Consider the following 144,179-nt stretch of genomic DNA (forward strand, 5'->3'; position numbering starts at 1 on the left):
TAAATAAGATGCTTGAATTCAGCTGCTCCCCCAAAAAGTCACAAACACCTTCAGGGCTGGAGTTAGCAAACACCACTAGTCCTTTTTTACGCAAGCCCAGGTGTCCTTTATCTCTTTTTTTCCATTCAGCAATTCCTGTGTGGTCAGTCTAGCGAGTTGAGGTATCTAGTGATGTGGCTACTTTTCTGCTCACAGTTCTGCTACTGGTATTAACTTCTAAGCTTTCCTTCTAACTGCTCCTCAGTATACTCTGTACTAACTCTGGTCAATCTTCACTCTGTCCATTACTAATGGAGCAGTAAAGTGGACATAGGAGTATGCCAAGCATACAATGAGACTCAACCATCATTACTCCTCTATCCTGAAAATACCATTTTTAATCATCTAACTTACGATTCACATTATATCTTCTCCAGTCCTTCATATCTTTTTGACTTCTCAGTCATCAAGTTTGCCCATGCTCACTTTCATAACTTATAAGGACAAAGGGACTAAAGGTTCATCAGATAAGATATAAATGTTGCCCTCATTAAATCCATAAATACAAACATATTTGAGAAAAAAGAGAGCAACAACAACTGGATATGAGCAGGAAAGACTTCGTGAGTGAACTGTGGTGCCCAAGAACTTGAAAAAAAAAGTATTCTAGAAGGCAGAATAAGGAAGGGAAATATTGTAAGGATGGTGGATAGCTTAGACTAATACTCGGAGGAGGAAGGTAGCAAGTGAAGTTTAGAGAACAGTAGGCCAATTTGGCTAGAATGTAGAGTGCTAAAGGAGAAACGGGGAGCACAAGGAGGTACATACAACACATATATATATATATGAATAAAATGGAAAAATGTTTATAGGGTAGAAAAAGGGATTCACTAAGAACTGGAAGAATTATGTAAAGTTTTTAAAGGAGGGGTGATTCAAAAATCAAACTATCAATTCTGTATTTATTTTTGGGACAGTGGAACACTTAAGGAAAAAATGAAAGAAATAGTTTCCACAAATAAGGATTCATCTGAAAGCTTCCCACTGTCTTGCCTCAAAAAAGAATCATTTTTCTTTGGGTTACTACAAGACAGCCTAGTTTATTGCTGCTGTTGTTCCCTCAGAAATCCATGGCTGTGTGTATCATTTAGAATTGCGTTTCAGTATGTTCTTCCAGGGTCCTATTTATCTTCCATGCTTCAAGTTACCTCATGTTAATTCCCAATACCTCTGCTGCTTCATTGCCCTATTATTTTGTTTACTTCTCACACAGAATCTGCCTACATCCAGCCAAACATAGTTCTGCTCTGGGAATATTACTTCCAGACAAATGGAATGAATGTATGTTAGGAGCTCCAATTGGAGATCCTGTCTTTTTAGTTAATGTATGACCGACCCACAGCTGGTAAAGTAACCAGCATCTGGGGTAGTTCTCCTTGGATCTTGGTACATGTCCAGAATTGAGTCTTACATGGAAGTTGTCCTTTTGAATACTGACTGATATTGCAAGCATAATTGGACTATATTTTAGTTATTACTTTAATACAAGTTATTAGTAATATACTTTAATACAAATTACTTTAATACAAAAGTTCCATTACAGTATTTTGAATTTAATTTTTTTAAATAAAATGTTATCCACTTTTTCTGCAAGCCTTGATCCCTATGATTTCCATACTATGATTTGTTACTGCAGTTTTGATTTTTTTAAGATCCTCACAGAATATGTCAGACAGATAGAACCACATTTTTGGAAAGTTCTATTTGTTCTGTAGTTTTAGTCCCCTTGGAAAGGTTAGACTTGTCTTCTTGGTTTGGTATGTCTTTTCATAGTACCCAGAAAATTATTTGGTGTACAGTATACTCAAATGGATCTCTGATTTCATGTGTACCTATATTCCTTCAAACATTCCAGATCACAAATCATCTATGCCTTCCCATTCAGTGAGACTTGCTTATGTCCTTCCTTGAGTTCAACAGGCCCACTCAATGAGCAAGGAGCTTCCTTAATTTCTCTAGATAATTCATGGCTACCAGTCCAGTACATAGACAATCCTTTGGTGATCTCTCATTTTTGCCATGTGACTAAATCATATCCTTTTTGGATGTTCTTTTCTCTAATAACATTCTTTGTTTCAGTTTGTCTTCATTCTTCCTTATGTGTGATATGTTACAACTATTCACACCTATCAGGTACCTTCCCTCTACCTTCTGAGTGACACTTGTTTTTAATTCTTCAGAAACTGAAGAGTTCCATACCTCAGAGCCATTCAATATGAGTATAATATTGGACATTTGTTTTGAGGACAAATTCAAAATTATTAAAAAAAACTTTGCAACCACTCAAAGGCAATTAATTCCATCCTCCTAATTCTGGGTCCAACTTATTAAGTTTATTTTTAGTGTCTGTTCAAACACTATGTACTGATAGATAAGTTCTATAAGTTGTCCATCTAATTACATGTCATAGTCTGAACAATACACATTTTTCATCCACTTGGTTTCTCCTCTGTAGATGATTTAGGTCAAACTCTTTTAAATGGTTATAGAATTCCATTCAGGATTTTCTGCAGTGTTTGAGGGCTTAATGTCACCAACAAAACAATTCCATTCTCTAAAAGGATCATCTTAAAGGACTTCATTTTCTATAGAGAATCCCTCTTCAACTTGAACTTTGTGCTGTATTTCATCTATAATAGTGGCCAGTACCTTTGATAAGAATATATGTATGTGAGTGTATGTATGAATATATGCATACATGTATGTATGTTTGCATCCCGTTTTATGCCTTGGCTTGTATTTATAATCAAATAGATAGTCTTACTATTATATCTTCAGAGCTGAAAAACTGAAATTGTAATCACCTTGGACAGTTCCTAGAGGAGCTGCATGGTATCTTTCTCATAAGTAACTCATAATACCAAATGCTGTAAAGCTCTACAGATATGAAGGTGTTCCTATTATTAATAATATTTATTACTTTGGATCCACAATCTCAACAATATTTTATATTCTCCCTGTGATGAAGATCACAAGCCATTCATACTTCTTCATGCTGTGAAATTCTTATCAACATGCAACAGTAAATGTTCCAAAGGGGATCCACCTAATGTGTTGGGAGGTCTTCCTGTTAATCTCTTGACAGTATGTGTGTATCATTGGAGCATGTGGACTGTGCATCTGTTAAACTTCACTTTCACTGCAAGAATAACTCGCATCTTTTTTCAGTCACATGTCTCTTTAATAGTATCTTGCATACAGTTCTATGTATACAATTTGTCATTTGTAATATATCTTAGGTATCTACATGGAGGTTGTCTAGTGCACAGTAGAAATGGAAGAGAGATTAGTTAGATCCACTAGATATTCCTACTTGTATATAACATGGTGCTGATTTCATCAAGCCCAAAAATATTGCATTCTTCTAAATTATATCCAAATTGCTAAAGAGTTTGGTCAGCCTATCCACATGAGAAAAAATGAAGTGAAAAAAGACTACATACAAGGAACTGCTGCAGAAATACTTGTATCTTGGACAGACACATGGACAGTGAATTAATACCAGAATCAAATAAGGGGGAACTCAGAATTCTGAATTGCATTGGGAAAATACTTAGTACTTTCAGTGACCCTAAAATAAAATGTCATATTTTTAATACTAAGACTCTTTTGGTAATGTTACATAGCTACAAATCATGGAATGCTACAACCACCAAAGAATCAAAACTTCTGATCATTCAAAAGTCAATGGAGGGATATGCAGCAGGTATAAATATTGTTATTGAGTTTTATATTCAGATATAAGTGAATTGATCTGTAACGAGAATTCTTTTACATCTGTGGTTCTGTTTTCCATTCTCTAGGGGATTTGAAAAGAATTCATCCCACTTTAAAAGTCAGTTTCAGATCTGGAAGCCACCTCAAAATCTGTTCATTGGAATTTAATTTGAGCTTGGCTGTGATCTCATTCATAGCATGCATTTTTCTTAGCTTTGACATTCAACATGTCCACTTGGCTGGACTCCAAACTAGTCAATTCAGTATATTACTCTGGCTGTCATATTGTTAATCCTATGGGTTGAAAATACCAAAAAACTTAATGTGGAAAAAAATAGATTTGCTTCTGATCCTATTTCCATTTTGTCTTTCATTTCAAGTATCTACCCAATTTCCTTTCTTCTTAGGTTTTCAGACTTTTATTACCAACTATGTAGACCACCCTCTGGAGCTGACAATGGTATTGATGCTCTGTTCCAACAAGTATTCTGTTGCTCTGCTGGGGGATATTTTAGTAGAATCTTATAAATATTTAGAGTAGATCTGGGATTCTAAAGAATCCTGCTTCTACTAGCCTGGCTTTAGGATAAATAGTTAAAAGCTCGACAATTTTGTATGAATTAGGTAAATAACAATATTTCAGAAATAATAATTGCTAGCTTGATAAATAACAATTTTATATAATACTCTAAGCTTTGCAAAACACCTTGCATATTTTTTTCATTTGATTTTGATCATCTCAGTAATGTTTTGAGGTAATGTTATTATCCAAACTTCAAGAATGAGAAAAATGAGGTTGAGAGGTTAGGCTACTTAGGCTACACAGTAAGGAAATGTCAGAAGAAAGCCAGATCTTCATGACCCCAAGTTCAGCTCTTAATCTACTATGCCATGGTAGAAAAAAGTTTTAGTAAAAAATGTTAAATTGTTGTACACAAAGCATAAAATAGCAGTTACCTCCACTCCTCTCTATCACCCACTAAAGTCGACTTCCAGATGCTCAAGTTGAACCTAGTAAAATAACATCTCCTGTTTTTTATGTATCAGTTTTGTTTTAGTTTTGTTTTCTTTGTATTCCTACAACATAGCACAGGACCCGGCACTTACCAGATGCTTAATAAATACATGTTGACTTGACCTAATTGGACATTGTAGACATTTTCAGTGTTGTACTTTCTGAGCTAATATCCTTGATAATTACTATTTCATTCTACTTTTTCATAATAATGTTAATGACAGTAATAACAACAATAAGAATTTATATGGCATACTGAGATTTGCAAAGTGCTTTATTAGTGGATTATAATAACTCTGAGATAAAGGTGCTATCATCATTTTCCTTTTATAGATGAAAAAACTGAGGCAAATTGAGATTAAATGACTTACCCAGGTTATATAGCTCAAAGGTATGAGTCAGGATTTGAACTCATATCTTCTTAGCTGAAGGTCCAACCCAAATCCACTACACCCCTTCACTGTGTCCATTTTAAATTAATTGATGTATCCAGACCCACAACTAGAATCTGAGAGCAAGTTTTAAAATGTATGTTGGTATATACATAGCTCTGCAGTTCCATTGCTTTTTTGTGAAAAATAGAACAATCTATTTTGTGAACACTCTTTTGGTTACTTTGAAAAAATCACTAGTTTAATAAGAATTAATTCCAGCGTTTCTCATTCCTTTGTATCTTTATCTATAGATCATTTGTAGGTGTCAAAAGCATCAGCTCAGTATATATGACCAAAGTTACCCAAGGTCGTAATTTCAATTCGTTGGACCAGCAATTTCGAAGTTCCTTTTATGCTTTGATCTTTGAAGATGGTGTTTTTTTTTTCTCTGTCTCTCTTCAGAAAATTCACATCAAGTGCTAGTTAATGTAACAGAAAGCCTAGAAATCAGGTTGTGGGACTCTCTCTATGACCTAAAACAAACTGATTATATTTGGTTAAGAAGGCATAGCTAGCTTTAAAAATCATTGCTATATCACTTTTGCATATGTTTTCTTATTTTAGACATATGAGTATGTCTGGCAATCTGGGAACTCTTAACACACATACACATATATAATATGTATGTATTTTTAGTGATATGATGAGAGAAAGGGAACAGAGAGGGGAAGAAACAAGAGATAGGGAGGGAATAGGGAGGAGACACGGACAGAAAGACAGAAGACAAAGAGAGAGGGAAAGAGAAGGAGGGAGAAGGGAGGGGAAGAGACATGGAATCAGCATGGCAGAGTGAATAGAAAATGATACTTAAAGTCATGGAGATCTATGTTCAAGTTCTCCCCTAACCTATCAGTGCTCTAAACAACTCTTTAAGTCTATAAATTGCTAAGATATTGATGACCTATGATGTTAAAGAGGTTCCTAGCTTGGTCATTCACTGTATCTATGAATTTATAATATTCATGTATACATATATAGATGTGTATACATCACAGTAAAACAGTTGTGTGTATTCACGCATGCATTGCTACACATGTACATATACATGAGGATATATATTTACAAAAATGCAAAGGCACATGTGCTTATGTATCCTGTACTAAATGTACATTTGTGTATGCATTACATGAAGGTGGTCTGGTTTATCCATGTCTGATCTCTCAGTTAGGAGACTGATAGCTCAGCTAGAACTAGTCTCAAGCTTGGTTTGCTGAGAAGTTTAGGGACTAGCCTGTAGCTACCAGAACTCTTACCCACTATGCTGCCTGACTTGCTTCTTAGCATTTCAAATAAATAAAGAAAATGGCTTGAGAAAATATAGTTTGAACCCTGCCTCAGTCACTTTTTTTTAATGTTTCATTTTATTTTTTCCAATAACATATATAGTTTTCAACATTCATTTTTGTATGATTTTGTGTTTCACAATTTCCTCCCTCTTTCTCTTCCTTCCCCCCCTCCCCTTGAGGCAAATAATCTGATATAGGATATACATATACAATCATATTAAACATATTTCCATATTATGAAAGAAGAATCAGACAAAAGGGGGAAACATGAGAAAGAAAAACAAATTTTAAAAAGTGAAGATAAGCTATACTTTAGTCTGCATTCAGACTCTAGTTCTTTCTCCGTATATGGATGGTGTTTTCCATCACACAACTTTTATAATTGTCTTTGTTTATTGTACTACTAAGAAATGCTAAGACTATCATAGTTGATTATCATACAATGTTGCTATTATTGTGTAAAATGTTCCTTTTGCTCTGCTCACTTCACTCAGCATCATTTCATTTAAGTTCAGGCTTTTCTGAAATCCACCTGCTCATGATTTCTTATAGAAAAATAGCATTCTATTATATTCCTATATCACGTTTTTTTTCAGCCATTTCTCAATCGTTGGGCATGCCCTCAATTTCCAACTCTTTTCCACTACAAGAGCTGCTATAAATATTTTTGCACATGTGGGTCTTTTCCTGTTTTTACATTCTCCTTGGGATATATAGACCCAGTAGTGGTATTGCTGGAGTAAAGGGGATGCACAGTTTTATAATCCTTTGGGCATAATTCCAAACTGCTCTCCAGAATGGATCAGTTCACAACTCTACCAACAGTGCATTAGTGTTCCAGTTTTCCTACATCATCTCCAACATTAATTATATTCCTTTTTTGTCATATTAGCCAATGTGTAGGCATTTTAATTTGCATTTCTCTTACAATAATAATTTAGAAGAATTTTCATATGACTATAGTTAGCTTTAATTTTTCCATCAGGAAACCTTCACATAGCCTTTGATCATTTATCAGTTGGGGAATGACTTGTATTCTTTATAAATTTGATTCAGTTCTTTATATGCTTTAAACTAAGTCCTTTATAATAAACTCTAGCTGTAAAAAAATTGTTTCTCAGCAATTTGCATTCCTTCTAATCTTGGTTGTACTGGCTTTATTTATGCAAAACCTTTTTAGTTTAATGTAATCAAAATTATCCAATTTGCATTTTATAATATTTGCTATTTCTTGTTTGGTCACAAACTCCTCCCCTCTCCATAGATCTGACAGATAAACTGTTCCTAGTTCTCCTAAATGGTTTATGGTATCACTTTGTCTAAATCATATATCCATTTTGAACTTATCTTGCTATTAAGCAAGATGGAACATTTTTGAGAAATACAAAAGTAAAATATAAAGGACAGTTTATACTCTCCTTCCTTCCAAAAAAGGTAACCATTTCCATTGTGGGTATCAATTTCTGAATTTGAACAAATTGTAAGCAGGAAAAGTTACTTCTAGGCTCCCCACATTTGGCCCTTGGAATATATTATAACCACAAAAAACCCTTAATTCATAATCGTAAAAGATGACAAATAAAATTGGGTTCAGCATGTACATCAGTGGGAATAGACTGGAGAGATGAGCTATCCAGTAGGAGCTCTGCTCTCTATGGTCACTTGTTTATAGCTGTGATTCATCACAAATAAAATTTACCAGAGGTAATCCTGTCTACATCTTCTCATAATAATGTTTTTCTTCTGAGGAGCAATGAAACTTAGCTCTTCTCCATTTATCTTAGGAAAACCTAATAAAAAACATCTATTTGAAACTGATAATGCTGGGAATGTTATTAGTATCTGCCTGATGGATAGGGGAAGTTCTTAGGTCATACATTTTAAAGACTTGTTTGGAGGGAAAGCAATTTTTAAAATGACAGCACAGTTCAAGCAAATAGAAAGAAGTGTTTCAAAATAAAAGAGCCTTAAGAAAAAAAATCAAGGAATCTTGATGTTCTGTATTTTTTGGTAGTTGTATGTAGGTTTTTTAACAAATAAAAATATGATAAATTCTAATGAAAAGTAATACTTCACAATATTTATAAGAATGAAAAAGTCCTTGTAAGCATGGCAAAACTCTGAAACCTTCTAAAGTCCTGTAGCATTGTCCCTTGGCCATGTAGGCACACCACAGTTGACAGCCAATTTCAAACATAAATGGAGATCTCCAGAAGGTAAAATTTAGATAGACCTAGTTTTTGTTCAATTTTCAAATCCTGATATCAAAATGAGTCTCACCTCCTTAAAGGTAAATTCGATGTAGAGAACATCAAAAGAATAGGATGAATAAAGAGGGAAATTACTGTTTCCCCATGTATAAGGAGCACCCTTCTTTGAAAACCTTGGGATTTAAAAACTGGGAGCGTCTTTATACAGTGGTTGAAATTTTTTTTACTTGCATTTAATGTTTTTTTCCCACACTTGTCTTTGTGCACATTGTTTCACATTTGTTACCAATTTAGGTTACATTTTGCCATGTTCTTCCCAGAAATGGCTCAGAAAAGATTTTCATACAATGCTAAATTCAAATTCAAAGTGATCCAGTTTGCAAAAGTGAATGGAAATTGTGCTGCTGAATGTCAGTTCGGTTCTCCTCCAACTCAGAAAACAATCTGAGACTGGCTACAGGAAAAAGAAACCCTCCTGAAACTCCACGACAGAAGAAGACCATGAGAGACAAGTAAGTCAAATGGCCTGAGTTAGAGAGGAGATTAAAGAAATGGATTGAAGAGCAAAAGGGTCAGTGGAATTCCTGTGTCCACAAAGATGGCTCAGCATGAGGCCAGAAGAACTGCTGATGAACAAGAAGTGACTGATTTCAAAGGAGGACACAGTTGGTGCTTCAGGTTCATGAAACGGAATGGACAAAGCATGCATCCACACACCAGACTTGCCCAAAGGATGTCTGAAAGCTATTAGCAGAAAGTCCTTGAATTTCATGATGAATAAAACTTGAATTCAATAACTTTATACAATACATTTTTTTTTCAAATTTTGGCCCTAAAATTAAGGTGCATCTTATACATGGAAGAGTACTATACATGGAGTGGTAACTACTGGTGAAGTGTCAGACTGAAATACCATCGACCAGGTCTAATGGAATCTTCTTGGGGAGTCTCCATTAATTTGGAGATGGCTGAACAAGCTATATTCTACGAATACAATGAAATTACTCTCAATCCTTAAGAAATTATAAAGAATAGGCTTTCAGAGAAACCTCAGAAGACTTATACATCTTATATATTGTCCAGTGAAGTAAGAAGACCGGGAGAACAAGTTATTCAGGAGCAATATCATAAAGAAAAAAAAAACAGCTTTGAAAAATTTAAGATGCTTGATAGATGCAGTAACCAATTGTGGTGCCAGGAGACAAATGATGAACCATATTACTCAAATCCTGATAGAGGAGCAATGGATTCAAGATGATAAATGACACATATATCCAGACATGAGGAATTTGTTTTGCTTTAATATATATATATATATATGTTACAAGGGTTATGTTTTTATTTCAAAATGGGGATGGATAGGTGAGAGAGAAAATAATCCTACAATATAAAAGTCTTACTATTTTAGATTTTTAAAAGGCCCTGAAAGAGGAGCCAACCCTCATTATATGGTCTTAGATCTAGAGCTTACACCCATCTAGTAGAGCCCTTCACAATACAGATGAGGAAATTGAGGTTCAGAGGTAGCAATTAACTTCTTCAAGGTCACACAGGTAATAAGTTGCAGAATAGGAATTCAAACAGAAGTCATGAGACTCTACCAGTGACCATGCTGCCTCCCAGTTTTAGAGATGAGGAAAATCAGATCTAATAATAATATCAAACATTTGTTTAGCATCTACTGCATTTCTAAGGGATATTATAGTTTATAAATGCTTTTCTTATGAGATTCAAGTATCATTCCTACTGTATAAAGGAAACTGAGAATCAGAAATTTTAAGTGACTTGCCTATAAAGTCCCCTGACTGGTAGGAAAGTGGCATAGTCTGAACTGAGATTCAGTCTTCTGACTCCAAGTTCACTGGGTCATGCTTTGGTTAGTCTAAGATCTTTTCATAGGGCCATCACTAGAACTTAGATCTTCCAGGTCCTGCCAATAGAAAGACAGGTGAACCTGATGTTAGAAAAAATCAATGTCACATTACTGAGGACACTGCAGTCTTAGATAAGTAACCTTAGAGATAAAGTTCTGCACCTTCTGCCTTTTGCTCTTATGATAACTCGCAATTTCAAATCTTTCACATTAGGCAATACTTTTCAGTAAACAATAATTTTAAGGAAAGTAAAATAAATGTATTATCGGTTATTTTACACGAGGAAACTGAAACTCCAAGAAGTATCTTGACTCACTCACTTGTCATTTCACTGCTAAGTGGAAGAACTGGATCCTAAACCTAGATATTTTGCCTCAAAGTCTAAAATTATTTCAATGGCATCCTTTGTCTCTCTCAATTCATTCTACCATGAGTTAGATGCAGAAGTATGCTGGAACCAGTTGTGAGAATGAATTTACACATCAGAAATGAGCCAATATGTCAAATCATGGCTTGATTTATTCTTTTTCTGATTGCCTAGACTTAGGAAAGAATGGAGAAAATATTATTAATGCAGATTAAACTTAAAAATGGGGTGGGGGAGGGAAGCAAGAATGGGGGGGATTGTAAAACTCAAAATAAATAAAATCTTTCCTTAAAAAAAAGTAAAAAAAAGTCATGTGTGCCTGAATTTTTTTTTCCTTGGAGAACCAGTTGTATATGCTACCTTAACCAACTTTTTGTACAAAGTTTCACATTCAGTATATTTGAAAAATTTCTCCACTCAAGCCCTCGCAAATCTCAACATTTGTCTGTACCAGCTATTTGACAACAAATCACATATTACTTTGTGATATCTTTTACATGAATGTTCAAATTTTTATAATATTTTTATTATACTACTTCAGGACAAGTATCATAGAATTCTCACAGAATCACATATTTTGAAGAGACTCTGGAGATTTCTGAGTCCAACACATCATCATATAGACAAAGAAACTGAGGCATGAATAGGGTTCAGTGAATTGTCCAGGTACATACAGCTAGTGACTAAGACTGAATTTGAATCCAGGTCTTTCTAATTCAATTTTAGAACCCTGGGCCATTTTTTATATTCCTCTGTAACACACACACACACACACACACACACACACACACACACACACACACAGATATCACATAGTAGCAGCAGAAATACCTGCCATCTGATTTCTCAACTTGAGTACATTTTTTATTTTACAATGGAAAGGAATTACAAAGGAAATCATTTTCCCCAAATTCACTTAACAAAGGTTTATTAAAATGTGTCTGTTCTGTAAAATGAGAAATATATATATACAAATCAACATTGATTAGCATGTGCAATGACTCCAACTGACATTTCAATAATATATTCAAGACCAAGGATATTGACTTTCTATGTTTGTTCTCTAGAAGTGAAAGTTATGTAAATGTGCCACCTGTGCAGAGATAATACATTCCCCCTGCTTACTGAACATGACACCTTTGTTTCTGAAGGTAAAAGCTTTCAGTGCTTTTATCCAATCTAAGAACTCTATTTTGTCTGTGCATTTTTGATTTAGCCAAAAGATGTAAAATGCAAAAATGTGAAAATTCTACATCATTAGACAACTCCCTTTGGTTTAGCATCATCTGAAGTGAGTCTGAGTCTAAATGACTTTTCGGTTATCCCACATTCTGTGTTTTAACATCACCTGGAGAAAAATAATCCTTTTGGGACCAAATGTTAAGATCTCTGTTACAAAGCCAGAGCAAGTATACATCTGGAGAGGCCCTCTTCTGGAAAATGAAGTGCTAATATTATAAAATGAGTATAGGACACCCCTGGATCAACAGCTCATTATCAGTTTAGTAGGATAAATTGAGTGAGATTTCAAGAGTTGGTTGGATCTTGGATCAGTTGTTTTAATTCTTTTTAACATATGATTAAAATGAAAACATGTATAGAGCAGAGATGGGCAATCTTTTTTCTGTCAAGGGTCAAAGCTTGAAAATTAGCCTGCTATATTTGGTTAAACATTTAATTAATTCACCCCTACTAAAGCTCCTAGACTTAGTGGATTTTGAGTCCCGCCTGCAATTGCCTTGGGCCCCACCAGACCACATGATTTCACAGGTCTTATGCAGGTCCATGGTCTGGAGGTTCCCAGTCTCTGGTATAGAATTTGGGAGATACATTGATGGATGGATGACCCCCAGCTCTTAGCATAGTGCCTATATGGTAGCATATAGTAGGAATTTAACGTATGTTTGTTTTGATTAGCCTTTTATAAAACATACTGTTTTGATTTATTATGAGTTGTTGAGAAAAGGAATTGCATTGATTTTCATCTTTGTATCTCTGATTCAAAGTAAAGTTCTTTGTGCATAGTAGTTGCTTAATAAATTCCTAGGATTTGTTTTTATTCAGAATCATGATTGAAATTAACTAAGTAGTGCCTCATGAGGAAATACCGCCTCCCAACTTCTCTGCAGTCAGTTATGTCACTGCTGTGAGGATGCTGAGTAACAAAGGGACTTGCTTAGGATCCACCAGTGGATCAGAAACAGGACTTAAATCCAGGGCTTTAAGCTCTCTGTATATTATCCCATTCTCCCTTTACATGATATTCCAATGTCAACAAGGCTTCTTAATCTGTTTAAAAAAAAAAAACAAAAGCAAAAGCCTCTCTCCTGAATTCTTCATCTTTTCCTTTCATTTCATTGATTCGGTTTTTTTCCTGTCAGACTAATGAATACATTTGAGAAAACAGAAATGTGATCAAATATTTTTTATTCATGTTTAGCTTATACAGTCTAAGGCAGTAAACATAATTATTCTAAATCCCATAGTCCCAAATAGGAACACAAAGGGAAGAAAGTATCATGTAGGATCTATTTCTCACCTATGGATATTTATTTTCATATACACCCATACACATTCTTAAGTATGTGTATATGTGTACCTCTTTGTCTATACACATAAATCAATTCAGATCCTGTCAAGTAAACTATCATCTGTGTGTCACTGTCCTTTAAAGGGGCAAGTGTAATATAGTCAGAGAACTGAAATTGGAGTCAAGTGAAATTCAGGTTCTGAGAGACCACATAGTGTGATGAGAACATTGATGATTTGAATCCCATTCTGCCACTTATTTCCTTTGTTACCTTGGGCAAGTTGCTTAATCTCTCTATGTCTGTATCCTCCTCTAAAAAAGAGGGAGTTGAATTAGATGACCTCTAAAGCTTCTTCCAACTCTAAATCTGTGATCCAATAACTTAAATCATTTTCATTCTTCTCATTCTTAACTTCCCCATCTGTAAAATGGAAATAAACATGCTTACATTACCTACCTCCCTAGGGATATTTATTACCTTAAAATGCTTCATAAATTTGAGCTATAATTTTTACTATTATTGTTGGAAGTAATTTAGCTCTCACCAGCAGGGCCCTAGGGTCCACCTGGTCCATGAGAAATGAACTACTAAGCCTCTATTGTTAATATCAATGATTAATGATGATAATAGTAGCCTGGCAGAAATCACACTTCTCTAAAGCAAGATTACTTCAGTACTCTATTGATATCTCCTGGCACATTATTTTGACTGACCTCAAATGAATATTTATATTTCAAATGTTTTAAAGCAGGAATTCTTTACCTGGAGTTCATAAACTTGTTTCAAAAAAAATTTGAAATTTTTATTTCAGTACAATTGACTGTCTTTATAATCTTAAAGATTTTATTTTAGGAGGTTTAAAAACAAAATTCTAAGAAGGAGTTCCTAAGTTTTATCAAACTGCCTGAGGGGGCCTTTGGTATATACAGGAGAAGAAGAACCCCTTCTTCAAAGTTACAGTCACAAAAATGAACATAAAGCTTTTAGTCATTAATCAACCTTAGTGCTCCAAGATTTGGAATTTGGATTCATTTGGAAATAAATAAAATGCTGAACTACAGAAAAAATATGTAAAATTTTAAAAAACATTATTTCAACAATATGGCTTTAAAATCTTGCATTTGGTTACAAAAGTAGAGACAGAAAAGTTAAAGAACAACATGTCCGTTTGTTTTTTTTTATTTTTTTACAAAAAGAAAAGAAAAATATTTTACTTTACAAAAATTAGTTTAGAATACTAAGTCAGATTTTATACAAATAGCTTTACAAAACTGAATTATACATAGAAAAAACCAAAATGATTTAAAATATATAATATTCTTTACATGAATGTGTTACATTACTAAGGTTTCATTTGGATAAGGTTTAAAAATGAAAGTGGCTTCAAAACATCATGTTCAAAATACATTCCATAAGAGAACAGGAAAACTACTCAATGGTCTCACTGTCCACCTGTGTAAGGTATGGTGTTCTAAATGAGAAAGACAGAGCTATAAAGCAACATTCAGTGAAACCTAAAAAAAGTACTGTGAATAGCAGGTTTAGAACTTTCAAATTTAATTCACTTCCTGGGACCTATATTATGGATCAACTTAGGTAAAGGCTCCATTCTTATTTTCAGATATAGATGGGTACTATTATTTGGTAGCAATGAGTGAGATTATATGGGCTATAAAGACAGAACTTCAGTGAGCAGTGGGCTATTAACTAATTCCTAGTGTCTAAACAGACTATTAGAAAACCCCTTCTACCCAGGTACCCAGGAAAATTTTAACAGGTACAGAATGAAAATTTTACAAGTGAAAAAGAAAAAAATAAAGAGTATCTAGCAAAAACAAAGGATGAACAGTTCCCCAGAGGTACTCTTGTGACATCTGGAGTAAGCAAGGAAGGACACTGAATGAAGCCTTCATGGAAAACTTTTGGGAGGACACAGACAAAAGTCCCGTGTGATGGACAGGAACAATCTGCTACATGGGAAGGAATTCTCAAATCATGAGTCTTCGCAACCCATAGAGGTTTCCATAAGCCAGTATTTTATGAACATTCATAATCAACAAAATCATTCCTACTCCTTTCCCAGAGAGTATTTCTCATCATTAGTAGATTTAAAAACCAGAAGTTAAAATCAGAACAGTTTCCCACCAACATCTGTGCCAAAACACTTCATTCTTCTATGCACATAATTTTACCCAATAGTCGCCCCTTGTTGCAAAATGTGTTGCAGTATAAGGGAACAGCAAGGGGTCCAAGGTAATGCTCTATTTTCCCTAGGATGAATTGTTGATCATCATGGCTTTAAAATATCTGTTAAATAGGATGTAATATAATAATCTCATGATTCCAAACCAAAGGGATTATTCTAAGAGCCACTCACATCATCACAAAGGAAAAAGCAAAGTAAGTCAAAGTTAGACTTTTCCCCTTCCTCAGATCCCTCCCTTTTTCTCCCACCCCAACCCCCCCCGAAGAAATAACAGAACAATATACAGTATCATCCCTAAGACTAGAAGTTTCCTATGCAAAATGGCACACCTAAGCAGTATAAGTACAACATAGCACAAGAATGCCCAGACCCTCCATCTTCCCATGAACATCTTCCCCAGCAACACAAGTCACTTATAACTCTTCTTTAAAATGTGCCTGCTTCCTGCCACTGGTGGCATCTTTACCACTGGGCGCCAACCAGGTGAAATATACCTTTACTGGATCAATGTTCCAGTGTTTGTGAAATGATATGGGAACTTGGTGAGAAAGGTAGTCCTTTGGGTAATCCACTGGTCGAGCCTGGAAGAAAAGAGACAATTATTTCCCTCTCCATGGAGGTTTTTTTTGTTTTGTTTTCATAGTCAAATTTGCAAAAAGAATGCTTTATAATCTCAACACTCTAATAGCAATTGCATGTCCAAAATCAATACTGGAATACTTTGTACCATCCTTTCTCTATCCTTTACCTATGGGACTTCTTTCTCATCCTTTTTTCCTACCCTAGCCCTTAAATAAGTATATAGGGATATACAGATCTAGAGATCTATAATGTTGATATAGTAACATAATATCTATCATCTAGCTTTGATAATAAAAAGAATACTTTGACACCCCCCCAACCTTTCCCCAGAGAACTAGATAAAATAATTAACATTTAAATGAGATTTAAAAATTTTATATGATTTATGGGGGGGGGGCAGGATAGCTGTTTTGCCCAGGCTGGAAATTAAAAAAAAAAGTAGCATCTGGCTTCAGTTTCTTTTTATAATGCTTAGAGTTTTATATCTTCAATCCCTTTGTTCTAGAAAAATCTATGATGGCTAAAATTAAGATATTACAAATTCATGTGGACTGTATAGCAGTGGCATCACAGATGTGCACCAAGCGTTTCTGCAAAGATTGTTGGTGGCCTCCCAATCCCCCTTGCACATCTGATACAGACTGAAGAACCAAGGGGTTCAACAAGACAGGGGTCACTCAATGTTTTTTCTCTAGTAAATGCTAGTCCCTCTAGAATAGGAAATACATAATTAGAAGTTACAACAAGGTTTGTGTTGGAGAAAGCAGAAAGAGGCTACCCATGCAGAATCTTTATTTTCCTTCTTAACACCAGTCTCCATTCCCTTTTGCCATGCACTTCCAGGACATGTAGACAATGACCTCCAAAGTCATCCCTTCAAACACTAGGGTTTTAAGAATCAATCAAAGAGAATTCAAATAATAATCATGCCCAGAATTAAATAGCCCTTTAAGATTCAAAAATCACTTCATATGTGTTCTCATTCAATGTTTACAACTCAGTGAAGTGGATGCCCATTTTACAGATGAAGAAACTAACACTGATAGAAGTTAGCAATTTGTTTAGCAACACATAGTCTGAAGCAGGTTCAGATGTAATTCTAAGGCCAAGTCCAACATCAATTAAGTGCTACTTTATGCCATTCAACCTCACAAAGACTGTTGATAGAAATACAAAGAAATACAAAGAATAAAGAAAACAACTCCTACACTCAAAGAATCTTCATTCTAATGAAAAATTCTGGCCTTCCAAACTGACTCCACCATGTTATGACACTGTGAGATGAACTATTGCCTACTGAATTAGTGATAGACCTAGCAATAAAAAGTACAGGTTCTGAATGATATATTTCTTACCTATCTACCACTAATTTGGAGGCAACTAGGTGACATCATAATGCACAGAGAACTGGATCAGGAATCAAGAAGACCTAGGTTCAACATTTTAGCCTCTGACATACCAGTATTATGTCTATGGGCAAATCACTTAGCTTTTGTCTGACTCAATTTCCTCAATTGCAAAATGGATATGTAAGCACCTCATTTTATTGGGTTGTTGTGAAAATCAAATGAGTTGTTAACACTTAAAATAATTTTTTTGCCCATTAAGTGAATAGGTTGTAACTGAATCATAATCCTAAAAAATGGTCTTGGGGGAAAAATACCTTATTCATCTCTTTCTCTTCTATCCAAAGCATTTTTTTCTTTTGATGTTCTTGTGATTGTCAAATGATTCAACATCAAAAATTGACATGATTTTATAACTGGCAATGACATTAAGAGAAGCATTACCATCTACTTTACTGCTACAACCCAAGGGCCATAGGATCTTTCAATCTGACTTGTAACCAAGACCCATGTGTGAATTCTTTGAAAGTTAGAACTATCTTAGTTTTCTGTGTTTTGCACATAGTAGTGATTAAAAATGTCTTTTGCCTTCATTAATCCTCTCATTCATTTTTTAAAAGATTCATAAAATGAGGGGTTTGTGATACTGAAAAGTATAGATACTTCACATCACTAGCTGGGTACTATCTTGTTTTTTCAAATTGTATCCTCAAAAGCACAGTGTTTTTCACATAGTAAGCAAGTGATCCTTTAACAAATTTTTATTCATTCATTCATTCATTCATAAATAACATGAAGATAACTTTCAGTTAGACTAGAACCCCTTAAAACAGGGTAGCAAAGTAGAAAATGTTCCCTGAGATCAGCAAGAAAACATTAAAAATCATGAATAGTTAGGCAGGATTGGCTTTAAATATTCTAAATCTTGAAGTGGTTAATAACTAGATAGGAGTTGTACTGGAGAAAAGTGAACCAGAAAATATATTCACAGACACACATAAATATACATACATATGTGCTACCATCTATTCTAATTGGTTATTAATTTTTTAAATAATAATAGTTAAGGGCAATCATAAATTATTTGATGTTTATTTATAAGAATCTCTGAGGCTTAAGTGGCAGGAAGAAAAGAAAAAGCCTGAGAGGACATATTGTTGGATTTTTTACTTTCATTCTCAATTCAATTCTCAGATGATTTCACAATGGTCCCAGAAAGGAGAATTGAGAACAACAGAGGCAAATCCTCACTCATTCTGCATGGCTGAAAATGAACTGTTTGCATCACTAATACAGCTAACACAATTTCTGTCTATTAATGGAGATTACAAGAGGGTCAGATTTAGTCTCACAAGTCATGTTGAGAGAACCTAGTTTATTAAGCACAAACATGTGCTAATGATTTTCATTAAATGCAGTATGGGAAAAGAACAAGATGAAGTTCATGGAAAGTGAAATCCATTCAGAGAAGTGTGTGTTAATACCCAAGAGTCCTGTAAAGAAATAAATGTATTTATAATGCCAAGAGAGACCCCTCACAGGTTACCCTTAGAGGATAAGAAATTAGGACAAACTGAACAGATGTATGAAGAATACTGACTAGCTGTTCTCCAACTCCACTAAATATAAATAAAGGAAACCATGCCTAAACTGTAGTGGAGGGGATATAAGTGGGGCTGAAATAGGTAGTTTTAAGGAAGAGTTTTTTTAATCCAATATTGTATTGTGGTCCTCTTGGACAGTCTGATGAAGTCTATGGATTCCTTGTCAAAATCATGTTTTTAAAATGTATAATATATGTGATTACAATGGAAGTCAATAATATTGAACTATACTTATGAAAACATATATATCATATATGTACATGTTTTTTAAGTTCATGGACTTTACATTGAGAACTCTTCTTCCAAGGGTTGGGGCACATTGAACTTCATCAAAAAAAAAAGCTGTTCTGTTCTTCCTTAGATACAGAATCATAGAATTTAAAGGCAGACCTCTCTGTGAGATCTTGGTTTAGACACAGGGATGGTGAACTTCAGACTTTTCACCATCTTTCCTCACAGAGTTGTGCTTCATAAATCTTAAAACACCATGGAAAATGTGAGCTAATTAGAGGCCATCTAGAAATATCCTAAGACTTGGAATATGGGATTAAGTGACTTGCCCAAGGTCACATATAGGAAGAAACTGAGTCAGGATTCCAATGGAGGTTCTCCAACTCCAAATCGGGGGGGGGGGGTCTTTTCATTACCTGATTTCATATCCTGCCTCAGTCATCTACTAACTGTGCAACCATGGGCAAGTCACTTTATGGTCTTCAAGTCTCAGTTTTGTCTTCTGTAAAATAACATCTACTTCACAGGGTTGTTTTAAAGATCAAATGGATGATGGATGTAAGGCATCTTAGAAACACTAGTAAAAATTATCACTATCATTATTATCAAGGTACCACATTACCTAAATCAAAGTCCTTATTTTACAGATACTATTTTTTTTAAAGAACTCTGGCTGTAAAGAGGAAGACCTATTCTTAATCCCTTTCTAGAACCAGAATTCCATTATAAAATATTCGCTGAAATAGTCAGTAGAAAAGAAACCAAGCATTTGGTTTCTTTGGCATGTATTTGGCATGGCTCTGATTCAGAGCGTTATGCTCACATAGTTAGTAAGTCAATATGAAACAATAGATGTTCATCTCTCCTCTCAGAGCACAGACTCCTGCCACTCTGATGGCCTTTTGAAGATATCTAGGCCAACTACCTTAATTTACAAAGAATGAAACTAAGTTCCTGGAGTGAAATGATTTGCCCATAGGTCACTAAGTGAATGAGGGTCTGCACATGGAATGAGAATCCAGGTCTCTAGATTCCCTGCTTAGTGTTTTGTTCTGGCCTTTTTTCCCCCCATTATGCCAGACTCACTTTGAAAATTAAAAAAAAATCAGTTTTCAAATTTATGGCTCTCTAGGAGAAACTTCAAACATTATTAGATAAAACAACTTACTAGGAATCCTAGACTCCATTTATATTTTTTAGTTTTAGAAAGGCTTGAAATACATTGCCTATGGAACACAAATCAGGAGCTTTTAAGAATGGAGAAGTAAAAAATGAATTACATTAAATTTTCTTTCCTAGAATTTATGCCTAAGGAATAGGTTATTTTCTTCCTTTAGCTGGAAAGAATAGGAGAGCAGATATATGGACCCTGTCTACTTTTTTCCTTTGTGAGCAGACTCACAGTATTCTATTTTAATATCTTTCTTTCTCTTTTTCTTTTTTTAAAAGCCAAGTTTTTCCCTCGATAGCCAGAGCTGCTGCCCACATCTAAGAACTGTCATGTTAATATAGTGATAGATTATATCTCTTTTATTCCAAGAGTTTTAATAATTTTTTTCATTTTTCACTAGAGAGCCAAAGAATCATCCACTTTTCTGAGTCTTTATAATGTCATATGTCTAAGGTTTAGAATGGGTAAGAACAGACAGGATTTTGAAAGAACAGGAAAAATGTCCTTTTGTCAAAGAGGATGCTCCAAGTTGATCATTAAAGAGCTATTTTTATCTTTCCTTACAGCACTTAGGGATGTTTAAAGGGGAATCTGCCTCATCCAATGATGCAAATACTTTTTTCTGCCTTGCTATAGTTTCCTTCTCCACTGATAAAACTGTCATGGTTGAATTTTTATATCACTAGGGTAAGCAACTGCTGCTTGGTGGGGGACATAAAATATAAACCTCTTGAATCTAAAATCAGGATTTAAATGCCATTTCAGTGCTTGTTATGGCATCTAAAGTAGACATACATTTACATTTTCAAGTCCTGAATAGCTATGAATTTCTCTAAGAAAAGCCTAGTGTAGGTGTTGAAGGCACTGTTGTTATTAATCTAAATATAGCACAGAGATTTCATTTTGGGAATATAAACACATTCATAGACCTACTTCTCAAAGAACTACTAAAAACAGTGTGCAGGAGGAACATATTTCCCCAAAGATTATAAGGATGATACAAATATATCATTGATGACTTGTGGAAATCACTACTGCTTCTCCTTCTTCCCACTCCCATCCTCCACCCCCTGCCCCAGTATGCATCTTCACCTAGTACACAACACTGAAGTTTAACAGACTAGAGGCAGTGAGAATAAAAAGAAGGAAAACCCAACAAAAAAACTACAAAATTGATGATAATACTAGAAAAGGAGGCAAAAATTATACATGTCGGCAGAATTAAATTCAACCGCTTTGAAAGCTGCAAGTTGAAAAAGAATTAAATCCAAGCTAGAGGGATGCTAGGTTTGTCCAGGATATTTTCCATCACCAAAATGAGCAAATAGTGAATATCCTTTTTTTTGATTAAAAATGTCCAACATTATGTGAAGGGACAGGTTTTCCCTAGTCTCTTAGGACAAGCGATACTTGTCATATGCCATTTACTTTCCTTTTAATCCCACCTTTGTAATATTTTGTGACACAATAGCTTCCCCCCCCCCCACTTCTGCTCCTATCAAAGAGGTCTCCATGTAATGCCCATCTGGAATCTGTGTAAATAATTCTCAAAAGAAATGATGGTGAGGGAAGAGAAATAGACTTCTCCAAGGAGAAGAAACCCTCCCCCCTCCTTTTATTAAGCAGCACGGAAAACAATCCTCTCACCTGATGAAAGAGAGGGCTGTGCGTCACTGGGACTCCCAGACCACTGAAACACATGCCAAGTACCATGTCATCTGGGGCATCATTGCTATAACATCGACACTTACTGGACAAAAGTCTCCGGACTGCTTCTCTGCTAAAGACCATACTAACAGGCAAAGACATAAAGACAAACAAAAAACAAACAAACAAAAAACTTCAAAAGTCATTTACTTGGATAGAGAAATCTAGTTCAGTCAATACACATTTTTGATTGTGATAAAAGAGCGGTTTCTCTGGGGCTCAAAGGTCACTTCCTAATTACCCTGTACAAAAGAAATTCTTTTTGTGATTTCTGTCCAATATTAACACTTAAATAAATATTTTAAACATGAAACAGATGTTTTCCCTGTGGGTAAATTTTTATTTCTTTGTACATTTCTAAGTTCTTGGCAAAAATATGTTGCCTCGCGTTCTCTTTTTCAAATTATCAGTTAGAAAATTAAAATACTCCCTGGTATTGGAACTCTCCATGACAACATACACTGGAGTTCTCTTTGGATAAACAACAGCCTCTCCTTCTCAGAGACATCCTTAATTCCTACCCACTATGAATGATTTAGCTGGGCTATCCAGGTCCAGATCCCTAAGAACTTGTGGTCCAGAATATTCCTTACTGACAGTAAGGAAAATAGATTTTAAGAGAATTATAAATTCTTAAAAAATGGAAAGGTACTCAGTGATGATTTTAGACCAATCACTTACTTAAGGCAGGAATTCTTTTATATCCCCCTGGAAAGTGATTATCTTATTCAATCACTGTTAAAATACATTCAATGAAATATAATTCACTATGAGGAGAAGAAAATGGGGGGGGGTGTTAATTTCTCTTCAAGTTGAGTTAAAATCATCTCCCCTTTCATTTTAACTCAGAGATCTTAATGGAGACCAAATCAAATAAGGGAACTCTCTCTTCCCCTTGGTCAGCCTACTGAAATTTGTAAATGTCAAAAGATAGCAATGGTGCCCCCTATGTCTTCTCTACTTCCGACTTAATAGCTTTAGTCCTTTCAACTGATGCCCCTTGTAACATGGTTTTGAATGTCTTCATCATCCTGGTTGACACTCCTTTGGACTTGTTCTAATGTTTGATAGAATCCTGAGAGAAAAATGTAAGAATCTTGTTTTCGGGGTTTATTGTTGGAGTTCTGGATTAAATTTCTGTTACTTTGGTCAAGTTGCCAGCCTCTCTGAATGATTCTACTTTGGTCTAATCTAGTCTATTCTGATACTGAGCCTTATTATTATTTTGTATACACTTGGAAACTATAAAAGAGAAGCATTAGGGGAGTCCTGAGTCATCCTGATGCAAAGATAATTGTTCCCTGCCTCAATTCACAAAATGAAAGACACATAAGGACATAATCTTTCTCCTTTCCCCATTTTACCTACCACCCCAAAAAAAGTTAACCTAAAGGAGTTTAAACGTTTTCCTAGCTGATCACTCCTTTCTTGACTCTAGAATGGAAAGAGGTCATAAAATTCCAAATTACCCCTTAAAAATAGCATAAGGAAAACACATTTTTATTACTCATAAATGAAAACAACAACATCCAAAGAATTCCTAGAGAACAATAAGACAGTCATACCACTGTCTCTTCCGTTTTTACAATTTCCTTTTTTTTTCTCTGTGTCAGTCTTATGCCTTGTTGACATCAATGGTTTTTGTACTGGTCCAGATCAATAAGGTTTGACCTTTGGAGAGGTCAATAATATTTCTTTTAGTAAAAGATCCCTTGTGATCCTAATTAGCTAATATTAGAGCAAAACAGATCTTAGAACAGACATATTTCTTTTTTGTTTTGGCACATGTTTATTTTTACTTTTTTCACAATTTCATTGTACAACATTTTTTGATATTTTTTTTGGCTAGGCAATCAGGGTTAAGTGACTTGACCAGGGTCATTCAGCTACTGACCACATTTGAACTTAGGTCCTCCTGACTCTAGGAGAGTGCTATATTCACAATACCACCTGGCTGCCCCTTTAACATTTATTTTTAAAATTTTTGAGTTCCAAATTCTCTCTCTTTCCTTCCCATCCTCTTCTTTGAGAAGGCAAGCAATATGATATTGATTATAAATGGGCAGTTACAGGCATGCTTCTTTTAAAACATCTTACTGTCAAGAGTGAGTGGGTGGTGGAGGGAGTTTAAATGTGATTTTTATCCTGATCAAAGCAATGGCATCTTTTCCATCCAATTCAATAAACATTTACCACTTTTTTTTCAGTTTTTACAAGGCAATGTGGTTAAGTGACTTACCCAAGGCCACATAGCTAGGTAATTATTAAATGTCTGAGACCAGATTTGAACTCAGGTACTCTTGACTCAAAGGCTGGTGTTCTATCCACTGCGCCATGTACCACCCCAAACATTTACTATTAAATATATAATGTGTGCTAGATCCTGGGGAAAAATACAAAGTTCTGATGACGCTGAACTTTTCTATATGGATCAAGAGACATTTATTAAATACCTATTATGTTTCAGGTACTATGGAATGATGTAAGGACAAACATGAGTTGGGGGAGACAGCATGTAATTTATAGTATGTACAAACTATATGCAAAATATATACAAAGTAATATAAGAAGAAAGGAAACTAGGAAATGGGAAGTTTCTCAGGAGAGGTGGTGATTGAGCTGAGTAGTAAAGGAAACAGGAGAATCTACAAAGTAGAGCAAGAAGCCAGTCTAAAGACCAAGAGAAAAGAGATAGTGTTGTGTGTGAGGAAGAAGAAAGCTAATTTGGTTGGGAGGGGAATAAGGTATAATAAAGGAATCAGGTTATGAAGGAGTTAAAGTAGGCTAAACAAGGAGGCTGAAACCAAATTGTGAAGAGCTTTAAAAGCCAGAGAAATTTCCATTTTAACTTAAAGGCAAAAGAGAACTACTAGATTTTATTGAATAGGGGAGTGACATAATCAGTTCTCTGGTTTAGAAAAATTCTTTCTTTTAATCTCCATTTCCATATTACCACTTGCCTCTTGAATATTTCTAAAGCTATATCCCAGAGGCATCTCAAACTCAACATTTTCAAAAAAAAATTCTCTTTCCCCAAAAAACATATCCTTATTTTGAACTTCCCTATTTCTTCTCTATTTCTATTTTTTTCCAATGAGGAAGCTAAAGTCCAGAAATAGGAGGTGATTAACTCAATGATAAATCAGATAGTAAATAGCAAAACTAGGATTACAATCAGATCTTCAATTGAAATTTCCCTATTCCTCATATCATCCTTGATTCCTGACTCTCTCACTGCACATTTCTACTCTGTTGTCAAAATTTGTCATTTCTATCTCCCCAATATTGTTTAGTTTTTTTTTCCCTTACATGACCATTACACTAACTCAGGACTTCAACGTGCAAAAATTAAAAATTTGGGGATCCAGCTTCTGGGAAATTTAATCATTTTATTAATAAAGTCAGTACATTTATTAATAAAAGAATGGTCACTTGGAGATGTTCCTTAAGGGTGGCAATTAACTCTGATTGCTTAACACAATGGGAAATAGGCTATATTAAAGTAGCTGACTTGTCTAAGATCACCCACCTAGGACTTGATTCAGGTTCTCTACAGCTAGGTGATACAGTGATGAGAGCTAAACCTGGAATTTGGTAGAACTAAGTACAAAACTGACCTAAAATTCCTACTTATTATGTATCCTTGGAGAAGCCATTTAACCTCTGTCTACCTCAATTTCTTCACTTTAAAAAAGGAAGAATAATGGCATCTACTTTTCTGGGTGGTTGTGATAATCAAATAAGATAATATTTGAAAAACATTTAGAATCATGTCTGACATATAATAGCCAATTAACAAATACTTGTTTCCTTCCTCTGCCTCTATATCTAGTACTTTGCTCCTTTATTTTCCTCCTGTAACTATATGGGGAAAAGTAGAAACAGAAGAAAATCTTTGTAATGATTTGATCCATTTGTAGTTCTATAGGTTCTGTAAGTTTTGATTTGGTAAAGTACAAGCTGAGAGTGAATTTATCCATTAGCAAATCTGTGATTTCTTTCTACATATCCTGAGTACTAGCAACAAAATCCAAATAGCCCAAGCACATGTGGACTTGAAATAAAATGTTTTTATTAAGATATTAGTGGGTTACTTAAGCAGCTGTCCTGACATGGAAAATTGCCCATCAACTTGTGTCACAAAAGAACCATATGTCCATCCTGGAAGCCAATTTTTAAATATTTAAAAGATGTTTAGAGGCTAGAAGTTTAACACTGATTTTCTTTGATATCTTTATTTCTTTTAAATTGGAAATGTTAAAACAGGAGGCAGGGACCCCCCCCCCAAAAAAAGAAGAGAAGTCAGTATTCTCCATCAGAAAACTGTCTTGTGAAAATTTCTTTCAGAACTGTCTCCTAGAGTCCTTCTTTAAAAATTATTTTATCTATGGGGCACCTAGGTGGTGTAGTGGATAAAGCACTGGCCTTGGAGTCAGGAGAACCTGGGTTCAAATCCGATCTCAGACACTTAATAATTACCTAGCTGTGTGGTCTTGGGCAAGCCACTTAACTCTGTTTGCCTTGCAAAAACCTAAAAAAAATATTTTATCTATCATTTTATAATGAAATATTTTGGCTCTGGGGTTAAGAGCTTATTCCACAAGACAATGGTGCAATAGATGGAGGGTGCCAAAAAAGCCTGAGTTTAAAACTAGCTTCAGACACCTACTAGCTTTATGACCTCGAACAAGTCACTTACTTTCTGTTGTCCTCAGCTTTTAATGTTTATGGGATATGAAAATAGCATCTACTTCCTAGGGCTATGAGAATAAAAACTGAGTATAAAAAACTGAGCAAAGATTCTGGCACAAAATATGCATTTAATAAATGTTAGTTCCTTCTCTCCCTCTCTTTGTTCCTTCTATGATTGCCCTTCTTCTGTCTCTTACTAGGTGACTTAAAGGTATTTCTCCTTCCATCTAGACTATATCTTTCTTCTCCTACTCAAACTCAGTCTATCAACAGAACTTCTGGGTCTCGTCATTATTTTGTTTACTTTTTAATTATTTAATTTATTTTTTCCATAATTTTTAAATTAAATTTAATTATTTAAATTATCATTGAATTGATCTCCTACCATCAAAAAAGAGAATATTCAACAAGATAAATCCAAATGTGTCAAGGAAGATTAGGTACCATGGGATTATATAAGGATTAGATCAACCACCATATATTCAGTGTCTACTATGTGCCCATCATTACAGGGATGGGAGATAGTGGGGATAGAATGAGGATAGGGGTAGAACTTATTTCATTAGTATTGGGAAATCCTAGATGAGTAAAATCCTCTACGAATGCTTGACAACACATTTTCTGCAGCAATCTATCAGGGCTCTAAGCAATTCTCTAAAATCAGATTTTGAATAGCTAGCATGTGCCCCATAACTAGGTGAGATTCAAATCTTCCTTAGAGATTAGTGCTCTCTGTCATTTGTTCTCTCTCCCCCTCTCCCTTTCTCTCCCACTCTCCTTTCCCTCTCTCCCCTCTCCCTCCCCTTCTCTCTCTCTCTCTCTCTCTCTCTCTCTCTCTCTCTCTCTCTCTCTCTCTCTCTCTCTCCCCCTCTCTATCCCTCTCTCTCTCTCTCTCTCTCTCTCTGTCTCTCTCCCCCTCTCTATCCCTCTGTCTCTCTCTCCTCCCTTTTCCCCTTTCTCCTTCTCCTTCTCTCTTCCCCCCTTTCTCCCTCTTGCTTCCCTTCTCTCCCTGCTCTCTCCCTCCTCTCTCACCCCTTCCCTCTCTCCTCTCCTTCTCTCTCTCCCCCTCTCTCTCCTCTCCCCCTCTTCCCCTTCTCTCTCCCTCTCCCTCCCAATCTCTCTCCTCTTCCCTCTCCCTCTCTCCCTTTCCCACCAGGATGTGGAAATGGATGTGGAAATGAACATTAGGGTCAGTGAGGAGACTCATCTAATTTGGATTGAGATGCAAGAACAGATAATGAAACATACTGCTCTTATCTGAGGAGGGGAGTTGGGAAGCTCATCCAGAGGCTGCAAGAAGACTGAAGAGGCAACATAGCACACCTGGCCAAATGGGCTTGCTGCATTACACATTCTTACCTAGCTGTTTTAATTTGTTACATCAAAGGATTCCACTATCCTACATATATGTTTGTGTCCATACATGTGTGTAGACATGAGCATGTATACCAATAAATGATTATAATGTGAAAACAAAAAACATCAATAATTTAATTTTTAATTTTTTTTTCAATGAGAGTTGATATTGGTGATTATTTTGGTCACCTTACATCTTTGGGTCTCATTCTCCCTCCCTGAAGAGGTTTTAAATTACATGACTCTCAAAGGTGCCTTATTGTTCTGAAACTCTCCGCGTCTGTAGAGGACCTCAAATGCCAGACTGAAAAGTATGACGTTGAGTAAATCAAGAGCTACACAATACACAACTGGGCAGATTGAAAAACTCAAGAAATCTTGGCTAAGCAGCTCCATAAACCTAAGAATTTTTTTTTGCCATCCCCTTTATATTCACACTGTAATACTTCTCTCAGTTCCTGTTAATTTGCATTCTCCCATACATCACTACCTTTGCTCCTACAATCTGCCTTGGTCAGTTAATCAAGTAGCATCTATTAACTAACTATTGTTTGCTAAACACTCTGTTAAGAGATGGGAATACAAAAACAAGACATAAGGAAAAATAAAGACAACCACCAAAAAAAAAAACCCTGCTCTATTCCATTGATCCACTTTGTTATTGTTTAGCCAGCACTGGACAATTTTGATGACAGCCACTTTATAATATAGTTTTAAATATAATATGACTAGGTCACTTTATTTTGGGATAAAAATCTATTAAATTAAAGGGATTTCCAACCATAATGAAGAAGGATATATTTATATTCCTGCCAATACTGACTAAAGAATCTAGTGCAATCTTTTACAAAAGCTGGTGACAGATAACCCAGAGAGTCTGGAATTACAAATTCAGCTAAATCTTGCCCTTGCCGGATTGTTGTAAATGGAAATTGGTTCTATATTTGTAAAGAAATTGAGATTCTTTTCTTATTCTCCAAGTAACTGAGTATAACTGAAGATATATAATGGAGGAAGGTCCCAAATCTGTGGATATAATAAAAGGGCAATTTATGCCCCTTTTTTGCATTCTTAGTTAGCTGGGTGATTCAATGACTAGAGAGTACTGGACCTGCAGTCAGGAAGATTGGAGTTCAAATCTGGACTTAGTCATTCATAGTGACCTTGGTCAATTCACTTAACTTCCCTCAGTTGCTTCAACTATAAAATGAAGATGACAACACCTACCTCATACAGTTGTTGTAAGGAACATATAAGATAACATTTGTAATAATTAACTGTAAATTTGTAGTAATTTGTTATTTGTTAATAATTTAACACAATGCTTTTCACATAGTAGATCCTTAAAGAAGAGCACATTTCTCTTCCTTTCCCCTTATTCTTCCTGTTGGCCCTGAGGTCTAAGAATGACTCTGTGATTCAGAGAGTCAAGGGTCAGAGGATCCTATTCCTTCTCCCTGAACTGCAAGTCATAAGCAAGCCTATGTCTGGATGGGAGGTCCTCCTATATCAAATAGCTCCAGAAGCATCCTTATGCTTTGTGGCTAGCAAGAAGAGACTTGAGACTGACTACCCCTTCAGTAAATCCACAGAGGTCTGGCTCAACCAATTAAAATCATAAAGATGACAGGAAGCAATTTGAGCATTTTTATATCTACTCTGTAGTTGGAAAAAGTGGGAAGGAATATCTCCTCCACTTCACATCCCCCAAAAAACAAACAAAAAACCTTATTTTAATTGATTTTGTACCCACAGGATTACATCAAAATATATAACCAAAAATAGAACAAATTTAATGTCAAAGGCTTATCTTTTGTTTTTGTTTTGTCTTGCTTTTTAAAGATAAAATCTGTGACTTCATTGGTATAGAGAAGTTTCCATGAGGAAGTCCCCTCTACTAATGAGCTCTACAACTCTCTACACTTCTAGGCTTATTAAACAGGAACTTTTTATCATTTTTGTGTTACAGATCCCTCTGGCAGTCTAGTGTAGCCTATAGACTTCCATTGTGTTAGGGCCTGTCTCTATGGCTCCTGTATTTGCTTTAAGGTAGACAGATAGAAGGCCCTTAGCCTACTTTCTTCCATTCTTGCCTCAACATCTCAATTCCTGAAGTCTTAGCTCTGAATGAATAATAAATACTTGAAACTTCATTAACTCTAGAGTCAGGGTGACTAACTAAGCATAATTAGTCTTTCCTATTAGTCTTGCCTATTTCTCAGAATCATGTTTTTAAATGTCTAAAATAAAATACATAGAAATAGAAAGGAAATTAATTATATTAAAATATAATCAAAATAGTTTTAAAAAAACAAACTCCTGGATCTTGGCTTAGAGAGTGGCCTAGGGTATCGAGGTCATTTAGCTTCCATACGTCTGAGGCAGTTTTCTTGATTCCAAAGATAGCTTTCTAGAGAGTCACAATACCACATTGCATCTCTCAAAGTACTCATTCTCAACTGCTCTTTAAAAGTATGCATTATAGAATAAAGGTAAGATAATAGATTGAGCAACTCACTCATCTGTTCCCTATCAATGCTCTAAGACTGTAAGTTGCAGAGACAGTGCTTACCTGCATTGATAGGGATAGTTTCCTCACCTTAGAGATCTCTATACCAATGAAAACACAGGTCTAGTCCCTATTATAAAATCATAAATGAATTTCTTAAATATCTAATTTTCTTGTTGTTGGGTCATTTTTCAGTCATGTCCTACTCTTCCTGACCCCATTTGAAGTTTTCTTGGCAAAGATATTAGAGTGGTTTGCTATTTCCTTTTCTGGAATTAAATGATTTAATTAGGGTCACACAGTTAATAAGTGTCTGAGATCAGATTTAAACTCAAGAATATGGGTCTTCCTGATTCCAGGCTCAGCATTCTATTCACTGTGCCATGTAGCTGGCTGAAAGACAGCCATAAGAACAAAATTACAATCCTCAAAGATTTTAATCCATATTTTAAAAATATGCCTACCATTAAAATTAGTTAATTGATTTAAACAATATACCACTGTAATTTTTTTATCAAGTACTCTGACACAGAGAATATTTTCATATACTCTAAAGACAAAACATTCTTTTTGAGATTTATGATAGTACAGTGGATAGAGCACTAGAAAGGGTGTCAGAAAAACATGGGTTCAAATTTTACCTGCAACCCTAGTCAAATCAGTTTACCTCTATTTGCCTCAGACAACTTCCTAAGAGTTATCTAACAAGTCACAGGGATAGAAGGAATTTCAATAGAGGAAGCTCCATGCCACAAATAGTTTTTTTGTGGTTTTTGTTTTTTTTAAACTAAATAACCCACCTATCACTCAAAAATAGATAATTAACACAGTGTAAATACATTTACATCATGGAATTCATGGAATATGGAATTCAGAATGATTACAGATAAATATAAAACAAAGTTGGGAGGCATCTCAAGATTCAATTACCCTCCTCCTCCAGTGATGTAGCTGTATCCTCCAGTTCCTAGTCCGTAGCCATAACGTTCTCCTAGAAACACTGGTTCACTTGATTCATAACAGCTAAGCAGGTTCCGGAGCCTGGAGATACTAAAATATCAATGGTATGCATAATTAACAATTACTTTTTCAAACACCATTTCTGGTAAATGTTTCATGGCTCCTCAGACCTGCTGTGCAGAGCATACTAGCTATATCAAAAGTTGTAACTGGAGTTCAAATAGCTTATAGAAGCAATAAAATCAGCCAATAATCCCCTAAAGGACTTGAGAGAGTGAGGGATAGTTCTATTCTTCTCTCTGCACTTTCCTTCCCTTCTTCTAAAAATATTGTAAAGGCCACCTTCACTAGATCTTTCCTTCAAGTCTGACATTAAAAATTCAAATTAGTCAAATTGTTTTTTAAATTATATAATAAAGTTTTCATATACTTCAAGGAGTTACAATTTCATTGCAATGGGTGTTCCCTATCTGCACTGATAATTTAGAAGACAGTTTTCAATTCACTGCTTATATGGTGACAATCTCCCCAAACTTTGTTTATCTGGTCCTCAGTTGACAGACAACTGGTCATTCCTAGGTCTGGAATGTCTTTTTTTTATTGGAAGTCTTTTTATCTTTGCAGCACCTTTGAAAGCTTGCCTTGGAGAGCCTAGGTTCATCTTTGTATATTATTATCATTTGATATATTTCTATACATTTGAGGAGTTTAAGAGAGGGGGAAAGCTTTTATGCATATATGAAAGGTAGACTCCCTTATTGGCTTTTGCTCTAATAGATTCTCTCAATTATCATTTTGTTAAAAATTTCAATTTTCAAGAAAACTTAAATAACTGGTATGTATTTAATTCTATTGTCAACAACAAAGACTGTCTATGGGAACTGCTCTGCACTGGAGACCTTGGTCATATATAGTAAACAGCCAATGGCTGTTATATGCATGTCAGCTAACAATAAATGGCTCCATAAGAAACATATTAGGAATGGGAAGATTTCAGAGAATAATGAGATTTGTATGAACTGATATAGAGCAAAGTGAATAGAATCAAATATATAATTGTGTATATAGATATATAGACAATAGTGTTAAAAAAAAGACTGTTAAAAACTAACAGAAACAAGCTAACAGTGGACAATGTTGGTTCTCTAGTACTAAGGTTAAAAATATGACATCCTCTTATAGTAACATGGTAAACTATATGAATGAAAAGTTATATAACTTTGTGTTACCAGTAGTAATCAATGGACTAGATAGTTTTACTTTTTTGTGGAAAGGCACAAAAGGATACTGTTTATTGCTAAGTGACTAACAAGTCAAAATAAAATGTATCAAATAAAGTATTTTTCACCTTAAAAAATAAAAATAGCCTATATGGCACCATGAATATATGAATGCTTAATAAAAATCAATGATAAAATTAATCATGATATTTATATTAATCACAATATCTAGAAAATATGAAAAGAGAAAGATTGCATTAACTAAGGCTTTGAATGTATATTTAGAATCTCTATCCAAACAAGAACAAGAATGACTTTTTTTTTTGCAAGGCAAATGGGGTTAAATGGCCCAAGGCCACACAGCTAGGTAATTATTAAGTTTCTGAGGCCAAATTTGAACTCAGGTACTCCTGACTCCAGGGCCAGTGCTCTATCTACTGCGCCATCTAGCCACCCCAAGAATGACTTCTTACCTTATTAATGTATCATCATCTACAATGACTAGCCAAGATGTTGTATCACTGCTATGATTCAAAAATCTTTCCAAAATAGCAAAGGTCTTTCCACAATGACCTAAGAAAAAAGGACAGGAAAACATATAGTTACCAGAGATGTCAAGGGCCAGAGACAGGGCTTGAATATGTCCTCTGATATAAAATGTTATATAAATGAAAATGATAGTCAGTATTTTTATCTATATACTAAATGGAAACATATAGGAAACATATGAAGGTAAAGTGACCCAGGTTCTATTTCTATTGAATGAAAAGCCTATATTTAAATTAGGCAAGTTTGGATGGAAGGATAAAAGTTAGATTTAAGATCATAGGACTTCAAAGGGAGAAGGGACTTTGGAAGTCACATAGTCTAAGCCATGCCATACCCTTGCCATAACTCCAATTTTCTTGAGTTATACTGCCCAATTCTGGGAATCCAGGTGGTACAGTGGATAGAATGCTGGAACTGGAGTCAAAGGGACCTGAGTTCAAATCCAGTCTCTGTGACCCTAGTCAAGTCATTTAAGCCTGTTTGCCTCAGTTGCTCATTTGTAAAATGAGCTAGAGAAGGAAATGGCAAAACACTCCAGTATCTTCACAAATGGGGTCACAGAACATTGGATATGATTGAAACAACTCCACAGAGGCAAAACAAAAAAGGCCAACCTTGACTAAAGCTTGAAATGGTTAACAATACAAACCAATTATATGGTTCATTTTAACAGATACCTAAAATTGGCAGAGTTGAAACTATAAAATTATTGAGAATGGCATAGTCTCTTTGTTTGATCAATGAAAAAAAGAATTATCTAGTTTGTACATTACTTGTATTTTTAGCTTCCTCTTTCATTGTTTTGTAATGACTTTGTTTCATAGACAGAAAGTTGATGAAACTCAAGTCATTCAATTTTATAGTTTAAAAAAGAAAGTTAAATCATTTTATCATATACTATTTTAAAAATATAAACTACACATACTCAATATTGAGTCATCATGTACATATCTGTTCTAAATAGCTGTTGTATGATCAATTATATGATATATTACTAACCCCAATTACATCATGTCTACAGAAAACTGAAAACTGATATTCAAAACTACAACAATGATGCCCTGCCAGGGTCTTTAATCATCAAAGATTAAAAAAAAAAACTCCTGAACATAACATGTTTTTTACTGTTGTTAGGAAAGTTATTGAAAATATTCCATCCATTTATGGATATGGTATCTATGAGAACAAAGGGAAACTGATTCTACAGTAAGTGAACTCAAGTTGACACGCTAAAACATATCACCTGAATTAAGAAGTTATAAAATATAAATTGATTTTGAAAAAGGATGATGAAAGACTAATTCGACTGAAGGCTATATAGTGCTTCTGATCACAGGTATGAACAAACTACCATAGAGTTAGATCAGATCAAAAGGGAGAGATACTTTCCCTGATCTGGCTAAAAGTAGAAAAAAAAAAATCTAGGGATTGGCTTGGAGATCCTTCAGTGTAATTTCCACTGAAACTTTCCAAATTAGTCAAAGGTAAATTTAGATAAAAATCATTAGCTAAAGCATTAGTTTAGTTGTCTACTACAGCAACCTGTGATAGAAGGACCAGGTCAGAATATAATGGATTTCCAGGACAAATTCAGGTAGCACAGAGGCACTGATGTTCCCAGGTCTCTAAGAGTCCAAGCATCTAGTCTATCTATTGCCAAGGCTGATAGCAGCTTCAGTGCACAGGGAGATTCTGAAGTTCATCCACCTGTTTCAGGTATCTACTAAATAATTGTAGTATAATATGAAATTTTTTTGTTAATAAAATGTCTAATTGCTTATAAAAGTTAACATTCATTGAACATCACATTCATTGAATGAAATGACTAGCAAGTCTTAAGTAACCAAGATAAGCAAGACCACCATCTGGTGGTGTCTCCCTATAACTTCAGCAACATGATCCCGGGGGCTCAGAAAGTGGAGAGATATCAAAACTATGAAATCCCTCAAACTGATAATGCCATCACTGCAATTTAATTCTTTGAAAAGTAGTAATCTGTGTATAGTATATGCTACTTGGAATGCCTAATAGGATCTTATTTTTTCAATTATAAAACATATGTATATGTTTATATATGTGAGTATATGTATATATATATTTTGCATAGCATTATATATATATATATATATATATATATATATATATATATATATATATATATATATATACACTAAGCCTTATATAGGTACAATTTTCAAGTACTCCACAACATTAATTACAATCTACTGAAAAACTATTAGGAATAAATAAATAACCCCTTGTTGCTGATTTAATTTGTTTTTGCTCAATAGGTTTGGTTACATCTGACTCTTCATGATTCCATTTGGAGTTTGTGTGGCAAAGGTACAGGAGTGGCTTGCCATTTCCTTCTCCAATTTATTTTGCAGATGTGGAAACTAAGGCAAACAGGGTCACAGTGTCTGAGTGTCTGAGTCTGGAATTGCACTTAGGTCTTTCTGACTTCACATCCAGTGCTCTATGTACTGTGCCATCTTGTAGCCCCATTTGATGTAAAGGTAAAGCTTAAAGAAATCACTGGGAGGAGAGGAAAATATATAAGGTGGAATTATAATCTACTTGAGGAATAAACATTTTCTGCCTTAATTAATCATATTTATAGAATGAAATATTTCTTACAAAGGCACTAATAAAATTAAGTGTTCACCTCTTTCTGTATTAGGTACTCCCAGATCAATAGTTGGAATTGAGCTCTCTGCATAATCACTGTAGTATTCAATGAGACTTGCTTGACCTTCCCACGTCTGCTTTACAATAGGTACTGGAGGAAAAAGTTACAGAGAAAAGAGATTACAATCACATGCCTAAATGTGGAGGCAGCAGAGGCAACTCAGAACTGCAGCATCTCTAAGGCAGTAAGAGGATCACTTGTCCTTCTTATGATCTCCTAGGACTGAGCTTGTTTATAACTCAGAGAAAAGCTACAGTTGAATGGTAATGACCGGACATGATTAAAATCCACTTTCTGATAAGCATTTTCAACATCCCCTTGAGCAATAAGTTGTGCCTTCATGCTGATGAATAATTTTACTTCCTTATATGAAATTTAGTCCAATTACATCACAGTTATATGTAAAGTTCAAATTTTAATTAACCTTTTCCTTCCCTCACAAAATGTTAATTTAAAATCTACATTTTAAACCATCATTTAGAGCTCAGTTCAAAACAAAAAACTGTTACATCATTCTGGCAAATCTTAGTATCTACTTCTGAGATTATTCTCAATGTCTTCTATAGAGATCCATAGTTGTTTGCATGTTGCTTCCCCCAGGGGTTTTCAAGAGAACAGAAACTTTGTTTTTTTTTTTTCCTCTTTGTATGTGCAGAGCTTAGCACAGTGTTTGGCCTATGATAACCTGATAAATACTTATTGATTGAAGAAATCTGCAAATCTATATATTCAGCCCTAATCTCTTTTTAAGTTCCAGTGCCACATTACCAATGTTCTGCAAGACATCTCTTGCATAAGCATCCCAAACTTAGCCTTTTCAAAATGGTACTCATTATCTTTCCCTCTAGCTCCACAATTTTGGTTGAAGGCATTACTATCCTTGCAGTTCCCAGATTTGTATTTTCCTCATTACTCTCAAAGTTTCCCCTCTCCCTCCCCCTTCCCATTCAATGTTTCGAATCTTGTTGATTTTATCTTCACATCTCTTGCTTCATCCCTTTCTTTCTACTCACAACATGGTGACCTTGGTTCATCATATTCTCTCTCTATCTCTCACTGTCACTCCCTAATTCTGTCTCTCTCACTGTCACTATCTCTCTCTTTCTTTCTCTCTCTCTCTCACACACACACACACACACACACACACACACACACACACACACACACACACAGCCTAATTGATCTTCTTGTTCCCTCCAGTCTCCTCCTACCTGGGCATTCATTATTCAAATAGCTGTCAAACATATTTTTGAAGCACATGACTAGAAATGTTACACCCTTCTTCAAACCACTCCAGAGGTTCCCTGACCTCTGAGACAGAAAGCAGACTTGTCTGTTTGGCATTTAAAGTCATTCACATTCTGGATCTGACTTATTTTTCCAGGCTGATTACATATCACTCCCTCTCATGTATTATCTTAAACTTCTGCTCCATAGAAGGCATGCCATTTCCTTTTTTCTGTGTTTCTGCATCTGCTGTCTCCCATACCTGGAATCCCTCCTCCCCTCCAACAAATGATTGACTGAACTGCCAAACAATTTTTGGGTCCAACAATTCTTGGATTCTCATCAAGGCTCCCCTCAGGTATCAGCTCCCATAGGAGATCTCCCTTCATTGCCTTCATTTAAGTGCTCACCTCCCTCAAAATTTTTTCATTCTTATCTTTTATAGATTTTGCAATTGCTTCTTGGCTTAAATATTGATTTCCTCCAGTGGAAAGTAAATTCCTTACAAGCAAGGACTATTTTTGTCTTTGTATCTTGAGCCCTTCACACAGTGCCTGGTACATAGTAATCTTTTAATAAATGCTTGTTGATTCAATGAATGAATTAACACTAAAGTGATCAATCTGAATCCAATAATAATCTCCATGCCATATATGGTCCTATGATTTTCCTACAGAAGAGATAGAACATGCATGTCTTCCCTGTAAGAGGCATATTAAATGAAAGATAAGGTAAGATTGCTCTAAAAATGTTTATTCTCTTCTTCCAAAACCCTGTGCAATTAAAATCTCAATCAGGGCACTGCATTGGCAGCTTATTTTTGCATAGAATAAAGAAAGTGACTTACCATGTAATAGGGCTCTCAGGAGCATGCAGTCATTATATGTTCACACTCTTGGGTAAGATATCCTCCATTGCATAACACTGGAAGAAGCTGTGAGGAAAAGTCAAGAATTTCCCTCAGTCTTCAACACGTGTTCTTTCAGGGTGTGCAAATTGTGCATTCGTTTTCCTTGCCTTTAGCCTTCAGTTCCTTTTTTGCTCTAATAACTAATCAGGATGGGTGATTCTCCACCAACGAGCTGATTCAAATGAAACTGAAATAAAAATCAAGGTTGATTCTCCTCCCTGAACTCCTACATTCAACTATATTCTCCTTGCTGGAGTTTTAAATAGCAGATGCTAATATCTTAGGATAATTCTTTTTCAAATCCCCTTCTTTTTTTTGCTCAAAATAAGAATTATTGGATACCAGAGAGGATTAGAAATTGGCAAATCTTGCAACAATATTGATTTCCCTTCTACAAAACATGAAATAGGAAATCTCCCAACTTAGTCGAACTTAATAAAGGTATAAACAATTGTTATTAGCATCATTAAAGTATTTGCGATCCAGTTTGACTGATGCTCTTTGCTAGGGAATTCTACATCACATTGCTTGAGCAATATGTTGAGAAAATGTTGAGAATGTTGAGAAAATATTTTTGCAGTCAATTACAGTTACAGATTTCACTTTCAATCAATTCAATTTAATTTGATTAAATTCAACAATCAAGTGACATCATGCCAATGTTTATGTACTCTCACACATGGAGGTTCCAAATTAACAGGGAGTGCCTCTTCAGGAAAGTTAATTACAACAAAATAATTAAAAGAGCAAAAGAAGGTATTCTATTGTGAAAAAGGTCAACTGCATAAACTACATATATCTTCCATGTGGATTTATTCCTTAATCAAAGGAGTAAAACACTATTAGGTATAAAACATACATATTTGCCCTTGTATGCTTCACTGCATACTTCACTGCAAGAATGAATAAAATCCTTGGACATACTATAAAACTGCCCTGAAATCAAATGATAGTCTTTGGGTCTGTTGAGGGAGGTATTATTAATAATACCTTATTTAAGGAAGATGTTGGGTCTCATTACATTTACTTGTCCACTTAAAAATGAATGTTATTTTTTTTATGAGACAGATTCAAGATGACAAAGATATAGCTATATATGTATGTCTGCATATAAGTAAATATATACATATATATCATATTCATTAAGTATACTGCATATGTATATATTATATATGCTGTATATATAATATGTGTATATGAAATATATTTGAGAATACATATGTGCATACATGTAAAAATAGGTATGTATATATGTATACAGATACCTATATATTATAAGAATATACACCAAATTCACATTAAAGAGAGAAATTTCATGGAAGTGATTAAAATCATTCTACTCTACTGATTGAAAGTGACATCTCCAATTAATCTGTATCCTCAACCACTTCAGAATCCATGGGGAGTACTCAAGAACCAGCTTTCATCCACAATTATTAATCTAATTACATCTTCTAACAAGGAAATTGTCTTCCACCTGGGTTCCTCGTAACTCAAGCTTTACTTATATACCTATTTGAGATTCACACACTACACTCTTCATTAACTGCCTACCCATCAGATTGTTCAATCAAAAAGAGAAAATAAGGGAAGGGGAAAATCCTAATATTTGTTTCAGTACTTTGATGTGGATTTTACTCTCTGATGCAAAAATCACAGCAGTAAAGCTATCTACCTTTTTCTAATCTAAAAGAGAACAATGTATTTGTTTCATTTTATTTTTTTAAGAAATCCAGAAGCTGTGAAAAGGAACTGAAGGCTGAATAAATAGCAATTTTGCCTCTTTAATTAGATGGGAGACAGCAGGAAGATGGCACATCACAACCCACCATTTAATGAGCAACAACAGCGGCTGCTACCAGATACTTGAGACATGCACGTATTCTGCATAAAAAAAGATAAGGTACAGAGAAGATTCTTACATTTTTCTCACAGCTCCCATTATGCAATGAAAAACATATGACCTAAGAGCTTGGATCAAGATTAATCAAAATTCCTTAATTAAAAATTATTTTGCAGTATTTAATGATATGCTTACAGGGTTTTAAAATCTTACCCATGCTCAGATCTTAATAGAAATTGTGTTGTGTAGATGGAATAGATTTGGATTTTTCTAAGCTAACTTGAAAAGTATGTATGGATAAGAATGTGATGTTTCAAGGAGAGTATCACAGATACAAGGAGTTCAAATAGGCTGGTTCTATCAAGCAGTTACACTTCGTTTTAGTAGCTAATAACTACAATATTTTTCTTTTGCACGTCGGAAAAATTTGCTGGTTTGCCTCAGGAAGTAAAACTGAATCCCACTTATGTCATTTCATGTTCCATTCATGTCTATTTATGTCAAATACATTAAATACAAGAATGGAATTTTCTTGAGAGTGGTTCAATCGTTTAACTTTAGAGGTTGTTAATATTTTATACAATCTCTACTGATAGTTTTATTGCCAGAAAGTATATATTGAAAGAATATACTAGTGCATCTCTGATTAGGGGTAAGAGTAAAGTGAGCTATAAGTCAGAAGTTGAAATCATACACCAGACATTTATTGACTGTGTGACCATGGACAAGTCACTTAACCACTGTCTGCCTCAGTTTCCTGATCTGCAAATTGCAGATAAGTAACAGCACCCTCCTCCCAGGGTTGTTGTAATGAACAAATAGATGATATTTGTTAAGTGCCTTGCAAACCTTGAGCAACTATATAAATGCTGACTATTATTATCATCATATTAATATTATTTAATATAATAACCATAACCAAGCAAACCACTCCTATATAATCCTGTATCTACTCCCCTAATGTTTGACAGGGGAGAGGAATTAATCATTTTTATAGTTTCTTTCTCCACTACTTCTTGGCCATATCTGCATGTAGTAACATCTCCATCAGAGTATATGCAAGGGCAGGAAAAAGATGACACTCAAGATATAATTTTTCTGCTTAGGAGTATAAAATTAGAGCTGGAAAAGGACTTTAGAGGGCCTCCTAATCCAAAACATCCGTTTTAAAGATAAGGAAAATAAGGTCTAAGGAGGGTAAGTGATTTATCCATAGTCACAGAGGTAGTTAGCAATAGATAAGATATAAATCCAGATCTCCTGACTCTATAGCTGTTTATTCATAGCTCCTTCTTACTATTAATTAATTTGTTCAGTTGTTTCAGTTATATCTGAATGTTTGTGACCCATTTTAGATTTTTCTTGGCAAAGATTCTAGAGCAGTTTGCTCTTCGCTTCAGCTAATTTTACAGATGAGGAAACTAAAATAAATAGGGGTAAATGACTTGCTCAGGGTCACACAGCTAGTAAATGTCTGTGGTCATATTTGAATTCAGGTCTTCCTGACTCCAGGACCAGTACTCTTTCCACCAAGACACCAACTAATAATTAATAGCACTCAGTAAAATAGATGGCAAGAGAGTCAAATATTCCTAACCCAAGCTAAAATCACATTTGGAGATTATTTGTGCATTTTGATTTCATTCTGTCCTTACTAATATAGAAAATAAAAAGTTGGTTTTTAAGAGCTTTTAAATACTGGTTTTTCTAAATACCTGATCTTCAAGAGACTATGTCCTCTTCATCAATGCTACTAAATGTGACAGATGTTCACTTGGATGCATATTGTCCTGCTTTGTACTATACTATCTTGTTCCTCTTGGCATCGTAGATGTAGAGCTGGAAATAATCTCAGAGACTGTATAATCCAATCTCCTCACTTTATAGACAAGGAAACTGAGACAGAGAGATAAATGACATGTCTGAAGTGGTCCAGGACACTAATAACAGAGGCTTATGGGAATCCAGGCCCTGGAACTCCAAAGTCAGTGGTCTTTCCAATGTACCACAGTGGCTCTCTCTTTATTTTCCATATCAATAACTCATGGCCTTAATGAAGAAACAAGGTGATTCTCCCAACCAGATGGTAAGGGGCAGGAAAACCCAAAGCTCTAAGATTCGCCGAGCTAATAACAAACTCAACAGTCACAAGAAACTTAAAATTTCTCTCTTACTAGAACAAACACATCACATTCATATGAGTCTTGTAACTGAAAATCAACCATGTTTCAGAATAATCACAAATTTTTACCTTTCTCTGTGACTAGAGCCAAATAATTAAAAGAAACCAATACATTTGATTGCTTTAGAAGTTGAAGTATTTGTCTGTTCAGTCTCCTAGTCATAGAGCTAGAAGTGATCGTTAGGCCAGAGCACTCTCTTTGTTAATGAGGTGTCTGAGGTGCAGGAAAATTAAGTGACTTGCTCTGGCTTACGGAGCATGTCAGCAGCAGAAATGGGTCTAGAATCCAGGTCTCCTGCTTCTATTGTGTGAGATTCTTCTTGCTTTGATATTCTTTTATTAAATAACCATTTAAAAAAATAAAATGATCTTCAGGCTAAATTCAAATTAATAAGCAAAATTATTTTAGAGTTTTGTGAAATAGGGTCCCTGCCCTTTACTGCTTTCATACTTCAATATTTCATTCACAAAATGCTGTCTAATTTCAAGCCATATTAACTCATTTCTTGTTCCCTTCATCCAGTCATCCAGGAATTTCTGATGAGGCTCAAATAGACAAAGGAAGGCAACAGTAAGGGAAGCTAGTCACTTCCCTTATCTGAGCCTTGGTTCCCTCATCTAAGGATCAAATGAGATAATATATGTAAAGTAATATGCAAACAACATGCTATATAAATGTGAGCTATCATTATTATCCTATTGCTGTTGTTGTTTTGCATACTCTGAGAAAGATTAAACAGGCAGGATGCAGTCATGTGCCTATCTTAGCTTCTAGGAGGAAACATTTTTGAATCTTTTTTTAAAAGCTCATATTAATAATTTCTTAATTGTTTTTATGATTCTCCAATGAAGTGTGACAGAACCTGATGGCCTGCCAACAAAATGTTGCATATTATAATAGATAATAGGAATCATCTTCATTTTGCTTCTCTAAAAGACTTAACTTGGGTTATTTTTATCAAGAATTATGGAATTTTGAGTGTGGTTAAAGTTGCTCCCCTGTATCCAGAATGGGCAGGGAAATGGAGGTATGAGGCTTCAAGAAAGGCCATGGATTCAGTCATTTTCTGTTCAGAACACCTATGGTCTGCCAAAACCATTAAGGGATGTGGGGATGTAGGGAGAAGGGGCTACTGCAGTGAAAGATGAGAAACTTGATATAACAAGTTGGTGTTTCTCCTTTCTAATTCAGCTGAAGCTTAAGATAGTGTACTAGACTTGGAGTCACAAAGACCTGGGGTTAGAGACTCCCTATGACCCTTACTAGCTGTATGACCTATCACTTCCTTTTTCTGAATTTTGTTTCTCTCATCTAAGAAACAAATGAGATAATAAATGGAATCTGCAAACATTAATATGCTACATAAATGTGAACTGCCATTATTATTCTACTGCTGTTATTGCTTCACATACTCAGAGGAGGGTTAATCAATCAATATTATTAAACAATCTACTATATGCCAGGCACTGGAAATACAAAGACAAAAACAAAAAAGGAAACAATCCCTGCCCTCATGGAACTTCCATTCCCTGGGTGGAGGCAACATGTACACATATAAGCATAAATGAAATAAATGCAAGGTTATTTTCAGGGGTAGGCACTAGAAGCTGGGGGGTGGAGATAGATCAGTAAAAGCCTCATATTTAGGAAGGAGAGGATTATAGATTTAGCTCTAGAAGGGTCCTTAACAGGCCAGGTAATCCAGTCCCCTTATTTTACAGATGAGGAAACTGAGTGGTTAAGTAACTTGACCAAGGTCATACAGATAGTAAATAGCGGGGCTAGCATTGGAATCCAATTACTTGGATCCCAGTCCATTGCTCTTTACATTCTTGCCATTATGTCATGGTGCCCATCTCAAGGGCACCCCTTGTCAGTACAACAAAAACCTGTACTTTCCAGAAGTGTTCACTATTCTGTGGTTTAGTTAATAGGCCTCTCCTATTGTATAAAGCATCTTACTTTCCCATCTTCTTTTAATCTCTATTACACTTATTAGTAGCACAGTTATTTTAATGTTTTCTTTGGGAAAGTATACAATGAAAATGGATCAGGGACAGTTCTCAAAATTCTCATTGAACCCACTTAATTTTCATATTCCAAACTTTTTACAAGCAACACATGTAACAAGATTAATTATACTAGTAAATCACCAAGATCTCAGTGAGGATCAAAGATTCTGAACACTTCAAATTAATTAAATATTTCTGACACATTCTCCCAAGACAGGTTATTTTCTAAACTTTTCAGTTTTTGAATAAAAATGGGGTTTTAACAGACATTTAAAGTAGATGTATTTTCATATTTTGACTTCATGTGAATTCACATTCATAAAGTTTTACCCTTTTAGATTACTTGTCAAAATGAGAAATACTTTTTAATTTCACTGGGTTGTCCCCTTGGTTCCTGTCTAATTCTTGTTCTTATGCCCTTATAAACTGTCTCATTCTTGTGTTTATGCCCTTATAAAGTGAAGAGTAGATTTTTAAAATCCAGTAAAAACAAATGATTCAAAACATACTTCTGTCATCATGAAACTTCTTGCATGTTTTCACAGCAACAAAAACAGCCATCTCCTTTACTGGATTTCCCTATGAGGCAATAAGGAAAAAAAGTGTGCATTATAAAATCAAGCATCAGGTATCCCAAAGTCCATAAAAAGTAGCTTTTTTATGACAATGAATCCAATCCTACTCCCCAATCCAATTTAGGCAAAAAAATAAAGGATATCATTTTAATAAGAAATTCTAATTTTTAATGAACATGATAGAGAATGCCCAGAAACAGGGAACATTGACTAGAACATGTTTTAATTAGGTTCATGTTTATAGGTCTGTTATCAATAAAATCAATTTTATCTGTTCGAACAAGTTGAGAGAGAGGATTTAGGATTGAATATGAGTCAGAAGCCCTGGGCTCTAGTCCTAGCTCTACTCTAACTGGTTGTGGATTCTTAATTTTACTTAGTTACTTAGACTTACTTTGTCACTCTGTGGGCCCCCATTTCTTCACCTTTTACAAATGCGTGGTTCGAACAAGGTGATCACGATGATGATGAAGATGATGATGATGACGATGATAGCTCCTACCATTTATATGGTGCTTTAAATTTTGCTTTAAATATTATTTCATTTGGTCTTCATAATAATCATAAGTGGAAGCACACACTAAGTCATCTGTCCTAGTTTCCTCATTTAAAAATATTAAGAATTTATTTTTTAAATGATTCTAATCTGAAGTCTTAGGAATAAAACAAGAGAGAAACCTTATCAACGTTTCTCTATCTGTCCCAAACCAATGTCAGGTTCCCTTCTCTCTGATCAGTCTAGGAAGGTCACTACTGCAGTCATTTTCAGTAGGGTCTGACTTTAGTGACCCCATTTCCTTGGAGTTTGCCACTTCCTTCTCCAGCTCATTTTACAGATGTGAAAATGGAGTCAAAGAGGGTAGAACTAGTAAAGTGTCTGTATCTGGATTTGAACTCAGGAAGATAACTCTTCCTAACTCTGGACTACTTCACTAAGACCACTTCAACCCCTCACCACTTCCTCAGATGTTCTGCCCCAAAAGTAATTAGGGCATGAGGGGAGAAAGGCAAGTGGCCTTAGCCTGATCCAAGGAAGAGGAGGAGCCTGTTCTCTTTTGTTTGAAGGGATTTAGGCAAATGGACATCTAAAAACAGGGCTCCTAAATTTCCTTAGGACCCTGTATTCCTTTTTGGACTATATCTCTCCAAAATCTAATAAAAACTCTCTCTCACACAATCTTTTAAATAAATAAGGAACACTAAACTTCAGATAGAGCTTAAATGCAATTTTTTCCACCCAAGTTCACAGACTCCTCTGCTTCTCTTAACTGAATTCTATCTGTGGTCTCCAGGCTAAGAACTCTTGACCCAAGGTTAAATGGCTTGCCATATTACATGCAAGTAGTATCTGAGGGATACTTTAAGCTCACATCTTCCTGGCTCCAAGTTCATCACTCTATTCTTTATATTACTGAAGTCTTTACCACTCTCAAATATGGTGTCTAGTTTTGAATACACTTGCTTTCAATTGCAGACATTTTGAGTTTGCAAGCAAGGGCCATCCTCTAGCAGTGATTTCGTTGTTATTTTCTCCTTTCAAAATGACAATTTTCAGTAAGTCACAGGGTCTTATTATAGTTAATAAAATGGTTGCTCTCATGAAAAACACACGAGCCCAAATGCTCCCCTTAATTAGCAATATAGTGTGATACATTGTGCACATGTATCAAGGTGCTAACTGTACATATGGTATATATTTGCATTTTCCTCCTTCTAGATGAAAAAATGTGGAGAACGGATATCATAACTTCTTTCTCTACTATAAAATGCCTCTTTAGCTCTTCTCTTAATAAGATATCCTTTATTTAAAGAATCTAGAATTTTTTCAGTATGGGGAGCTCCTGGTGTGGGAATATTGTCGATTAGGATAACAATCTAAAAACTCTAAGACACATAAAAGTTCAACAAATTTTTCAGAGTCCACATGGCTCCTAGGACTACAACTCCAGTTTTTCTGATTCCAGGTCCATTACAGTCTCTACTATGCCCTTTTGCCTCTCTATTACAACAATAATAATGTTAATAACAATAACAACAACAACAACAATTTCTTTTATATGGTGACAAGGGTACAAATTACTATTCATAATTTCCACATCTACTTTCTCCATATGCAATTGAGCTTTACTCTACTTACAGATTTATCTTCTTTATTCTCAGATCTGGTCAAGTCATTCAAGTCCAAAGCACTTCAACAGTTGTGTTGCCCACCAAGTAAAGTTCTCTACATCCAAAGTCTTTCATATTCAGGAGGCATTTAATAAATGCCTGAATTGGATATGGCATTTCATTTGATAATAACTTATATGGTGTGTTAAAATTTACAAAATGCTTTTTTTTCACAAACTTGTAGATCTATAATAAATATGCACTTTTTTAAATATAGGGAAACCAAGGTTTGGAGAAATGAAGCAATTTGTTCTTTATTCTAATTGTCTCTAAAAATAAAAAAAAATAAAATAATGATTTATAGAACTTGTCTCAGGGATTATCTTGTTGCTTTGCACTTATGCCAAAATTATAAAAAAGACACAATGTCATACAGTTCCTAAGTAGCAGATCTAGGGCTCACATTGAAATCCTCTGAGTCCAAATCTAATGTCCTTCTATAATACATAACAAGTGCTCAGGAAATTTCAGTTGAAATTAATGATTAGTCACAGAATCTGTTCATTTGCCCTACATCAGTGAATAATTATTAGGACTCACCGAGTCTATAATGTTGTGCAAGGTACCAAGACAGCATGAATCCTACCATATAAATTTAATATATAAAGAAATTTTACCTATGGTACTTACACAAAGTGGTAGAAATGTATGAAACATTGTGGCACAACTGGCAGTCTTAAGAGAATTCTCATCATCTGTGCAAAATTCTGGCACTGGCGTAAGATGTGGCCCATTGCCTTTGTCCCAAATGTAGAGAGCAATCTATTGGAAAACAGATAATTGGCAATGACTACAGAAAGATAATAAACAATATGTAAAGTAAGAAAGGATATAAAAAAGCATAAGCAACAGTTATCTTGTGTCTCATAATCATTTGAGAATTATTAACTACATTGTGACTATAAGGTGAACCAACATTCTGAATACTGAAGGATTTTCAAGTGAATACATAAGTTTTGTAAAGTTTGTAAAGTCTGTAAACTAACTAATATAAAGTAGGAAAAGAGTAAAACTCCCATCAACATGCTGTAGGGAAATATACAAGAAAATCATTAGTCTCAGTTACATCCCCCCAAAACCTGGTATTCATACCCAAGTTTCTTTCTCTTTAAAAGAGAAATGCATTCATAGGCAACTTCCATTCTTTGCTAACAGAAAGGGGAGCATTGGCTCATGTTCTTTCCCACTACCATACTCTACACTTGTTTTGCTTCCATTTTCTGAACTAAGGATAATAATCTTTGAAATTGGGAACTACATAGCAAAAATGACATCAAGATAATCAAGAGAATGCTAGGGAAAAAAAGAGTACCTAGCTGCTCTTTATGAGATCAAGTCACCAGGTGAGGACAAACTTTTTCCTGAGACACTGAAGGACTGGAGCCTGAGATCTGTCACCCACATTTTCCAAAATGAGTTCATTAAACTAGAGGTCAGTGGGCTTGACTAATTGTGGACAAAAGTCTTGACAGAGTTTAATCTTAAAGGGAGGAAGTAGTGACCCTTAGAAAGAGGATCATTGCCCACTAAGAGACAACATGAGTCATCAAGGATGGTTCATGCCAAACTAACATCCAGTCTTTTCTTGATAGTATTGTTATACAGATCAGGGGGAATGTGACAGGCACATATAGTATGGTTGAGTTTCACTACAGCATTTTACCAAGTCTCTCATGATATACTTGTGGACAAGATGGAGAAATGAAGCCTGGATTTAGAATTGGTTGAATTATATAGACCTAAAAGAAGGACAATTAATGGATAGATAGCAACATGGAAGGCTATTTCTAAGGGAGCATCCCAGGCTTATACCCCTGACTTTGATGAACAAGTTAGAAAAATAGAAAAATGAAGTTAAGATGAAATTTGCTAGATACAAATGTTATGCCATATATTTGTATTCAATGATAACACCTAACATTAATGTTCAGTCATTTTTTTTCAGTTATATCTGACTCTGTAACCCCACTGGAGATTTTCTTGGGAAAGATCCTGGAGTGGTTTGCCATTTCCTTCTCTAACTCATTTTATAGATAAGAAAACTGAGGCAAACAGGGGTAAGTGACTTGCCTGGACACACAACTAGTAAGCTTCTGAGGTCACATTTGAACTCAGGTCTTCCTGACTCCAGGTTCAGCATGCTTCTCACTGTGCTACCTAGCTGCCTGAATGAACCAGTCCAGAATGGGGAAAATATTGTGAGACATTTTAATCTGGTCCAGTTGCACTAGGGAGCACTGCAGTGTGGATCTGACACCTCTGTTATAGAGGGTTCATAGTTTTAAAGTTGGAAAGGTCCTGGGGGGTAGAGGGAAATAAGTATTTTTATATAGTGCCAGTCACTGTGCAAAGTGCTTACAAACATTATCCTCAGATTTATAGACCATGTAATCCAACCAATCTTTTTCATTTTACAGATGAGGATTAGGAAAGTGTGCTCCCAGTTGTTTGATATGTTTACAGATTGTCCAGGCAGCCAATATTATGGAACAGGCACTCAGGGAGGGCTGAATAAGACTTTGGGGGAATCATTTGCACAGAGATGATCATTGAACCTATAGAAGTTGATGAGATCAACAAGGTAGAGAGTATATAGAGAGAAGAATCTCTCAGGACATAGCCAAGAGAATTTCTTCATTTATTGGGCAAGAGAAGGGGGATCTTTTAGAAAGGAGAACTGAGAAGACAGGAGTAGAACCAAGGGAGAGCTTTACAGAAACCAAAGGAAGAGAGATGGGGACAGGAGAGGATCAAAGACAAGAAGGATAAAGAATAAATTAAGGCACTTCACCACATATTGTGTAGTGTTTCATCTCTGGGCTCACCACAGTTTTAAAAAACTCAAAACTGGATTGAGCCACATTGAGGACTGACTACTTATGAAGGAAAATGTACTAAAACTTAGAATTTTTTAATACCAAAATCCTTCTTAGGTTTGATTACTCAAATTTTCAGCCCAATGAAATATGACTTACCTCGTGTTTTAAATCAATTGTAAAGTCAGACTTCAAGGACTCACTTTTCAATCTCTTGGTAAGCCTGGAAAAAATGAAAGCAATTATATTTACTTTTAGTCAAGAACCAAAAACAAAACAAAATAAAAAAGAGAGGGAAGATATTGTTTGAATTTTTAAAAAAAGTTTAAATAAAATTATGCAGACTATGATGAATTTAAAACACTTCAAAATAAAGATCATTTTATCATCTAAAAGAGACATACTGGATGGAACCTTTGAAAGATAATACAATGAAGTTTTGTTTTAACCTGGATATACTTCTACTGAATTATAGAAAAAAGAAAATAGGAGAAGAGAAGAAGAAAAAGAAAGGATAAAGGTTGAAAATTCACTCTACTATTGTGCTAACTCCAGTCTAACCTTTTTCTTTGGTAGACAATTGGGGAAAGTAAAAATCTCACATAACTTTTTTTTGAAGTGTTTTTTCAATTCCAATATGAGGTTTAAACAATGAATTGGCCTGTAGAAACACTGATCTGTCTTATGATTCCCATAAAATAGAAGAAATTTTGTTTTGATATTTAGTTTTTTAATAGTAGTTTATACTACTGGCTTCATCTCTAAAAAAAAACCATAGTAAACATTTTAAAGTATCTTTTTACCACTATGAAATAATATCTCAAAGCATAAAAGTGGCAGCAAATTTTAAAATGCTACCAAATTTTTTTATTGTTCACTCTTTTATTACATCTTAGCATTGAATTTGATCAAGAAAGGTTTTTCCAAAGCCTGGTTCTAAACACATGAAAAATAAAGACATGGAAAATGGATCATAAATTATATTTTGTTAAATAGCAGTTGACCCACAGATGCATAATATTATAGACTTCCCGACTTACAAATGGCTGACATAAAAATATCTCTTTCAAACACACCCTTTCATCTTTCCCACCCTGAGACCTTTCTCCTATTTAACAAAAATTAAGCAATTAAGCTGTTCAATTCTTTGTTTCCTTCTGTTATCTATGCTAAAAATAAAGTTCCTTCAATTGGAAAGGAAAGAACAAATGGCTAATAGGGAGCTGATACCCCCCCAAAAAGAAAGAAGACAAGACAGTATGTGGAGTCTGGCACCACTGAATGTATTCAAGTCACTTGACCCAGAAGACCTTCATATTCAGGTATTGAAAGTACTATAAAATCTGCCACTGAGTCATTAGAAGTGGTATCTTAAATAGTATTAAAAATGGGAAGTTTACTCCAGGATTAGAAAAGAGCAAGTTCTTGATTTTCAAAAAGAAAAAAAAAAGAACAAAATGAGAGGACAGAATGACTGAAACAAACAATCTATATAATCAAGCAACCTTAAGTTAAATATCTGAACAAATGAGAAAAGAACTAGCTATTGAACATTAAGAAAATGAAGCAGTAATCACAAAGGGTCAGTATGGTTTAATCATGAAAAGGTCACATTAAACTCATTTTATTTCCATCTCTGACAGTGGTTTTTTCCAAGGCAATGGGGTTAAGTGGCTTGCCCAAAGCCACATAGCTAGGTAATTATTTTCTGAGGCCGGATTTGAACTCAGGTACTCTTGACTCCAGAGCCAGTGCTCTATCCACTGTGCCACCTAGCCGACCCTTTGACAGTGTTTTTAAACAGAAGGAAATGATGAGGATAGAATTTCCCCATATTTTAGAAAAACTAATTCAATCTTAAGACTACATTAGGGGGCGGCTAGGTGGCGCAGTAGATAAAGCACCGGCCTTGGAGTCAGGAGTACCTGGGTTCAAATCCGGTCTCAGACACTTAATAATTACCTGTGTGGCCTTGGGCAAGCCACTTAACCCCATTTGCCTTGCAAAAACCTAAAAAAAAAAACTACATTAAAAGATAAGGGTTTTCTGGGAATAAAGAAGTAATAGTTCCATTGTATCCTGAACATTTGGAGTATTATATTAAGTTCTAAATAAATTTCAAGAAGTACACTGGTTAGCTGGTCAGCATCCACAGGAGAGTAACTAGAATGATGAAGAACCTTAAGCTTGTGTCATCGGAGTACCAACCAAAGAAATTTGGCATGTTCAGTCTAGGGAAGACTCAGGAGGGTCAGGATAGCAGTCCTCAGAAGCATAATCCTATGGAAGAAGAATTTTGTGTGGTCCTAGGAAGGCAAAACTATGATTCATGATTAAAAGTTGGAAGTAGGCAAAGCTAGGTTTGATATTCTGGGGCAGAAGGGTGGGGAGGGGAGGGTGGTAGGGGGGGATTTGGATGCAAATACTTTCTAACAATTAGATCTGTCCAAGAGTGGAATGGGCTGATTAAGGAGGGGATAGGTTCTTTCTCATTAAAGGTCTTCATACAGAGTCTGCATGACCACTTGTCAGGTAATTTGTGAAGGAATTCTTTTCCAGGGTTCAAATGGACTACATGGTCACTGAGGTCCCTTCAAAGAAAAATCTAAAACTCTGTAATTTCCCAGTGAAATGAGTATAGGAACCTGACTTTCTATGATTCTTACTTGTTATCAATCTTTTCTATCACTATAGTTTGTGACTATTCTTTCCTCTTCTCCCTTTTTCTCCTTTCTCCTTCTTCTGCTACTGTTCTTAATGCCAGTGCTCCAAATACACAAAACCTACAAAGAACAGATTGCTATTATATAGCCCCTACACCCTGGTCTTTTGCTCACCAAAGATGATGACTCCTTTCCTACCACCTGAAACTTTTACCAGTAAATCCCTACCCAGGATCAAAGATCTATTGCTACCTCCCAAATTCTCTCCCCAACTGCATAAGACACCCTCCTTAACACCTGGGATCATTTAGGGAGAATGGAAATTCCAGATCCTGATGACCAGAGGGGAAAATTGGAACTTAGAATAACTTTTCTCACCAAAACCATGTTATGTTCTTTTTCCAGGCAAAGAGAATCCCTCTACCAATACAGACTGGCACATTCTCTGCAATCTACAATCTTAGAGAGTTGCTATGATAAGACCAGTGTCCCATTGCCCCCCAAATTTGCTTTTTCTATCTGTTGCATACCCTGATGTGTTAGGACAAAGTGAATCTTCTTTTATTAACTGTTCAATGATTTGCAAGTGCTGCATTGCATTCCAACATTGAACGTGAACTAAAAGAAACAGGATAATGGCTTTAGGCCTGCCCCTAACAGTTGTTTAGAAAAATAGTATCAAGCTCAAATAGAACCATCACTCACTAATTCATTCATAAGGAGCCCTGCAAGTTTCATATCAACTTAGCTTTAAATCCCTGTTTTAGTATCATTACACTTATTTTAAAAATATTTCCTAATTATTTTTGAAGCATGAGGCCAAGACCTACATTTGATACCCGGGTCCAGAGCACTAAAAGATTAATATATGATTTTCCCATTTTATGTGTGAGTGTAAAGACTTGAACTCAGATCTTCTTGGCTTCAAGTTCAGTCCTCTATCCACTTCAACATGCTACTTCTCAGGAAATCTCTTGAGTATATTACTATAGAAGTGTTATACATATATATGTACATATGTATATATATGTACATATGTATATATGCAGGGACAATTATGACATTGTTTCTGGGGGGGGAGGATTACAGAATTTCAAGCAATTGACTTCAAGCAAAATCACAATTCATTTGGAAGTTGGGAACTGAAAATAATGAAACTCCTTTTTGGCAGGGAGTTCTAAAGAAATCCATGAGTCTTTGCTATACCTTTCCAGCCAAGAACCATATTCACACAGTCTTTTTTTGTTGTTGTTGTTTTATTTATTTAATTTGTAATTTATGGAATAAAATTAAAAGAATTTCTAATATAGTAAATAAAAAGATGATTTCACATGTAACTGAAAACTTATGTACAAACTATTTCTCTTAAATATATAATAGTTATCATGTAACTTTTTTTCATTTTTTCTTCCCTCCTTCCCTTTTCCCACCCTAAAGATGGTTACCATTACTTATAAATATGTAACAAATGTAAAATCATTTTACACATACTTCTATTTATCAGTTCTTTCTCTGGATGCAGATAGCAACTTCTTTCATATGTCCTTTGTAGTTAATTTGGGTATTTACAATAGTCAAAATGACTTGGTCACTCAAAGCTGTTCTTAAAACAATATTGCTGTTACTGTTTACAATATTCTCTTAGTTCAGTTCATTTATTTTTTCATTATTTCAAGCAAATTTGTCCTTGCTTTTCTAAGGTCATCAAGCTCATCATTTCTTAAACTCTACATTCCTATAAATCAAATCAGCTCAATCTATCTTAAACATACATTCCCAGAACTCTTTTCTGCCAAGTCTTAGAATGATATCCAAGTTAAATCTTATCTAGTTTAAAATAGTCCCCCTCAAATATAGTTAACATATAACAAAGAATGTTCTGAAATTTGGATTCCATGCCAAGGGCCTTTGGAATCTGATAAAACTGTTAAAGAATAGAAACTTGGTTCTAAAAAATGTTCCCTTGACAAACAACACTGGCAGAGCTCAAACGAGAGATTTTTCAATGAGGGGCCTAGTGACCTCTCAACATCAGAAACTGGAAATGCTTATTGAGTTCTTTAGAGCTAACCAGGTAGTGGAGAGAGTGCTGGGCTTGGGCTCAAGAAGGAATGAGTTCAAAACCTGTCTCAGTTACTTCCTACCTATGTGACTGAACAAGTCACTTGACCTGTTTGCCACAATTTCTTTAACTGTAAAATAGATATAGAAACACCTTTGTAAGTTCATTGTGAGGATCAAAAGTGAAAGGAGATATTATCTGTTAAGCATTTAAGTACTGGTACACAGTAGGACATACTAGAAAATATAATATATAATAGGCAGAAAAATATTTATTCCTGCTCTTCCTCAGTCATGGGAATGAAAGTGGGAAGAATTGGGAGAGGAAAGGAAGTGAGATTAGGGTATGCCCAGGAATTTTTACCACCAATAGTCTATAAAATGAATATTCTTTAGACTTTAGAAGGGAGGAGGGTCTAAGATATGCCCCAGGTCACTGTACCCTGAAGCCAGGAAACAACTGGCTCAATGGAGGCAGTTCAGCACACTGAAAAGTACCCTGGATTTGGAGTCATGAACCCTGAGTTCAAATCCCAGATTGCTACCTTTGAGAAAGGCAAATCAGTTAATCTCTGGGATTAATTTTGGAATCTTTCCAGATCTCTCTTTCCTCATTTATAAAATGAAGAGGTAGGATCAAAGGATCATAGGTTAGAGCCAAGAAGGACCCCAGGTGCCTTCTAGACCTCCCTTTCAATTCTAAATCTATGATACTATGACAATGAGGAGAAAAAAAGAAAATGTGCCTGTTTCCAATATCTCTGGGTTCTTGGCTGGATTAACTCCACGTTTTTGCCTATACCTAGACAGGAGATGTAGATGGAAAGTCAGACTCAGAGTTCAAATCTAGCTTCTAAGATTTCCCAACTATGTGACCACTTCACCTCTATAAGCCTTAGTTCACTTATCTGTAAGAGGAGGAACAATGCAACCTGTCATGTCTTAAACACAGGATTATTTTTAAGTGTTATTTTAAATTTTTCAAAAAAGCTAGTTTTCAACATCCATCTTTTTTGTAAGCTTTTGAGTTCCAAATTTTTCTACCTTTCTTCCATCTCCACAAGACAGTGTGAAATCTGATATAGGTTATAAATGTACAATCATGTTTATTATGTTTCCATATAACTAAAGGAGGAGAAAATCCATGAGGAAAAAAAAACAAGTTTTAAAAAAGTGAAGATAGGGGCAGCTAGGTGGCACAGTTGATAGAACACTGGCCCTGGAGTCAGGAGTACCTGAGTTCAAATCTGACCTCAGACCTTAATAATTACCTAGCTGTGTGACCTTGGACAAGCCACTTAACCCCATTTGCCTTGCAAAAAAAAATAATAAAGTGAAGATAATAAACTTTGGTATTCATTCAGCCTCCATAGTTTTTTTTTTCCTCTGGATGTGAATGGTATTTTCTAACACAAGTCTTTTAGAATCATCCTTGATCACTGAACTGCTGAGAAGGAGCTATGGCCATCATAGCTGATCATCTCACAATGGTGCTGTTAATCACAGGGCTATTGTGAGAATCAAATAGTATGAAAAACACTTTGCATACTTTCAGGTACTATATAAATATTAGCTATTATGACTATGTAGAAATGGACTCCGGCATCTTCTAATGTCTACACTCCCCATGTTTAAGTTTCACATCACTGCAGGCATCTTCAAGATTTCAAAGATATTAAGTTAAGGACTTGCTCATACCAACATGGCAACAATTAGGCACAATTTTGGGATATCTGCCATGGAGAATGCCATCTGTATCCTGAGAAAGACTTGTGGAGTTTGAACAAAGACCAAAGACTTTCCATGTACCTTGAATTTTTTAAAAATTGTCTTATGTAATTCTGCTATAACTCATACTATATGTTTCTTCCTTAAGTATATGATTTCTTGCATACTATGGGGATGATGTAAAGACTAACAAACTGCCTTCTGTGGGAGGTGGGGAGAGGGAGGAAAGATTGGGGGAAAATTGTAAAACTCAAAATAAATAAAAGATATTTAAAAAAAAGATTAAGTTAAACTGACTTTTTTTTATGTTTTTGCAAGGCAAATGGGGTTAAGTGGCTTGCCCAAGGCCACACAGCTAGGTAATTATTAAGTGTCTGAGACCGGATTTGAACCCAGGTACTCCTGACTCCAAGGCCAGTGCTTTATCCACTGTGCCACCTAGCCACTCTTAAATTAACTTTTAAAAAGATTTCAAATACATTTTGGGGTTCAATTTTATTTTAATTTAATGCCATTATATTACATTAATATTAGCTAGTTACTAAAGCTCTGTTGATTTGGCAATAAAACTACAGTTTTCTTACAGTTGAGATATACCCCTCCCCAAAACCTTCACTTAAGGAGGGCAGCTAGGTCAGTCATCTCTTTATTTCCCAACCTACTGTACTCTTTCTCTATCATTGCCAGAGTCAGGTATACCCCCAATCCAACTCTTTCAGTTTCCTTTGTGTTCTGTTTTCCCTCATCAGACTGTAAGCTCTCTGAGGGCAGGAATTATCTTTTTCTTAATTTGTATACTCAATGTTACCTTGCACATAGTAGGTGTTTAATAGATGTTTGCTGAATAAATTATCTTACATTGTTACAGTGTTCAAAGAGCTTTCAATGGTATATCTCATAATCATCATAATTATTCTTTAAAATAAATGTAGCAAGAATTTTTAACTTCATGATATGGAAAAAATGAGAGGTCATAGGGCAAATAAGAGACAGAGTTGCAATAAGAACCCGAGTCCTTAACCCTTAAGTCTAGTGCTTTCCCTCTCTGTCATAGGAATCTGATCATGTATAGCAGTAACAATTCTGAAAATATATAATTTGCCAAAGTCAAGTGATTTAGTCAAGTCATCAAGTATTTATTAAGCCACAATATGCTCACATAGTATGCATTGTAAAAAACAACTCTGAAAAACTCTTTAAAATTCTGATTACTACAATGACTTACCATGAATCCATAAGTCAGATGATAAAGCAGGCTATCCATACCTCCTACTGAGGAAGTATGGATTCAGGATTTAAAATGAAACATGGATTTTTGGATATGTCCCATGATTAGATGTTTTCCCTGATTATATTATCTTTTACAAGGATTTTAGTTTTCTTACTTTCATTAGGAGGTGAGGGTATTTGAGAGGAGAGGGGAACTAGTGATTCTGATCTAAAAAGAAAGCAAGAAAAGTCATTTTCTAAAAATGCATAACATATCCACTTCATTTGGGGATATTTGGTATAGTTTTGGTAGCTTGGTATTGATAAGTTCAAAATTTTTAAAAATTAAAGTTTTTTTAATAAAAGATATTTGAGCTTATGCACAGATAAAACCACTGTAACCAAGATCAAAAGAAATATAGTAAACTGAGAAACAATCCTTGCAACTAATGTTTCTGACAAAGGACTCATTTCTAAAATATACAGAAAACTGAGTCATATTTAAAAAAAAAAAGCCAGTCCTCAATTGATAAATGGTCAAAGGATATGCAAAGGCAATTTACAGATGAGGAGATCAAAGCAATCCACAGTCCTATGAAAAATTGCTATAAATCATTACTTATTAGAAAAATGCAAATTAAAGCTTCTTTGAATAATGATCATTGTTGGATGGGTTGTGGGAAATCTGGGACACTATTACATTGTTGGTGGAGCTGTGAACTCATCCAACCTTCTAGATAGAAATTTGGAACTACATTCAAAGGGCAACAAAAATGTGTACACCCTTTGATCCAGTAATACCACTACTGAGTCTATACCCTGAAGAGATGATGAAAAAAGTAAAAACATCACTTATACAAAAATATTCATAGCAGCTCTGTTTGTGGTGGCAAAGAATTGGAAATCAAGTAAATGTACTTCAATTGGGGAATGGCTTAGCAAACTGTGGTATATGTATGCCATGGAACACTACTGGTCTATTAGAAACCAGGAGGGATGGGAATTCAGGGAAGCCTGGAGGAATTTGCCTGAACTTAAGTTGAGTGAGATGAGCAGAACCAGAAAAACACTGTACACCCTAACAGCAACATCGGGGTGATGATCAATCCTGATGGACTTGCTCATTCCATCAGTGCAACAATCAGGGACAATTTGGGGCTGTCTGCAATGGAAAATACCATCTGTATACAGATAAAGAACTGTGGAGTTTGAACAAAGTCCAAGGACTTTTTCCTTTAATTTAGAAAAAAAACTGATATCTTATTATCTGATCTTGTTATCTCTTATACTGTATGTTTCTTCCTGAAGGATATGCTCTCTCATCACACTCAATCTAGATCAATGTACAACATGTAAAGACTGACAAACTGCTTTCTGTGGGGGGAGGGGGGGAGGGAAGTAAGATTAGAGGAAAAATTGTAAAACTCAAAATAAATAAAATCTTTAATAAAAAAATTTAAAAACCTATGACCAATAAAAAACAATGGAATATTTTTAAAAATAAAAATAAAAAATAAAAGATATTTGAAAGAAAAAAGCAAATATAGCCATAAAGCATTGTTTAAAAAACAGATCATTTGCTAGTCAATCTAGAAGTCATGAAGTTATAGAACTGTTGGACAAAAAAAAATTGTCCATTTAATTCTTACTTGTTTATGAGTGGAAGACTAAGGGCCCAACCAGCAGCAAAATCAGGAAATTTGAAAACTGTAGGATCTTCAGCAAAGGCATAATGGTGGATAATTGTTGACTGCTCATCATGTAATGCTTTTCCTAAAAACCATTCCTGGAAGAAAAATGCACAACGTCATTGAGTCATCCATTACGTTGTTTAAGATCCATGAAGATAAATGATGGGGGGGGGGGGGGGGGCGGCGGCTAGGTGGCACAGTGGATAAGGCACCAGCCCTGGAGTCAGGAGTACCTGGGTTCAAATCTGGTCTCAGACAATTACTAATTACCTAGCTGTGTGGTCTTTGGGCAAGCCACTTAACCCCATTTGCCTTGCAAAAATCTAAAAAAAAAAAAAAAAAAAGATAAATGAGGGGAAAATAGTTACATGCTGGGGAAATTACAGAAAATTACAAAACTTGGAAAATGTTTTATTTTACTGTCTAATAAAATGCACTTTGCTTTATGATATGATAAAGAAACAGTACTCTGATTAACAGAAAGTTAGCAAACATGAATTATCAATTTTAAAAAATCAGGATACAATAATATAGATCTAACACTAAATACTGAACATAATTTATTCTTTGATGATTTATAAATCATTTTAGAATTTGATATGTGCTTTAAAATACTGATTATCAACAACAATTATACTTAATTTCTTTTTTTTTGTTCTAAACCTATGATTTCATTGCTATTAGGAATTTCAGGTAAGGAAACACTATATATGCAATTGTTTTGCAACATATACTTTTGGAGGGTTGTCTGGAGAAAAGAGTAGTTATATGATTTGTCCAGAGTACTATAGCTAGGATGTATCAAGAGGCAGGACTTGAATCCAGATCTTCCTGACTGTGAGGCCAGCTCTAAATCTATTATACTACATTGTCAGTCATCCTTATCTTTCAGATGTGCAAAAAACATAAGTTGATAGCAGAGTAGATAACAGGGAGTTTATTCAACTTTAAGAAATTTTTTAAAAAAGGAAATGAATCATGTCAATCTTGATATTCATACACTATAAATGAAATGAAAAAGAAGGAAGTTGCAGCTAAATAGAAGGCAAATTATGGAATTGGTGGAGTTGGTTTTATTGCATGGCCAACAAGAACCATTTTTCATTGGATGCTTGGTGATTTTGTATGACAGGTATTTGCAAAAGCATCATCATGAAATTTATTGAAGCTTAATCCACCAATGCACCAATATCTGTTATAGAAGGAAAAAGAGATAGAGAAATTATACCAAGAATTTGTAAAGATCCTACAAATTAAATTAAAAATATTTTGATAATCAGAGACATCTATGCACTGGATTTTTGGATAAAGAAAAAATAGGCTAGATTAAAAAAATATGAAATGGATAATAAATTTCAAATTAATTGAGATATTAAAAGAAATAGCCCCTATGCCTTTCACAGAATAGGTATAGAGATAAATATATAGGAGATGAATTCTTAAGTAAACCAGGGAGAAGGAATTACAAAAGATAAAATAAATTGTTTTGATTACATGAAATTGAAAAGCATTTATGCAAACAAAAATTAATGCATCTAGAGTAAGAATGGAAGAGGTTAAATGGAGAAAAAAATCTTTGTATTAAATTTATGTGGCAAGAGTTTGATATATAAGATATATTTTTGGACAACTAACAAATATATACATGGTCAAAAGCCTCTTTCCAATAGACAAGTAGTTAAAGGTTATAAACAGTTCTCAATTTCAAAATTCTCCAAATCACTTATAAGAGATATAGAAATCAGAACAACTCTGCGATTACACCTCACACCTAGCAAATGGGCAAAGATTAGAAAAAACAGAATAGTCAGTGTTGGGAGGGCTAAAGAAAGACAGGTATATTATTGCACATAGCTAAAGATGTGAATTAGAATAAATATCCTTGAAAGACTCTTTGGGGGTGGCTAGGTGGTGCAGTGGATAGAGCACTGGCCCTGAAGTCAGGAGTACCTGAGTTCAAATCTGGCCTCAGACACTTAATAATTACCTAGCTGTGTGGCCTCGGGCAAGTCACTTAACCCCATTGCAAGTAAAGTGACTAAAAGTCATACCCACAAGGAGATCACTAATAAAAACACAAAGTGCCTATATTACCAGTTCATTTTGTGGTAATAAAGAATTAGAAACAAAAGTAGAATTCTAATGCCTGGAGAATGACTAAACAAATTATGGTATTTACTATAATAGAATAGTACAATGATTTAAGAAATAATAAATGTCTGAAAAGACTTGTATTAAATAATTCAGAATAAGAGCAAAGAAAACAATAAACAACAATATAATGCAAAAAGCAATGACAAAACAATTGAATATTATTATTATGTAATTACCAAAAAACGAGCTTGGCCCCAAAGAAGAAAGAGGAAAAGATATTCCCCACACTCCTTTGCAGAGGTGGGAGTAAACATAGAGACACTGAATATATTGTCAGGCTTTGGGGGTTTTTTTAGGTATTGATTGGTTTTGCTGACTTCCCCCCCCCATTCCTCTTTTTCTCAAAAAGGTTAAAATCTTATTTTTAAAATAAAGACTGGCTTTCTGGCAGGGGTTAATATAAGATTATGAATAGTGTTGTTGTTCACTGACAGTAGAATCACTAAAAAGAAAATGACATTTGAGAAAGTTTGGGAATAGAATGAACTATGCAAAAATTATCCTAATAGAATTTAATCACTGAGTCAGTAGGTAAACATTTATTAAGGACTTACTATATGTTGAGCAATGAAAGGTAAGTTAGTTAGTTTTTGGTTTCAGGGAATTTACAGTCTAAGGAAGAAACTGGGAGGGGCACAACAAAGACTTAATAATAAAATCTTTTTTTTTTTTTTTAGGTTTTACAAGGCAATGGGGTTAAGTGGCTTGCCCGAGGCCACACAGCTACTTAATTATTAAGTGTCTGAGACCAGATTTGAACCCAGGTACTCCTGACTCCAGGGCCGGTGCTTTATCCACTGTGCCACCTAGCCACCCAATAATAAAATCTTATCATCAGTAAAGTCATCACATTTAAATACCATATTCAAAACATTTTAAAAATGGCATTTCAGAAAATAAAGATGGGGGAAGTAGTTGGATGAGACCATACATATATAGATATATATCTTTATGAAAGATGTCTGTGTTAAAGGCAATACCTGAGGGAACTAGGGGATCGATTTTTAAGGCAGCTGAAAGAGGAAAAGATACCAAAGTTGAGAGAAGGGAAGAACCTACTTTTCTATACTTATACTATCATATAACACCTTTATATTTGCTAGAAAAGTCAAATGACTAATGAAAAGAAAGGGACTGTTAATACATAAAAGCATGCCTTCATACTGAAAACATTAAATCAGATCATGATAGCAAGGTTTTATCCATGCAAAATCTGGGAACCTAAAATTTTTAGAACCTGAAGGGACATGGAAGGTTATCTAGCCTTCCCAATTCCTTTTATGAGGGGAGAATTAGCTCAGATAGGTGAGTGGTTTGGCAGGGATCACATAGGAAGGAGTGTCAGAGTCCAGCAAAGAATCCCAGAGTCCTGATTCTCAGTCCAGTATGTATTCTCTGCACCATTCGACCCCTCACTACATTTTTCTAAAATTTTAGACAGAGTTGAAATTTGAAAAAGTCTCTTTAACTTAAAAACAAACCTCACATGCACAGAATGTTACTTCTTTAATGTCATTTTTAAAAAAATAAAACACTAAATTTTTGAGATTCAGAAAAGCTTAGGATCCTGATTGAATCCTCTTTTATATTCCAATTTTCATGAACTCGTCTTGAACTTTTGAAATCATTGTTTTGTTTTTTCCACTAAAAAATAACAAGGTGAGTCACCATGTCCCTTACAGAATTCATGCTATGGATAGTAGAAGAAATGATCTATAGATGAAAAACAATCAAAAGCTTAAGTATAACTTACAACTCCCACATTCAAAAGGAAACTTGAGAGGTTTTTAGAAGGGTTTTTTTTTTTTTTTTTTTGGTGTTGGGTGTTTTGTTTTGGGGGGAGGAAGATTGGTTGTTTGTTTTTGTTTTTTTAAAACAAAAAGAGCCTATTTTATAATAAAAGGTTTACATAAAACAAGAAAGAATACCTTTTATGGCATATAGAACCATATTGGGCCCTCTCCCCTCAAAATACCTAAAATTTATTTTGTATGTACTTATTTAAGTACATCTTGTCTCCCCGATATAATGTAACCTTCTAGAAGGCAAAGGCTATTTCCTTTTGAGTCTCTATTTTCCCAGGGCCTAGAATACTGCCTGGAACTTTTAATTTTGCTAGATGCTACAATGATTAGAGTACTGGACCTGGAGTCAGAGTTCAAGACCTGAGTTCAAATTTGCTTTTTGATACTTACTAGCTAGTTATATGATCCTGGGAAAGTCTTAACCTCTGTTTGCCTCAGTTTTCTCAGAATCAAATGAGGAAATGATTGTAAAGTAAGCATGATATAAAGGTTATTGTTATTATTATTATTAGTTATAGGGGCAACTAGGGGGTACAGTGGATGGTACAGTGGTTAGAGCATTGGGCTTTGAGCCAAGAAGATCTTAGAGCCAAGAAGAACTAGCTTGAGGCACTTACTATTTGTGTGACCCTGACCAAGTCATTTAACCTCTAAATGCCTCAGTTCCTCAAATTAAAATGAGGACACACTGGAGAAGGAAATAGCAAACAACTCCAGTATTTTGCCAAGGAAACCTCTTGGACAAAAAAGTCCATTGGGTCAGATAGAGTCAGACACAACTGAACAAAAACAATAACAAATTAATATTAATGTACAAAATAAGGTAACTAGTTCCAGCCCAACATAAATGTGTAGTGCAAATTCAAACGATGAGACCACTTCATAGGATTTATCATTGCCAGCTGAATGGCAAAATCAATCCGAAAATCCCATGTAAGATAAATTGGGTGATTCTCCTCCTCTTTAAGGAAGTTATTGTTAGAATGGAGATATTTTTATATCTATCAAATTGGATAAAATGATCAAAGGGGAAAGCAACAGATGTTGGAAAGGATGTAGGAAAATTGAAACATGAATTCAACATTTTGGAGATAAATCTGGAACTATAGCTAAAAAAGTTATTAATCTGCCTATATTTCTTATCAGAAATACCACTGTTAAATTTATTTTCAAAGATGATTAGAATAAAAGGAAAAGAACCAATATATTTCAAAATATTTATAGCAGCTCTCTCTGCAATGGTAAAGAATTGGAAATTGAGGGTATGCCCATCAACTTGAAGAATGGCTGAACAAGTTGTGGTATAGAATTTGGTAGAATACTACTGTGTTATATCAGAAATGATGAGCTCAATGATCTTAGAAAAACATAGATGGACTTGCACAAAATAAAGAAGAGCAAAATGAACAGAACCAAGAGAACATTGTAAAAAATAAAAGCAATATTGTTTTAAGAGAAACTTTAAGTGAATAAGTCATTATGACTATTATAAATACACAAACTAACTATATATATGACATATGAAGGAGGATGCTACCTGCATCAAGAGAAAGAACTGATAAATAGAAGTTTGTATAGAATAATTTCATATATATGTGAGTGTCTGTATGTGTGTGTGTGTGTGTGTGTGTGTGTGTGTGTGTGTGTGTGTGTGTGTGTATATATATATGGTAGCCATTGAGGGGGAAATATATGAATTTACATAATATATGAAAATATATATACTTATTTATAACTAATGGTAGCCATGGGGGAGAGAATAAAAAGAAAAAAAGAAATTTACATGATAACTTTATTATACTTTGAAAGGAATAGCAAGTTGTACACAAAAGATTTGCAATTTCATATACAATCATTTTTATTATACTATGTTATGAAAATGTTTATTTTATTTCATAAAATATTTTTTAAAAAATAGAATGGACAGCTTGCTTTTTCAACTCTTTTAATATTACCAAGTTGATTGCAAGGACCAAGTTAATTTAGTAAATATAGATTGAATACTAGACATAAGATCTTAAAATTAGAACAATGATAATAAAAGACAAATTGAGTCATCCCAGAGCTTTCAAATTCAAAATGTTGATTTCTGTCCTACTTTGCTTAATCACCAATCCTTGAGGTATTCCTTGTTAAGTTTCCTGTATCCAAGGGCAAAACCCTAAATAATGGAATTGGGGGGAAAAGTCCTCCTATTTCTCTTGACCTAATTAAATATGATTAGATTCTAGCATGGAGCCCGAGGAAATGAAGTATGGTGATGAGAGGCAAGTTTAAAATGCACTAGCAAGCCAAATCCATTTTGGTCAACATCAGTTCCAAAGCCTGCTCTAGTTCATTTGGTCCAAGTTAGGTTCTCACTGATCAGGACCCATTCTAGTTTGTTTCCATAAAGGAAAGTGATGGCTTAAAGACACTTGGGTAGAGTTCCACAAAGCTTAATTAAGGTTAAGATTAATAATAATAATAATAATAATAATAATAATAATAATAATAATGGCTAATATGAAAGGTTATAATATACAGAAAGCACTTTGCATGAAGAAGTATTTATTAAGCACTTTGCATGCATTAAATACTGTGCTATATGAATGTTAACTGTTATTATTATATGGCTTTCAGGTGTACAAAATGCCTTTACACATATTAATTCCTTTTACTCATAATAATACTGTAAAGCAGGTACTATTATTATTTTCATTTATAGATGGGGAAGTGAAAGTATGAGAAGTTAAGTGACTTGCCCAGAGTCACAGAGTTAGGTGTCTGAGGAGGATTCCAATTCAAGTCTTCTCAATTCCAAACCCAAGGCAGCTAATTTAATGTTGTCAATCAAAGTTATATCTACTAAAAAAGGATATATCTATACACACCAAGAAAGAAAAGGTAAAAAATGTATGAATTTAATGGAACTAGAATGACCAAATTACCATGTAATTACTGAATACTAAAAAGAAATAGTCCATTTAATTTTATGTCTAAAGTAAATGATTTCTTAACTCTGGATTACTACATTTGTCTAATCTTCCCAAATTGTTAATATTAAATAAGACATATTAAAATGTCTTTCATTTTTTTTAAAAAAGGAATATCATATAATTCCTCTCATGTTGTAAATCATAAAACATAAAAAAAAAAAGAAAAATTCAATTTCCAAATTCTTTACAAAGAAATCCTAACAACATAGCCTCTGGGCTTACATATTTACTATTTCCAATTCTTGACTTGAAATTATCATTTAGAAGTGTTTTTTACTAGCTTCCCCTTCCTTTTAATCAATACTAAACCCTCTTCAAGGTTTTTCCCCCGAAGGCTAAATATTAGCATTTCAATTTTCTTTTACCTTAGATGAGTCAAATCTTCGGAGAGTTTCTAAGAGCTTTGGAATGTGTATTCTTGTTTCTTCTTCACAGAAGAAAATCCAAGATGAGTTTCTGCTAAATGATGTGGAAAAACTAAGAAGAAACAGTTTACAATAAGCCCTACTCCAAACTGAATTCATCATAAAACCACAAAACTGTGAGTAAGAAATGGAAGGAATGGAAGATTGGGATGATAAGAACACCCTATTTTCTGCATATATTTTTTCCTTTCCTTAGCAATGGTTCAAAGAAAAGAATCTTATCAGCTCTTCAAATTCACTTTCTCATAAAAATCCCTCAGAAGGCATATAAGAGAATGTTCACAATACTCAGTTTTGGAGTTCATTTGTATACCTTTGAAATAAATTGTTTCTAATTTATTTATTCTCCTTTTATTCAAAAATCAACCTTTAACAAATATGGTTCTATTGCTGTGTCAAGAAATAAAACTTTCCAAGGCAGAAATCCTACCCCTTCCAGTCAACAATTTTGAAAGTTAGAAAAAAAAAAACCCAAAAACCTCCCAGCAAAGAAAACTAAGTAACATGAGCACATTCAGGTGGAGATGTCAATAATTTAGATTTTTTCATACATACTGAGGTAATAATGGAAGTATGGTCCATGCGCCTTCATGCTTATCCAGCAGATGAACAAGGAGAACTCTGGGGAGCTCCTAAAACACCCAATAAATTAAAATCAATCAATAAATAGGAGAGGGAAATAAGTCAAAACACATGACAATACAATATTAAATTCCCACTTAATTTATACATAAAAATTTCTAGACAAAGGTGATTTTAATGTATTATAGCTTAGATCTGAGTTCCTTCTCTTTTCCTTAGGGTTTTCAGGAAATGGGTGCTCTTCAACCAAATGTGTGCTGTTCTCACCATCTGGGCAAGGAAACATTAACTAAGCATCTCCAAAGGAAACGTTTGGTGATTTCCCTAAACTAGACTCTAAGATAAGGTTAAGAAAAAGGAAGGGTTCCCAGGGGAAATAGTTAGACAAGAATTAATCCTAAGAGAGAAAAAAAATTCTTTAAAGGAAGAGAAACCTCACAGTATTCTAAAGCTATATAGATGAGAAAAAAAAATATAAACTTACCTCATAAACTAATATATCATAGACTAATAAATATTCAGACAGTGAAATAGGTAATTTTTAGAGTAACATGAAGGATAAGTATTAGATGTAGAATTCCTAAATGTCAAGCATTGGAAAAGAAACAGTAATGTTTTTTAGGTAATACACACCTATAGTCAGAAGAATACAACATACATTTTAATTGTATTGATATTTAATTGAAAGGTATTCATTTTAGGGATGTAATACTATTCTCTATTTTAAGTAAAATAAAAAAAGCTAAAAATCTTTTTGTCTTATCATAAAACTTCCTAAAGGTACAAGAGCATACTTAGTGTTTCATTACTGGAATTCTTAAGCCCTCCCAATATACTTTATTGCCACAAATTTTATATAGGATGTAAAAATTTGTTCTCCAGATCATTATAGACATGAAGGTGAAATGATAAACATCTCATTTTGCCAAGCACTGATCATTACAGAACCACTGGGATTATCTATTCAACCTTGCAGGTTGATTACTTTGAATTATTTTCAAAAGAAAAAAATTGACTCTGACAAAGCTGGAGATTGAAAAGTAAATGAGGCTTGTTTCTTTGTTCTACATAGCAACTACTTCAGCATCCTGTACAAATTAACACGAAAGTAGTCAAAGATTAAGAATAAACCATGTGTGGCCTTGGGCAAGCCACTTAACCCCATTTGCCTTGCAAAAAAAAAAATGATGAACCAATACCTTGCCAAACTTTTCCCTCTTCCTAACTTCCCTGCTACTGTCAAAATCTTCCCAATCACCTAGGTAGATAGTCTAGGTATCATTCTCCACTCCTCACTTTCTTTCCCCTATCTTGTATTCGATCAGTCATGTTGTCCTTTAATTTATACCTTTGTAACACATCCTGTTTATGTCCATTTCTTCCTTCTAAGACTTCAACCTCTCTGAAGCACCTGGACTCTTGCAGCAATACATTGCTGATAGTCTCTCTCCACTCCATCTATCCTCCCTCCAATCAACTATCAGTTTGATTTTCCTAAAATGCAAACCTTCCCTCAGTGCAAGAAACTCCTGTGACTTCCTGTTTCTTCAAGAATCAACAAAAAAATTCTGAATTTGACTTTTAAAGTCCTTTATATTTCCCACTTTTCCAGACTTCTTAAATCTCATTCCTCTCTATATTCTGTGAACTAGGGATGCTGACCTTGTTTTCCTGATCTAAAACTCTCTCTCCTAATACATTTTTTCCTCTTCATCTCAATTTCCTGGCTTCCCTGGTATCCTTCAAGTCCTAGCCAAAGTCCTACCTTCTGCAAGAAGTCATTCCTTGGTGTCGTTGCATCTTAATAATGATTTATAAGCCTCCAAGTGGGGAAAGAGAGAAGGCAGCAGCATCTTTTGGCTCCCCACTGGGGACTTGCAAGTGGTCATGAACAAAGGGTGATATTTTTGTTTCAGTTCTATTTTTTTTTTTTGCTTTCGGGAAAAAGGAGTCTTGGAGATGGCTACAACCTTGTGAGTTTCAGAAGGTCAAAAGCAAAATGCCAGAGATTTAGGACCCAAACTCCAAACCAGTACCTTACCAGCTGTTAACCCTGTTAACATTGTACTGTTGTACAATCCTGAAAAGGAATTGGCAGATCAGCCCACTGAGATACCATGTCCTGCAGGAAAGGAGTTACAGTTCCAAGGGAGGTGAACTTAGTGAAGCAAATACTTTATAGCAGTCTGTTTAAATTTGAGCTCGCTATCCCTTAAGAAAGAGGATTACAGAGAAAAACATATCATGGGGTTTTGGGGGAAGATTTTGTACTCTTTTCACTATAGCTTTTCAATAAATATCCCTTTTAACAGATAACTGATGTTATCAGTTAAATTTGTAATAGAATACTAATCAATGAAATTGACGATATTTAAGAAATATTAACTGGCAATTGATATTGAAAACAAAAGGCTGGAATGGGTGCTCAAACAGAGCAATATTGCAATGGTTCCATATATTTATTATTTTATGAAGCACATTCAACAATAAAAAATTGTGAGCAAATGGGGAAGTAGTGAACCCACTGGGTAATTTGACATTGAACTTTTAAATTTATTATCTAAGTGTTTTTATAATAACTGTAAAAAAACTTTCCCACCAAAACTACAAATTTAAATGTACATTTCACATAATTAAAATTAAAGAATATAAAATTTTATTCTACCTATAATTATGAAAAATCTAAATATAAAATTATAAAACAATAAATATTTTATGTGGGGCAATCTAAATGAATTAAATAAAGCAATCCAGCATTATATATATATTATTATACATATTATATATATATAATATATATATACTTATATACTACTGACCTGCCAGAGTTCATATTATATTTCTTCATTTTATAAATTTTGTCAAATAATAATATTTTAATGAATTAAGTTGCAACTTGTAAGATAATTCACACAATATAATGAATGATTTAATTTCAATGTTCAATGGACTGATTATGTGAATATTTGACTCAATATCAAAAAAAGACGGTCTTCAATCTAGTGCTTCACCAAATTTATTTCTGTATTTTATTTTTAAAAAATAAAATAAAAATGCTTGCAAATGCAAATATGTGGGGAAAACATTGTTGAGACAGAACCTGAGCAAATATACAGAGGTAGAAGAAGGAATATTGAATTTAGAGAATAGCTAGTTATCAAGGGTGACTGTGGTGAAGGCAATTATATGAAATAAGAGCAGGAGATCAATTGAAGCCAGATTGTGGAAAGCCTAAAATATAAACTAACTGTATATCTTAAGGGCAATTATGTGGTGCAGTAGAAAGTGCTGGATCTGGAGTCAGAAATTCATTTTACTGAGTTCAAATCTGGCCTCAATTACTTACTAGCTGTGTGGCCCTGGGCAAGCAATTTAACCCTGTTTGCCTCAGTTTCCTTATCTGTAAAATGAGGTGGAGAAAGAAATGGCAAACTGCTCTAGTATCTTTGCCAAGAAAACCCTAAATAAAGTTATATTTCCAACAAAGAGTTAGAAATTACTGGATAACAATAAATATATATCTGAACCCAGGGGAAAGTAGGAAATACTAGAGATTTTTGAAAAGAGAAGTAATCTCTCTTACAGAGCTTAGAACAAATTTAGTCATATCTCACAGAATATGAGCTATAGACAACTATGAAGCACCAGAGTATCTCAGATCAAGGCAAACTTTCTGTATGTTACAAAAAAGTCTGGAACATCAATAATGAAATATACTTTCTCCTCTCTGGAGCAAACAGGTAACTGGGTACTGTGGTACATACTATTGGTTGTATTCCCTGTATGAATTAGTTTTACTTATCTATTTTTCTTTTTTTCTTTTTCTTTTTTTTGGGGGGGTAAAGACATGGCTCTATTGGGAGGGAGCAGAAATTGGCAAGTAAAGATATTTAAATAAGGTATCAGTGAAATAACTTTAAGAATGAAAAGATAAGTATTGGGGGCAGAACAAATCATACCAGCTTTGGCATCTCTCATTCAAGCTAAACTACTTTAATACCACACAAACAGAAATGACCTACTGTCAATCAAGAAGACACATCTAGACTGGTCTCTGCTTCCCTTCTAAATATAGAAATTCAAATAAGAATGTCACTAACATTTTTCCTGTGAGTTCTCTCTCTCTCCTTACAAAGCCATGCCCTAGTTCAGGCACTCACTATCTCTTGCCTGAACTCCTGCCACATCTTCTAATTGGTGTATCTGCCAGATGTTTCTTCTCACTCCAATCCATCCATTCCTGAGCTACCGAAGTGGTGCTTTCCTACCATGTCATGACCTCTAAATTAACTCTAGTGGTTTCCTACTTATTACCTTCAAGATCAAATATAAAATCCATTGACAGCATATAAATCCCTTTACAATCTGGCTCCTCCTTCCATTTCTAGTTTTCTAACATTCTATTCAGCCCCATGAATACAATGCAGCCATAGTCAAATGCATGCTGCTCCTGTACACACAACACTCCATCTCCAGTCACTCATCCACATGCTAATCTGCCAAGCTAGGAACGCTCTCCATCCTCATCTTGGCCTTGTGAGACCCTGATTTCCTTCTATAATCAGCTCAAACACTTCCTGCAGGAAGCCTCGCCTCACTCCTTCCCCCTCCCCAAATGTCTGCCTCCCTTCCAAGGCTACCTTCTATCTATTCTGGATGTGTCTTGTATGCACCTATTTCTATTTCCTTTGTAATTCTAGCATTTAGCACAGTGCTTAATTATGGTAAGTAACTAAATCAATGCCAGCTGCCTGGGTGAGTGGTGCCTAAGGAGGGGAAACAGAGGAATCTCACTTATCAAGGATGGTCTGTGATTCTAGTTTCCAAGAGTAACAAATGGAAATGTGCAGCAGAAAAGTGTCTAAGATGATACTCTTTAATTCTTCAACAAAGTAAGGTCATCTTGCTAAAACACTACTAATTATAATCTGTAAGGCACTGAGTTTACTACACTGGCAAAACATAAGGTGTCCTTTGTGGTTTAGTCATTCTTTTGTTGTGTCTGACTCTTTATGATTTCATTTGGGATTTTCTTGGCAGACACTGGAGTGGTTTGTTATTTTTTCTCCAGTTCATTTTACATATGAGGAAACTGAGACAAACAAGGTTAACAGATTTGCCCAGGGCCACACAGCTAGTAGGTATCTGAGGTCAGATTTGAATTCAGGAAGGCATTTCATCCTGATTCCAACCCAATATGCTACCCACTGTGCCACCCAGCTGCCATATACCTGGCTGGTATACTTATATAGCAGTAAGAAACAATCAGCATGCCATCAAAAAGCTCCAAATATTATATTTTCAGAAGCAAATTCAAAAATGAAAAGGATTAAATAAAATGAGCTTTCTTGTGTTACTTGTACCAATTCTAAAAAACAACTACTAAAAGTCCCTATATCATGTGCTCAGAATTTTTAATACAAAGGATGAAGATTTCATTATTTCTATTTTGATTGTGGATCACATACTGCTTTTCAATAGCCTCTCAGATCTTGAGGTCTTTCTAATTATCTAATGTGTCATGTGACCCTGTCAAAGTAATTTAGATACTTATTGTTAAACTGTGTGACCCTGGGCAAATCACTTAAACCTGTCTGCCTCAGTTTCCTTTTCTATAAAGGAGCTGGCGAAGGAATGGCAAGCAACTTCAGTATCTTTGGATGTCACAGAGTCAGACATGACTAAAAAAAATAGAGCAACAACTGAAATTATTTTGTTCAAGATTCCTACAAATGAAAATAAAATTGATGGGGGGGACAAAGAGTTGTGTCAGAAGGCAAAGAGACTGTGCCAGTTTGGACATCTTGGTTATTAAAGTAATGTTAAATAAAACTGTTTCTGTCAAGATGAGCTTACAAACTCAGAGGACCGGATTAACATTGATATTTTTCTTCAATAACCCCAATATTATAGATAAATAGGAATTATTATTATGGTTATGATTGCAATACTTCTTGGGTATTTGAATTTATGTTCACTTATGCTGTAGAACACAAAATGATTTCAAACATATAGACAGACCTAAAAGTGGTCTTAAGTCAATTAGCCAAACTTAATTTCATATTTGGGGAAACTAAGGAACATGAAAACGATATAATCAAAGATCTGTTTAGTCAAAACTATGTTTTTTTTTCCCCAGTGGCACTGTATGGCTGTGAGAATTGATTATAAGAAAATATGAGAGCTGCATAATACAAGCTTTCCAATTATGGGGATGGAGATGACTTTTGAGAGTCCCTTGATCAATACTTAAATTAATCCAGGCTATTCATTGGAAGGTCAAATACTGAAGTTGAAGCTAAAACTTAAATACTTTGGCCACACAATGAGAAGATAGGACTCACTGGAAACAATTGATGTTGGGAAAGATTGAAGATTAAAGGAAAACTGGATGGCAGGTGATGAGATGGATAGTGTAATGGAAGCAACAAACAAATGCTACAAGACAGAAAAGCTACAGTCCATGGGGTTAGAGAAGGGTCAATGATGACTGAATACTCAATAGCCACAAAAGCAACCACTCAAGGTTACATCTTTAAAATTATTGAAATCCCCTCCCCCAAATAGTTTTAGTTTATATGAGTTACATCTACCAATGTTTACCATATTGGAAGTTAGTCTTGGTATGATTACAAAAATAGTTTTGACTACCAGGATCTTCTGAAGGGCCTTGGGTGCCCTGAGGACTAGGTCTACACATTGAGAATCTCTGATCTATGTTATTTACATTCCTCCAATCTTGCCTTTGTCTGAAATTCCAGGATTCTGATTTCCTATCAATTTGGCAGAAATGTTTATCTTTCCTGTTCATTCTGAACTTGCACTTGATGACCAAAGTAAGTTATGGTACATGTTACTCCCCTTCCAGTTCAACAATTCCTGTTTGACTCTCAGTATTGCTCTTTAGAGTATAAAAATAAATCAATCATCTGAAGTGGTTTGTTAAACTTACTCATCCTTATTCAGGCAACCAAAACCACAGACTTATTTTTCCCCCTCTGGGTGCTATTGTGTGAAACTCCCTCCTAGAGGCTCTCTTTACTATATGAAGAGCAATGTGCGATTCAAATAAGTCATTATTTTGTAAAATGACAAGATTTTAAAGATTTTTTAAAATCATCTATTTCAATTTAAATCATCTATTTTAATTATTTTATTTTTAGATATGAGGTCTAGGAAGCATTTTGAAGGCAAGGTTAAGGATTGTACTGGAAGCCAGGGAGAAGCACACATGAGAAGTTGCACATGTGCCTGCGCATGCACATGCGCATTCTCTCTCTCTCTCTCTCTCTCTCTCTCTCTCTCTCTCTCTCTCTCTCTCTCTCTCTGTCTCTGTCTCTGTCTCTCTCTCTCTCTCCCCGCTCCCCTTCCCTCTTACGCTCTTTAAAGTTTATATCCGAGCAGCTGAGGACTCCAGTGGGACATAAATTATCACAACAGAACAAACAGATTTGCTCAGGGTCAAATGTTGTTAGCACCAAGGGTAAATATCTGACCCATGCTCTTGGATTTTTTTTAATGGCATATGATTGTCTCAACTTGAACCTTTCTATTCTGACAGACAATCAAATAATTCTCTGGAAAGATCACAAAGAACTCAGTCACTAGGAGAGTACCTAAAAGGAAAAAAAATAATTTTGTGTGCTTGGTAACTTGAATAATGATGAGTCTTTCATTGACTGATTTGTTTTTAAACTCTAAGTAGCAATACTGAGTGTACAACAGGAATTGAAATAGTGAGCTGGAAGAAGAGTAAACTTATACATAACTTACTTTGGATTTTCTTCTGTGGGCTTTCTTCACAGCACTTTGTTGTTATAAACCTGTTTTTCAGTTGAGTCTGATTCTCCATGAGCCCAACAGGGTTAAGTGAGCTGCCCAAGGTCACACAACAAGTAAATTCCTGAGACTGGACTTGAACTCAGGTCTTTCTGACTCCAGGCCTGGTGCTCTATCCACTAAGATACTTGGCTGCCACAAAAGCACTTTAAAGTTCTGATTAATTCTCAATACACACAAAGGGTAGTAGAGCAAGGCTGGTTCCCTTTCTCATAAACAGAGATGAAAGGTTGAGCAAGTCAAAAACAATTAAGAGTTTACTTATGTGTGACATCTCACTGGTCATATTAACATCATAAGGTCACCACTCTTCAGTGAGTTATTAAAGGTAATTTAGTTCAAACCCATTATTTTAGACAAAATGTTTCAAACCATCACCCATTTAATAGACTTAGATGAATAATTTATTAGAGGATATTTTCTGATGACTTAAATCCAAACTAATATTAAATATTCTAGAAATGTTATGTGATAGACCTCTAGGAGATAGAATAATAACAATCGCTAGCATTTATATAGTGTTTTAAGGTTTGCAACACGCTTTACATCATCTGATCCCCACAAACCTGGGAAGCAGATGTTGTTATCAACCCATTTTATAGACTAGAAAACTGAAGAATACAAAAAATAAAGTGACTTGCTCAAGGTCATACAACTAGTTAAGTGTACACATTTGAACTCAGATCTTCCTTTCTCCTAATTCAATACCCTATCCTCTACATATGCCCCTAATGAACTCTAAAAGACTTTTTTAAAAATCTCATATTTAGGAAAAGAACAGTTAGTGGATAAAATAAATTCAGATAACAAATTATCCCAAACACCATAATGAAATATTTGAAAAGTATTACCATTAACCTTCTCCAAAACTAATATATTTAGTGCATCACTTTATCATAACTAAATGAATGCTCTTCAGTTTCTTCCAAAAATTATGCCAATTTTAATGATTCTACAACAGGTCACACAAAATACTCCATCTTTAAACTCCAGGCATTTTCCCTGTGTCTCCCAAGGCTGGAATTCTCTCCCTGCTCACTTCTACCTCCTGGTTTCTTTCCCAACTTCCTTCAAATCTCTGTTAAAATCCTGCCTCTTGTAAGAAGCCTTTCCTGATCCTGACCCCCCTTAACACTAATGTCCTGCCCTCTATGATTATCTTCAATTAACCCCTATGTAAAGATATCTTGTGTGAACATAGTTATATGTGTCATGGGATTTCCCCCAATGAATTATGAGCTCCTTGAGAGCAGGGACTATTTTCTGTTTGTTCTGCCTTTTTTGCATACCCAGAGTTTAACACATATCTGACACAAGTAGGTGTTTAATAAATGCTTTCTGATTGACATTCCTTTTATAATTATATGTATTTTGTTTTGTGCAATAGAAATCTCATTCTGAGAAGGCATCCCTGGACTATACCAGAATGCCAGAGGATTCCCTAATGAGTCAAGTCAATTCAACAAGCAATCATTAAGTGCCTACTATGTACCACAGATCAAACTAAACCCTGAGGATACAGAGAGACAAAAGACATTAGTTTCTCTCAAGTTGCTCATAGTCACATGGATGAGAAAATATGCAAACAACTATGTATAAAAACATATATACAAGATAAATTGGAGATAATCTTCAAGGAAAGAACCTATCTCAAAAAAAGGTTTAGGATTCCTGCTATAGGATATCTTCCCTTGAACAGTCTGAGTTCTCAAGAAGATCCTGCTGAGTTTATTTATTATCCCCCTTCTCTCAGTATCCTTGTTTCCTTTAACAACTACACCATTCTTCCATTTGCCCAGACTCAAAAGATCAAATCATATGATTTTTCTTTCTTTCCCTTCCTACTCCGATATCCAATTGGTACCTTCAGTTGCATTTTATATCTTTACCACATTGTTTCCCCAATTAAATCTGAATACCTTGAGGAAAAAAAACTTTTAAGTATCATGTGTATATATTTTTGAAGTTACTGGCACATTTCAATTAAGGAGGCAGCAGATTGGATATGGGAGGGGAGAAAGAAGAAGGAAGTGCTTGATAGAAAGTATGGAGTCAAGAATGGCACCTAATTTGGGACTTGGGTGACCGGAGGATGGTAGTGCCTTCAGGAAAAATAGAGAAGTTAGGAGAAGGGGAGGGAGTTTGGGAGCAGATGAATAATGTGCTCAGTTTGGGGTATATTGCATTTAACATGTCTACAGGACATTATTTATCTGGGATAAATAATGGGTAATTGGAGATGCAAGTCTGAAGATCAGCAGGGAAGATATGACAGCAAGATAAGTTGATATGAGAAACCATCCTTAGAGAGATGATGATTGAATCTATGGGAGCTAATAGATGAAAGAATATAAAGGGAGAATAGAACCTTGAAGGATATGCATCTTTCAAAGACATGACCTGGTTAAAGATACCACAAAGGAGACAGAGAAGGAGAGGTCAGGTAGGAGACCAAGAAGAAAGTATTGCCCTGGAAACCTAAAGAGAAGATGGCATGAAGAAGACAGTGATCAACAGGGTCAAAGGCTGCTGAGAGGTCAAGAAGGATGAGAATTTAGAAAAGTTAAAGAAAAACCTGTTTACTTTGGAAAGAACAATTTTGACTGATTGATGAGGTTAGAACACAATGTGGGGCAGCTAGGTGGCACAGTGGATAGAGCACCGGCCCTGGAGTCAGGAGCACCTGAGTTCAAATCCGGCCTTAGACACTTAATAATCACCTAGCTGTGTGGCCATAGATAAGCCACTTAAACCCATTTGCCTTGCAAAAACCTAAAAAAAAAAATCCAGAATGTAGGTTACAATGCACCTTCCACCTTCAACAGCTCTACTAAGTAGATAGGACAATTTTACAGACCAGAAACTAGTATCACACAGAGGCGTGATTAAACTTAAAATAAAAATGCAACAAGACAAAGTTTTTTCTAGCATTTCATTCAAGAAGCACAAAACCTTAATGGCATTAATAATTAAAGAACACATCTAAAGGTATTTTCTCTTGTGTAGTTTTATCTATTTCAAGTATATTTTTTTGTTAATGAATAATCTGATATATCTTAAATAAAAGTCTCAAAGACTAATGACAACTAATAAATGTCAGAAATGAGTTAAAAACAGCATATTATAAAAATCTATACTAAGCCCCTGGGAGAATATGCCTCATTAAATGATGAACAAATTATAATATTAAACAGATATTAACTTTTACTGTATGTTTTGGGTCAGAAACTTGATTGTACTTCAGAATTACAGAACAGTTCTATCTCAGAATCAGTCTTGAAACTGGTCTCATCCTTGCCCAAAAATCAATCCAATAATCCAATACTGAACAAAATGTGAGGCAAAAAACTCTTATTTTATGACACCACTGAGTGAATAACAAAATTGAACTAGGATTTAAACTGAAAATAACCTTAGTTCTTGAGTATTGGACTTTAGAGGGTAAATGTAAGAAATGGATAAGTTACAAACATGAAGAAACAGACTGTTAACAAGGTGTAGCAGTCAGGAGCAGAAAGTGGGCAGATAATTAGTTTGGTCAATTCTAACCAGCTGCAGAATGACTAAGGCATTTCTGAACCATCTCAGACAGAAGGGAAGAAATGTACAGTACGTTAAATGCTCAGCCAAATCTGGCTCTCCAAATCACATCATTTTGTGTTTCATGTTTAGCCTGTTAATAACTTTTTCCTCTTTTTTTATAAAAGTAAGAATATTGGATTTTTTTTAATTTTTATTCACTTGGAATCTTAAAGGTATAAACTGTGATAGTGTTCACCAGGGCTTAACAATGCATTAAATGGTCTACCTTTCCCCAGAGAGAGCAATTCCCATCTCAATTGTATTAGTCTTTTTTTTTAAACAAATTAGGAAACTGGGCCATAGAGACGGTAGGTTTGGTAAATGTCAGTCAGGACTGATTCATAAGAGCAGTGTTCTTTCTCCTGTATCTTGAAAACTCTATTGCTGTTTCAGTGGTATCCTACTCTTTGTGACCTCATTGGGATTTTCTTGGCAAAAACACTGGATGGGGTTTGCCATTTTCTTTTCCAGCTCATTTTACAGATGAAGAACTGAGGCAAACAGGGCTAGATTTATTCATTAACAAAACATCTGAAAACTACTATTCCCTGAATAGAATTATATGGTAACTCATGAACTAGAATCATTTGGTAGCTTGAATAAGACCTCATGCCTTGGTAGTAAAATAATAGAATAGCATAATATTGACTAAATGTCCTCCTCTGCAATTTCTATATACTAGCTAAATTAAGATTTTCTTTATTAATAAGAACAGAGGATAATCACGAAGATGGATTTTTACTTTCAAAAGGCAAATAATTAGTTGACAGTAGGACAGATTGGATCCTGGTTCATTTAGTTGATTTTTCTTGCTAGTCATATGTCTCCACATTGATCTTTGGTCATGACATTATCCACTGAAACTAATGCCCTCTAAACTGTGAAGGTTTGGTCAGAAATTTTGTGTCCTCATATGGAAAGTGAAGAGGCTAAGTGATGTTAGAAGATCCTTTCTAGTTTCAACATTCAAAGACAAAAAGTTTATTCGATGAAAGAGTAACACAAATACTAGCTAAGTTGAAAAAAACTTGTCAAGATGTCCCTTACCTAACCCTTCCACTAAACACTTTCAAGTAGCCATGGGCATAACTCACTAATTTATGAAGATTATTTATAGCATAAACTATTTTTTCTAAGGGCCCATATTAGTATATTATGTATATTAGTATATAGGGAAAATGTGAAATACAAATCAGTAGCTGCAAAGGTACTTCAGGGCATTCTGTAAATTTGGGGGTTCTGGGGGCATCCATTCAGTCAGAGGAAGAGTCCTAAGGGGTGGATGGTGCTTCATTTTGTGAATTCCAGACCTGGAATGAGCTTCAGAGATAACAAAGCTTTCTGGGGCATGGTAAAGAAAAGGAATGTCAATCAGAAAGCATTTATTAAACACCTACTTGTGTCAGATATGTGTTAAACTCTGGGTATGCAAAAAAGGCAGAACAAACAGAAAATAGTCCCTGCTCTCAAGGAGCTCATAATTCATTGGGGGAAATCCCATGACACATATAACTATGTTCACACAAGATATCTTTACATAGGGGTTAATTGAAGATAATCATAGAGGGCAGGACATTAGTGTTAAGGGGGGTCAGGATCAGGAAAGGCTTCTTACAAGAGGCAGGATTTTAGCAGAGATTTGAAGGAAGTTGGGAAAGAAACCAGGAGGTAGAAGTGAGCAGGGAGAGAATTCCAGCCTTGGGAGACACAGGGAAAATGCCTGGAGTTTAGAGATGGAGTATTTTGTGTGACCTGTTGTAGAATCATTAAAATTGGCATAATTTTTGGAAGAAACTGAAGAGCATTCATTTAGTTATGATAAAGTGATGCACTAAATATATTAGTTTTGGAGAAGGTTCATAAAAAAAGTCAATTAAATAGAAATAAATATGTAACACTTTCCCCCATCCAAGTTCATGAATCCTTGAAATTTATTCACAGACACTCTGAGGGCCTTATCCTTTAGATAGCTGAGAAATTCAGGACTAGCATAAGGGTTAGAAGTCAGGGACACTAAGAAATATTTGACAATCATACCAAGATAAATTGAAGTCACAGGATTGGAAGATTAAATATGCTCATGAAAAACATAAGGACATAAAGTAACAAAACAGTAAATCAAACCCTATTTGTAGCATTTGCCAATTTCTAAGGTATAAGTGCTCATGCTGAAAAATTAACAATAGGCTCTGCTGGGTCTGTAGAAGCCGACTCCAGCACACTCCTCTTCATATATACCTTCTTCTTCCCTCTGGCAATGCCACCACCCTGGTGCAGGCACTTCCTTACAGGTGGACTATTGCACTCCCTACCTCAGATCTCTCCCTGCTCTATTCCATTCTCACTCAGTTCATTTTCCCAAAATGCAGGTATGACCATGTCACTCTCCATACCCCCACACAATAAACTTCAGTGACTCTTATCACCTCCAGAATCAAATATAAATTCCTCTGTTAGATATTCAAAGATCCTTCATAACCTGGCCTCCTCCAATTTTTCTAGTATTCTTATATCTTGACGTCCTCCTGCCCAACCAAGTACCCCCCCACTCATATTCTGAGATCCTTGCCACTGTACCACCCATGCATTTTTTGGTTCACTCAACAAGCATTTCTTGAGCACCTATTATTGTACAATCCTATATTTCTAGGATTATTGATCTACTATTTGAGTAATAATGATCACATTAACAAGACTATAACTTATTACAATAGCAAGGAAAAAACTTTAATCTAATTTCAAGTACTGGAATAAATTCTGCAAAAAAGAAAAACACTGAAATTAAAAGAATGGAAGGGGGGACGAAAGAATCTAAAATTCCTGCTGCTTGTATGGAGTTTATATACTTTAATGAAAGTATGTCTGCAATCTAAAATTAAAGAAAAAATAGAAGAGGAAACAGATGTTTTTAACAAAAGGAGAAAAACATACAGTAATGAGCAAAAATGAAAAGCATTAAAAAAATGTGTTTCATTTTGGTAAGAATGAGACACAGTGCCCTAAAGCTTAGATAAAACATGTACTAAGAAACAATTATGTAAATTGTAGATGAGAATTTTTGCCACCAAAATAAACTGATTTGTTGACAGTATAGGTGACTATTCTTCCTCAGGAACATAAAACTGATATGACCATTTTACATTACTAAGCAAGCTAATATTTAATTTTTACTGCCATTAGCAAGACAAGTTTCCTGTGTTAAATTCCCCAAATTTTTGACATATTTAATTTTGATTAAAGATTGAAGTAGATATTGTGCATATCTACTTTGGAATTATGTTGAACTGACAATACAATTTGGTCTGATTTTTGGAATCAATGGAAGAATTCTATCCACAAATTCTCAGATGAGCTGCTTGGGGTGAAGCTCTCCATATGTGTGCTGTATAAAGGATCAATAACCTTTCAACCAGACCAACAAAGATATTTTGTCTGTAGCTATTGAGGCCACTGTTCTCATGGCAAATACTTTACTAGATAAGTTTCTTAAAAGATGGGGGAAGAGAATAAATAGAGGGGACAGAAGTGTATTATTTCTCATATTGAAAACCCTCCCTCCCTATCTGTTCATACCACAATCAGAATTTCAAACTGGTGACTTCAATTAACCTTCTAAAAAGAGCAGTTGTTTAGATTGGAATTCTGAAGCCAAATTGGCTTGTTAGGTTGGCATAGGATTGTTACCAATTTGTCAAAAACCATCAAAATTAGGTTGTATCTCTTTTCCATCATCCACTACTAATGGGGAGTCTTTTATGAATTCTTATATAACTAATTATTTTCACCTAAAAAGAAAAGTTAAGTAGAAAGACTACAAAGGGATGGGGCAGTGAGTCATATTTATTACTGTTAACCTTTCATTGGAAGACCTCCTACAGTTTTCCAGTTGCCAAGAAATAGTAAAAATAGACTATGGGAGACAATCTGATTTTACATGGTTTTTCTTCAAGCTGAAGAGTTCTGCTACCTTGCCAAGCTACTGGTTAGTAATGAGTTCCTAAAGTGAGAAGCCAAGACTTGACATTACATTTTCTTTGAAAGAATCTGTCTAAAATTTCCTGAGACCAGGTACAAAGGGTTAGTTAAGATGTAATTGGACCAGGAATTTGGACAAAGGTCTTTCACATCACATAGATGAGTCTAATAAAGTTAGACATAGTCACTCAATGTCAAAAACATTGGGCTAGATTTTTTTTTCTTCTCAAACAGCTGCACATTCTCCTTTTAACATCCTCCAAAAAAATGTAATACAATCTTGTTTTTTTTCACATTCCAAACCTCTAAGAAGCCTCCCCTGAATCTAGTTAAGTTCGAACATAAACACATACAGTTTGATGTATACACAAAAAGTTTAGACATAATTCGTAATAACCTCTACATCTAAGTTTTTTCAGTGAAGACTAATCATGTAAAACAATGCCAGATTCCCTAAAACCTACCTCCATCTCTCTCTCTCCAAGTACTCCCTCTACCCTAAATTATTTCTCCTCTGCCTCCAAACTAAAACTGATATTTCAATCAAACATCACCCTCATTCTGTGTTATTCTTAACATAGGGGAGGAGTCCATGGATAGATGGCAGCGGGTCCATGAACCTGAATGAGAAAAAAATACATCTTTTTTTTTTTTTACTAATCTCTAACCAAAAATTAGCATTTTCTTGAATTTCTTTAAAACCCTCCTTCTCATAAGAAGTCTATAAGCTTCCAGACTGCTGATGGGGTCCATGACACCAAAAAAAAATTAAGAACCCCTGTTTTGACTCTGATTTACTTGGGAGAGAAGGGACATTCCAGACCAGTGATTCCATTCCTATAGAAAATTTCATATATATATACACACACACACACACATATATATGTATATGTATATATATGAATATATATGAATGTATACACATATACATGCATGTATGTATACACATTTATGCATACAAACACATATACATATTGACCTGCAATGTAGTTTATAATCTAAGAGAGAGATTTCCAAGGAGGGCACTGAGATTTTAAGTGACTTGCTGACAGTCCCATATCCAGTACTGGTCAGAAGGAAGATCTGAATAATATTATTACTAGCTAATGGTTATATAGTGGTTGTATAGTTTATATACTATATACCAGGTAACATGTTAAGCACTATTTCATTTGAACCCCATAACAACACTGAAAGTTAATATTACTTATCCTTATTTTACAGATAAGGAATCTGAGGTTATGTGACTTGTTCTGGTTGTTACGGTTCGGTCATTTTTCAGTCCTGTTTGACTCTTTGTGACCCCCTTCTGGAGTTTTTTTGACAAAGATACTGGGGTGATTTGTCATTCCCTTCTCCAGCTCATTTTATAGATGAGGAAAGTGAAGCAAAGAACAAGAAATGCCTTGCCCAAGGTCACAGAGTTAGTGAGAATCTGAAGTCAAGGGGAAGCTAGATGGCATAGTGGATAGAGCACTAACTCTGGATTCAGAAAGACCTGAGTTCAAATCCAACCTCAGACACTTAATATTCACCTAGTTGTGTGACCTTGGGCAAGTCACCTAACCCCATTGCTTGCAAAAAAAAAAAACAACCTGAATTTACAACTGAACTCAGGAAGACAAGTCTTCCTGACTCTAGAGCAGGTGCTCTTTTGATTGTGCCACCTAGCAACTAATTTGCTCCATTTTTATATAGCCATTACAGGTCTGGAACTTACTTATATTCAGATCTTCCTGACTCTAAGCCCAGCCCTATATCCAATTTTCCACGTAGCTCCTCTAAGTTTTTCTGACTAGAGAGTCGACTACACTAGGTCAAGCTTAAGGTTCTCAAAATGGCAGAATTCTCAAATGTGTTCTCCCCCAGTCATAAACATGAGCATGGCAGCCTAAAATTCCTTGGCCTTTCTTGGACAGAGCAGTGGTTTTCATCTTTGTTGACCATAATGCTCCAAAATTATTATTTACTGTATGTTTTAGTTAGGACTAGACAGGGAGTCTTAGAAGGCTAAAGGCAAAATTGCATTACATCACAGGGGAGACCTTTTGCAAGTGGTTTGACAGAGCTTAAAGAAGTGTCTTCTATCTCACAGGGAGCTTCTAAACTCCAATATAACACATAAGCTTTATGGAGGTTTATGGAGGTGATGATAAACTGGTTTTATATAACCACTAAAACATGAAAATTCTTATTTTAAAAAACTGACATCAAGGGGCGGCTAGGTGGTGAAGTGGCTAAAGCACCGGCCCTGGAGTCAGGAGTACCTGGGTTCAAATCCAGTCTCAGACACTTAATAATTACCTAGTTGTGTGGCCTTGGGCAAGCCACTTAACCCCGTTTGCCTTGCAAAAATGTAACCAAAAAAAAACTGACATTAGAAAGTTTTAAAAGTTCAAATAAAATGAATCAAGGTCATGTTAGTCTCAAAAAGTTAAAGTTCTTTTAAAAACTCTAATAAAAAATATTTCTAGAGCAATATAAAATTAACAAAGTGATTTCTCATAAAAATAGTGACAAGCATATCCACAGAAAGATGTACATAAGTCATGGGTTGTGACAATATTTTCTCTTACACACACCCAAACAATGACTCTTCACAACTACCCTGCCTCAGGATTTCAAAACTATGCTTCAGCTGCTATCTCACCCTGGAAATCCAACCACATCTGTGGTTTTCTCAACCTCAAATATCCCTTCCCTTATCCCATGAGTTCCTTCCAGAGTCTCCACTTTGAAGAGAGGTTCAGGCCAGCCCCCAATTCCAATCACTCTTATTTTTGAACTTCAAAATCATACTCTTGCTGGGCATCTTCATTCTCCACCCCTCTTAGAATGAAAGCTCCTTGAGGGCAGGGGCTATTTCTTTTTACTTTTTTTTTACATCTTTCTTTTTACATTACCCCTGGTACATAAGCACTTCATCTTCCTCCCTCCTTTCCTTTCTTCTTTCTTTCCCTGCTTCTTCTCCTCTACTTTGCTTCCTTCTGTTCCTTCCTTTCCTTCTTTTCTTCCTTCTCTACTATATAAAATCATCAAATTAGACAACATATATAAAATGCTTTGAACACCTTACTGCATAATAGACAAAAAAGAGAAGGACATTGGTAGGACACAAAAAAGGGCTTCTGTCCTAAGCTTGCACCAAGCATATGCAAAACATATCAATGAGTATAAACAATAAAGAGAAGCAGTCTATGCCTGAATATCTGGGGAAAAGTGACTGGGAGAATCCCAGGCATCAAAGAGAATGGGGTGGGTCTTTCTGAACATTCTTTGGAGAATCTAGATTTTGAATCTAATTTGTACGGCCAGCACATTTTCCCACCATGGCTAGCTGAGACCACAAGTACACAATAGATACTTAGAAGAATACAAGTTCTCTCTCCATTACTCCCAACTTCATGAAAGTACACTGGGGAACAGTTCTCAATTTTATTCTAACCTATTCATCTCTCTTTTGACTCCAAGTGCAACATCCAATATATTCATTAATCCTCCTTTTATTATCATCTGATATTTGATAATTATACTATCTATGTATTTATCTAAGTCAATGCCAAAATTTTTACTAGAAGAAGGCCAAGAAAGAGTGTCATAAATTTCACAGGGCCATAGATTCAGAGCTAGAAAGGGGACTCAGGGATTATTTAGGTCAAAGTCTTTTTTTTTACAAATGAGCAACTGAGGTCCAGTGAAATCAACACAATCCTGTGACCAGAATTTGCTCTGAATTCAAAACCAATATTCATTCCACACTGTCCTCCCTTTCCTGGCTTTTAATAACAATGTTTATAGTTACCCCCAAATAATTTTATACTTTTATATATTTCTTTGCATCTTGAATGAGCTTGTAATTATGTATGTGGTCTCTTATAAATTATTTTTTTCCCAAAACAAGAATGTTTTTACTTCATGAATACTATTTGCAGGTCCTTAAAAAATACATTACTGAACAAATCATAGAATCGGTTTGCATTCAAATTTTATGCCTAATTATCTATTATTTCATAAGTGTTCTTAATATCTCTTATGTAGTCATAAGCTTTGTCTTTGCAAATAAATACTATATTTCATCAAGAAGAAAGTATCACTTTGAAAATTCTGCCTTCAACTTATCCTTGGTACCCAATGGACAGTTAAGACTTGTTCTTAACTTGATTATTATCTATGGACAAGTTATGGAAAAACATGGATAATTCTTAACACTGGCAGATAAGGTAAGAAGTAATGCTTGTTCTTGTGGTGAAGGAATAGTCCAGGCTGCTGAGATCACAGCCTTTTCAAAGCAAGATTTCTTATATAATCACAGTTTCAGGCTTCTTATTCTGATCTCTTAATTCATTCTTTACTTTCTGAAAATGGCTATAGGAAATAACAAACCACAGTGACTAAAACTTTTGTGAAAAGGAAGAAAGGTAAATGGCATCATCTCTACCTTGTTCAAAGTATTAGAACCAATTACAGAGAGAACTTTCCTTTAGGCACTAGATTTATAGTCATTTTGTAAGGACAGAAGACATTGTGCTTTTAATCAGAGAGCATTTTAGTTCCTTAAGGCAAAGAAGAAGTAGGTTATAGCTTGCCAAGGCGATGAAAGTAAGATGGAAGCTGATGAGGAATCACAGAAATGATAAAATTTCTACATCCTTGAATGCTGGCAGTTTTTTTTTTATATTCAAGCACAACTTAACAAGTTCAGTGAAACCACTGGGCAATTGCAAATTTCTGTAACTAGTTGTGCCAGCTAAAAATGCAGTTAATAGTATATAATGTTTACATAAAATTTCTTACCATCAGACATATCCCCAGAATCAGATACCAATTCAATTCTCTACTACCAAGTAGATCTGAAATATAAGAAGTCATTCTTATTTTTTCTTAAATGCATTCTAATTGTGATTCTCAATGTGTTGCATACAGGTCCCTGGGGTTTCTAAGTACCCTTTTAGGGTACCTGAAAGTCCAAAATAATTTTTATAATAATATTAAAATGTTTAATTTCTAATGTAATAAATATTAAGAGACATCGCCCACATAAACAAAAGCTACTGGAGGGAGAAATCTTCAGTAATACTCATGAGTGTAAAGAGGTCCTGAAACCAAAAAGCTTAAGAACTTCTATCTTTAGAGTATTGAATGGAAGGAAGGTTAGGAGAACTTGTATTCTAGTCCAATTCTGGTTACTCCCTAGCAACATGACTTCTGTGAATCACTTAAATTGTTTGGGCCTTTATAATAAAAAGGGGAGGGTAGTGCTTTAGACTACATTTTTTGTCTATGGTCTTAGCTCTAATATTATAAGAGTCACTGAAAATATAGATTTACCTGCCAAAAGTAAATCTACCAAAAGGAAATTTTCTAAGTCCCACTGAGAAAATTAAAAATGCCCTATCATAACCATTTAATCCTTATACTGGACTTTCTTATAGGGAAACAATTTTAGAATTAAAATAATCATTAAAGCAAAGGATAAAGAACTAGTTAATATTTAAATAGTGGTAACCTTATCATTAATTCCTAGTCCGTTTCACTAGCAGAGATATTAAATGCTGAGGGTTAGGGGAGAGGGGAATTAGAAAGAGGGAGGAGGTAAATTATTATTGTCCAATAATAAGCAAGATTTACATTTCTTTAAATTTTAAAAAACCAATATTGCCACCTAGTGGTAAACTGAATTTTAAAATACAATTAAGCAAATTACAAACAATAACTTTAAAATGGAAAGGGATAAAAAGAAGTATATATTCTGCATTTTGTATGTAAAGAGCATCTAGGAGAAATCATTACAAATTGTTAATCTCATTTAAAACAAATATATTTTTCTAAGTTAAGGATGAAGATGCACAAAAGAATTGATACATTTCAAATATTGTAAATACATACTCAAATTCTCAACTAAAGAGGCAATATTAATTAATGGTGGTCTTTGAGATATGATATGTAAATTCACTTTGTTATTTAAGAAACTGTTAGAAAGAAAAATGAAGTAAAAAGCTAATTCAGAATCTGCTTTCTGGCAACCATTTATGATTATTCTGAGAATAATCTATCAAAACCATTGATTGGGAACCTCCTATCTACTAGAAGGGCAGTACAGTCCAGGGCATAAAGAGCTGAAAGTCTTAGAGTCAGAAAGACTGGACTGTGGTGACTCTTTTGCAAGTGGCTTCATTTCTGGACCCTCAAGCTACTAAACTGCCTAAGGTTATAAAATAGTTACACAGTTGCAGATTTGAATGAAGTTAAAGGTGTTTTCACATAGGGAAGTTAAGAGAATGACAAAATCATAAATCTAGACCCAAAAAGAATAAAAAAGGAAACAGGATGTGTGCTGGTTGTGATGGAGAATAAAAAGAGGTGCCATCAATAGACTAGAGGCATATAAAATGATCATCAGAAATTCAAAGCAACATACAAGTGCCACATGAACAAAAAATCATTGTGGGCTGAAGTGAACGGAAAATGAGTTTAGGGAGAAGTAGGATTTACATAAATGGAAATAATGGAAAAGAACATTTTAAAGACCTTTAAATGATAATAAGCAATGGTGTAGAAATGAGAAGTACATATTGTATATCAAGGAACAATAAATAGTTCAATAAAAGATAAGTCTTTAGTCCATAAGGAAAAGTTTAGAAGTCAAGAGAAATCCATTAGAAAATAATACAGAGGTTTATTTCTAAATTATCTTAAAGAATTTGCCTTTATTTTTGGTTCATATATGATTTTTCTAGTAATAACAATTACTGCCATTTACATAGCAATTTTTAGACACAAAACTCATTTAAACCTCACGGTAATCCTTTTAGGTAGATAATACAAGTATTGTTAGAAGAAGTAAGTACAGTTAGAAAGGTTAAGGAATTTACTTCTTGTCACACAGCAAAAGTGTCCCAGGACTTCAAGATTCCAGATCCATTACTCTATCCACTAAGTCACAGTACCACAACTCATTACAAAACAATTCTTTACTCTTTCCCCAATTTGAACTTTCGAATAGCAGTTCCATTTAGGAAGCAGCAAGGTGTAGAAGAAAACGTTCTAGATTTGGTGGGAGAGGACCTGAGTTCAAACACTGACTTTGCAATCTTAAACAAATCATTTAAGTTTTCTACATCTCCCTCAATTACCTTATCTGTAAAATAAGGAGCCTGGACTTGGTGAAGTCTTAAGATCCATCCAATTGAAAATTATAGACCTATTTCCCTGATGAATATAGATACAAAAATCCTAAATAAAATCTTAGCAAAACAACTACAACAAGTCATCACTAGGATAATACATTATGATCAAGTAGGATTTATTCCAGGAATGCAGGGTTGGTTCAATATTAGGAAAACTGTTAGTATACTCAATTATATCAACAACAAACCTATCAGAAATCATATGATCATATCAATAGATGAAAAAGCTTTTGACAAAATACAGCATCCATTCCTAGTAAAAACACTAGAGAGAGAGTGTAGTAATAAATGGACTGTTCCTTAAAATAATTAGCAGTATCTATCTGAAACCATCAACAAGCATTACATTCAATGGGGAGAGGCTGGAGGCATTCCCAATAAGATAAGATCAGGGGTGAAACAAGGATGCCCATTATCACCACTACTATTCAATATTGTATTAGAAATGTTAGCAGCAGCAATTAGAGAAGAAAAAGAAATTAAAGGAATTAGAATTGGGAAGGAAGAGACAAAACTCTCACTCTTCGCAGATGACATGATGGTCTACCTAGAGAATCCCAAGAAATCATCTAAAAAACTACTGGAAACAATTAGCAATTTTAGCAAAGTTGCAGCTTATAAAATAAGACCCCATAAATCCTCAACTTTTCTATATATGTCTAGCAAGAAACAGCAGGAAGAGCTAGAAAGAGAAATCCCATTCAAAGTAACCTCAGACAGTGTAAAATATTTGGGAGTCTATTTGCCAAGACAGACTCAGAATCTTTTTGAAAACAATTATAGAACACTTCTCACACAAATTAAATCAGATTTAAATAACTGGGCAAATATCAACTGCTCATGGATAGGGAGAGCTAATATAATAAAAATGACAATTCTACCAAAACTAAACTATCTGTTTAGTGCCCTACCAATCAAAATTCCAAAAAATTCCTTTAATGAGTTAGAAAAAATTGTAAGTAAATTCATATGGAGAAATAAAAAGTCATGAATTGCCAGGAGCTTAATGGAAAAAAAATGCAAACGAAGGTGGCTTAGCACTACCAGATTTAAAATTATATTATAAAGCATCAATCATCAAAACTGTTTGGTATTGGCTAAGAAATAGAGTGGTGGACCAGTGGAATAGACCAGGTATAAAAGCAGGAGAGGAGTATAGTAATCTGCTGTTTGATAAACCCAAAGAGTCCGGCCACTGGGATAAAAACTCCCTCTTTGATAAAAACTGCTGGGATAATTGTAAGTTAGTATGGAAGAAACTCAGATTAGACCAACACCTCACACCCTTTACCAAGATAAGATCCAAATGGTTACAGGACATAGACATAAAAAACAATAGTATAAGCAAATTAGAAGATCAAGGACTAGTCTACCTGTCAGATCTATGGAAAGGGAAACAGTTTATGTCTAAGGAAGAGTTGGAGAACATCACTAAAAACCAATTAGATTATTTCGATTACATTAAATTAAAAAGCTTTTGCACAGATAAAACCAATGTAATCAAGATCAAAAGAAAAGTAGTAAATTGGGAAACAATCTTTACAATTAATGATTCTGACAAACGACTCATTTCTAAAATATACAGAGAACTGAGTCATATTTTTAAAACAAAAAGCCATTCCCCAATTGACAAATGGTCAAAGGCTATGCAAAGGCAATTTACAGATGAGGAGATCAAAGCAATCCATAGCCATATGAAAAAATGCTCTAAATCATTATGACCAGGAAGGATAATGATCATTGTTGGAAGGGATGTGGGAAATCTGGGACACTATTACACTGTTGGTGGAGCTATGAACTCATCCAACCCTTCTGGAGAGCTATTTGGAACTATGCCCAAAGGGCAACAAAAATGTGCATACCCTTTGACCCAGCAATACCACTACTGGGTCTATACCCTGAAGAGATGAGGACAAAGGGTAAAAACATTACTTGTACAAAAATATTTATAGCAGCCCTGTTTGTGGTGTCAAAGAATTGGAAATCCAGTAAACGTCCTTCAATTGGGGAATGGCTTAGCAAACTGTGGTATATGTATGTCATGGAACACTATTGTTCTATTAGAAACCAGGAGGGATGGGATTTCAGGGAAACCTGGAGGGATTTGCATGAACTGATGCTGAGTGAGATGAGCAGAACCAGAAAAACACTGTACACCCTAACAGCAACATGGGAGTGATGTTCAACCTTGAAGGACTTGCGCATTTCATCAGTGCAACAATCCGCAACAATTTTGGGCTGTCTGCAAAGGAGAGTACCATGTGTATCCAGATAAGGAGCTGTGGAGTTTGAACAAAGTACAAGGACTATTCCCTTTAATTTGGGAAAAAAACCCAGCTATCTTACTGTCTGATCTGGTTACCTCTAAGAATTCTGTTCTCTTTAAGGATATGATTTCTCTCTCATCACACCCAATTTGGATCAAGGTACAACATGGAAACAAAGTAAAGACTGACGGAGTGCTATCTGTGGGGTGGGGGTGGGAGGAGGGAAGCAAGATTGGGAGAAAATTGTAAAACTCAAATAATATCTTTAATAAAAAACAACAACAAAAAAAATCCATCTAGTTCTAAATATATTATCCTAAGGAAACTAACAAACTCAAGATTTATTAAAAAGAATACTTAACTTTCCTCTGATAAAATACAATGTGGCCAACTCTGAATTAGTCTTTGTAATGAGACAACTGAGAATTGATTAGCATGGATCAAATGGGAAAAGTGGAGGGGCATGAAATTCATAATCTAAAAAAGTTTTAGCATGAGCATATGTATACAAATATACACACACACATATACACATGTGTGTGTGTGTGTGTGTGTGTGTGTGTATAATGTCTATGAACTTGCAATGCAGCTTATAATCTTTCTGACCAACCAAGAAGAAAAAGGGAGTTTTCTGTGCATGCTAGGAAGATGAGGAGCTGAGACCAATATCTATGGCCCCTACCAGCACATAAATAATGCATAAAAAAAATAGTTGCCCATTAATGTTACTTTTTTTTTAGGAATTTTTTTCTTAGAGGTAAAAGTGAATTCAATTTAATTCTGCAACTCTTGATTAGAGGTAATTTGCAAATTATACAGACTATTGGTTTCTCCCTCTTCTCCCTGATGTCTGCCTTGCCTGCTAAAGAATAAGCCTAGAAAATTAAAGGAAAAAAAAACTCACACCAGCCAGGTTGGCTACTTATTAACTGCTCAAATGAAATGGTGAAAGTTTAGTAGGAAAAGATATGGAAGACTCATCTAAAAAAGAGCTGTTTGTTTTTCAGATTTATAATAAATATAAATTAATCATACTTTCCCTGATTCCTATGCCCAAAGATAATCATAGTCTGAACTGTAGCCAAGAATTCTTCCTTCTCTTTAATATATAGTTATGGGTAGTATGGTATTTAGATACTGAAAGACAGCTAATCTAGACCCTGCCAAGTCCTGAGAAACACTTCTCTGCCCTCCCTAAACTCTCTGTGGGTCTCAATAACATAGAGAGGTCATGACAATATTTTTTATTCATTCAACATTTACTAATTACCAAACTACAAAGCAACTTAAGAAAATGTTCAGCATTAAGTATAGCCATTATACACTGAACTTTGTATTAATCAATAAAACAGTCAATAAAACCATTCATTTTCCCATAAGGCACCCTCTTCCTTCCTCTCACCAAAGAAGAATGCTCTACTGGAAGAAGTGCACATTTCCTTTGCAAAATAACTCTTTAGTGATAAAGTAAAATGAGACTGTGTTGAGAAACTCGAATTCAATATCATGTTGAAAGACAACTGCAATATAGAGGTATTGTTCAGCCAAATATAAAAGAGTATCTCAACTGTTAATGTACAGTTTTCTTTTGGGAATTTCTAAGACTTGAGTTAGAGACTCATCTCAGACACAAACCTCTGTGATTCTGGGCTTAACCTCTCAGGGCCCTAGCAACTCCCTAAGACTATAAGTTTCAGATGTGTTGACTTATATTGCTAGAGGAATTTTCCTCACCACTAGTTCCATAAACCAGTGAAATCATAGGTCTGGTCTTCCAAATAATAGACATGAGTGTGAATGCATCTCTTGGAATAATTCACAAAAATAGGCATTGTGTGAACCCATGTAAAATGTATAAATTATAGCAGGTTGAAAAAAGTAATCATAATCAACAACAATAATAATATAATAACAGCTAACATTTATATAATCATGTGCTAAGCAATTTAAAAATATTATCTCATTTGATCCTCACCACAATCCTGCATGATAAGTGCCATTGTAATCCCAATTATATAGTCGAGGAAACTGAGGTAGACAAAGGTTAAGTGAATTACCCAAGGATATACAACTTGCAAATATCTGAGGTCTAATTTGAGCTCGGATCTTCCTGATTCTAGGTGCACTATGGCACCACCTTGCCTGTATTCAAGTACCAATTCCATTGTACTGTAAGCTCCTTAAGGGCAGGGACTGTCTTTTGCCTCCTTTTGAATCCCCAGATGTAGCTGGCACATCATAGATACTGCATAGATGTTTATGGATTGATCAACTGATTCAAGGGCAAGGCTTGGGGAGATGCATCAGAGGAGGTATTCTGGTCCCAGATTACGATTTAAATTATAATTAAATCAGAAAGAGCAATTAAAATCAACCAAAAAATTAAAGGAAATCAAAACAATCATGTCACCAAAATAAATTCAAATTTAATCTCAAACAAGCAAAATTGTCTATGAATTAAATGTTAAATGTTCTGAATGCCATTATCCAATTTTTCCCTTCAAAAATTCTTTTCTACTTCTTTGCACTATACTTCATGACCAAATTCAAATCCAACATTATATATATATATATATATATATATATACATATATATATATATATATATATATGATATAGTCCTACTAAAAGCCTGATGATAAAATGGAGAATTTGAAAGAGTACACATTCAGTAGTAACAAGTAGACACAATATATATCAATCCAGATATTTTAATGAGAATCAAACATATATAAAAGAACAAGTGCCTCAGAAAACCCACATACCTCCAGTCACATGCAGAACAAACATTCATTTTTCGCAGTATCTGCTTACCTGGGTAAGATCGGCAGCCTGTTTTAAGATGTTTTGCTCTAATTGCTTTGCTCTCTCTGCATGAAAAGAATTACTTTGACTCTGGATGACAAACACAACTTCTTTTAAGTCTATGAATTGGAAAATAGGAATATTAGGGGTTTTTCCCCCATTGTCAAGGTAAATGTAACAAGTAAGAAAACATAAGGTGCCAGGCAGGAAATCAATAACTATTAATATAAAGCTAATAGGTTTGTAACTATTATAAACATTATCTCATCTAATACCCACAACAATCCTAGGAAGTAGGTGCTATTATTAACTTCAATTTACAAATGAGGAAGCTGAGATCGGAAAGATTTACTTGTTCAAGGTCACACAGGTATCTGAGACAGGATTTGAACTCAGGATGTAATCAGAATTTCTGTAAAATCTATATCCTTACAATGTTCTTCCAAACCTCCAAAGGTTAACCTAAGGGGAGTGCAGCATCAAGGAAAAGATTACTATATTCAGGACGAGTCTGGGGAGGTGATCTGTTCACTTCCTTCTGAATGTTTCATCTAACACATCCAATGGGGTGTGGTGTGTGTGTGTGTGTGTGTGTGTGTGTGTGTATTCATGGGGAATTATCTGAAATTATGGACAATTTCATGTGGCTAGGAATTCAACTTGAGATTGAAACACTAGAACCCAAACCAGGATCCCCAGGAATATTTGGGATAACCTGAGATATATTGCTACTAAATAATAAAGGCATGCTGTTCCTATCTCCCTAAGCTTTCAAAGTTTTTCACAAAAATCTAAGCATTTAAAAATGTGTCAGTACTTGGTGCTTAAGGAGGAAATGTTGCATAAAGTGCATTTAAAATAACCCTGATGGTATTTGCCTGCCAAATGAAATGCTTCTATTAAATGAGTCTTACTTGCCTGGGAGGAGAAAAACCCTTTGTTCTAGAAAGTGAGAGCTCAAAAATTAGTCACCAGATCTCTGCTGTTTGAGAGACATTGTCATCCTTTAATCTGATCATGTAAAAATCAACCAACAAGCCATGATGGAACACTCATCTGCCAGGCTCCATGGCAGAAACTATACAAATGGAAAAGTCCCAGTCCTTAAGGAACTTCCACTCTACAATAGTACAAATGTCACTCCTAGATCCAGGAGTATGACCTTTCAGCAGTGTAGGCCACACTCACTTTTGCCTTTTTTCTCTTTCACTTCTATGACCTGAATTGGCTTTCCCATTCTCTCTTCTTACAGACCCATTGGAAAGACAGGTGAGTATAAGAAATCAGGACCTGGCCACTGCAGCTTAATCTGACTGAGAATAATAATACTGCCTGAGATATAATTTTATTGAGCTGTCTTTTCTTGTTTTTACAGTTATGAAGCTCTACCAACCAACTGCTCAATTAGCTGTTTTGCATATAAAATTCTAATCTAAATTCTAAACATTTCCACCAAATGGTCTCAGATGAAAACTAATAAAAATTTAATATGAGAAAAATCCATGTTGATAGCTATATGTAAATATATACTGGTTTTTTATTCAACTCAACACATTTTATTGTCTATGATAATGCAAGGCACTTAATACAAAGGTATACAAAGACAGGAAATGACCCATTCCCTATTAAATCAGCAAAATAGATTCAAGTTGTTTAGCTATTATAGATAATATGTATTTACCTAATATGTTATCTTTGCATTAAAATATATAAATCTACATGAGTGCTCTTTTTTAATTTGATTTTTCTAAAAGTTAAAACCAAAATGTTCTCTCAGATTCATTGCTTCAAGTGCATCAGCTTCCATTCAACAAAGCCTAATCATCTTAGCAAACAGACCAGCCATGCTTCTCCTCTGTAAAATGGGCATTCTATTTGTCCTTTGTTCATGACAGTTGTGCTCATAAAAGGAAATAACTCTGAAATAGCACATTGCTCTCTTCATACATGAGAATACTGTATTATTTGTTTGATGTCACTGTTTCTAGATCTGCAGTGAGAGACATCATCAGTACTGGGCAACTGGACTTGCATTCAGGAAGAATTGGGGTCATATTCTACCTTCAACTGTGTGACCTTGGGCAAATTATTTAACTTCTCTCAACCTCAGTTTTCTCTTCAATAAAATGAAGATATTTGTCTCATTTAGACTAACCTAAACTATTTAAAGTCTGCTTGCAGCTCCTATGAATCTATGCCCCCCACACTTAAATCCAATTCCAGAGAATCTTCCTAGCTTTTTGTTGCCTCTGTTTTTCCACAAATTTCATCTTAGTTATTAATAAAAATGGAGTCAAGGAGCTAGATTTGTGATACTATATTAAAAAGTATTTACCTATCAATAAAATCAAAAGGTAACAACTCATACTCTACTGGAACTTAAAAGATTAAAATATTCAAGTAGACAAGCATAAACACAAACTTTTCCAGTTACTTACCTAAGTCATTTTTACTTGACATTCCGCTTTTCCTGAAATTCTGTGTTTAAAAAAAAAGAAATTAAAGACCCATCACATGTAAAAATATGATATGGTAATACATGGAATAAACAACTGTAATCAAACATCACAGCTCTATGTATAGACATTCTGATTATGAACTTGAACAGGAGAGTTTGGCAATGTTCCCCTTTTCTCACTCACAAAAAAGATCTGGCCCAAAAATGAGATGGAAAGGGAGTAACTCATGAAGAAAAAACTTAGAAAGAATTCAGTGGTATATTTCTCATGATGATGATGAATTCTTTTAATTTTTATATATTTTATCATCCTTTGTAGGCAATATGATTAAGGTAATCATAAAATAAAATGAAGATTCTTAATCAAAGGAACTGCCACTTTAAGACAGGACCCAGCCACACTCCCTTCCTTCACTTCCACTTCCTCTTGTTCTCTGGACTTCTTTCTTTCTTCACCAACTGCCTATGTACCCTGAAGTTCCAAATATCTTAACTAGTAGCTTGATGTCCAGTACCTCCCTATAAAGATGGGGTCCCAATGATGCTCACTTCATTCTCAGGTCATGCCACCTCAACAAGAATGACTTGTGCTAGACAAATGTAATTTTCATTTTCAGTATAACTAGACTGGTAAATTGGGGCATACTACAATTATAAAATGATACAAGATAATTAGATAGACAGATACCAATATTAGAAAAGTATAAAACAAAGCTTCATATTCTATAGGCAAGATGACAAGAAAGGGACTAGTTGGAAATCACTAAATAGCTGCTATCAGTTTGGAGGGGCAGCTAGGAGGCTCAGTGGATAGAGCACTGGGACTGGAGAGTTTGAAGTCAGCCTCAGACACTTACTAGCTTGGGCAAGTCACTTAACCCTATTTGCCTCAGGTTCTTTAATTTATAAAATGATATGGCAAAGGAAATGGCAAACCACTCCAACATCTTTGCCAAGATGACCCCAAAAGGGGTTATAAAGAAATTACTGAACAATAACAATAAATCAACTTGGATGGAGGTCTGTAGGGTAGGGAAGTGACCCAGGATTCTTGACCCTGGACATCTTTATCCATGACCTGGATGAAGTCATATATAGTATGCTTCTTAAAACTTTAGGTGAAATGAATTTGGAAAGAGCCAGGAGCTGGAGATAAAACATCTGATCTGAAAAATATCAAAAAGTCTGGTGTCACTGAATCCCAAAGTAAATGAGGGGTGGAAAGGAGGGAGTTAAAGAAAGGGAACAGGTCAGTGAGTTATGAAGGGTTTTGAATGCCAGAGGAGTTTGGATTTTATCTTGGAAGTGACAAGGAATTATTAAGGGATCTTACAGAAGGTATTCCAGTTCAGAGATAAACTATGAGACTATTTCCAACTCAGATTCTGAAAAATGACTTGCCTTCTGGATCTGTTTTCACATTTGTAAAATGATGTGGTGAATGATATGATCTTAATCAATCTTTCAAATCCTAAATTATATAATCTTAATCACCAGTTTGGTTGTAATATATCAGCCAGGTTAAGAAATGTTTTGGAAGTAGCATGAATATAACCCATCTCAAAGTCTGTCGCTTACAAGACATATATATATGTTTGGGCAAATCATTTAACCTCATGGAGCCTTAGTTTCTTTGTCTTTAAAATGGGAATAATAATCCTACCTCATAGGTAATATTGGGACAATGTTCCTACCTCACAGGATTTTTATGATGATTAAATGAAATGTTTGTAAAACATTAAAGTCTTGTATGAATGCAAACAAATACTGTTGTTTGTGAACAAAGTACAAAGTGCCAACAACTAGAATTGTTGGTTTTACACTGAAAGTTTTTTTCAACACAATTGTGATTTCAGTGATATGAAGAATTCCCAGTAGGATAATTTCTTTTACCAATATAAATTGGCACCTGCTTTGAAATTTAAATTCTTGGAGAGTTCATTGGGACTCTGGAAGATTAAGTGACTTGTTCCAAGTCATGGTAGCCAGGATATGTCAAAAAGCAGCCCTTCAACCTGGGTCTGCCTGGGTGATTAGATAGCAGAGTGATTAGAGTCCTGGACCTGATTCAAATCCTGCCTCAGACAACACCCTAGCTGTGTAACCTTGGGCAAGACCTCTGTTTGCCTCAGTTTACTCATCTGTAAATTAGGAATAATAACACCTACTTCCTAGGTTGTTGTGAAGATCAAATGAAAAAATATTTCTAAAGTTTTTAACACAGTATCTGACATATAGTAAGTACTATGTAAATGTCAGCTATAATTACTTATAATTTTTATTTTTTACTTATTTGTAATAATAATGTATTGTAATATATAATAATAATAATTAGTAACAATAAGTAATAATCATAATTAATATTTTTTATGATTTCCTGAGGCTGAGAACAAGTCTCTATTGATTATTTGGGGGTTTTTTTCAGATTTTTTGCAAGGCAATGGGGTTAAGTGGCTTGCCCAAGGCCGCACAGCTAGGTAATTATTAAGTGTCTGAGGCTGAATTTGAACTCAGGTACTCCTGACTCCAGGGCCAGTGCTCTATCCACTGCGCTACCTAGCTGCCCTGCTATTGACTATTTGGTAGTATATTTGGTGAAATTTTTTTTTCTAATCTACTTTTGCCACATTGTCATCATCATCATGATAATAATAACAGCTGGCATTTATATAGATTTTAAGATCAGCAAAGTACTTTACATATGCTGACTCATTTGATCCTTAGAACAAGTATTATTATGCCCATTTTTCAGAGAAGGAAAGTGAAGTTAACTGTCTTGTCCCAGGTCATTCTGCTACTAAGTGTTTGAGGCAGGATTCAAATTCAGGTCTTTCTAACTCCAAGTCTCAAGCTCCAACCTCCTATTCTGAGTTCAATTTATGTTTACATATGTGGTAACTAGACCCCCAGCAAATGATTTATGCAGTTCACTTTTGTGTTCAATTTTTTTTTAACCAAGACTACATTTATTGATGTCACTGACAAAACTGAGATTTGTCCATTTAGCTTGGCAAACAAGTGATCATTTAGGAAGAAAAACACAATCTAGTAATGAGGAAGCAAACACCTTTCTTAAGTTTATTTTCTGAAATGAGATTTGTGAGTGACTGAGGATGGGGGCTGGTACAAAGCTGAATACTAGAGTGCCGAGCATTTTGTGTGGGGGCTGAGACAGGAGTACAAATAGCTATTTGTAAAGTTAGACTACTGTGATAGGTGCAACAAAAAAAAATTTTAAATTACTTTTATGGAGATTCCTATGAGATGGCTCACATCTGTTCAAAAGGAGAAAGTATTTGGGTGAAAACTTGAAGGAGGGGCAGAACACTGACAGATGGGGATATAGGGGAAATGACATTTTAGGCAGGGGAAAAGGCACTGAATGGAGATGCTTAAGAGTAAGAAGTCCATTAAGTGACTTGCCCAAGGTCACATGGTGAGATTATGGCAAAGTCAAGTCTAGGAAAAGGATTCCTGATCACCATATTAGTGGTAGCCATTTCACTATACCAAGTCTAACATACTTGGGGAATATGAACTAGTACAGTACACTACAGCACCGAGTCAGGTGTCTGCAAAGAAGAATTCATGTTTTAGTTACAAATTGAATTGGCCAACCTCTAAAGTCCCTTACAATTATAAGATTTTCTCAAAAGATAGGTGAATTAATAGGGGATAAAGTTGTATAGTTTTGCAGTCATATGAAAGAAGGCCTTAAATATCAGACTAAGAGTTTGGATATTTTTCCAAAGGCAATGAAGAGCTAATGAAGTTAGGCAAGAGACCTAAAGGGTTAAAGTATTAATTTATATTATCTAACCTTAACTTGGCACTCACTATAACAAAGCAATTTTTTACTTCTCCTTAATTGATTCTCTAGCCCAGGGGTTAATCCAAAACTTCCCTTCTTAAATGTTCCACATATCTTTACACAATTCTCTCAGCTAATGCTCCTCTTCTTGAGAAAATGGAAGCACTCCTCCCCTTCATCCCAAAAGTCTGTGTCATCCTCCACTCTCTCATTTTCCTTCAGTCTCTGATAATGAGATGGCACATTCTTTGTATAATTCCAAATTGTTTTCCAGAATGCTTGGTCTAAATCCCAGCTCTTACAACAGTATGCCCATTTTTCCAACATATTTCCAAAATTGACCATTCATTCCCCTCTTCAGCATCTCTGCCCAGTTGCTGAGTGTGAGGTGAACTGCCTTTCTCATTCTGCATCCCTTTTTAAGCTCTCTTCTTCTTTTGATATCAGTCAGTATCTTTCTTCTCTAGATTTTAGTGATACTATTCATTTCTAGTTCTTCTGACTGCTCCTTCTCAGTCAAGCTTTGTCTAATCACCACCTATATCCAGTCCACCAACTCCAAGACTCTGTCTTTGGCCTTCTCTTTTATCTCTAGACTTTCACTTGGTAACTTCATTATCCTTTGGATTTAAATACATCTCTGTGCAAATAACTCCCAGATTTATATAACCAACCTTAGTCTCTCCTCAATTCTAATCTTGCACCACCAACTATCTATTGAATACTTCAAAGTGCATGTCCCATAGATATCTCAAATTTAACAAACTCATTTTCTTTCCAATCCTTCCAATTTACCTTTCTTCAAAACATCCTGGTTTCTTTCAAGGGCACCATCCTTCTTCCAGTCTCACAAAATTCAACATTATCTTCCACTCATCAGACTCTCATGTCACCAACATTTGTCAAATCTAGTTATTTTCTACCTTCATAAAAGTCTCTCTCATCTGATTCCTCACTGTTCACATGGCCACACACCTAGTTCAGGGCATCATCACCTCTTGCAAGCTCACCACTCCTATATGTTTGTCCCATAGATGCTCAGTACAGGATTTGACTATTTGACTCCCCTATTCAATGAATTCCAAAAATTCCCAATTGCCTCTGCAATACAATATCATTTCCTATTTGGCTTTTGGCATCCTTCTCAATCTAGGCCAAACACACCACTTTAAGATCCCATTCCAATATTCTATGGTATAATCAAACTGATCTGCTTTTCCTCCTCTGTGGCATCTCCCATTTTTCTGCCTTTGCACTAGCCTTCCACCATGTTGAAATACAGTCCTTAATTTCCTTCACTTTGTAGAATCTCCTTTTACCTTTATGACTCAAGGTGAAAAAACACCATCCACATGAAGCCCTTCCTGATTTCCCTTCCCTTCCTACCCCCAACAAATGCTGGTCCCCTCCATAAGCTAAGATTCATTTTATATATTTTACACTAAGTAAAAATGATTACATATTTCCACCTACATTCCTTTTACATATTATTTATACAAAGTGTATGCTGTACCCCCCAATAATATTATTTGAGGAGAGGAGTTATTTAATTTTTATTTCACATATGACTACATAAACAACAGATATTTAAATTTTTGTTGATTTTTAAGGAACTTTCACAAAATAGGGATTATGGAATCACTGAACTTTAGAACAGAGAGGAAATTTAGAGATTATCTATCCTCATTTATAGATTAGAAAACCCATAGATGTGAGTGCCTAAGATCACATAACCAATTAGTGACAGAGTCAAGTGCAGACTCCAAGTCTCCTTTCTACCAATTCAGTGTGGTTTGTTCAATCTATACACCAGAAATATTGAGGATAATACATGATAACAGATGTGAAACTACTTTGAGAGTATGTTGAAAGTGATATACAAATATATATATATGTATATCATATAGCATCTCACTACTATAAGGTTGAAAAGGGAGAAATGTCTTTGACGTTTCTGGCTGGAATAGCTTAGAAGGTTAGTTTGACCATCCTGTGTTGAATATCAGGATATTGGGTATTTAAACCAAATTCAAATGAACTTTGCACCAAATACAACTAAATACAAAAGTAAAACTCATCAATTAAAAAAATATTAATTTTTTAAAGTACTAGAACTCAAAAATTTTAAAGGTTTAATTCATATCGTCCTCCTCTCCATATCCAAATTTCAATTGATGGATTAATTAGGTAAAATGGAATGGAATCAAAGATTCCAAGTATTTTTCCTTCTTAGAGAGAAAATAATACTAAACAGACAAATTGACAGAACATTAAAAATTCAGTTTCTGGCTTCTCCAGGAAAAGGTTCAGTTCTTCCTAAGAAGAAACACATGATTCATTTTATTATCTCAGCTGCAGTTATGTTTCCTATCCTGACTATTGATATCAATCACAAAGGTAGGTACTGTCAGGTTTTTATGGGTCAGTTGTATTTTTTCAACTTCACAGAGGGTATATTAATAATGTAACTATACTACACATGATTTCTTCTCCTGGTGGAAAAAGCCTAAGTCCATTAGATAGGTTTTGAGGTCTGGGGCTTTTGTGTTAAGAGAAGGCATATATGGCCATCTGGAACATCAAAGCCCACATGCATCCCTGTGTTATTTAGCTTAGAAATTCATCAAAAGACAACATTATTTATCAAAACCATCAAGTATTATATCTGAATGCTCTTTGAGAAGGGAGGTAGAGGAACCTAACTCCTCTCCTCAGTCATTAGCACTAAAATAAAATTGGGAATTTGAACAAATTATTGATAATTTGAACAAATAATTGAACAAATTATTCAGATGCTTGCATTTATTTCAGATTAAAAAAACATTTGTTTGCCACTATAAAAACAAAAAATGTCCAGAAGATCTGAATTCTCTCTGATTTCTTCTTTACTTGATTTTGATAGAGAACTCAGTACACATCCTTTCTCATCACAAGAAAATTTAACCAACTCTGTAATATCAAGTTAGTTATGGACATGGGATGAAAAACGGGGATCAGAAGAGGTGAAGCATAGCCACAAGTGCAGAGAAAAGGAAAAGTATATAGGCTTATGGACAGAGTTGAGAGACAGTAACCAGGTCAACAACCTGAAGCAAAGGTTCATTTAAGTACTAATGGGAGGGGGCAGTTGGGTAGCACAGTGGTTTGAGCACCAACCCTGGACTCAGGAGGACCTGAGTTCAAATTCGGTTTCAGACACTTAATACTGCCTTAGCTTTATGACCTTGGGCATGTCATTTAACTGTTGCTTTATAAAAAAAATTTTTAATAAAAAAGTAATAATGAGAAATAATACAGCAAAAATCCACACATTTAAACAGTTAGAAAGATTTAGTAAATGATAAAGGTCAAGATGAGCAACAGGCTGGGAATCCAGAGAACCAGTGGGGCATCATGGTCACCTCAGGCATAGTGGACGAACTGCAAGCATGCAGTCTTTCTTCTACCAGAAAGTTAAGATTTTTACCATTTGTTGTTCAGTCACGTCCAACTCTTCATAACTTCCAGCAAAGACACTGGAATGGTTTGCCATTTCCTTCTCCAGTTTATTTAAAGATAGAAAAACTAGGGCAATCAGGGTTAAATGACTTGCCCAGGGTCACATGCTAGAATCTAAAAACCACCTTAAAGGCCCTCAGTTTGAATGAACAATCCTTTTAAAATGAATTAATATCTTTGAATGAAAAATTGCTATGAAAATATAGGAAAATGTTATATATTAAAGTGGAAGGAAACATAATGTCCTGATTTGAAATTAAAGATCAGTTGAAACCCACCAGTGAACATATGTAAAGCTAATCTCCAAATTCACTAAATGACATTTTAATTCCCTGATATTGAACCTTGGTAGCATTTTTAAATCCATAATAAATAAGTCTCATTATTACTAAAGTAATTTGAAGACTGCATTTAATTATAGCAGTGCAGAATTTCTTGAGAGATTTATACTCTATTCAGTTTGAAAAGGATATAACACTGGGGTTACTAAGAAACATTCCATTAAAAATCCTTTTAACTCAAGAATCAGTTAGGTAGAATGGTGTACTCCTATAATCACTGCAGCTAGGGGAGGTTGAGGCTGGTGGAGCCAGAAACTTGAGTTTGGAAATCCTGAGCTGCATGAGGCTAACTCTGAGTAGCCCTAGGACAGAGTCTAGCAACAATATGGTGAGCCCCAGAAAGAAGTTAGGCGCTACAGTGGAGTACTGAGCCGGGAGACAGGAAGATGCGCCTTCAAACTCTGTTCAAGTTCAACTCTGGACTCAGTGTCTTAGCTGTGTGAACCTGCCAGGGCAAATCACTTTTCTCAGTTTGTCTCAGTTTCCTTTTCTGTAAAATGAGCTGGACAAGGAAATGGCAAACGACTCTGATCCATATCTTTTTTTTTTTTTTTATGCAAGGCAATGGGGTTAAAGTAACTAGCCCAAGGCTACACTCTGAGTCGGCATTTGAACTCAGGTCCTCCTGGCTCCAGAGCTATTCACTGTTCTGATCAATATCTTTACCAGGAAAATCCCAAATGGAATCATGAAGAGTCAGACTGAACTGAACAACAACTAAGCAACAACCAAAACCAGAGGACCTCTAGGCTGCTTAAGGAAGGGCAAACAGCACAAATAAGAAAAACCAAATATGTCAAAACTTCCACACAGATAAGTAAGAAACTGAGCACAGAAGTGGTTCCAGTCTGGGAGAGTTAAGGAGAACTACTCTCAAAAAAGAAAAAAAGTCAATTATACTTTAATTAATGACAAAGCAAACCATGTCTTAAAAAAAATTCTTTTCCTAAATTGATTTACTAAATTGATACATCACAATGCCCTCATGTGAAAATTATTAGCAAATTCACGTATCCATAGCACTGTAAGAATTTTAAACAGTGATCAAAGGGCAAATTAATCAGCAAAATCAATGCAATTTAATCAATAAGAGTGTAATCACCTCTTCTTGGGTTTGGATTGGTTTTTCAACATGTTTCTGTATAGTCTAAGATATTCCATTTCTAACTTAGTGAGACTAACATAATAATTCTTTGATTTTCTGCAGCTCCCCCTCATCTGAAACACACTCTCACACTGTCATCTTTAAAATGGAAGCTGCTGAAGACTTACAGGAAGCCCCTGCAATATAGTAGCTCTATATTTTATTGGTTGAAAAAATTAAATGAGAGGACAGTAGTTTATGTGTTTAATATAGTATCAAAATTATAATCAAATTTCTAAAATTCCTGGATTTGTAGAATCAACTTTTTTTTTTTAATTTTTGCAAGACAATGGGGTTAAGTGGCTTGCCCAAGGCCACACAGCTAGGTAATTATTAAGTGTCTAAGGCCAGATTTGAACTCAGGTACTCCTGACTCCAGAGCCAGTTCTCTATCCACTGTGCCACCTAGCTGCCCCTGAATCAACTATTTCTTATAATAAATTTCATACTTGAAGATGTTCTTATGGAAAGAAACATTTTAAGAGAAGCATATCTGTGTATATTAAAAGTACTGAGGGGCGGACCTAGCTGTGTGGCCTTGGGCAAGCCACTTAACCCCATTTGCTTTGCAAAAAAAAAAAACCTAAAAAAAAAAGTGCTGCCAAGGGTTCAAATTCAACAAACATTACATTGTGCAGTCATTTCAGTGGTGTCTGACTCTTCATAACCCCATTTAGGGTTTTCTTAGCTAATGTACTGACTGGAGCAATTTGGCATTTCCTTTTCCAGTTCATTTTACAGAAAAGGAAACTGAGGCAAGCAAGATTAAGTGACCTTTCCAGTTACACAGCTAGTAAGTGTCTAAAGCCAGATTTGAACTCAGAAAAATGAATCTTTCTGACTCTAGGCCAGCACCACCTTAGCTACCTTCAACAAACATTTACTAAGTCCATAAAGACTATAATTAAAAAAAAAATAAATGTAACAGTTACCAAAAGGTAAATAGATGAAAGTGTGTTAAAGGAAAAAGTTTACTGGATTGAGTTCAGACCCTAGCCAGGGCACTAGTTTTAACTAGGTGACCAGGACAAGCCTTTACCCCTAGTCCTCAGTTTTCTCATCTGCAAAATGAGATACTTGAAACTGAATGCATCTCAAATGATCCTTCCTTACTTCTTAAGTTTTCTAATCTCCTTTTTACACTAGTCTAAGGGGAAAAAAGCATCCTCATCTTATGTTCTGTAAAGAATTTCACACAAAAAAAGAATATTTTCACAAATAGAATTAGTACCTGTGAATTCTTGATATCTTTCTTTACATCTTCAGCAGCCACAACAGAAGCTGAGGAGAAAAAAACCACACATGCACATTTTTCATAATAGCAATTAAAACATTTTCACATTCATCAGCATTAAACTTAAAAAAACTGCAACACCACTATTATTTACTATGATACACTCTTGCTCTCTACGTTCTGGGTTTTTTTTTTTTAAACCGGTGAACAACTTGGCATTTAAGCAACTGCACTGCTGCAGACAGACACTTCTGTTTTTCTTCATCTCTGAACCTAAAATTATTCACTGATGTGAGTCAACATACTTTGGCTCCTAAGTCAAAAAAAAAATTTAAATCACACATACAAAACAAGTTTACCACTAAATTTACATAATACAATTAAGCATATACATATTTAAGCTACCAAAGTTACACTAAGACTTTGGGATACCCTATACATCCACACTCAAATAATCACGCAAAATATTCCCGTGTGGGAAACCTTTACTTCAATGACTTCTTAATTGAACAAGAATTCTTCAAACAATAATATCCAAGCTTTCACAAACCCTGCCAAAACATGGTATTCAATGGTTCTCAACCTGGAGAAAGCTTCCAGTCCTCTGGGACTGGGGTTAGCAAGGCAACCCAGTTGCAGCTAATAGGCAAGGAGAGGAGAGTTAAAAATGTCCTTAGCAGAGTGATGCCAGAGCCAGGGGAAGGAATGAATTAAAAATTATCCCCCATTTAGAATGATAAAAGTTTGAGTCAGAGCCCATAAATAGAGAGAGATACCCCTAGAGAGACATCTAGGCTTTGCATTAAAAAGAAACATGATGAAGACATTCAACTTATGTAAAATACTTTGGAAAAAAAGGAAGCCAAATGAGGATTCAGTTGGCAGGTAAAGGGAACAAATAACACCTGAAATTCCCAGAAGCACTGTAGGTACTTTGTATATAGTTCTACTTTATCCTGATAGAAAGCAAGCATTTCTACAAAGCCAAAGCAATAAAGCAGATCTCAGTTACTGAGTAAAAGCAAATCTTTTCTTCTGTCCCTCTCATGTCCTTTCTATTCCATTTTTCCTCCTACTGCCCAATTCCCCTCCTGCCAACACCTCTGTATTCCACTTGGATGTAGTAGGGAGATGTAGGTAGATTTATGTGCAGTTGAATATTTACCATAGCAAATTTCAGTTTAAGAGAATAATCAGATAAAACCATTGCTTATATTAAGATGCAGAAAATTACTAATTGAGCAATAGGAATTTATCAAGAACCAATTTTAGTAAGGGACTACCACTAATGTCTGGGAATACAAAGAAAAAAATGAGTTTCTCTCTATTAGAAGTTTATATCCTATTTGGAGAAGGGTATATACATACATACACACACACGTGTGTGTGTGTGTGTGTATGTGTGTATAAAACCAAATACATGATGTTGTGGTATTGTTATTTGCTCCCTTATTGTGGAAGAGGATCAATGACATCATGGGTGATGACGTAAGTGAGGCAGAGCTGAGCAAAGTTGTTAGCCTCACTCCCTCTTCCCAAGTCATTTTGAAAGGGAGCACACTGGCACTTGGTGTCAAGAAATGATTTTACACAGAAGATGGAGCTTGAGCTGAAACCCAAAGGAAAAAAGAATTTTTAAGGCAGAGACAGGATTGATGAGGAAAAAGGGCCCTCCAGGCACAGGGGACTGGCTGTGCAAAGGTATAAGATGAAAAATGGGGTATACAGTATAATGTACTTAGAAAGGAAGACTGAGAATGAGGTGTGAGGGGCTTTTTAAAAAATAGAGAAAGAAAAATAAACTAATTAAAAAAACTTCAAAATTAGAAAAAGGAATGGTAACAAAAAAGGAAGAGGGGGTAGCTTGAAAGTAAAGGGAAGAAGAGAGCTGGTAAAAAAGAGGTTAGCTTTATTTATGAGGTACCACTTCACACCTCTCAGACTGGCCAATATGACCAGAAAGGACAATGATCAATGTTGGAAGGGATGTGGCAAATCTGGGACACTAATACCTTGTTGGTGGAGATGCGAACTCATCCAACCTTTCTGGAGAGCAATTTGGAATTATGCCCAAAGGGCAACAAAAATGTGCATACCCTTTGATCCAGCAATACCACTACTGGGTCTATACCCTAAAGAGATCATGGAAAAGGGTAAAAACATCACTTGAACAAAAATATTCATAGCAGCTCTGTTTGTGGTGGCAAAAAATTGGAAATTAATTAAATGTCCATCAATTGGGGAATAGCTGAACAAACTGTGGTATATGTGTACGTTATAGAACACTTTTGTTCTATTAGAAACCAGGAGGGATGGGAATTCAGCAAGCCTGGAAAAATTTGCATGAACTGATGCTGAGTGAGATGAGCAGAACCAGAACATTGTACACCCTAACAGCAACATGGAGGTGATGATCAATCTTAATGGACTTGCTCATTTCATTAGTGCAACAATCAGAGACAATTTTAGGGTATCTGCAATGGAGAATATCATCTGAATCCAGAGAAAGAATTGTGGAGTTTAAACAAAGACCAAAGTCTATTTCCTTTAACTTAAAAAAAAAGTTATCTTGTGTATTATGTAATTTTGCTCTTATATTCTTTCCTTAAGGATATGATTTTTTCTCAACACATTCAATTTTGATCAATGTATAGCATGAAAACAATGTAAAGACTAACAGATTGCCTTCTGTGGGGGGTAAAGGGAGGGAAGCAAAGTTGGGGAAAAAATTGTAAAACAAAAAAATTTAAAAATTAAAAAAAGAGGAAAAAAATTTGAATTCCAAGGCAAAAAAAAGGCTTGGTTCTAAAATAGAGTAAACTAAAAGAACTGAGACAGAACTGTATTTATCAAGGAAGGGAAGGGGTGGTAAACCCTAATTTAAAAGTAAAAGACAATATTAGAGACAAATGGAAAAAAAAAGATAAACCTCTCATAACTTTATATTTAAATGAATTAGAAATCCCTGATTTTTTTAAGAAAAGTGACAGATTGAATAAGAAAAGTCCCAAGATGTTGCTTACAAGAAATATGTTGCTATTTTTCTAAAAGATAGAGAATAAAAATGAAAGGAGGGAGGAAAAAAACATACATTTAAGATAAATCTTAGAGGCAATAGGAAACCACTGATATTATTGAGTATCAGTATTGCTTTTAGGAAGAATTATTTTGGCAGCGTATTTTGGATGGACTGGAATAGAGAGAGACTTAAGGCAAGGGAACCAATAAATTAGGTTACTGCAATAATCCATGCAAAAGTAATGAATGTCTGAAATAAAGTATTGGTTGTATGGTTATGTGAATAGTGAGAAGGGAATATATGCTAGAAATTCTGTGAAGGCATTTAATTATATATAAGAAGTAAGAAGACAGTAAGGTGTTGAGGAAAATAAAAATGTTGAGAATTTAGTAACAGTTGAGAGACTGAAAAGATGTTTTAAATTCAAAAAAGGTTTGGGTTTAAGATGGCAAGAGTTCTGTTTTAGACAAGCTGAGATGGAAATGGCTAAGGTCATTCCATTTGATGGCAGTTGGTAATATAGGCCTGAAACTCAGAGAGAGAGAGAGAGAGAGAGAGAGAGAGAGAGAGAGACTAAGGTTAATACATAAATATATAATACTTTCCGCTGATGATGGCCAGATTAATGTATCTAGGAGATGATGATCAAATGAGAGGGTAGAAAAAGAAACAGGACCCAGAACAGAGCCTTAGAGTTATAGTCTTAGATTAAGAAGCATGATCAGCAAAAAAAAAAGGCAATGGATAAAGTTCTAGGCCTGGATTCAGGAAGACTTGAATTCAAATCTGACTTACTAGTTGTGTGACCCTGGTTAAGTCTAACCTCTCTTTACCTCAGTTTCCTTGACTGTAAAATGAGGATATACTTTAGAGAGTTGTTGTGAGGATCAAATGAAGTAATATTTGTAAAGCACTTGACACAATGCCTAAAATGTAGCAGGAGCTACATAAATGCTTAATCCCTTTCTCTTTCTTAACTTCATTCCCTGGGACAATTGTATACTGTATTAAGGTTATCACCACTGTCAAGTTAATTTGCATTTTAACAGTCAGGAAGACTTTAGCCAAAATAATCTTTATTTGTGGAATTTCAGGGATCAGTAATATAATAAAAGTCCCTTTTTTATGGTTAACGAAACTAAGATTGAAAAAAGTTATATGATTTGTCCATCACCTGGAAGAGACCTAGCCACTTCTTATTTTACAGATGACTAAACTGAGGGTTAGGGGAATCACCTGCCCTTCCCCACATCACATAGATAGTAAATTGGGGCAGGATTTGAACCAGTTCCTTTGATACCAAATGCAATGTACTTTCCACTGTAGTATATGATTTTCTTTTTAAATTAAGGGTTAGTAAAACTGTTTTTGATACAACTGGGAATCTATTTGGTTGACTTTCATGGGGAGTTTTGCATACTGAAGAGCCCAAATCCAGCACATCCCTGAGTAGACTAGTGTGAGGAAGGGGAAGGAAAGTGCTTAAAGTGTTGTAGAGCTGTATTGAAGACTGACTTTGGGGAAGGGAAGAAGGCAGAAGGAAAGGGAAGGGGGCTAAGGGAGAATGGAACTCTAAATTTCTTTCAACCTGCTTTAAAAGACTAGCATGTCATTCTGCTCACTGACTCCCAGGCAGATGGGTAGAAGTAACTACTTTATTTTACAAAAAGAAAACACAAAGGGGGAAACTGACACTAAGATGAAGATAGTAGCAAAATGTAAACCAGAATTTAAGTTTTAAGAAGGGAGGGATGCCCAGCCAATACTGGATCTGATAACTTCAATTTTGGGGTCAGTATCTGATAGAGGATGGAGGTTGTTTTTGTTTTTGTTGTCTTCTTCCTCTTCTTCCTCCTCTTCCTCCTCCTCCTTCTCCTTCTTCTTCTTCAGTAGTTCTGTCATGTCTAACTTTTCCTAACACCTTGGACAATATCACAACAATACTATCTATGGGGATTTCTTGGAGGGTTTGTCTCCAGTGGATCATGGAAAATTAAATTAAAGTGTCTTACTCAGGGGTCACACAGCTAGTAAATGTCTGAGATTGTATTTGAATTCGAGTCTTCCAAACTCCAGGTCAAATTCTCTATCCAACCATCTAACATCTTTTTATAGACTGTTTACTCACACTTATTTTTTAGCCATTTTCATGGTATCAGATTATACTCAAAAAGGTATCATAGGGACGGCTAAGTGGCACAGTAGAAAGAGCACTGCCCTAGAGTCAGGAGTACCTGAGTTCAAATCTGGCCTCAGACACTTAATAATTACCAAGCTGTGTGGCCTTGGGCAAGCCACATTGCCTTGCAAAAACCTAAAAGAAAAAAAAAGTATCATAAAAATGGTTATTAAATATACAAGTTATATAGAAAAATATATTGCAATGTGAATAACTTTGTTTATCACCTCAAATTACTTCAAGTCAGTTTTTCAGATATTGGGATGCTCTGCCAATTTGAAGCATTTATATACTTAGCTAATCAAATATTTGTTTCTCATTTATTTTGTTCTTTGGCAAGATTTTTCAAGGGTCAACTTTGTAATTAAGATACTTCAAGTTCTCTGACTTATATTTTTATCTTAAAAAGGGAAATATAATTTTCTTAATTTAATAGACAGAGATTCATCATCTTATAATCAACATTCACCCTTGCTTCACTCTCAGGCAGGTCAAGTTAGTCACAAAAGAAAAAAGTCTCAGCACAAAAAATACCTGGAGGTTTCTCAAGAATATAGGCTCAAAGGAGGCAAAACAATGATCTTTCTCAAGAGTGGGCTTCAAAAATCACTTAGCAAAACCTCATACAAGCATATTTTGTTATCATTTGTTTAATGATGCAATTCTTTGATAGTGAGTTATATAAATAATTGAAAATTGGCTAACAATACAAACGAATTCTCCAAACATTTCCCTTCACAATGAAATAATAGAGATAATAATCCCTTACTTAAAAAAGGCTTAACTTAGTCAAGTACATTGCTTCTGCCTAAAAATACAAAGGCCATTAACTGAAATAGCCTTCCAAAAATGACTTTTACTTATTACAGATTGACATCAACATGGATTAAAATTCAAAGAAGGAATTAAACAAAACTGTTCTTTTCTTTTTTCCTTGTTTATTTTGCTCTGATCATAAAACATCATGTTCATTAAATTTATAAACTGTCTAAAAATCTAAAATAGTGATATTAGTGTCATATCAAAGCTATATAATACTTGTTAATATCTTTATCATGATAGCCCTGTGTAGTGCTCTCTAATGTCCTAAAGTATTTTCTAATACCTTTTATAAAATCAAACGCAGATATTTTTCTCTTGGTTAGAGAAAACAAAAACAGAAAACTTTTGGTCCTGTAAGGACAAATGGTTGTACAAGATTAATGTTGCTATGCCAACATAATTATTTAATGAGCTCTACCCTTACACTTCCTTAATATAAATAAAATCTACAAATTCTCAGAGAATAGAGTATATTTTAAGAGTAGCCTATACAATTGAACACAAATCCATCTCAGCATCACCTCAAGTAAAATCTCTATTAAGGTTCTCGGGTAAGCAATTTGCAAATATGGGAAAGTATATATTAGGGAAAATAAATGCATCATTTAATAGATCATTTATAATATACAACAGTTACAAAAAAGCACATTTCATGTGTAACATTGTCTTCTTCAGGGCTCCTTTGGAATAAGACTATGCAAAAACAAATATAAAATACAATTCAATTACATTTCACAAAGCTCTTATTACTTTAGGCACTGACTAGGAACATTATAAGGAAACTAAGAGGCATGATGAATACAGAGTGTGGTCCTGGGGTCAGGAAGATCTGAATTCAAATTTGGTCTCAGACACTTATGACACTGGGCAAGTCACTTAACCCTCTTGGCCTCAGTTTCCTCATCTATAAAATGAGCTGGAGAAGGAAATGGCAAACCATTTCAGTATCTTTACCAAATAAACCCCATATGAGGTCACAAAGAGTAGAACATAACTAAACACACAAGGAAGTTGTAAAGATTATGGAATTGTGCCAAACTAAATTTAAAAAATAAATTTCACTTTTCCCTATGTTCACTTTGAATTCTAAGGAACTAAGGAATCTGGATCTTTGGCAAGTTGAAGAACTAAGCTTAACATATGAATGAGAGCATAAAATGAAAATAAGGGTTTCTCCTTATAATTTTAACTAAGATCACCCTAAAATCCTAACACATCTAACTTTTGAAACTAATGAAATTTTTATGACTAAACTGGGACCAGTGTTTGACATTAGAATTTAAGAACTCTTCTGGTATTGCCAGGAGATAGGAAGACCAAGGAAGGTAAGAACAGGGAGCATTATGAAAAACAGAATTTTTTCCCCCTCCTAACTCTATTTTTTTTTATTTTCTTCACAAGTTATTCTGATAATACTTCATTTTATAAATCAAATTAAGTTCAAAGAAGCACTAGATTATGCTAATTAGCACCTCATCTTTCTCCTTGTAAACATGAAGGGGATCTTGGTGATTATCTGCTTTCCAGGAAAAGCAAAAATAGACTATCTTGAAGTTCTGAGATCAAAGGTGGCCCTAAAAATGAGTACATTCTGACCATGTAAGCAGATTTCATACTGCTGTCAATGTCATGGGCACTTATTTCAGAGGTAGTGTCAAAGAGTACTTTTTTAAAAAGTTATTGACGAGAGAGTTCTATGGGGCATTACTTTATTTCTTGTGACCTACTTAGAAGATATGTTGCTCAAAGCTATGTCAAAAAACATCAGAGAGAGCCCAATACATCTGCTAGTTTCTTGCCTGACTCTCCTTTCCCTCATGTTTTCCCATTTTAATTCAATGTGATCTGAAGAGTACCTTAAACTCCGGGATACAAAACTCCTTCTCTTAGTTTCTGGTAGACAATTATATGCTTTGAAGATAAACCAGGGCAACAAAGGGATTAAAAACCAAATGAGGGGGCGGCTAGGTGGTGCAGTGGGTAAAGCACCAGCCCTGAGTCAGGAGTACCTGGGTTCAAGTCCGGTCTCAGACACTTGATAATTACCTAGCTGTGTGGCCTTGGGCAAGCTACTTAACCCCATTGCCTTGCAAAATCCTAAAAAACAAACAAACAAACAAACAAAAAACCAAACAAACAAATGAATTGATGGTCAGGCAACACTAATCTTTAATCTGTGTCTGCTGTAGCACCTCACCTCCATCTTCCTGCACCAGATTCTCTCTTTCCCTTGCAGCCAATGTACACCTGCTGGAGAAAGTCAGCAAGCCAGAATTGCATAAGAACAAAGAAGGAGAAGCCAAGTCAAGTTATATGAGAGACAGAAAACTTCCTCAGCTGCTACCAAACAAGAGTTAGTTGGTCAACAAGCATTTATTAAGCTAAAGTGCTGGGGATACAAAAAAAAAAAGCCCCCCCCCCAAAAAAAGAAATCCAAGCTCTCAAGGAGCTTCCAGTTTACTGGGGAAGACAACATGCAAATCAGTATGTACAAATAATAAAGGATAAATTGGAGATAATTAACAGAGGAAAGACACTAGTACTAAAAGGAACCAGAAAATGCTGAAGCATCTTAGAAATGTAGAAGGATTTTACTGGAACCTTGAAGGAAGCCAGAAGGCAAAGATAGGAGAGAAAGAGTTCCAGTGAACCAATGAAAATGTACAATGGAGAGATGGAATGTATGTACATAGAGTATGTGGGAATGAGTATGGTATAAGAAGACTGGAAAGGTAGGAAAGACTTTGAACCTCAAATAGATGGTTTTATATTTGATTGTAGCAGTGAGAGGGAGTTGTTGAAGTTTACTGAATGGTAGAAAAGGGGGTTGACAAGGTCAGACCTTAACGTTAGGAAAATCAATTTCATGGCTAAGTACAGAATGGATGAAAGTGGGGAGAGACTTGAGTCACGGGGCTCAATAGAAGGGCTAATACAATAATCCAACTGTGAAATGGAGGACCTGCACATTAAATTCCAAGCACAGAGAATGAGGAAAACACATACACACACACACACACACACACACACACACACACACAAACACACACAAAAAACAACCTAAAGTCTGAGTTCTCTCTCCTACTGTTCTAACATCTGATTTTCTTTCTCTCATTCAAAAGTAAATCCCTTTTTAATTCCATTGAAATGTGCTAATGGATTTCAATTTTTAAGATTAAAAAAGAACGTTAGCATCAGCTCTAAATAATTCTTTTTTTAAAAAATAATTCTTTTTTTTTAAGTTTTTGCAAGGCAAATGGGGTTTAGTGGCTTGCCCAAGGTCACACAGCTAAGTAATTATTAAGTGTCTGAGGCTGGATTTGAACTCAGGTACTCCTGACTCCAGGACCAGTGCTCTATCCACTGTGCCACCTAGCTGCCCCTAAAATAATTCTTAATGCAAATATTTTTATATAGTCCTCAGAGGATCATGGCTTAGAGGATAAATATCCACTTTGGAATCAGGAAGATTTGGGTTAAAGTCCCCCCTATGACACATACAGGTAAAGCCCACATTAAGTCACTTAACATGATAGTTCCCTAGTCCACTCTCTAAGATAATCAAATGCAGGGAAGGTATCATATTGCATTGGTAGAGTGATTTTCCTCACCTGGGATCTCTCTATCCAAAAGAAATTACAGACCCAGTCTCTATCCCTAGCCTCCGAAAGAAAAGAAAAGGAATATAAGACCTAGTATCATAAGACATGAGTTCCAGTGTTGGCTCCATCACTAAATGTGTGACCCTTAACAGGTCACTTATTCTCTCTCTGACTCAGTATACCCATTTATAAAATGGGAATGATAACCATCTATGCCAATGGGCTATTATAGAGGATACAATAATAAAATGTAGGTGGAGCGTTTAGAAAAACAATTAAATTCCATGCAAATTGAAAAGCACATGCTTATATTTAATCTCTAATACTGATTCAATACAACAGCAAAATTTGCTTACTTGCCTTAGTAACAAACCATTGCCAACATCTTTCTCAATAACTAAAGTTTGAATGCCAGGAAAGGAGGCAGAATGAGGGACTGGCAGAGCACTGGACCTAGAGTCAGAAAGACCTGGGTCCAATCATCTCATTAAAGATATTTGCTTAGGAGGCTAGACATTAACAAGAACAGAACATCTGAATAATTAATCATGCAATGGTAGGCATTTTTTTTTGGACTGAGGGAGCATTCTAGACTGGAGGCAAGAAATCTTGTGAGCAGGCTGTTGTAATACTCATAGCAAAGAGTAATAAAGACCTGGGGAGTTACAGTAGGAAAAGAAAGGAGATTTATAGAAATTATCAGAATTTTAAAAGAGTTGGGAGAATAACACCAGGAAGTCAAGGGAAGAAAAAATATCATAAAAGGGGAGGGAACAATTTTTAAAAGTGTCAAACTCAGCAGAGACATCTAAGATAATGAAGACCAGAAAAATAAAATGCTGTTGGGTTTAAGATAGTTTGGCACAATGAACAGAGTTCTAGATTTGAAGTCAGGAAGATCTGAGTTCAAATCCTATCAAAGAACTTTACTAGCTATGTGACTCTGGGCAGGTCACAAAGTCTATGTCTAAGTTTCCTCAACTGTTAACAATGAAGGGGTTGCATTCAATGGTCTCTTCTGGCTCTAAATCGATGATGCTCTCTATGCCAACAATTTAAAGAACTCCCATTTCTAAGAGCTATACAACCCAGGCTCCAGGCAGGCAATAACAGAATGAAATGATCAGTTGGGAGTCAAGAAATTATTTTTCCCAATTCCAGAGGATCTTCATCCATGGTATCTTAGACAGGATGTGGAAGACAATCTGAAAGTATGGGGGAATGAGATAAAATGAGAGAGACAAGAGGCAGGACTAGGAAGAGAGTTTGTAAAAAAAACACTTCTCCCTTTGAACTCACTTTTGACCCAACTTGGACCTCATTTCATTTGTAATTCACTGTCAGCAGAAAAATTAATTTCTGCACAGCTTCACTTTTCAGAAATGCATCTAGCTACCCAATGCATCAAAAAGGTAACAAGTCTCAAAGACAAAAAAGAAATATCTGAATTTAAAGATGAAAAATATGATTACAACATGTATCTTACTTCTCTAATTTGGATCATGTCTAAGTCAATCACTCTGCTTCTGGAAAAGGACCATCATTAGAAAACAAGGAAAAATTTCAACTCTCATTATGTTACAAACCTTTAAAACACTATTTTCAGAGGAATAGAAAATGAATTGATAAATAAGAATAATTTTTAAAAAAAAACAAAAGATGTCCTATGTTTCAAAATTTTCCTTAGTCAATTGTCATATCCAAATCTGTGACCTGTACAATACAACATAAACTTGTTGAAAATAATAGCACACAAAAATTGTAAGTAAATTCATATGGAGAAATAAAAAGTCAAGAATTGCCAGGAGCTTAATGAAAAAAATGCAAACGAAGGTGGCTTAGCACTACCAGATCTAAAATTATATTATAAAGCATCAGTCATCAAAACTGTTTGGTATTGGCTAAGAAATAGAGTGGTGGACCAGTGGAATAGACTAGGTGTAAAAGCAGGAGAGGATTATAGTAATCTGCTGTTTGATAAACCCAAAGAGTCAGGCCACCACGGGGATAAAAACTCCCTCTTTGATAAAAACTGCTGGGATAATTGGAAGTTAGTATGGAAGAAACTTAGATTAGACCAACACCTCACACCCTTTACCAAGATAAGATCCAAATGGTTACAGGACATAGGTATAAAAAACAATACTATAAGCAAATTAGAAGATCAAGGACTAGTCTACCTGTCAGATCTATGGAAAGGGGGAACAGTTTATGACTAAGGAAGAGTTGGAGAACATCACTAAAAACCAATTAGATGATTTCGATTACAATAAATTAAAAAGTTTTTGCACAGGTAAAACCAATGTAATCAAAAAAGTAGTAAATTGGGAAACAATCTTTACAACTAATGATTCTGACAAAGGACTCATTTCTAAAATATACAGAGAACTGAGTCATATTTTTAAAACAAAAAGCCATTCCCCAATTGACAAATGGTCAAAGGATATGCAAAGGCAATTTACAGATGAGGAGATCAAAACAATCCATAGCCATATGAAAAAAAATGCTCTAAATCATTAATTATTAGAGAAATGCAAATTAAAGCTTCTCTGAGGTACCACCTCACACCTCTCAGATTGGCCAGTATGACCAGGAAGGATAATGATCATTGTTGGAAGGGATGTGGGAAATCTGGGACACTATTACACTGTTGGTGGAGCTGTGAACTCATCCAACCCTTCTGGAGAGCTATTTGGAACTATGCCCAAAGGGCAACAAAAATGTGCATACCCTTTGACCCAACAATACCACTACTGGGTCTACACCCTGAAGAGATGAGGGAAAAGGGTAAAAGCATTACTTGTACATAGATATTTGTAGCAGCCCTGTTTGTGGTGGCAAAGAATTGGAGATCCGGTGGGTGTCCTTCAGTTGGGGAATGGTTTGGTGGGCTGTGGTGTATGTATGTCATGGAATACTGTTGTTCTGTTGGAGATCAGGAGGGACGGGATTTCAAGGAAACCTGGAGGGATTTGCATGAACTGATGCTGAGTGAGATGAGCAGAACCAGAAAGGCACTGTACACCTTGGCAGCGGCATGGGAGTGATGTTCAACCTTGAAGGACTTGCTCATTCCATCAGCGCAACAATTGGGAACAATTTTTGGCTGTCTGCAGGGGAGAGTGCCATCTGTGTCCAGATGGGGAGCTGTGGAGTTTGAGCGGGGTGCAGGGACTATTCCCTTTAATTCGGAAAAAAAAAAAACCCAGATGTCTTATGGTTTGATCTGGTTACCTCTGAGAATTCTGTTCTCTTTGAGGATGTGATTTCTCTCTCATCACACACAATTTGGATCGAGGTACAGCATGGAAACGAGGTGAAGACTGACGGAGTGCTGTCTGTGGGGTGGGGGTGGGGGAGGGAAGCAAGATTGGGGGAAAACTGTAAAACTCAAATAATATCTTTAATAGAAATTTTAAAAAAGAAAAAAAAGAAAATAATAGCACACTACAAATGTGCTTTCACTTTTAACTGATGCAATATGCAAAAGTTCAAACTAGAAAAATTGATAAATTAGAAGATAATTATTTATAATAGACTTCTACTAAAGTTCTATTTCAATGATCTATTATGGTATTATAATAATAATAACTAATATTTACATAGCATTTTATGATTTACTGCATTTTACAAATAACTCAAGAGAACCTCAAAACAATACTGGGAGCCATAGGTGCTATTACTTTCTCCATTTTACAATGAGGAAACTGAAGCAAAGTTCAAGCAACTTTTCCTGTTAAGCAACTAGGAAGCATGTGAAGCTAGATTTGAACTCAGGTCATTCTGCACCATTCTGACTCCACTCTCTTCATTGTTGCTACCTAGGTGTTTGGTAGTGTATGAAGGTGACCCTGGGTTTTCAAAGTCTCTATCAACAGAGCCTAAGTTCCAGCAGATTCTATGAAGCTAAGAAGTTCCAGCATACAAACCTAGGAAAAGAATGATCATCCAAACAATGCACCCAGGTAAGTTTGCAAAGGCACATCACCAGATAGTTGGTCACCAGGTGATGTTCTTCCTTTGTCCCCAACAACTCATGAAACTGTTTTCAAAGGCATTGAACTACTACTGCAATGGAGTATGAAATCACAGATCTTTGGAAATACTGAAAGGTGTTCATTACCAAAAATGATTTAAAAACAAATTTCTACCTACAATTCACTGAAAGTTGACAGTAAGTTCCCCTAGGTCAGATACAATTAGGTTAAACTTACAACAATTAGGTAAACTTACAAACAACTTTCTGGGAACATGAATATTATACAAAATATTGCACACACATAAATATATGATGTGAGCTTTTTGAATCATGACCTTATAGTATCTACCCAATCTGAGACTCTCAACTGATCTTGCAAACTTTGACTCAAACAACTTCACAACTCCTTGGCAGGGCAAATAGGCTACTACATTTTAAAGATAGCATGAAGTAAATACCAAGTTGTAAAAAAAGGCTTGGTCATTATCCAAAATGATAGGGCCTTAATCCAGAAGGGCTGTTATGTAAAATGCTTATTCCATTTGGCTCCAAAGGGAAAAATAAGCCCTGATTTCCTGACTGCTGAATTCCTGAGACAGGTTAGGATATACTGTGTTGCACAATTAGACTTTTGAATGAAAGTCTAGCCCATGCTGACACCTAGTACATTGAGAAGCAGGTTAGTGCCAACTTGTCACTAGCAAATCACATACTAGCCTTTGCCTGGAATACTGGATGATATGGTGCCTCACTCATACAGGAGGAAAATCATATCCACAAAGCCAAGGACTCCTGCAGCACCTATACCTTCACTAGAAATCCTATTTCCTATAAAAAAAAAATCAGGCCACAGGGTAAAACTGATCTGGAAAAGGCAAGTAAGAAGGATGTCTTTGCACAACTCTCCCCTCACTATAATAAACATAAGGTGCAAGTCATGTCAGTATATTTTTGAGAATACCTATCCAAACACAAATTATTCTCAGCTCCTGAATAGCCTCTCTTGCCCTAGAGTATGGATACCATTCCTTCTCCCACCCTACCTCCCAGGTTACACTTTATGTAATATCTTTTTCATTAGGAATTAAAGTCCTTTGAGAGTAAGAATCATTTTAAGTTTTTTTGTATTTGTATCCCCAGGGCTCATCACAGTCCCTAGTATATATTAAGTACTATCTTGCTCTATCTGTCTAAAATTAATGGAAGGGTCAATAAATGGAAGTTACAGGGACACAACAACCATGAAAAAAAAATGTCACTGTAATGTCCAAAAATATAGACAGCTAATGGATAGAGGGTTGGATTCAGACTCAAGAAGACCTGAATTTAAATCCCACTTTTGACCCTTATTACCTTATGTGACCATAGGCAAATTCCTTAAGCAATCCCAGTCTCAGTTTTCCTACCTGTAAAGGGGATATAATAATTCTGACATCATAGGATTTTGTGAAGAGTAAATGAGAATAACTCATGAGATAATAAATACCCTGTCAACAATGGTGTTCAAGATCAGATAACTGCTATAAGAATGTTGTGGCTTAGTCAGTCAACTAACAAATATTTGTTAAGTACCTACCATGTAACAAAGACATCATGCTATGCTCTAAGGAAACATGCAAAATAAAAAGATGAGATTTATCCACTGGTCAGAACTGGATTTAATAAATGTAAGATTTTATTTTTCTAACATGATAATGAGTCAGCAGAGAAACTAAAAATACTCTGAATCAAAACTCTGAACTCTGAGTGAATATACTGCCCTATTTTTAAAAGGACAACCCTCCACTGGGTTGATTACCCTCCATGAGAGCAAGTGCCACTGAAACCAGATTTCTTATTTTCCATGACTACTAGAGAAGCAAACATGAGATTAAGGTATTATGCTTTTCCCTTTTACAAAATCAATTTATTTTCAAAGGAAAAGAAATAGATCATTTGCAATTAGCATCCATAGTTAAGTATTCATAGACTTGATTCATATTGAGCCTTATTGGGGAATCACAGATTCTAAGGATTGTAAGGAATCACTGAAGTACTGTAGCCAGAGCCACAGATAAAGAAGAATTATCTCTAAAACCATCCCCAACTAGTGAGTATCCAGCCCTTTGCAAGGAACCAGGATAAGATCCTGACATAAGAATGCTTTCCCTGCTTCCCAAGGTACTTCATACCATTTGGGAATACCACTATTTGTCATAAGTTTCCTTATGTCCAATATAAAATCTTCCTCTCTAAAATTTCCCACCACTGTGGGGAGTTCTGCTTCCTGGGTCTGAGATGAACAAGTTAAATTCCTGACAGAGCTTCAGATACTTGAAGAAAGCTATCAGGTTCACCCTAGATTTTCTCTTCTGCATAAAAATCCTCCAATTTCTTCAACTATACTTCTCAGTACAAGGTTACAGGTCTTTACCCTCCTAAATGCTTTCCAGTTTTATATGTTCTCCAGACCTAAAAACATAGATGGATCTGGTGTGGCCAGACCAAGGCAAGGTACAATGGAGGTATTACCCTGCTTGTTCCAGATCCTATGCCTTTTAATGAGGTATAATACTATTAATTTTTTTTGGCTGCCAGATATTGACTGTATGAAATATAATGCAGTAATTTCAAACTTAAAAATACACTTTTAAAGGTTACAGAACTCATCCATTTATACTATTATGGAAACTTTTGTATTTCTTATCCAAGCCTTGCTCATCTGACAGCCTATTCTTTTAAATGAAACAACAGAAAAGAATCACTGAATTTTAAAGTTGAAAAGGAGTTCAGAAACAGTCTGTTCCAAACTGCACCAAAACAGATTCCTTTGCTCCAAATTTTCTCTTCTCCAGGCTAAACATCTCAGATCCCTACAGCTGACATTCCCTAACCTGGTTTTCCTTTTCCAAACAATCTCCATCTTATCAGTGTTTGTCCTAAAGTGTAGCAGCCAGACTTGAACACAAAATTCTAGATGTGGATTGCCCAAGAGATTAATTTCTCTTCATTCCTGAAAGTTATTTGCTTTGTTGGCTATCATTTATCACTTTAATTATTCATACTGGGCTTTTAGCCCCCTAATGACCCCAGATCTTTTCAGCAAAACTGCTCTCTAAAAGTGTCTCTCCTATGCTGTACTTATAAATCTTTAGTTTCAAAACCATATGGAAGATATTATATTTATCACTATTAAATTTCATCTTAGTTTCTATCTAAAACATATTCCTACATAATTAAAACTTGAGGGGTTTCAAACAACCAGATTCCCAATCTAAATCTACTCAAAAAAGGACTTTAAACTGAAATTATCAAGAAGGCCAACTTATATACAAACCTATACATATATATCCACCACTCCAGACACCATCCAGAGGTAAGCCAATAGAGAGACAATCAAAAGATAAGCAGGAAATAAAATAAAAACAAAAGCCAATAACAAAACATGGGGATTCAAATGTCTATGCTAAAATCCACAAAGTAACAAGTAAGGGGAGCTAGAAAGTCTAATGTAGAGGCCAATGTGACCTTGTAAAGTTCACTAAGATATGTTAGGATGACCACCATGACTAGAAGAAGGCACTCTAAGAGTATGTCTTACTCAAAAGGAAAATCATAGGTAAAAGTTTTATGGGGGGGTGGCTAGGTGGCATAGTGGATAAAGCACCAGCCCTGGAGTCAGGAGTACCTGGGTTCAAATCCGGTCTCAGACACTTAATAATTACCTAGCTGTGTGGCCTTGGGCAAGCCACTTAACCCCATTTGCCTTGCAAAAACCTAAAAAGAAAATGAGAGGAGGAGGAGGGGTAAAATAATGTATGAATTAATTAATTAACCACGTATTAAGTATTTACTATCTGCCAGGTACTGTGCTAGTACTAGAGATGTAAATTCAAGAATGAATCATATAAAGAAGATATAGGAATCTAAAGAAATTCAGAAATGAGAAGGGAGGAGGAAACATGCTAGAGTATATTTGGGTGACAATCAATGAATACAGAAAGAAGTAATATTGTCATCAGAGTGTACAGATTACCTAGGCAGAAAGAGGAAATGGATGAAAATTTAGAATATACATGATAAATTAGTAGTGGGGAATTTCAGTCATGGAGGATTTCTATTATCCAGACATCTCCAACTCCATCTCCATCTCCATCTCCATCTCCATCTCCATCTCCATCTCCATCTCCATCTCCATCTCCATCTTCATCTCCTTCTCTCTCTCTCCCCCTCCCCTCCTTTTTTGTCTCTGTTTCTTTCCTTCCCCTCTTCTCCCATCTCCTCCCTTTCCCTTTTCCTGTCTCCCTTCTCCCTCTTCATTGATCAAAGCATTAACAGCTAATCATTTCTTGATTTGACAGATTGAAAATTTCATTCTTAAAAAGGTAAAGGAAACAAAAAAAAACCCATTTTGGATCTGATTCTCATTAATAATAAATAATTATGGTGCAAATGTTGGGAACTGGGAAGAAGTTCCCATCACAGAATCTATGATAGGAGAGGAAATGCTGGGTATAGTCTGACACATACTATAGATTTTAAGGAGATTTCAGAGGGGTCAAAGAAAGAAGAGATGGGAACCTAAGACCTAACATTCAGTGAAAGTTAGGAATGGGAAACTCAAGAATGAAATCAGAAGATCATGGATTTAGAGCTAGATGGGGCAGTAGAGGTTACTGAATCCAAACTCCACATTTTACAGATGAGGAAACTGGGGTACCAAAAGATTATTTAATTTCTATTAAACAAGGGGCAGCTATGTGGTGCAGTGGATAAAGGACCGGTCCTGGAGTCAGGAGTACCTGAGTTCAAATACGGTCTCAGACACTTAATAATTACCCAGCTGTGTGGCCTTGGGCAAGCCACTTAACCCCATTTGCCTTGCAAAAACCTAAAAAAAAATTTCTATTGAACATTAACTTGAAGATGGCAACAAGAAGGGATCGAGTCTTAGGTGCTCTCTGATAAAACTTGAAACTAAGGACTCTAACTAAACTTTCGAGAGACAGAACCCACAAAGGGACACAGTGAGACAGTTCTCCTACTCAAGGTAACCTGGAAAAGAGCAGAAAGGCTCTGCTCCCCGGGTCAGAGGGGCGGCCCACCGGAGGGGTGGCCCGCCAGAGCGAAAGAACTAAAGCCTCCCGGGGGCAGCCCCAGGGCGCTGGGAGCCTCGGCTCACAGCAGCAGGGGAGTCTCCTGAGCTACACCCCCGGGGAGCACCAGGCAAAGTGGGGGAACAGTGGGGGACCTCTGCCAGAGCAAGAGAGCAAGCACGTGGAGCCCAACCTTCAGGGCACACAGCGAGCAGCTTGGTCATTCAGCAGCCCAGATCTGGAAACAGAAGCAGGCAGAGCCGGTAAGCAGGAGCCTCCAGGGCATGAGCCCATTGAGCTGAGGGAGGGGAGTGAAGAGACACTGCCAAGCTCTGTCCTCTGCCTCTGGAACAGGACTCTGGGGTTCTGACCACATTCAGATCCTGATCCCAGTCTAGGCCCCCCAATAGAACAGCAGGGTCCCCTCCCACCTCAGCCCTGTGGCAGAGTGGGGCATTTATGGTCATTCACAGACCAGGAGGGAGGACAGAGCCTCACACACTGAGACCCTTGTGGGAGTGTCCCAAAAGCTCAGGAAGCACCCCAAAACCAGGCCCAGGCTGGGAAAATGAGCAAGCAGAGAAATAAGAGGAAGACCATTGAGAAATATTTTGCATATGAGCCCAAGAAGGATCAAAATACTCAGTCTGAAGATGAGGAAGCACAAGCTCCTGCATCTAAAGGCTCCAAGAAAAAACAGAAATTGGGCTCAGGCTATGACAGAGCTCAAAAAAGACTTTGAAAATCAAATGAGGGAGTTGGGAAAAAACTGGGAAAAGAAAGGAGAGAGACGCAGGAAAAACATGAAAATAAGTCAGCAGCTTAGTCAAGGAAATCCAAAAAAATGCTGAAGAAAATAGCATGCTAAAAACCAGCTTAGGTCAAATGGATAAAACAGTTCAAAAAGTTATTGAGGAGAAGAATGCCTTAAAAAGCAAAATTGGCCAGATGGAAAAAGAGATAAGAAAACTCTCTGAGGAGAACAAATCCTTCAGACAAAGAATAGAATTCAGGGAGATTGATGAATTTACCAGAGGAATCAATACTTCAAAACCAAAAAAATGAAAAATTAGAAGAAAATGTAAAATATCTCATTGAAAAAACAACTGATATGGAAAACAGACTTAGAAAAGATAATTTAAAAATTATTGGAATACCTGAAAGTCATGATCAGGAAAAGAGCCTTGATATCATTTTCAAAGAATTACTACAGGAAAATTGCCCTGATATTCTAGAAGCAGAGGGCAAAATAGAAATGGAGAGAAACCACTGATCCCCCTGAGAAACAGATCCCAAAAAACCAATTCCTAGGAATATTATAGTCAAGTTCCAGAACTCCTAAGTCAAAGAGAAAATATTACAAGCAGCCAGAAGGACACAGTTCAAATATCGTGGAGCTGCAGTCAGGATCACACAGGACTTAGCAGCAACTACATTGGAAGCTCGTAGGGCTTGAAATATAATATACCGGAAGGCAAAAGAGCTTAGAATGCAGCCAAGAATGAACTACCCAGCAAGGCTGAATGTCCTCTTCCAGGGAAAAAGATGGACTTTCAATGAACCAGGGGAATTTCAAATGTTCCTTTTGGAATGGCCAGAGCTGAACAGAAGGTTTGATCTTCAGATACAGGACTCAGGTGAAGCATGGAGAGTGGAGGAGAGGGGGGGAAATATGAGGGACTTAATGAAGAACTGCATGTATTCCTGCATAGAAAAATGACACTAATAATACTCCTATGAACCTTCTCTGTTAATAGAGCAGGTAGAGGGAGCTTTTATAGTTGAAGCACAGGAGAAAGCTGAATTCGAAGATAAAATATGGTGTAAAAATGGAGTCAATAGAAAAAAGGGAAATGTAATGGGAGAAAGAAAAAGGAGATGGGGAATAAGCCAAGATATTTCATATAATAAGATTTTTTTTATTACAATGAGCTATTGCAATGATATGGAAGGGGGGAGGCAAGGGGGAATGAGGGAAACTTTGCTCTCATCAGAGGTGACTAGGAGAGGAAACAGTTTATATATTCAATGGAGTATAGGCATCTGGAATAAGAAGGAGGGGGGAGCAGGGGGAAGGGGTGGGGATGTGAACAAAGGAGGAGAGGATGGACCATGGGGGTAGAGTGGTCAGATATAACACATTTTCTTTTTTACTTCTTGCAAGGGGCTGGGATTGGAAGGCCTGTCCAGGACCATAGGGCCAGGTGGATTCTGGGCCTAAGGGGTGGTATGGGGGCTCAGGGCCTCTTGGCCCCAGGACCAGGGATCTGTCCGCTGTGCCACTCAACTACCCTACAGCAGAGTCAGAGTGAAAGGAGAAAGAAAATATAGTACATGGTAGTGGAGAAGTACGAAAGAAGGGGGTTGCGATCAGCAATGGCAACATTGGAAAAATATGGAAGTAACTTTTGCAATGGACTTACCATAAAGAATGCGATCCACCCATGACAGAGTTGTTGGTGTTGGAACAAAGACTGAAGCACATTTTTTATTATTATTATTTGGGGGAGGGTGCAGGGCAAAATGGGGCTGGGTGGCCTGCCTGGGGCCACATAGCAGGGTGATCTTTGGGTGTCTGAGGACGGATTTGGACCCGGGTGCTCCTGGCTCAAGGGCCAATGCTCTGTCTGCCACCCAGCCACCCCTACTATGATTACTATTTTATTTTATTTTGGGTCTTTTTTTTCCTTCTTTTTGGTTTTTGCAGGGCAGTGGGGATCAGGTGGCTTGCATGTCACATGGCTGGGTGATTGTTGGGGATATGGGGCTGGATGTGGGCTTGGGTGCTCATGGCTCCAGGGCTGGTGCTTCGTCCATTGCGCCACATGGCCATACCTACAATTATTACTATTATTTTTTTTATTTTAATTTTTTTCTCTCCCCTTTACTTTATCACCCAAGCAAGTTTATATTCATGGGGGGGAGGGGTTTTTTGTTTACTCTTAAACAAGAATATTTTATTAATGTAAAAAAAAATTTGTACAAAATGAGAATAAAAAAATAAAATAAAGAAAAAAAAAGAACATTAACTTGCCTAGGGTCTAATAGAATTTGAACCCAGATCCTCTTGACTACAAGTCTAGTGCTCAAAGGGAATTAAAATCAGGGAACTTGAGGTAAAAACAATTGGGGGGGTTAAATTAAAGGGAAAGATCAAAAGAGACAATAATGGGGGGAAAGCCTTCAAGATGAAGAATTGTTTAACTATTACTTTGCTACTGTTTTTTCTGCCAGTTCTCTTTGACCTGGAAAGAGCAGAATAAAAATGGCCAATAGAGAATTGTTATTAAAGATATTAAGGAAATAATGGGAGTATCTGTCCTTTGCTGAGTCCAAGTCATCAAAGAAGAATTACATCCCAGGGTATTGAAAGAAATGACAGGCATGATAACTATGCCTTTTAAGTATCCTTGAAAGATCATGGAGAACAGAACAGTTGCCAGAAGTACAGAGAAAGACAAATCTCCAAATTGGAAAAGAATAGAGTCTGCTAACTCCAGGCCAGTAATCTTGGCTTCTAGTCCTAAATAAATAAGCTACAATGCTTCATTAAAGGGGTGGTTAGTAAACATCTAGAGAAGGAAGCCAAGATCTCACTGAGACAGCTTGACTTCAAGAATAGTCATTCTAGATCAGAGGGCCTTAATTTGAATCCATGGGTAGATTTCCAAAAATCTGAGAATTTGCATTAGAAAAAAAAAATCTTTACTTTTGCTAATTTGCAACTGAAACTTAGTATGGCCTTCAATTATTTAAAAACATTATTCTGAGAAGGGACTACCCAGATGTTCATGAAAAGAAAAAAATTAAGAGCCTTTGGTCTAGGTTAGTCTAATTTTCTTTTATATTAGGATCACCAGATCATAGGGATGCTATAGGTATAATTTTAATTTATTAAACATTAAATTTATAGAGGTTATTATTCTATTTTTATGAAAAAATAGATATGAGTTAGATAATAGTATTGTTAAATATATTCAGAACAGTTTAAATAGTCAGACCCAAAAGAAAGTTATTAATGTTTCAAAGTCAATTCAGAAGGTCTCTATTGGAATATGCTAAGGATCTACTCATAGCCTTGGATTGTATAACTTTTTAATCAATGACATGATTAAATATATTGATGCCATGCCCATCAAATTTGCAGATGATACAACACATAGTTGTTATCACACTAGAAGATGACAGGTTCCATAAAGATCTTGAATAGATTAAGCATTTAATCCAGTAAAATGAATTTATTAAGAGTGGATGCAAACATCTGATATTTGGATTCAAAAAATCAAAATGGGGGGATGAATGGTTACATAGTTTGTCTGAAAAAGGTCTGGAGTGCTTCATATTTTACAGAGTGAATCATATGATGACTAAACAAAAAGTGAATATGAGTTTTAGGTTGCATTGAGACCTAATGCTCGAGACTTGAAAGGTGAAAGACCATAGTCTCCCCTCTTTGGACCATATCTGGAGCAATGAGTTCAGTTCTGGGTACCATGTTTTAGGAATGATAGGAAATGCAGAATGCCCAGAAAGGAAAATCCATATGGTAAAGGATAGATTATGGAACTAGGGATTTTTAGACTAGGGAAGAGAAGACTTAAAGAGAATATGATAGTAGACTTCAAATATTTAAACTTATTCCTGAAAGTATAACTCAAGATTAACTCAAGTTACAAAGAAAAAAAATAGATGTAATAAAAGAAAAAAACATGCAAATAAGTAAAACTTTCCAAAATTAGAATAGACTGGCTTGGGAGGTAATAGATTCCTCTCCATTTGTGGTTTTCAAGTAGCCTGGATACACCCTCACTGGACTGCAGAGGAGATCTTTGTTCAGCAATGAGGTAAACTAGATGACCTCTGAGGTGCTCTCCAAGTCTGATTTTATGAAAGACTGAACTATGGATGCCACAGGTACTGAACATTGAACTATTCTCTGCTCAGTCGGAGCTTTGGACATTTGCCTCCTGTACCTCATTCACTTTAGAAAATAAGTGTAATAATTTATCCCCAAGCTCACTGAAATGTTGTGAAGATTAATCTGATGAAATGCATAAAGAGCCTGGAGCTCCTTGCAGAAAAGCAAGATAACTAAAATATATTATCATTTGAATTCCATGAAATATTCCTTTAGGTGGGGAAATTACTCATATCCCTAGAAGAACATACCATTGTTGAATTTGTGAGGGTGAAAACCAGTTAGAGATTAATTATTTTAATAAAAAGGTTAATAAATTTTAATCTCATTTAATGGTACTTTTAATCATTCTTCTGTCAAAACCTGCAGCTTTACTATAGTAATCAGAGATAAAAAAAAAAACTACTTTTTTTCCCCCACTGTGTCTACCACAAAACATTCTGTAAACATACATTTTGAGGAAAAGCTTAAATCATCTTGCTCTAGCTGAAACCTCGAAATACTGTTAAGATAAATAGTGTTCCTATTTTTAAATTGTTTACAATTTCCAGTAGTTCAATATTAATAATTATTAAGTTATTTTATGATTTCTAATTGCATACATTTTCCCCATTAGGGTGAACTTGATGAAAAGCATCTCAATTGGGGGTTTGTCTAAATATTTAGGATAAAAGAAAGGAAGCAAGGGAGAGAAGAAGAAAAGAAGAAAGATAGACTGAAATTAAGGCAGGCAGAAGATAGGAAAACAGTAAGGAAAGAGGGAAGGAGGTATTTTCTAAGTATCTACAATGCACCAGACACTATACTAAAGCACTTTATAATATTATCTCATTAGATCCTCACAACAACCCTGAGAAGTAGGTGTTATAAAGATCTCCATTTTGCAGTTTGAGGTAAGGCATGTAAAGATTAGGTCACATAAGCTATATGAGCCCAGATTTGAATTCAGTTCTTCTAATTCTAGGTCCAGCATTCTATGTACTGTACCACCTAACTTATCAATAAAAGAAAGCTAGTATCTTTTATTTTGTCATTAACACTTTGGATTATATAAACCTCTTTGACACATCAGAATAAAATTCCCATTCTAAATTCTATAGTAAGTAAGTTCATTTATACCTTTATTAAGTATTTCAGTTTTAAAATTCCCTAAATCTCCTTTCTTCTGAAATGCCTACAGAATAGCAATTCTCAAGTTTTTTTGATCTCAGGATCACTACTTTTAAAAATTATTGAGACTCCACTTAAAGAGCTTTTGTTTATATACTGGCTGTACCAATCAATTTTTAATGTATTGGAAATTTAAATATCTTAGCATTGTTATGAAAATAATTTTGATTGCTGAGACCCCTGAAAGGTTCTTGAGGACTGCCACCTATTGAGAACCACTACTATAGAAATTGGTATCTCTTACAGCAACCACAGCTCCTGCTCTTCCTAACCCCCATCCTTACACACAGAAATTAGCTCGTCTGTAGTTAGATAAGCACAATTCCAAGAAATCATTTAAGAGCATTCAAAACCATTAGGTCTCTCTCTCTCTCTCTCTCTCTCTCTCTCTCTCTCTCTCTCTCTCTCCCTCTCTCTCTCTCCTCTAAAATTTTCTATCAAATGTTGACTTATACTTTATTTGAGACTTACTTGCTGCTTTCTGTTAGCTACTTCTGAGTTTGTCCTAAACCATAACCAGATTATAAACTCCCAGAAGCCAGTGATCTTACAAATTATCTAGCATATATTAAGAAAATATTTGCTAATTAATTAATTTTATCTGAGAAATGAAAAAAAGCATTAAGGAGCAAGGGAACAAACACAAATCAGATCTCCAGGGCAAACCACTGGAGATCCTCAGAACCATTAAAGACTATTCTTTGAGTGGGTCTAACATCATTGGTCTTAAAACCACCTGACTGTGGACTGTCTAGCCAACATCACTCCACCTTTCTCATATGAATAAGAGATAAGAATAGTTTAGAGATCAGGAAACTCAGTCCCACAGACTGAAAAGACAAGGATTTGGAACTGGAATCAGAAAACTGGCTTTGAATGTTAACTTTGCTACCTGTGTGACCTTGGGCAAGTCACTATACTTCTCTGTCTCCATTTTTTCATCTCATAAGTGAGCAGATTGAACTATATGATCTCTAACATCCAGGAGTGTGCCGGAGCTAGCTCCCATCAGTTTATGAGAACCTATTGCTAAATCTTCAGTGAGATCATTTATATCCTAGAAATTAGAATCATTGCAAAATAGGGCTTGAGTTCTTGTTCTTTTGGTTTTCCAAGTAAGAGAGAAATTGAAAAATGTCAATAATGCAGATTAAACTTTTAAATGTGTCCTTCATACTGTTTTTTGAGAGTCACACTCATTATCATACCATTCCCAACATCCCTTCTAGTTATAAAACTCAAGATCCAAGTCCTTCGCCCAAGGTCACAGAACTTATTATTGTCAGTCATTGTTGGAGTAGAGGTCTCTTGATCCCTGTCCTTCGTCCTTCTGGACCTGCAGAAACTCTGCTTTTGATAGTCCTGGATGAGATTAGAAAACTTAAAAGGATACAGTCCAAAACTTATGAGGAAAATGATGCATTCAAGCTTTGCTATCTATCTCAGCTCCAAATCATTCTGTTTTTGTTTTTGTTTACTGCCATTCTTGGTGGCTTGACAGGGACAAACCACTGATAATATTTTAATTTCTGCAGCAAACCCACTGCTAACTGTGCCAAGATGTGCATGTCAAAACAACAAATGAATTAGTGCTCCACCTAAAAAATTCTAGCAATCTTAGACCCCAAAATAACAGTGATGAAATTCAGCTGATTTCCACCCTGGAGGAAGCCATGGTGTAGCAAAGAAATCATAGCATTTGAACTCAGAAGATTTACTCCTATCTGTATGACCTTGGGTTAGTTTATTCCCTACCTCTCAGTCAGTCAATGAGGCTGCCAAGGAGAATTTAAGAAGCACTTGCTATGTGCTAACCACTGATGGAGTTAGACAGAAAAGCAGGGCAGGCCTCTGGCTAGATAGAAACTCCCTATCTAATGGGGAAGTTGGCATTCAAACCACTATCAACACATAAGCTGATATAGTATGAGAAGGTAAGTTCAAAGGGAATGGGGGGGGGGGGGGGCTGGAGAGAAGGCAGGCAAAAGGGAGGAAAGGAGACCAGGAAAAGCTTCTGGTTATAGATGGAATTTGAGCTGAGTCTTGAAGGTAGCCAGGGAAGTCAAGAGTTCTCTTGACAGTAAAATAAGGAACAAGCTCTTGCACTATTACCTACCTTACAGTATTGTTCTGAAGATCAAGGAACAGTTGATGCAAAGGCTTTAATAAAGCCATGTATGTCAGCCATTGTGATGAACAAAAAGCCTTGCCTTTACTGGGAACTAGTTCTGCTTTATTTCTCTGTCAGATCATCAAAGCTATTTCCCAAAAGCTGGAATGTCTCAGAAATACCTTCTAACAAGATTCAGTTTTGTTTATTGTGCAAATCAGGTCAATTTCACTCAAAGCCCTCTTTCAGAGAGAGTTATTTCAGTTGATTTTTAATAATTTTTAATATTTTTATCAAATTTTGAGAAAGCTTGTATCCCAATTGACAGGCTTTCTAATGTGAACTATATGTATCTAAGTGTTTCATATATATATATATATATATATGTATATATATATATATATATATTACATTATAACAGTCTACCTCAAGGTCATTATGAAGAAAGCATTCAAGACAGTTATTTAGTAGTATTACTTGTAGCAAAATACACAATTGGAGGAGTGGTAGTAATTAATAACAATATTTAATTGACAGCTTCTACTACCTCCTCCCCTCACTCTCTAGTCCTTTTCATCCATAACAGCCAATGAGCACACTAGTTTCCTAAACTATCAGCCTCATCATTACTAGGAAAGGATGACAGTCAATAACATTCCCTTTCTTTTAAACAATTTTCCTCATGAAGCCACCTCTCTATCATCATATACAGCTTTCTCTAACCAAAATATTATGCCAGTTTTAATTCTATTGCTGCTTTAACTCATCGTGCATGTTAACATTTAATTACAAATTAATCACCCTTCTATTATTCCACACTTGCTCAGCACTTATAGAAATGGCATAAACAGTATACTAGCAGAGACGGATGTAGTCTCTATCCAGAGGGCTGGCAATCTAAGTAAGACGGTTCCGTGGGCCAAACAGCAGCGGTGAGATGCTGAATCTTTTTTATCTACACAGCATCCTACTGCCATGATTAAAAGCTCAAGTGGCTGCTTTTTAAAGGTTCAAACCAACCCTGATCGGAAGCAAGCTAACGCTTCTCTCTTCTGGTACTAGCGGAGAGAAAATTTAAAAAAAAAATCAAGAATCGGAATACTGTCCTCATTCCTAGTATGAAAAAACCTATCTCTATCACGCATCGCAAACTTTTCACCAATTTGTGACAGCAGCGTTTACAACGGCTATTTCCCCCCAACTTTTACATTAGCAATTTATAGTGGCATATCCTCGGAGTGGAAAGGAGCTGGAAGGCAGGCAGGAGGGAGCGGGGAGACGGTGCGGAATGTGGCCGGAGACCCTGAGTGGGGACGCCCCCCGCTCGCCCCCCGCCCCCTCCACGTCCCCGGGTGCGCGGGTCCTTGGCGGGGAAGTCCACGCGTCCCGGAGGGCTCCAAAGCGTCTCCCCGCGGAGCCCGGGCCGTGGGGCTGAGCGCCACCATGTCGGCGGGACTCCGGCCAGCCCCGGAGCGGCGGCAGGAAGGGCTGGGGAGGGAGGGTCGTCTCGTCCCCCCGGGGTCTGCCTCCAACTCCGGGGCGGGAGTGGGGCGGGGACCCCGCAGCCGGCTTCCCTTTGGAAAGTTTCCGGCAGCTCCGGGCCGCGGCCCCCCCCTGGAAGCCCAAGGTCAAGTTCTCCGGGGGCGGGGCGGGGCGGCCCGGAGCCCGGCGGAGGGGCGGCGGAGAGGCCGCGCGGGCAGCCAGCCCCGGAGCTGGCCCCGCGCTCCGGCCCCTGCCCCGCGCCGCCCGCTACTCACCCAGGCAGCAGGTAAGAAGCGCGAGCACAGCCGGGACGCCGCGCGGGCGCCGAGCGGGCGGCCGCATCCCCGCGCCGGAGCCGGGAGCCGGGGGCCGGGGGCCGCGCGCCGTCCGGAGTCTTCGGGCAGGGGCGCCGGGAGCCGAGCCCGAGCTGCGCGGCGCTGGCCGTGGCCGTGGCCGTGGCCGCCGCTCCAGCTACTGCCGCCGCCGCGCCGTCCCCGCCCGCTCGGCTCGCCGCCGGCCCGGGCGCGCCCTCTGGCGGCAGGCAGCGGGACGGCGCCCCCCGCGAGCCCCGGCCGCCGCGGGCGCCCCGGGATGGGGCGGGAAAGCCGGGGACCCCGGGGCTCACGCCCGCGACGTCCTCGGCGCCCCCGGGCCCAGGCCTCCCTGCCCCGGCCGCTCCGAAGCCTCCCGGCTGCCGGCCTTCGACTTTTGCCCTCGCGTGCGCGCGGCTCCCCCTTCTCCCTCTGCCGCCCCCCCCAGGGCCACCCGAACAGCTCCCCTTCTGGTCCCGGATGTGGCCTGCGGGAGGGGGAGGGGGAGGGGAGGCCCCAGGAAAGCGCGCGGCCCCTGGGCTCGGCCCGACCCCAACTCAGCTCCGCGCCCCCCGCTTTGACCCGGACTCGCAGTCAGCTCTACTGACTTCACAGCCCCTTAGCCTCTGCTAGTTCGGGGTCTGCAGGGGCTTTTTAATAGGAGAATCTTAAACTCCTTTTACATTCAAAATAGTATTTAATTACTATTTTAGTAGATATCATTTTCAAATACATGCCCGAATGGAAACAATTTCCCCTTTTCAAAACACCGTAGAAAATTGGATCAATATAAATTTTCATTCAGAAATTAGTGAATGGGGGCGACTAGGTGGCGCAGTGGAGTTCAAATTCGGTCTCTGGCTCTTAATAATGACCTAGCTGTGTGACCTTAGGCAACTCACTTAACCCCATTGCCTTGGAAAAAATAAAAATTAGAGGCATAAATTAGTTAGTGGGCAGCTCATTCTGAAAAATTAAGCTTTGTAAAGCACTTTACAAACGTCATTTCATCTGATCCTCACTGCAATTCTGAAAAAATGAGTCTTTATTATTCCTTTAACAGATAAGGAAGCTGAAGTGCAGGGTCACACAGATAGTGTCAGAAGCAGGATTTTGCCCCAGTCCTGATTAAAATATCTTACCAAAGCAAAGCAACACTGTAATCCCAAAATTCAACTTTAACTACATACTGTAAGAAATATTTTGTGAAAAGGGAACTGAAGAGGTTCCACTCTCAGACATAATTACAGTGTTACCTTATTGTGCATGAAATAACATGATAAATAAATGCAAAATAGCAATAGGTGAAAACTGATCAGACTAAAGTTCTTTAAGCCTCAAGATGCTACTCAAAACTTGCTAAAGTTTCTCATTTCACTATGCTCTAAACAAATAACTCAGTTCTACTGTTGCAAGGTTATTTTTCTGCTGAGCCAGAGACTTTTTAGTCACTGACCCTCCAATGACCTGTTACACAAGCTCTGACTCCACTTAAGACATTTTCTTTTAACACACACACTGTATCTGCAAATAGAAGAGAAAGGGGAGAAGAAATGTTTGTAGAGGGAGGGATAAATACCCACTCAAAATAAGATTATAGGACACCAGTTGAACCTATAATAATTTAGGATTTAGAGCTATAGGTTCCATAGTTAGTGATTAAATAAATCAAAATTCAGATTTTTTTTAAATTAACAAATGAATGCAAGAAGGGCTGTTCTCTATCAAGTCCCTGCCCCTACTACAATTATATTTTGGTTATAGCTTAATTATTTTCAAATTAAATTTCAACTCCTATGCCTGGTATTGAAGATTCTAAACAACATTAGTAGTACCTACTTTTCCAGCTTTATTTCATATTAATGACCTTTATATACACTCTATCAAAGCAGATAACTTTCTGCTCTTCAAACACATATCATGGTCTCATGCCTCTCTGTCTTCAGAATGTTTTAATATTCCTGAGATGCTCACTTTCTTTCTCTTCATCCAAAGAAATAAAGCCATCCTTGACAGCTTTCCTATAAATTCCAACTCAAAAGCCATCTCTTCCAGAAAACTTCCCAGAATCCTCCTGTAGATTTAACAACTTTCCCACTCAGACCTCAAAGTCACACTCATAGAGTGTAATTCAATCAAATCATGATAGCCACTTATATTGGTGTCTTATTCTTAACAGGAAGTTCCTTAAGGACAGGGAGCATCTCTTAAATTGTATGCATAGGAATAGTGCTCCCCAAACAAAAGGCATTTAACTAACATTTATTATTTGATGTTCATGGATATAGTTAAAAAGAATTAGAAATAGATTTAATTGAAGAACTTGGAATTGCCTATTGACATTAACTAATATTTATGGTAACAAATTAATGGCATCTGCTAAAACAAAATATGAAAAACTGGGTTTTGAAGAAAACTAAGAGCCATGTTGTTTAAATAAGAAATTATCCTTGTATTCCTTCTTTCTCTTTGAGACATAGAAAAATGGCATATTACAGAGTTCTATAACCTGAGGAAAAGGACTATTAGTTGTCACTATTACCTGTCATAAGATAAATGGTTTTTCTGGGAGCTCTTCCTTCCGTGAACAAGTTTAGAGTGCTTATTGGAATAGAGAATCTTCATCAAGATACAAATAGATTCCATGACAAAGCTCTCCACAATTCCTCTGGTTTTAGCCCTTTTTTTGCTTCCTGCACAATTAAGCTTCAATTAATACAAAGGGACATAGGTCCCATTTTGAAAATCAAATGGATCCTTGTTTACACCTTTTACCAGCAGAATGGTGTGTTGGAAAGGAAAGTGTCAGAAAACTTCTAAACAGTACTCACCATTCTGATTCTGGAAACCTGCCTGGTTCCTGACACTAGGAAAATGGGACACAAGGATGAAATTCAATTCAGCATTTCCTAGGCACCTCCTAGATACAATGCGCTACCTAGGCAATGAGTATTTTCAAAGATGGAAAATAATAGTCCCTGACCTCCAGGAGTAGATTATCTAATAAAGAAATTCTTTGAATTGCAAACATACAATAGACAGCCTATTGTGCCCTGTTTCTTTTAATTTCTTCCTTTTTAATATGGTAACAGCCCTGCTGTAAATCTAGCACAAGTTCAGTTCCAAACTATAACTGTCAACCTGAAGAAGCTGAAGTTTATCAGTAGAACCCCAGAGGTAAATGTATCAGGATCTAGATAAACCTTCGATACAAAAACAGATTTCAGGCAAAATATAGGGAAGATACTCTGCAAATAATACAATAAAAAGTAGAACAGTCCCTCCTTCAAGCAGCTTATAATATACAAATTCTTTTGTCACTTGGAACTGGACAGTAGGGACCTAGTAGCCGTTGAAACATATACCATATTTTCTACCCAGTATTACTCCAGGTGAAAATTTGATGATCCTGCTTCTAGAGGTTCATGATGGAAAGGGTAACCTTCAATCAGAGCTGGCACATGTGTTCCATAACTATTTAATATTGGGTTACTTTGAGAAGACAAAGCTTTGGAACTGATTCCAATAGGGAAATCTTTCCCAAGAGATGAGTAAGCAAGAACCATGCTAAGTCTCCAAGTGGAGACAAAAAAAAGGTAACAGGCCTTTGCTACTGGGTGCCATAATTCCACATCTGGGTCTCCATGAAGCCATGGCCATCTTAGTTTCCTTTGCCCCCATTGTGTGTATCCTGATTTTAGGTGAATGGGTAGTAAAAATAGAACAAATCAAATTATAACTTTGTGAGTTTCAAAATGTGAAAGAGCAACTAGGAGTCTTGCAGTTGGAGTCCACTCTTTGTCAGTAGCCACAGCAACCAAGGTGGGGTCACCTCTGGGTAAGGATCTGCTTTACCTTGCCCAGCAGTGAATTGATTTAGCAGTTGAGTCATGTCTTATAAGCAAAAGAGCAAATCATCTATCAGTTATATCACAACCAGAAGCAAACACTTTAGTTTGATGCTACTCTCCCAGGGACCAAGTGGGCATATAAAAAAGTAAGCCCAGAAACTGTGTTACATTTTGAGTTTCAAAAATGTTATACACAAATCTTTATTTAGATTGCTTTCTTCTGGTGGGGAATGAAGGGGAGGGAAAGAAGGAAGGGATAAAAATGTGAAACTCAAAATCTTACAAAAATGATTGTTGAAAACTATCATTGCATATAGTTGGAAAAATAAATATTTTAAAAAAAAGAATGCTATACACAGCTCAAGCTTTTGCTGCTATGGGTATTAAGTGTATTTAGCAGTCCACACAAATTGTACGGGTGTTATTAGTGATATCCCTAACTTGTAGTTGTTGTTTTTTACAGAAACAGCTTCTATATCTGGATTCTTGGTTTAAAAGTTTAAAACTTATTGGCAATAAACTTGTTAATTTGCAGTGTGTCCTAGAGGAATTCTGTGTACCTTTCATGCTTTAATGAAGTTATACTTGTTTTCAACTGTCACCTTCCCTCTTCTCCAGTTCCATTTCTCCTACTACTAGTACTAATAACTAACATTTATATAGTGCCAGGTACTTTGCTAAATGCTTTACAAATATTATTCATTCAATCCTCACAACAACCCTGGGAGATAAATTGCTATTATTATTCACATTTTACAGATGAGGAATCTAAGACAAACAGAAGTTAACTGACTTTCCAGGGTCACAAAGCTTGTGTCTGAGGCTGGATTTGAACTCAGGTCTTCCAGAGCTCTATCCACTGTGCTAACTGCCTCCACATACCTGACTGTTCCTAGATAGCCACAACCTGTCAACTGCTCCATATTTCAGTATACTAATGATTGAATCAATCTGCATCAAAGATCAATATTCATTTCTATAATGCATATTGCAACTCCTCTCTGTATGCTCACCTGGCTTTAGTTCACAATTTTTCATCAGTAAAATACCATAGTCTAATAGAAGTGAGTGTTCATGAATTGGAAATAGATGAACATATGGTAGTACATGGAAGGATGTAAGGCAATTATTATTAACGTAGGAAAAGTCGTGGGAAGTCATGCAGAGTAGTGGAGGATAATGCGCAAGGACTACAAGGATATATAAGCAAAACACTAAAAGACAGCCAAATTCTAATTGTACTTATTAATTTTGGTCTCAGAGAATAGATGATAAAACAACAGTTCTCTCCTCTGAGGAGAGAGGTTTTATTTATTTTTTTCAAAATTTGGGAGAGAAAGGATTCAACTATATAGTTTTAGCATATGCTGTTTTGGTTAAAAAATTTTTTTGTTAAAAGGCTCAAAGTGTGGATATTAGTGGGGGAGAAGGATGTTAAGAATACTATATTGGGAAGTGACATTTTAAAACAAAAGGTATAAATGAAATTTTCCTTTTCCTTCCATGTAACAATTGGAATAACCTTTCACTTCTATCTTAAACTGCTAGTTTAACCCATCCTTATATATTGATCACAAACATAAATGTCTATGTTAAATTACCGATCAATTCCATGTGATCAGATGACCACTTCTCACGAACGTTGTAATTGGGACATCTACATGGCATAATTTAAACACTAAACTATGTAACTGCTAAGGTTCCTTCCAACTCTAAAAACCTATTAAAAGAGTCTATAATTCCATTTTTATTTGGTTCTTGTTTTTGTTCAGACACGTCTAATGACACTTCATGACCTGATTTGGGGTTTTCTTAGCTAAGATACTGGAGTGCTTTGTCATTTCCTTCTCCAGCTCATTTTATCGATGAGGAAACTGTGGCAAACAGGGTAAGTGACTTGCTCAAGGTCACATAGCTATAAGTATCTGAGGCCAATTTGAACTTAGGTCTTCCAGACTCCAAGCCCAACATCTGCCCCACTGTGCCTCCTAAACTGACCCTTTTTTTTTTTTTTTTGGTTCCAGGACTAGACTTTCCAATAGCTAAAAAAAAAAATCCTCATTCTCCCTTTAAAACCTGTTTCCTGCCCATTTCCTTGCCAAAGGGAAAACAAACAAACAAAAATAAAACTTCCCTACCACCTAGTAAGATGTTTAAGTTCTGCCATTAGAGATTCATTAGCTTGGAGACAGAGAAGTGGTGGTACACTGAATGATGTGCTGGTCCTATAGTTAGGAAGGTTGGAGTTCAAAAACATCGTCAGATGCTTTCCAGCTTTTGTGCCCATGGGAAAGTCACTTAATGTTTATCTGACTCAATCTCTCTGTAAACTGAGGTTCATAATACCTACCTCTTAGAGCTGTTGTAAGGATAAAATGAGATATTGGTAAGGCATTTTGCAAACTGTCAAGTGTTCTATAAATGCTGGCTCTAGGGAATCTTATGAACTTTAAAACTTAAAAAGTTTGGAAAGGTAATATGATAAACCAGTAATAAATATTAAAGTCGTAGTATGACTCAATTAGAGATTTTAGGGTGAAGACACCCACCTGACCATTTGAGTTTGCTATAATAGGGAAAGATGGAGGTCGAAAAGGAGGAAAAAAACAGACTTGATGACTAGAAGGGAAGACATTAGTTCCCATAAACACTTCTGAAAATAAGGCTCATTTATAGGCATAGCTCATAGCTGTAGAATACTCAGGTAAGGATCACTAAAATTCCAGGACACTACAAGAGACCCTAGATAACTTGAAGGGATAAGAAAACTGACACAGGAAGGTCTTGATCATTTTGGGTACAGTTTGTAGGTGCCAAGATAGTTCTGATACAACTAAAATACAAAAACACCAAAATGGTAAGGTCAATTTGCCAAAGACATTTATTAAGCCAAGCACTACACCAAACATTTGGGATACAAAAGGAGGCAAAAGACAGTCCCTGCCCTCATGGAGTTCACAATCTAAGGGAGGGAGACAACAAATAAAGAAATATATTAAAAACAAGATATATACAAATGGGCAAATAGGAGATGATTAACAAAGTGATTTATTTAAAACAGTCTTTGAGGGAGAATATGTATAAATTATTCCCACTTTACAGATGAAGAAACAGGCTGAGGTGAATGACCCATAATCACACAGAATGTGTCAGAACTAGGATTTAAACTTTCTTCTGTTGTATAATGTAGAGCACTTTCCATCTGACCATTCTACTTTCTTCAAATGCACATTTTAGTTTATATTTATTTATAGCAGATGAAATAACCTGGACTTGAAGTCCATAGTTAGGGATTTATTGATAGGAGTCATAGTAAGGTCTTTTAGGAGAAGGATTATATATGATTAAAGAAAGATAGATGTGGTATATTCTTGAGAAAAATAATCTTGGCTAAAGTACAGACAGCAGTCCTCTTCATCCTAGGGGGCTTCCACATACACATTAAACTGTCCTTTAAAACCCTAACCACGCACTTCCTCAATATTCTCACTTTCCATGACCCACTCCTCCACCCTACCTGAGCTACACACAAAGATTGGTGTGCCCTTGATCTACACTTGACTTATTACTCCAAACAAATCATTAAACAGAAACATATTTCACACACAGCTTGTTTGTTCTCATCCTGAGTCAAACGGGATTTGATTTCCAGCATCTAGACTTGCCTATGAGTAATAGCAGAAGCAGAAAATCTAGACCACAGAGGAGTCACTTTAAACAGATCTTTTCAGCTGGTTAACAGGTGGGGTCTAACAGCAGTCTACCTTTGCATTGAACCAAACCAGAAATTTTCTCCAGAAGTGAGGTAAAGTTCAACCCTAACATCAAGTCTAAAATCAAGAATTAGACTGGAAGAACTGAGCAAACAAAAATGAACCATATCATAATGAGCTATTATGATGGCAGGGATGCTCAAGACAAGCACAGAAGAGAATGACTCCAAAACATTTATAAGCAATAAATGAAAGAAAAACATAGGTTGGACACAAGCTAAACTAAAATTTCTAAAAGAAATAAAGCAAGACTTAAAAGATATTTTTTATATATGGGATGAGTGTCCTTGAGGAAAAAAGTTGGGGGGAAATAAAAACTATGGAAGGAAGAACTGGGAAGGGAATTAATAGCTTGTCCTAAGAGACATAAAACCCTGCCTAAGCAACAAACTTTGAAAATTCTAATGGACCAAAGAAAAGC

The 144,179-nt window shown here is 35.8% G+C and overlaps 1 protein-coding gene across 4 annotated transcripts; it reads right to left on the minus strand.

The window, feature by feature from the left end:
• Nucleotides 1-13,352: 13,352 nt before the first annotated feature.
• On the minus strand, nucleotides 13,353-120,431 carry B3GLCT (beta 3-glucosyltransferase). Of its 4 annotated transcripts, XM_074216097.1 has the most exons (16): nucleotides 112,721-119,648; nucleotides 107,465-107,514; nucleotides 97,420-97,459; nucleotides 94,991-95,100; nucleotides 67,300-67,376; nucleotides 66,685-66,796; nucleotides 59,341-59,477; nucleotides 50,190-50,253; nucleotides 47,845-47,976; nucleotides 44,980-45,049; nucleotides 36,272-36,385; nucleotides 33,531-33,630; nucleotides 31,808-31,927; nucleotides 22,261-22,405; nucleotides 16,174-16,260; nucleotides 13,353-13,893 (listed from the first exon to the last, which is right to left on the minus strand). In XM_074216097.1, the coding sequence occupies exons 1-16, from the start codon at nucleotides 112,821-112,823 to the stop codon at nucleotides 13,855-13,857; spliced, it is 1,500 nt and encodes a 499-aa protein (XP_074072198.1). In that variant the 5' UTR covers nucleotides 112,824-119,648; the 3' UTR covers nucleotides 13,353-13,854. The 4 variants fall into 4 exon arrangements, with proteins under 4 accessions (XP_074072198.1, XP_074072200.1, XP_074072197.1 ...); XM_074216099.1 differs by lacking the exons at nucleotides 13,353-13,893; nucleotides 112,721-119,648 and adding an exon at nucleotides 120,324-120,431 and having other exon boundaries at nucleotides 15,943-16,260; XM_074216096.1 differs by lacking the exon at nucleotides 13,353-13,893 and having other exon boundaries at nucleotides 15,943-16,260; nucleotides 112,721-119,647.
• Between the last annotated feature and the right edge of the window lie 23,748 nt (nucleotides 120,432-144,179).

The sequence above is a fragment of the Macrotis lagotis genome, chromosome 1, assembly GCF_037893015.1.
Source record: "Macrotis lagotis isolate mMagLag1 chromosome 1, bilby.v1.9.chrom.fasta, whole genome shotgun sequence".
In the NCBI taxonomy this organism is placed as follows: Eukaryota; Metazoa; Chordata; class Mammalia; order Peramelemorphia; family Peramelidae; genus Macrotis; species Macrotis lagotis.

Bases quoted from the DNA above. Each gene is read 5' to 3' on its own strand.
- B3GLCT (XM_074216096.1), bottom strand. From the start codon at position 112,823: ATGATACTTTTTTTTTCTTTTAGGTTTTTGCAAGGCAATGTGGCTTGC. The intron at 107,515-112,720 runs GTACTCCTGACT...TTTTCTCCTCAG, and splicing joins GAGGCCAGATTTGAACTCAG to CTTCTGTTGTGGCTGCTGAA. The intron at 50,254-59,340 runs GTAAGAATTAAA...CATTTTTTCCAG, and splicing joins AGTCTTCCACTCATAAACAA to GCTTACCAAGAGATTGAAAA.